General features: G+C 34.6%; 5 protein-coding genes, 1 long non-coding RNA gene and 2 pseudogenes across 6 annotated transcripts; 4 read left to right on the top strand and 4 right to left on the bottom strand.

Moving 5' to 3' along the window:
- Window positions 1-1,521: 1,521 nt before the first annotated feature.
- On the top strand, window positions 1,522-9,093 carry LOC130053507 (uncharacterized). Its single transcript, XM_056160833.1, has 8 exons — window positions 1,522-1,730; window positions 5,642-5,755; window positions 6,189-6,297; window positions 6,480-6,559; window positions 8,174-8,215; window positions 8,360-8,407; window positions 8,791-8,823; window positions 9,089-9,093. Exons 1-8 carry the CDS (start codon window positions 1,589-1,591, stop codon window positions 9,091-9,093), a joined length of 573 nt encoding a protein of 190 aa, XP_056016808.1. The 5' UTR covers window positions 1,522-1,588.
- Window positions 1,829-2,856, bottom strand: LOC125677744 (uncharacterized). Its single transcript, XM_056160287.1, has 4 exons — window positions 2,790-2,856; window positions 2,534-2,684; window positions 2,356-2,411; window positions 1,829-2,235 (listed from the first exon to the last, which is right to left on the bottom strand). The coding sequence occupies exons 1-4, from the start codon at window positions 2,830-2,832 to the stop codon at window positions 2,018-2,020; spliced, it is 468 nt and encodes a 155-aa protein (XP_056016262.1). The 5' UTR covers window positions 2,833-2,856; the 3' UTR covers window positions 1,829-2,017.
- Window positions 9,094-25,757: 16,664 nt separating the features above from the next.
- Window positions 25,758-28,165, bottom strand: LOC125673623 (uncharacterized). Its single transcript, XM_056160289.1, has 4 exons — window positions 28,069-28,165; window positions 27,505-27,566; window positions 27,265-27,399; window positions 25,758-27,171 (listed from the first exon to the last, which is right to left on the bottom strand). The coding sequence occupies exons 1-4, from the start codon at window positions 28,134-28,136 to the stop codon at window positions 26,684-26,686; spliced, it is 753 nt and encodes a 250-aa protein (XP_056016264.1). The 5' UTR covers window positions 28,137-28,165; the 3' UTR covers window positions 25,758-26,683.
- Window positions 28,166-28,634: 469 nt separating this feature from the next.
- Window positions 28,635-85,534, top strand: LOC130053300 (uncharacterized). Its single transcript, XM_056160290.1, has 15 exons — window positions 28,635-28,750; window positions 29,380-29,468; window positions 30,801-31,035; window positions 31,141-31,254; window positions 31,706-31,826; window positions 65,338-65,417; window positions 66,684-66,725; window positions 66,870-66,917; window positions 67,264-67,296; window positions 70,206-70,244; window positions 70,455-70,499; window positions 77,085-77,120; window positions 77,261-77,311; window positions 77,624-77,671; window positions 82,669-85,534. Exons 2-15 carry the CDS (start codon window positions 29,415-29,417, stop codon window positions 85,035-85,037), a joined length of 3,315 nt encoding a protein of 1,104 aa, XP_056016265.1. The 5' UTR covers window positions 28,635-28,750; window positions 29,380-29,414; the 3' UTR covers window positions 85,038-85,534.
- LOC130053303 (uncharacterized) lies at window positions 49,984-56,752 on the top strand. The gene is made up of 2 exons (XR_008801845.1): window positions 49,984-50,558; window positions 55,226-56,752. It is a non-coding gene; the product is annotated as an uncharacterized LOC130053303 (long non-coding RNA).
- Window positions 85,535-93,276: 7,742 nt separating the features above from the next.
- Window positions 93,277-117,412, top strand: LOC130053301 (uncharacterized). The gene is made up of 12 exons (XM_056160291.1): window positions 93,277-93,323; window positions 96,582-96,653; window positions 96,793-97,024; window positions 97,121-97,237; window positions 97,354-97,477; window positions 97,562-97,629; window positions 99,371-99,409; window positions 101,112-101,171; window positions 106,520-106,561; window positions 106,717-106,767; window positions 113,967-114,002; window positions 114,697-117,412. The coding sequence occupies exons 2-12, from the start codon at window positions 96,591-96,593 to the stop codon at window positions 116,778-116,780; spliced, it is 2,916 nt and encodes a 971-aa protein (XP_056016266.1). The 5' UTR covers window positions 93,277-93,323; window positions 96,582-96,590; the 3' UTR covers window positions 116,781-117,412.
- An 815-nt stretch (window positions 117,413-118,227) lies between these two features.
- On the bottom strand, window positions 118,228-118,801 carry LOC130053508 (uncharacterized; annotated as a pseudogene).
- A 1,931-nt stretch (window positions 118,802-120,732) lies between these two features.
- Window positions 120,733-121,685, bottom strand: LOC130053509 (uncharacterized; annotated as a pseudogene).
- Between the last annotated feature and the right edge of the window lie 15,985 nt (window positions 121,686-137,670).

A 137,670-nucleotide genomic window follows, 5' to 3' on the forward strand; every position in this document is an offset into this window, starting at 1 on the left:
TTAACTTAGGATGATTGATTTGACGTTGGGAGTCTACATGAGATATGCAGAATATCGGAAAGTTAGTTGTACTTATTCTACTGTCAGTCTGTATACAGGTATGTATCTCAGTAAAGGGGATTTATGAATGATATCTATGGATATTTTCATATGTTTCAAATGAGCCGGAATGATATATGAGGTACGGGTCAGATATCAAGGCTTACATAAACAGCAATTCAAGACATCGCCGGTAATTACACATAATGTGAATAAAAGAGTGATGTTAAAACATATCGTTCCAGTATACTTTTTTGAGAACACGATGTATATCTCATGATTTCATGAGATTCTCTGTCCTCATTACTTACGCATAGATGTAATATCCTGATAGTATTTGCCTATTTAAATACCAGGTAGTCCGGATTCTGAGCTCCCATATACATTGGTACATGATGGTTGCTTTGGTTTTTGTTCTCAGTTACAGTGCTATCTTTTATTTAGTTTACAATAAGTAAAACATAAATAATTACGTTACCTGTGTTCTTAAACGCAAGCAGTTTTAATTCAAGTTTATTCGGATTACGATTAGTCTTGAAAGCAATCGCACAATCACGCACCATACATAAGATCAACAACCGTCATTGGATGGTGTAGTTTCACGAGATTGGTCCTGCAATTAGTCGAAAATTGCTGTCAGATCCATACCATTATCTATAGGAAATAAAGATTATATTTCTTATATAAATACTATTTTGATCCAGAGTACTTTACGACAAAAAGTTCACAATTTTTGTGTACATAACTTTTTTTCAAAATTTAAATATGTACATTCCACTGCATCTAATACATGCGATGTAGTGTAGAAGGTATGTATTCATATTGGCATGAATGACAGAAAAGGGACAACCAAACTATATAATCCGAAACTCGTCTTCTTTTCAATTTTTTGTAATATATCACTATTTCTGCCTTACGTTAATTGGTCACCAATGTTTGATATGCAAATGTCCTCACAGTCAATAAGCGTAACATCACGAATTCATCAATGTTGTAAAATCAACTAATGCCATCCCCGTCAGCTAATATAATCTGATTATATAACCCGTGCGAGTCGTACAGTTAATGTAATCCTGATTACATTAACAGTGTCGAATGTACTTGCTAATGTAATACTTTTTGAAATTGGATTACACATTAGCTGTTTGCCCCGAATGTAATCGGATTCTATTAGCTGGCGTGGATTACATTAGTCAGTGCTACATAGGGTTATACAAATGACACCATATGAGTAAAAGACAAATTCATTAGAATTTTATGACAGTCATTTGCTGTTTTAGTCATATAAATACACAAAGTTTGGATGATGGACAGTGTACATGTATGTATTTTGAAAATAGTGACTTCGAATTCCTCTGTATCACGTTATATCATTTCGATGAATGTTTCCATATATAGTTTGACAAATCTTCTATATCAACAATGTAATAATAATGATTTCCGATTAAAATTGATTTAGGATACCAGGTGTTTATTTCGTTCTTGTCGATGGTCAAACAGAACAATTCAGTACGTTAGTGACTGTCCAATAACGAAAGAGGATGTGGACATGGCTGCCAATATCAAGGGTTGTGAAGCCCTGGCTAGGAAGCAGAACTGTACCGATCCTTCACTCTTCAAATACCATTGTGTTATCAACGACCAGGGAAATGCTCTTGTAGAGGTTTGCGCTCCAGTGTTCTATATTCATGGTAAGTCTAGCGTAGGTCGTGGAGACACGCTATTTAAGCTCAAATATGTTAAGCATTTGAGCCGTCCCATGCAAAAAGGGCCCTTATGGTAAAAATTATCAAAATTAACTTTTTAATGGAATATGATAGAAAACAACATTAAAAAGACACATGTGAAGTTTGGGTCAAATATTCAGCATATTTACTGAGATATAGGCTGTCAAAGGTTAAGATAATATTTCAATGACGTTACAAAAAATGACGTTGAAATGACGTTAATCATTGTCGGAAACAATTGAAACTTTCACTTATTCTTCATGAAATTCTGGACATGTTGTGTCCCTGAAACATTCCCGGACATGAGGTCTGATATGTTTGTATAAATATTCCTGTCGTTCTCTACTGAGTCCGCCCGGCATTATCTCTGGTGGTAGATTTACACTGATTTGGTCGTGATTACTGAGGATTACTGGGACCTTGTCGCCATCTACATCAACGCTGCATAATACAACTCCAGGCAGCAGTGCTGAAAAAGTGAAGTGATGAAACTTGCGTATCCCTTTCAAAGGCTGAAAAGTTGTTTTTATATACTCTTTCCATTCATAGTATTTCACATTTCCATCCTCTATTATCACAGCCTTGTTACTTTTGGAGGACTTGGAGACTACGTCAGCAACATGCTGTAGAGTGTCACAATCTGATCTAAAAACAAAATGCATCACCGCGTAAAGGTTTTGAACAAATATAGACTATTATAGAAATTCTCGATTATGCTAGATACAATTTTATTTTTGGAATATTAATTGATATTAACACAATATCACCTCCTGTACTTCTTTTTGATCTGAGCAAAGCCTGCATCCACTTGACATTTTGTATGCCCTGGTATCTGCATGTGAAGTTCAATTGCTCGATGTAGCCCAATCAATACCCGCCATAGCAAATATCCAATCACATACCGGTTTTTGTTTTGACCTAAAGATGAAGTGAGCATTAGAATATTAGAAGCAGCATATATACATGTGAACAAAATGAATAGAACTAGGTGTATATGAAAAAATGAAGATGAAATATACATACCTGGACAGTTATCACAGTGAAGAACAGCACATTTCTCTCCCATGCTATAATTTTGAAAATGGTGATGAAGTATGTTGATGACTGTATTTGGCCCATGGGCATTCTTTCCATCTCTTCCAATGGTCTGGTCTTCATCAATCAAATAATTTCGCTGAGATCCTGCTCCCTCCATACAAATTCCAAAGATCTGAATTTTCCGTGGTGTCTCAAAGAATAATGGCCCTACTTGTCTGGAATGATGAGGTACAGACACACATTGCGCGAAGTCAAAAGTGTAGTGAGTTTTGAGGAAATCTGTGGAACAGGGTCTAACAGGTGGCTCAGGAAGCTGAATAGACTGATGTTCTTCCCTGGCTTCTTTAATGCACTGAATGTAGAGGTGATGCTCCCTCTCTGCTTTTTCAATGTGATCTGTAAAATTTCTTGTTGCTGTAAACTTTTCATTTTCAGATCTTGCATTCAAAATGTGTTCTCTGTGGCGCTCACAGGTATTGCATACATCAGATCTGGGGTTGGCAATTTGAATGTTAGGAAGGCAGGCAGACCAGATGGAATAGAATGAGGACAATTTAACAGCACGAATTTGGATCTCTTGACAAGCTTCAACATATAACTGATGAATTTCGTTCTTTGGTGTTGAACAAGGTAGAAAAATGGGTGGTTCGGAGTCGCGACCTCTTGGAGCAGCTGGCATAGGAAGTCCATTATCTTCAGAATATCGATTGATAAACTGCACGACAAATTTAATTTCTTCAAAGGACAGGGCATTGTGTGTTTTTTTCCCGATGTTTCCATGTGTCCGTGGTTTTATTCCATGGGTCTTCATATGCTTCACAAGATTTTTAAAATGTTTTTCACCAATGTCATGTAAAAATAAAAACACATCTTTACATACTTTCCGGTCATCAAAATTGTATTCGTATCTCTGTCGTTTGGCATCGCATCTTGAAGATCCGCCACCAGAACTTTTACTTTTTAGCTTTCCCATAATGTACATATCCTTCTCTTCCTTGGAAAGTTCTCTCATGGAATAAATATGGTGACTGATTTCTTCAAAACTAATATTTGATATGCAATCCATTCTGCAGGAGCAGCCTTTGATTATCTTTTCACGAATTAAGTCAAGATTGTTATTCTCCCAGTCCTCCTCCTCTGAATTTAGGTTTTTATTCTGATCATTATCAGGATGCACAAGTTGAATTCTTTGTTCTAAAATATTTTCGTTGGATTCATTTTCTGATGCAGTTGAAATATCACTATCGTCTGTATTTTCATCAGATGATTCAACACTTTGTGAAGGAGGAAAATATTCCCTATGCCACTCGTCAATAATCTGTAACAAAATATCCCTGTGAAATTCTACATGTTCACATACCATGCAAATATTTAAACCTTCATGTATTTGTTTAAAATAAAATATCAAATACATTCATATTACAAACAGAGATTTTACAGTAGTACTGAATTTAAATTTTGACAAGTTGTTGATCTCAGCACAAAATGGTAATATCTTTTTTATTATTATAAGTATTAGATTGTTTATGAGCTATTCATTAAATAGAAATCCAGTGAATAGTATTTTTATTGATCATTAGCATGTTGATCAATTGAATGTAAGACTGAAATAAGCACCTAACTACAGAAATATTTTATCTGAATAAACGTGTACGACGGCATATATATTATCAATCTACTTTGATCGCAATTCTACATGCAGAAAACTGCTCTGCACTCTGCATATTTCGATTAATAATAACTGCATTTGATAGAAAAAATTGTATTCAGTCTTTCTAATTTGAAGTCCCAGATCTCTCTCTCTCTCTCTCTCTCTCTCTCTCTCTCTCTCTCTCTCTCTCTCAGTAAGAGTAATAAGGGGTCATCCACTATGGTCATTCTTATTAAACTGGATTTATGTATTCAAATATTTATATATTTATTTGTTGAAACAAAACTTTACTTTAAAAATTGTTGATGAATTTGAAAAGATTAATTCTTTATTATTTTTTTGAATTTAATATGATCATTGTTTATTTAATTTTTGAGTAGCCACCGGTGAATCCGCCTATGAGATACGAAAACAGCGGGACGTAACTCTAAATTTTATCCATTTACCTATAAATAGCCGCGATGAAAACAAGTCATTTTAGGCACTAAATAAAGTTTAGAAAGCCAGATGATAACCCCATTATGATATAAGAACAATTAGTTATTTGTCTTCTTAAAAACTTTATGAAAAATAACTAGGATATCACAAGCGGGACATATATAAACACATGTACATGCACGGAGCTCAACAATCGCGAATGTAAACAAACGTACGTCATTGATTTATGTTTTAATGAATATCGGTAAAATAAGTATTTTTCACTTAAATGACAAATCTCTAAATTGTATTATTTGATTTGTTTAATCTGCTTAATGCGTAAAATTGCATGTATATATATGTGGATACATATGATCTTAGAATGAAGTGCACCTGCAGTACCCGTCAACATATGCGCGGATCCCAAATCTTGTGCATCGAAATATTTTATAGGCCTAATTGTCACCAAGACAATATTGGTTATGTCTGTTTATATAAAACTCACCTCTAAAAAGTCCATGTTTTCCTCTTGTTAATTCCAGGTACATGTCGGCATCGTTCCAGATGATTTATATAAACACAATCACGTTATATTGACAGCATTGCAAACATAAATAACAGACGCAACTTGCAAATAATGACGTTATCTTTACCAGCGTTTTTCTCATTATGACGTCAATATACATAAGGGCCCTTTTTGCATGGGACGGCTCATTTGTTTTCTGTCAAAAAAAAAAACAAATAAGTAGTACTATAATAATTTTTCTAGGCTTCTGCACGGAATTTAATGTTCAGGACTTAGTGATCCAGCCGCATTTCGGAATACGATGTAGTAATATCACGCCATGTGCAGATCGCTACCTGTCAACATCTGCATATCTTTGTAAGTCTACGATGAAGTCCATTCTGTATGTTTTCTTATTCGTCAAAAGTCCATCAGGATAATTATAAAGCAATAGGAAGTGGATATTGAATTTAACGTATTTTAAGACACAACAGTATGTTCTTTATAATTGAGGGAGGGGAAAATACTTATGAAGGGATATGGGGAGGGAATATGGAGAAAAAGAATGGAAATAAAAGAGAGAGAAAGATAGAAAGACAGAGAGAGAAAGAGAGAAGATAAAGGATAGAGAGAGATGGTGTGGGAGGAATAAAAGAGGAATGTAGCAGGAGATGAGAAAGGTTGAACCCATCACAATTCACGTATTTAAGTGTAAGAACATGCGATTTAATGTGGAAATGTAAAAAAAGGTTACGTTTACTAAAATGAGTAATGATTAAGAATTGATAAGCATATTATTCAATCCCATAAGATCCTAAATGCTTTGATGTGATCAAGAAGCGAACTACTTTGTCACTGAGGAATGAGGCAACGACATCTCTTTATAACGTTACAACAGATGAAACTGAAGACCTCATATTGTACGTATTCTCAGCCAGTACATGTCTTGTAGGCAAATTTTTCTTGCAAAATGAGTTAACGCTTCACATTCACTTTATAGTTACATACCAACATTGTATCTTATATAAATGTAATAGTTCTTTGAAAGTTTTGCTTTATATTGTTACATATTTTATCATTGCGGTGTACATTGTACTTACAGGTACTTGCTGATTCCCATTGTCATTGTTCTGTTAGTTGCAATCTCAGTGTTGTTTGGATGGCTGTATCGAAGGAAACCAGGTATCTACAGAAGATTGTTTTAGTAGTTTGTTTTTTGTCATGTTTTATTTCATTTTGTGTTTCACATAAAACCATTCATGTACAATCTATTGAACTGGTGCTTAACAGCTAGATTAGGTAATGTTTAGTATTCTGTAATTAACTTCGCAAATTATAAAGAAATACAACACGAAAATAATATTGGACGTAAATGAAAAAAAATGCAGTATGACAAACAAATATTAATAATATCCTTTATCTAAACAGGATTGCATAATTAGTTATACAAACTAGTTTATATTGTGGTCCTCTCTCTCTCTCTCTCTCTCTCTCTCTCTCTCTCTCTAGATATATATATATATATATATATATATATATATATATATATATATATATGGAGTCGTATGATGTAAAAGCCTACACTGAATGAGGTACTCTGATTATTAAACTGATTATTGTTGCTTTCTTCTGTAATTTGAAAAAAAAACCTACCAATGTTTGCCTAGTTCTTTGCATCATACCATTTTGTACAAGAATAATCAAAATTCCGATTGTAACATCTTTTTTTCCCTTTGAGACGATCCCTTTCCATTTGACATATTGCTATATTTCATGTAGGAAAGAATGAAACCATATAAAGTATTATCACAAATACTAAAATCAATCAATACATCTTGTGTCAAATGCTTTGCTTTAATAAATAAAAAGTACACATGTAAGTGTCTTTTTATTGATGTTCTCAAGTCATTTGTCAATAATATTATGTAAAGCAGTTTAGTCTGAAACTTGATTGATACTCTGTTAAAGCTTATTTGCATTCAAATACCCGTAAAAAGTAAAAAGTATTAAAAACAAATATGATTCTCTTATTAGGAGTGTAATTTGGAACCCGTGAGTATTATAGGAGTAAGAATCTATCGCAACTGTTCTATTTCATATAATTCTTCAGTGAGTAATTTTGCTTAACTCCATGGTAATTGATCTTTTTTTGAGTGCTGATTAGAAATGCATACATTGACAAACAGTGAAATGAGAAAGATTTGGCATTGGTGTATGATTTCTGAAACATACTGTAGAATTGAATAGTGTGTGGAATTCCTCAGTGAACTAAATCACAAAATATAAAAAGTCATTACAAAAACAAATTTCTGCATTAAGAGGTTACTACATTTAATTTACATCGATTATGTATCTGACCAGAAAATAACAAATATGATTCTCTTATTAGGAGTGTAATTTGGAACCCTTGAGTATTATAGGAGTAAGAATCTATCGCAACTGTTCTATTTCATATAATTCTTCAGTGAGTAATTTTGCTTAACTCCATGGTAATTGGACTTTTTTTGAGTGCTGATTAGAAATGCATACATTGACAAACAGTGAAATGAGAACGATTTGGCATTGGTGTATGATTTCTGAAACATACTGTAGAATTGAATAGTGTGTGGAGTTCCCCAGTGAACTAAATCACAAAATATAAAAAGTCATTACAAAAACAAATTTCTGCATTAAGAGGTTACTACATTTGATTTACATCGATTACGTATCTGACCAGAAAATAACAAATAAGAGTTTAGATCAAGACTAAATTCTGATGAATACACCGCGCCAACATAATATCACTTTTATTTCCAGCACGGAAATTACAAACAAATGTGACCCAACATGGTAGCACTGGTATGTATTATGAAGCTAATATTTTGTAATTTGTATATTCTGTGTGATACAAAAATACATATACCGATGTGTTACTGATGGTCAAGAAACTATCTTTAAATTCCAACTTATTGTACACAACTTATTTCATCCACTTTTGAATAGCTAAAGAATCCACAAACCTACTACAAGAAAAGGTGAAGAATAACAAAGGTATATATATATATATATATATATATATATATATATATATATATATATATATAAATGATTTTTTTTATGGAATGTGTCATTCTGATTTTCAATATTTATTTACAACTGTGCCGAATCAACTTCTAATATAAATATATATATATAATAACTTTTATTTGTAAAGCATCCATAATCCGTAATGAAAAAGGTGAAAATAACGAAGAATGAATTCTCATAAATCCTATATAGAATACAAAGAGAGTAGGACAAACACTTAAACATGAAACTCAGATGCTTAGAAGGAGTAATTACCCCCTGTTGAGATATTGTATCTCGAAAAACTACATATTAATCCAATATCCATAACATTATATCATAATCAATAATTCTTTTTTCTTTCTCAGAAAAAAACCTAGAAGTTGAAATTCATCACGAAAGTAAGTATATCAACCTTATTTAAAATGCATGTTTTCTACGATTCAATGCACTGCTGTTTTTTTCCCATTACATGTGCAAGCTTTTATGACCTTCATATTGCTCTCTGGATTGGAACTACATACACATGTAAATCAGATAAACACAACAAACAAAGAGAAACAGTCGTTTCTCGCTGGTTAATATGTTTTCAATCATTAATGTCATTCAGTTGTCAGTTTTTTTTTCAATTGATTTATTATGTCATTTGATGTATTGTGTTTGCAGTATAATCAATATACGAAACATCACGTATATATCTAGATCTAACAATTATTTACATTAGGTAAAATGTGTCATTCTTTAATTTAAATGATTTTGTTGTAAGGAATACATTTTTACAATACAGCGCGAGTTATTTTCTCTTCAATACAAGAAGCGCACAGAAAGTCATGGCGTCATCATAAGGAATATATATGTAGATAGAAAATTAACAATATTAGATTGTAAATGAAAGGTGAAGATAACGAACAGTGATCAATCTCATAACTCTTATAAGCAATACAAAATAGAGTGTTGGGCAAACACGGACCTTTGTGTATACCAGAGGTGGGATCCGGTGCCGAGGAGGAGTAAGCGAAATAAATTTTACACATTTTCATTGTCCTTGAAACATTACCTCTTTCTATCTGTTCAACTAGTGGTACAGACATTATTTTTATTTTTGCAATTGTTGCACCAGGCCAATTGTTAAAAAAGATGCATCGAAGAACAGGTAAGTATCATAGTTTTTAAACAGATGTATAACTAAAATGATCAACGAAGCGAATAATATGTGTTTTATATTAAGTATTTCTTCACTTAGGGCAGTTATGTTTATTTTGGAATTCATTGCTATTTCCGTGAAGATAACGAACAATGGTCAATTTCATAACTACTATAAAATAGAGAGTTGGGCAAACACGGACCCCTGGTTATACCAGAGGTGGGATCATGCGACTAGGAGAAGCAAGCATTCCTGGTCGAACGGTCACACCTGCTATGAGCACTATATCTTGATCAGGTAAACTGAGTTATCCGTAGTCAAAACCAGTGTGCCAAGTACGGTCTAACAATCGGTTTGAAACACTTCAAACAGCATATATATATATATATATATATATATATATATATATATATATATATATAAATATATATATAATAACTTTTATTTGTAAAGCATCCATAATCCGTAATGATAAAGGTGAAAATAACGAAGAATGAATTCTCATAAATCCTATATAGAATACAAAGAGAGTAGGACAAACACTTAAACATGAAACTCAGATGCTTAGAAGGAGTAATTACCCCCTGTTGAGATATTGTATCTCGAAAAACTACATATTAATCCAATATCCATAACATTATATCATAATCAATAATTCTTTTTTCTTTCTCAGAAAAAAACCCAGAAGTTAAAATTCATCACGAAAGTAAGTATATCAACCTTATTTAAAATGCATGTTTTCTACGATTCAATGCACTGCTGTTTTTTTCCCATTACATGTGCAAGCTTTTATGACCTTCATATTGCTCTCTGGATTGGAACTACATACACATGTAAATCAGATAAACACAACAAACAAAGAGAAACAGTCGTTTCTCGCTGGTTAATATGTTTTCAATCATTAATGTCATTCAGTTGTCAGTTTTTTTTTCAATTGATTTATTATGTCATTTGATGTATTGTGTTTGCAGTATAATCAATATACGAAACATCACGTATATATCTAGATCTAACAATTATTTACATTAGGTAAAATGTGTCATTCTTTAATTTAAATGATTTTGTTGTAAGGAATACATTTTTACAATACAGCGCGAGTTATTTTCTCTTCAATACAAGAAGCGCACAGAAAGTCATGGCGTCATCATAAGGAATATATATGTAGATAGAAAATTAACAATATTAGATTGTAAATGAAAGGTGAAGATAACGAACAGTGATCAATCTCATAACTCTTATAAGCAATACAAAATAGAGTGTTGGGCAAACACGGACCTTTGTGTATACCAGAGGTGGGATCCGGTGCCGAGGAGGAGTAAGCAGACCATGTCGACCGGTCGCACCCGCCAATAAGTGCAACTTCTGGAGTATTTCTAAGAATTAAGATCGATCGATTGTCGTGTGATGTCATAGGATTTTGCAAAAATCTCTATTGTATTAAACTTTGCACATGATAGAAGTATATCTTTCAGAAGAATTTTATTCACTGAATAAAATAAAATAATTAGCAAACTATTGAGTTATTGGCTGAAAATGTTCATATTTCCCATGGATAATTAATTATCTATCATTTAATTTTTTTTTAAAATGTTGTCATGGGCAATAACTCCTATGCTGGTGGTTCCTCTACACTTCGTATATCATAGGATACAATGCTTTCCCTAATATCCACAATTAATGTATACATGTTAATAAATAAGCAGTTTTCATTTTTCATAAATAGCTGACATTAAAAATTATCACTTTAACAAATTTTTGTCTATTTTTATTATTCTGTTTTACTAAAATCTATGATTTTCTGATCTTGACCTATACTTCTGTTTTTGCATGGCTGACATCTTAAAAAAGGTGGCAATATACACATTTTCTTTGGTTATTAATTAAATTAAACTATATTGAGTGGAAATCAATTCAGTTTATCCAATTTCAACCATTGATATTCATAGGTCACAGGAGGGTGGAACTACCTGAAATTATTTTCATACACGTATCCCTTCTGTGATTGTTTTTTCGCAGACAATGTAGGATCATGATCTTTCGATTGTTTGTTTGCAGTAAATCCCTTCAAGAATTGTTCACTCCATATACAGTTGGTGACGTCTTGATATGAGGTAAAAATTCATGACGGCATGTAAATCAAACAGACCAAATACGATAATAACACCACCTTCTCCAACCCTAACATTTGACGGAATTTACATTTTAAAAATTGTTCTTCAGAAAATGAAGCTAAACTTTGTTTCTATCATAGGTATAATACAACCTGTTAAAACTCAGCATGATTAACAATTTGATACGGGAATCTTTACTATATACTGCTTGTTAATACTATTTAGGTGAAGCTTAGGGCCGCAACGAGATGCAAAAATGCAGGTCATCGTTTTTTTTAAATCTTGGTCATATCTTTTACATAGTAAGAGGTAGACCTTTCAGATTTGTTATGTGTATTACTTTTGGCAAGCCCTTTCCATTGGTTTCAAAATATTTTGAACTGGTGACCTACTTTTAGAAATTTCTGATATAAGCCATATTTAGCATGTGCATTTCTTGTGAGATCTTTCCATTGGTACCAAATTTGTTGACCTTATGACCCTGACCTATTTTGAAAATTATCCCACCTCTGGTGTGTCCAGGGGTCCATGTTTGCCCAACTATCTATTTTGTATTGTTTATAGGAGTTATGAGATTGATCGCTGTTCGTTATCTTCATCTTTCACTTTACTAAAATGTTGTAATTCGGGGGCATCAGTGTTTCACAAACACATCTTGTTTGTCTCTGTAAACATTTAAATTGATAGATGCACGACATTCTGTGATTCATGTTAACGTCTGAATATGAATAGATTCCCACGCTTGAGCGATTTATCAATTTTAATTTAATAAAGCAATTTCACTTAGATGAATGAAAACATATTCCATGATGATAAATTGCAGAATAACTCATGCCATCACAAAAATGCAGCTTTAAAATAGTAATGTGGCAATTTGACAATGTCTATTTAAGAAATTTCAATTTTGAAAATACATAACGGTATGAATTACAACACTTTACGCCAGCATACTTCAAGAACCGCGTTAGCGTTTCATGAACGTATCCTGGCGTGAAACGTTTACATTTCACTTTCATTTCTGTCAGAATATTCCAAGCCTCTAAAATAGTCTTGCTATATTTACCAAGATTCATACGCAGATGATTCAAGAGACAGGTAAAGTTTTATCACACAGATTATATATATATATATATATATATATATATATATATATATATATATATATACTAAAAAAACATTAAAACACTTTTTGAAATATTTCAGCCGTTTCACCAGCCTTCATCAGTCGTGTTTATTAAAATGCATAGCAACTAAATTGAACAACGTATTATGACGTCATAATGTACATACATCTGAAAGGCAACATATATATATAGTTTGTAAAAAAGAATTCAGTATTTCATACAGTAAATACACCCAATAATAAAAGTCAATAAACACAAAACTCGAATAACATTTCACTGTTAGCGCTTTCTCCTTTAATGCCTTCTCAGGCAGTTATAAAATGAAATAATATTGCTAAGTAACGTCAACATATCACGACGTAAGTAATTGTCCTTTGTGACTTCATAATAAATTACACTGGTAGGGGTATAATACACACAATATTAGACAATACTTGGAAATTAATTACAGAGTTCAGTTCAATGTAGTTTCAATTTTACACAGTTATTTTCTATCAAGTTTGGGATTAAACAATTTTATAAAGTATTCCTCCTTTGTAACTCTGAAAATCTCGCAGTCATTATACATTTTATACAATGGAAATATGTTGAAATCTCCATGACCACAAATGGCAAAATGTTCTGAACATGGTGAATTTCTGATACTTGGATCGCGAATTTGCTGCTTGTGGACGCGCACACGGCGTTCAGTTTATTGGTTTGTTCGATGTAGTTTTCATTACAGGTAGGGCAGGTCATATTACGTTTTCGGATTTGCATATCATGTCAGAATTTGGTGTTAATTTTTTGCCGCATTTAAGAATATTTTCATTGCCTTCCTCTAGATGATTACATGTACCGCAACGTGAATCCCCACATTTTTGCACTGATTTGGAATTTTCCGTAGTAAATCGGGTGGACGTTAGAAATCTCTTCAGATTAGGAGCCTGTTTTCTGCTGTTTTTTATTTGAGATTCTTTTATCAGGTTTTTGATATTTTGGGATTGTTCTAATATAGGAAAAAATCTTCTAGCTGTTCCAAAAATATTTTGGTTGCGGGGGTTATGCGTAATTACAAAAGGAATATCGTTGTTTACAACGCCTCCGATTTACCAAGGGGTCCGTATTTGTCTAGCTCTTGATTATATATTTTTATTATAGGAGTTATGAGATTCACAGATTGATCACCGTTCGTTGATTTCACTTTTTTACCCAACTTGTAGACTGATTTGTATTAACGGAAAACGTTACCCTTAGAGATTAAATTATCAATACAGTTCATTGTAATGTACATTTGTGTATGCATCTTGTATGATATATCTTTTGAAATTGGAAGATGTATATCTGTTCCTATCAATTGATGAGTATAGCAACGGAGGTGGTATGATTGAGAAATACAAAGATGTATTTGTGGTTATAAAAACAAGGATGCCAACGGTAGAATTCGGTCCACGTACCTCTATCTTACTGGTCTGCGTATAGGATCATCGCGTTACCGAAGAATTGACCAGTATTGGGAAAATTGCAAGTTAAAGGTCATTTGTGAAACTTATGTATTTAAGGAATGACTTTAATTCTGGGGCAAGTTATACGAGTATAATCTGGTTTGGGTCAAACTAGGTTATACTCGTATAACTTGCCCCAGAATTAAAGTCATGCCTTATAATTTAATGCAGGAGACTAAGATACTAACCTTCGTTTCTCAAAATGTACATAAACTCGGAAAAATACAAGTCAACTGAGCCGCGCAATGATTCACTTTGCAACAACGACGAAGCGTCTACATGTAGCTGTAAAGGTCGCCATCTAAACTCGTTGTCAATTTATCTTAGTTCAACAGAGCATAGCCTATTTATTAAATTATTGTATCGAAGGTGTCTGTCATGACAGAAAATATATGCAGACTATGCATGCAATGCGTATTTCGCTGCTCTTTAGATATCGACTTTGATGTCGCTCATCTCCGACAGATTGAGAAAATACGGGAAATTGCATTGTTTACGCTTAGATCTACCCAAAGTAAGTCTTCAAATATCAGAAAATGCAATAATTTGCGGCTTTTTATTCTGTGAAAATTTCTATTACATGAAAACTTACCCCTGCATGTAATGTTGTCAATAATAGTAAATCTAAAACAACAAAACATGTAAGCAAGTGACAAATCACGATCCATATGTCAATGTGACTGACGTCATGTGGTAAAATGTGACGTATGGCTTTTTTGTTTGCTTTGTTGAAAGGCGGATCAGCAATGAAACACCCCCTTTCCCCAGAGAGAAATGTATTTGAAATGAACAAGACAATGCTTACTTGGTAAATCATTAATTCGAATATAAAATCTTTGTTTTAACCTATTTTAGAATATTCGATCATCATACATAGAAAAATGATTGACAAAAGTGATTAGTGTACAAGTACATGCTAATTGAGAACGAAAAAACAGTATGTGTATCAAACCGAAGTATCTTAATGTACAGTTGACTTACTATTCCATAGCAGGTTGAAAGCAGTGCTGCGATGTTTTAGAGAAAAAAAAATCTGGCTTTTGGTTGTCAAGGGGGTGTGTTCCCATACCAAACCAGGTTATACAAAATAACCTGCGTTCCTCAATTGAAATTTGACCAATCAGAGACAAGGATACAATGATAATTAAATTATTTTTTGTTTAACGATATCAACATGTGTAAAATGCAATCACTACACAAGCCAAATTATGTCTATGAGTTCATACTACAACCTTGTTTTAAGTACCTGTATATGAGCATATAAAGAATAAGGAGCAGAATATGTGAATGCGATATATGAGGATGAAATGAATGCTAATTAAATGACACTTATCTATTTACCCGGCAATGATAAGGTTTCCGCTTTAAGAATAAAATCACATGAGTAATTTTGAAATGTCCCTGTTTGCAGAGGGATGTATTTTAATATATTTCCATTTGCCAATGTGTTTCTTTGCATGACAACACTTACGATATTGACATTCAAGTTTTAATATTTACGTTCACTGAATCTGTTCTCTTATATTTCTTTTAAATGGCATTGCTTTCATCGTGCTATAAATATGTTTGTTGCAAACTAGTTCGATCCGGTTTTCTAGTACCACCTGTCTGCAGAATTATTACCAAATATGGAGTGTCATCAAGGTCAAATGGTAAATTGACCGTTCCATTTAACGAGCCAAATGGATCAATAATATGATATTTTAGATCTTATTTAGCTTATAATTTTCATTTAAGGTTTCTGCTAAAACTAGAAATTTGACAATTTTGTATCTATGTCAACACGCGAAATGGTGCGTTTTTCACGTTGATATTGTTTGACGTCACTGCTCCGTCATGGTTTGGGGAATGAAACTTCGCCTGTCGCTTGAAATTTCTATTCTAAGCTTATTTTCGATTCATAAAAACGTAAACTCAAATTCATATGATAACTTTGATATTGTAAACTAAAATATAGGTATATTTACTTTATGATGATGATAAACTGTTGTTTCCGGGCAACAGCTATCGCGGTTATGAGCGAGGTTGGTTTCAAGGCTCGAAAAATTATGCTCAGATCAGTCTTTTTTAAAATACTACAACAGAAATCTCTCAAGTAAACACAAATTCTCTGTTGCACAACCTAGAGGTAAACAACCTACCTACACTAAAATCTGTTAGCCAATATGATTATGTTTCCCTCAAAAACTTGAAAAAATCTTACCAAGAGCTGAACATCTATACTGCGTCAATTGTCTCAGATACTCTGAAATTTTGTAGAAATCTGTGTAGATGTGATCAGTCAACACGGGATGCTTACTCCTCCTAAGCACCTGCTCCCACCTCTGGTGTGTCCAGGGGACCGTGCTTGCCCAATTATCTATTTTGTATTGCTTATAGGATAGTTTTTGTGCTTATATATATATATATATATATATATATATATATATATATATATATACTAAAATGACCTTCGAGTCGGCCAAAAATGAATTATAAAATTTTCGGGACGACCTGCCCTTCCTCGGGACGATAACATATTTACGTAGGAAAGCAAAATAATAGAAAAAGAAGCTACCACTAGAACTAAACTACAGAAGCTGATAACAAAGAAAACTTCATAGAGTGCTGTATATGACAATAGAACATTCTGTTCTTATTGAGCGGCAAGGTTGAACCGAACTAAGAAGTCTTATATATATATATATATATATATATATATATATATATATATATATCTATATATATATATATATAAAGGTTTTTGTGTAACTTAGACAAAGAATTTTGATTATAATGATTATGTTGATATTTACAGTAAAGACCATCAGACTGCCAATTCAAGAAGGAACAACGACAGATATTCACTGTGCGTATCTTTTTTTAAACAAGTCAAAAATATCTATTTTGCCTCTCATTTTCTTATTCAAGCATAATATTATATATAAAAAGCAAATATTTGACATTTTATTTTACGTCTCTTCCAACGCTATGCAGTTATTCGAATTCTACTTTTACAGCATTCATTTACTTTTATATGTACAGCATTCATAGTGAAAAAGTCGAGAGAGGACAGATCAGAGGAAATCATTGGTAAGATTTAAAGTAGCCAGTAACATTCCAATAAGCTCTCTATGTAGAGACACGTTTCTGAAGAAACAGTACGAAACAAATAAATGGACAAAATTCATGCGGTTTTCTTAGCAAATAATTCAAAGAACAGGGTACGTTTTTGGCAGAAATATGCCGCGTTTTTAAATTCCACAAAACTTTACTGGGTTAGAAGCCTAGTAGAATCTGCTCAATTTAATGGTATATAATTTATTTGTATATATTCAGAATAACAACTAAAACTTCTACGCTGAAAACAGTGGCCATACAATGTACAGTTGTATGTATACAAATCGTCATTTATTTGTAACGCGACGTCAAAATATGTACCGGGACGGCAGTAGTTGTCATTTTAAAATTGTAAAATAGATTTACTACCTTCGTTATGTATTTGGCATTGAGAAAAATTATTTTGAAAAACGAACATGAAGTAGATCATAGAAATTCACGAAAATAATTTATACAACATTGCTTAATGCGGATTTTGTTGAAAAGCATGGTTTATCTTGAAGGTAAAAAGAAAAAAAAAAAAACAAAAAAAAACAACAAAAACAACAAAAACATAGCGTACTCAATAGTGAGCTTTTGGCGACGTTTTTTTGTTTATCCCAAGCTAATTAAGGTTGAAAAATTACCACTATAGATTGCACAATTATTTCTATATTCCTTTTAGAGAAGTGGACAGGCATAGCCAACATCCTGAAGGTAGCCTATGCCTGCCCACTTTTCTAAAAAGAATATTATCAATAGTGCATATTTTTTCTTTCGAACTGATGACCTCATAAAAATCGTATTTTGATATCTCTTGTATATATTATATAAACATAATTGAAACACATTTTATTGGAGTTTGCATTTTCTTTTTCTCATAAGCGAACACGCACGTGTGACTTTGTTAATAAATGAGAAACAAATCGTCAGGTGTAGCTGGGAGAGATTTGATCAGAGTAACGTTATCAAAATAATTTATTTAAAGTAAAGAATGCATAAATTGCTGCGACGTATTTACTCAAAAAATATCCGAGTTTATTAAATGTATCATTCATATACAAGTATCAAACAAAGCGAATTAATGAGATTTTCATCAACAAAAACAATGAAAAGTAATATGGAACAAATTCACAAAGAATGCATGTCATTCTTTTGTTCCTCTTTCCTCGTCATTATCAGACACGAGCGACGTCCTCTAAATGCACAACCCAGTCACAAACGCCCAGCACGGGTTTCTGTTGGTGTCTTCCGTATGCCAAATCACCACTACGACAAAATAACCTACAACTCGCAATCCCACTTTGCAGTTGCAGTACCAGGATATTACAAAAATATTATTTGATTAGGCAGATACCGGTATTTCATTTAACTACTATGTGCGTACATACTATTACAGTGCATGGAGATAACGTTCAGTTACATACACACTTGATGAACAGCAAGTAGTACTAATCAGGCACGTATCATCGTTTTTCAAAGTGTGTATGTGGGGGCGGGCGGAAGAAGAGTTGGTGGAATTTGGAATTTTAAAAGTCTTGACAAGCTTTAGTCCACGTATAAACAAACCATAACGGATAAACTCAAAATACCGTAGTTGAAAAATCGTCAATTTTCTCGGCCGCATACGGCCAATATCGTACCTTGTTCTTTGAAAACTTCAAGATGATTTGAAATATTTCCAGGATAAATACTAGTATTTAACTTTACTGTCTTTATGAAAAAATGTGAAGTTTATCAGTTTCAAAACTTAAATGCACATGGTAGTAGTAAAGATCTTATATGCATATGGAATATATCGAGAACCGTATGGGTGAAAGAGCCATTGGGCTGTTGAATACTGATATTCTCTCTCTCCCTCTCCCTCTCTCTCTCTCTCTCTCTCTCTCTCTCTCTATCTCTCATTAGTGACAAAACAGTAGCTCTCTGAAAGAATGGGATAGGCCAAGATAGTGTAGTGTTCGAAACATGAATAAATTCCATTTGCAAATAAGCGTTGAGGGTGCAAATGAATTGACAACAAAACGTATTGTCCCTTTTATAACACATATTACCGCCTTCAAAGCGAAGTTCTAAATAATGGATCTGCTTTGTTCTTCCTTAGAAAGTTTATGATTAGAAATTAGCGTCCAACCAACGTCTATGTCAGGATATCCATAATCAATGCTTTGGATTCAGAGAAAAAATGTAACAAAGATTTCAGACAATGCCAAGAAAGCTACGGTTAGAGATATCACCAAGATATACATAACCTAGACCTTATGAAATATAAATTATAATAGAATGTCAAGGATTATCATAGAAATCACCTCTGCAGGAATTACGACCTGTATACCAGACTTTCAATGTGTGTATATTGAAAACAAAATCAATATATGCACCCAGGGGTGCATGAGCCGAGTTGCATGGGATACATTGTAAAGTCAGGAATGATGTGGCATATTTATAATTGTGAAGAACTAATTTCAGTTTTAAACTTTTCGAGTCACTGTCCAGAAACCATATTTGTCTGAAGTTTTCAATCTATTTTTGATCACTGTGACCTTGACCTTTGATTTTTTTCCCTCCAAAATCAATAGGGACCTTGCTTGTCTGGTATCCAACAATATATCCAAGTTTCATTTGATTCAAATTAAAAATTTTCGAGTTATCCTCCGGAAACCAACTTTTTTTTTAATTTTAAATCTATTTTCGGTCACTGTGACCTTGACCTTTGACTTATTTTCTCCAAAATCAATAGGGGTCTTTCTTATCTTGTTCATAACAATATCTTTAAGAATCATTTGATTTGAATTTAAACTTTCTGAGTTATCATCCGGAAACCAAATTTTTCTGAAATTTTCATTCTATATTCGGTCACTGTGACCTTGACCATTGACCTTTTTTTGCTCCAAAATCAATAGGAGTCTTCCTTACCTGCTACCCAACAATATATCAAAATTTCATTTGATTCGGATTTAAAGTTTCTGAATTATCATCCGGAAACCAAATATTTCTGAAATTTTCATTCTATATTCGGTCACTGTGACCTTGACCTTTGATCTTTTTTTCTCCACAATCAATGGGAGTGTTCCTTACCTTGTACCCAACAATATATCAAAGTTTTATTTGCTTCGGATTTAAACTTTCTGAGTTATCATCCGGAAACCAAATATTTCTGAAATTTTAATTCTATATTCGGTCACTGTGACCTTGACCTTTGACCTTTTTTCTCCAAAATCAATAGGGGTCTTCCTTACCTAGTACCCAACAATATATCAAAGTTTAATTTGATTAGATTGTAAACTTTTCGAGTTATCATCCGGAAACCAATTGTTGACGCCCAACCGCCCGCCGCATCACCAAACCAATAGCCGGGTTCAACTTAGTTGCAACTCGGCTAAAAAATATGCAATGGTTTTTGATGTATTGATGTAATTGATTTTAATTTTGAAGAAATGATAATTGACTACTGTTTCTGATGACCAATTTTGTCTTTTCACAGAGACGACCAACAGATACCTTAAATACTACACGACTTTTAACAAGTACTTTGTTGAAACTGAGATGTTCAAAGCTGCTAAAGCGTGTTTGGATAGAAATAGTGTCGTAATTATGACGGGTCCACCGGGATCTGGGAAAACCATTGCCGCCATACATTTGTTATTTGAAGCTAGGGAAAACAAGCAAGTTTTGCTCAAAATACTATCTTGGAAAGATTTCGTTTTGGTGGATCAAACGAAAGTGACAACAGTCTTTATTGATAACATATTCAAGGAAACTGATAACGACGACCTAAAAAGTTGGTGGGATAAATTAGATGAAATATTTAATAAATTCATGAAAAATGAAACGGGGGGTTCTGGTAGAATATCTTCAAAAAAATTGCATCTCATTATTACTGCAAGAGAAAACGTTATAGAAAATGCTTGTACATTAATGAAAAGAACTACACCTGTATTTAACGGGGATTTTATCAAACATTCAAAAGACTTCCCCCTTACCAGTGAAGAAAAAGATGAAATATTTGGAAAGCAAATTGAATTTGCGATGAAAGAGAAACATGTGGCAGCACCAACTGGCGATACCGAGAAATTCAGGAAAGATATGAAAGATGCAAAAGGACCTATAGGATTTCCTCTTTGTGCCCATTTATATGCTTGTAAAGAAGATTACAGGCAGGGAGGAGCAAAATTCTTTTCTCATCCCATCGAATTTTTGAAGATTCAGATAAAAGAGGAAGTTCGTCAAGACGAAACGCCAAAAACCAAAACTTTATTTTTTGTTATTTTCCTGTTCGAATGGCATTTAAAAATGCAAGTTCCAGGTGCAAAACTGAATTTAGGAAGTGAGGTTGCATGCAGAAGATTTGTAAGCGCAATGTCAGCAGATCTTTTGCTAATATTAGACCCCCTGGATTTCTAGGATCTAACCCGTTGTGCACAAAAGCTTTCAGGTGTGTTTTTTAAGGACGTTGGCTGGGGAGGATTTAAATACGTACACGACAGTGTTTTCGATGCAGTAGGAACTTACTTCTGTGATACGTTCTTTGAAAAGGCCGTCCGCTTCTTTCCGTTCGATATAATTCAAGCCCAGGATTATAGTTCTTTAGACAAGCAACAAAACCACAAACTTGCCACGCGGTTCTTGTGCGAAGCTCTGAATCGAAGACTTTCGAAAGTGTTTGGTTGTAAAGTGTTTAAGAGAAAGATTTTTGTAGATTGCTTTTGTGAAGAGCTAGCGAGTAAGAGCGTTAAAGATATAACTAGCTTTTTCTCCCTACAAAATGACAGTTCCAGCGTCAGACTGCCAACTTTATTTTGGGCTAGTCTTAACAATCATGATTATTTAACGGATAGATTGTGTGATGTCATCCAAAAGCACGAAGAGATCAATACTGATTACCAGTTCTATCTGTCAATGTATGGAAAATGTTGTTCCAAAAATGAGACCTTAGTCACAAGACTAAATGGTATGCTCGTCAACAATATGGACGAAATAAAGAAGCGAGTGGTCGGCTTTGAAGATGATGACCACAATACTATTTTACATATTCTAGTAATGTCGGACAGATCAGACCACCATGTAGCAGATGCAGTGGTGAAATTGGTAAAAGCAAAGGCAAATGTTAATGTCCGTAACGATTCAAACATGACGCCATTAATGTTAGCTGCCCGACACAAATCCGTTAGAACAACAGTTATCCATAGGCTCGTTGATATTAAAGCAGCAGTGAAATACAAGGACACCCATGGATCAAACGTTTTTCATCATTGCTTAAAATCAGACAACAATGATGAAATATGTGCGCGAAATTTGGGAATTCTTTTAAGTGGTAAGAGGGGTAAAAACATACTAAATACCGACGATAATGATGGAGAATCAGCCTTAAACATCGCCGCGAAGCAGCAAAAATACAGCCGAATATTAAGTATATTAATGCTTCTCGAATGCAAAGATATCAATACGTCAACTCTAAATTTGGACGGTTGTTCTCCCATTTATAATGTTGTGAAGCAATTAAAAGGAAACTCCCCACTTGTTGAATTGGAGTGCTGTGCAAGAGTGATTATTCTAACTTTGTACGGAGTTGATCCGAAGAAGGTTGCAGACGACCAAACGGGTGCAATGGATATATGCTGTGCGGAATATATGAATGTTAGGAAAGTTTTAAAAAATCCAGATAGCAAAGAAATCATGGAATCAGCCCTCGATGACTTGCTCCAAAACGTCGTTAAAAAAGAAAAGGACACTGTGACAGTGGAATTACCGAATCTTTCAGACACCTTTACAGAAGGTATTAAGGAACGTATTAAACAGGCAGTTCAGCTTTTGGCAACTGTTGAATTCAAGTTGCCGAGGTAAACACACCATTGATTTTAATTAAGAACAGATACTTGGTCAAATCAGTTAACTGGATTAATCTACTATTGTATTGTATGTGTATTGCAGAGCATTGTTTTTCTGATTAATCAAATGAATTTTGTTGTAATGTTATTGCTTCTTTGTAACACTGATAGCATAAAGTTTGAGTTATTATTTTGAAAATAAAATTAGTCTATTGAAATTGTATCAGACAATTCGTATCAGAATTGTAGAAAATTCTGGTAGATGATAAAGTTTGCTTATCATTGTCCATACTGTGATTTTGTATTTATGTGGACATAGGTACCTGATCCCACCTCTGGTGTGTCCAGGGGTCCGTGTTTGCTGAACTCTCTATTTTGTATCGCTGATAAGAGTTATGAGATCGCTGTTCGTTATCTTCAACTTCAAATGGTTTTTCTATGCCTAATAAAAGTCAAAGTCATTTATAAAGACGGGAGTCAAACTAGCAACGATTGAAATTGTTCGGTGACGTAGTGTATAACAGACTATACTACCAATTAGTATACCGTTCTTTACACATTAATGTTTACCAGATCAAGATGTATGACTCATGGCGGGTGTGGCCAGTCGACAGGGGATGCTTACTCCTCGTACGCACCTGATCCCACCTCTGGTATCAAGGGCTTTGTGTCTTTCTCTGAAGTTTGTGTTCTTTATGGGATTTATGAGATTGATTACTGTTCGTTATCTTTACTTGTTCATCATGATGTGTTCACGAATATACATCTATTTGCACAGAGTTATTTCTGTACATATAACAACCTTTGTATTTACTTTATACTTAAATATTTTCCTCAGCATAACGAATTTTTAAGTTTATGAAATAAACATGTGTTTCGGAAAATCAGACATTATAACTTTACGATAAAATTGGGGATGTAAGGTGAAGATAACGAACAGTGATCAATTTCATAACTCCAATAAGCAATTCAAAAAAGAGTTGGTCAAACACGGACCCATGGATATAACAGAGGTGAGATCAGGTGCCTCTGAGGAATAAGCATCCCCTGTCGACCGATCACAACCGCCGTGAGCAGTAATCCCTGGTCAAAATCAGGGTGTCAAGAGTGGCTTAACAATAGGTATGAAACGCGTCAAAAGCATTTGACCCAATGAGAGGTTGTATTGGTAAACTAAATGATCATAGGGGTCATATAATTAGTGAAACGCTGACTTTACACAGACGGTTGAAACCCCTGTACCATCAACTTGTTTGTCAGTAGCCTGCCTTGAGTTAAAATCTGATTACATGCAGAACAAGCTCTTGCGTATAGAATCAGTTGAGAGATATTAACACGTGCAGGTGATAATGGAATGTTACTACATAGATACGGGAAATTGACGATGGAGAAGTTGAAATCATCCCATTTATCATAAAGATGAATTGTTAGCTTGCGGTTCATATTTATTTTAAATAAATACCAATTTTTAATAAAATATATCACGTGAGGATTCTGGTTGAATTAGTTCACCATCACCCTTGCTTGCTTGTCGTAAGAGGCCACTTACGGGGCGGTCCTTCGGATGAGACCACAAAAACCGAGACGTCGTGTCTCAGCAGGTGTGACACGATAAACACGATAAACACTCCTTCCTGTTCAAAGAACGTAAGCGCCGAGGATAGACGTAAATTATGCAGCCCTTCAACGGCAATTGTGACATCTTAATATGAGTAAATATTCCCGAGAGGGACGCTAAACAGTTAAAAACCAACCATGAATGAAAATATTTATGTACGAAGCAGGTGTGGAGAAATTTGTGTTATCTTTTATTTTGAGTTCACAAGGATATATCGAATCGACATGCGAATGAAAATGATTATTGTTAACAGGTAAAATGTCATTCACATACTAGTATCTAAATGTCGAGTTGAAGGCCACAGGGGGATATTTTTCTTTGCTTTGTTCTATCCACAGCTATGACTTTGGTTTAACGTTAAGACAAACGTCAAAATTATGACACTTTACGTACAACCGTAAAGTGTACGTACAACCGATGTCAAATTACTCGAAATTGAGACATCGAACGGAAGATTAACAGCAGCAATAAACTTATCAAAGTCCTCAGCAAAATGATAAAATGTTATTAGTATTCGGCGAGATAAACAAAACCTATCGTCAAATTGGAACATTTGTGACATTTAATGTCAACGAGAAGTCACACGTCACAATCTCTCTGATTTTTTAAAATCTACCAATTAACATTTAAGCATAGGTTAGAAAAATAAAATTTGCATGTGATATCTCTGATAGGAGTTATGAGATTGATCAATGTTCGTTATTTTCTCTTTTCATTTTAATAAGGAGAGATATTCTTTAAATATGTAGGAATATGGATGTTACTCTTCAGCCAAATGATATTAGAAGTCAAGAAGTTCGTACATATACTTTTCATTTCTTCGGTATAAAACTACATCGCATGTTTTGATTAAACAAATTGTTTCTTGTTATGAATTATAATATGAATATAAGCAAATGGAATACAGATGTTAGAAATATAGTTGAAAAAGAAAAATTGAAGAAAAACAAAACAAAACTATTTAATGATAATCAAGTGATTATTCAAATTATTTATTAACATAATTTACATACATGTACATATAAATATACATGGTATTTGTAAAAATAATTATGCTTACGGTCTCAAGTCAAAGGTACAAGAATCATTAGTTTGTAGTCTGTTAACGAAGTAAAAAACCAAATAGAGTAGAAAAGGTAAAATAGGAATAATTGCTCCATTTTCAAAGGAAGTCGATAAGCTGACTGAATGAAGTTTTCGTCTATATATACTTTAAAAAGCGTTTTGAATATCCTAAATTGTAATGGAAATAAGAAAATCCTAAATGTTTTGTGTTTACTAACCTAGTTCCGTCTACCCAAGATCAGGTTTAAATATTTTTCTTAACTTAGGTGTCCAGTTAAGCCTTTTGATAAATCAGAATATGGTTCAAAATTACTTACGTAAGTCTCGAACTTACGCTTTGTGTAAAATTAGAACAAGCGTACACTCTGAGATGAAAGAAAACCCAGATTTGTGCTAATATACACGCCTTCCGTGGAGATCCAGGTTAGAATAGGTCCTCAGTACCCCTTGCTTGTCATCAGAGGCGACTACATGGGGCGGTCCTTCGGATGAGACCACAAAAATCGAGACACGTGTCACAGAAGGTGTGGGACGATAAAGATCCCTCTCTGTTCAAAGGCCATAAGCGCCGAGCCTAGGCCTAAATTTTACAGCTCATCATTGGCATTGGTGACATCTACATATGAGTGGAACGTTAAACAATATACAATCAATCAATCAATCATTCTAAAACGCACAGGGTTTCTTTAAAAGCAAATGCGGTTTTGATGTGTTTAAAGATCCGTAGTTAATTTTTCTCTTTTCAAATAATATGTAGAATGTGGATAGTTCTCCTGATTTTTGGAATTTAATCAATGATCTCCACACGGTCAGGCTGAAAAAGTGTCATCGGTAAATGTTTCGTTCTCATAATCATTTTCGATCACTTCTAAATATACATTGTCCACATCTGAAGACGATTGGTCTCCACCAAAGCTATACCGCGTCTGTTGTCTAGGAATTGGATCTAAATAAAGAGGACCAGTTGACAAATTTTCCCTTTCAGACATAACAATATCCTCCTCTCTGGATTGACTTCCAAGTCCTTTGTAGCTTTCAACAACAGTGGGAGAGGCTGTTACATATCCAACAGACACAGATCTTTTTCGACTACATAGCTTGTAGAGATAGGCAGCGACAAATATACCCAGAAAGACAACAAGAATTCCAACTAGAATAAATATACCGTACAGAATTAAATCAGCTCTCCTCGGTGATTCGGTGGTCAATAATCGTATTGTAGTGGTGGAAAGTGTGGAAGCGCCTTTGTCACCAGAACTAAAGCTGGATGCAGACGTATATTGCGAATGTCCTGTCGCTATTAAGGAAACAAACATAATGTAATAATCTGGCAACGTTTGTAAAGATTTTTGAAAATTCTATGAGAGAGAAGGAAATATAGAAAGATTACTTCTCTGCTCACGACATCCAAGTTTGAAATCACATAAATGTTTGCTACATGTGCATTCTTCTTGGCATTCTTCCCCAAAGCTTGGATACTTGCATTTTTCAGCACAATTTATGTTTTGGAAACCAATTGGACATTCTAGGATTTCCGAAAAAATATCAATGAATAAAATACTGACAGCAATATAATAAAACTGTGAGTAAATAAAATGATGCATGTAGCATTAGCTTTTCTATGACTTACTCTCACAAATGGCTTTATCTTCGCTCCAGGCGTATCCTGCATAACAGATAGACCCATGTTGACTGAAATAATTCCAAATTATAATATTTTCGTGAAAATTACTTTTTCATCTCCTCGATATAAAGAGTTGCTGTATGATTTCGGAAATAGGTTTCAATTTTATATTGTAGCAATACATGTATTACCATATTTGGTATATCGACCTGGGTAGCTCTGTGGTTAGATCACTTGACTACGAGGCCCTCGTAGTATTGCAAAGGTCACGGGTTCGATACCGGATTATTCCAAAGATTTTTCTTTTCTTATCCGCTATATTTACACAACTTACAGTTATACTAAAGGCTAACTTTGCATTTTTACTTGCAACAACCAGGAACTATCAAAATATGCTAACTCTATAATAGACATGGTTATATACCCCAATATTTATAGTAGAAACAAGTTAGAATGCAAGTGAATTGCACGTGGAATATACGAAAAACGTATTATTGAGAAACGTCGCGTATGTTCTTGAAGACAAATCCTGATCATGAATGACACATACTAGAATACCAAAACTATTACCTGCGATCACTGGTCATTGCTGATATGCGCACAATGAAAGAGGCAAACATTGAAAAGTATCTCTTCATTTGAAATGAGTATGAGGAACACGAACCAAAACACACATTAAACGAATCTGACAACTTCCGATTGATTTATGTTTAATGTTATTTTTATAATGAATTCAATATTCAGGAATTATAATGAATTCAATAATCAGGAAACATCAGATTATTTCACATGCACATAAGGAAATGTAAAGTCTGGAACTTGTTGGACGTTTATATTTATCAATAAATATATTTTTTATATTGCGTCAGACCTCAATGTAGGTAGGACCTTAAGAAAATATTGAGCATGAAAACATTTTTTTCTGGTCGTTTGGAAAGCGTGCTTAATTATTAACTAGAGAAAGAGACAGAGATACACTTGCGTGTGTACATATGCAATGTGAATATGTTATCTAAATATGTTAAATTGTCGACCCTGTACGAGTGTAAGTCTGATATCGTATCTACTTTAAAGACGAATGTGATATCATTACATTCATACCGAGCGGCCACAAACTGTCTCGCGTATATCTCTTACAATACTGAGCATAGCGTGGATAAAGTATATCGGACTGATCAGAGGGGTTTTAAATCTAGATACACACCAGTAATCTTTGCCAGGAGACCGTTTATCAAGTTCAGTTTTTCTCTAGGTAAGTAATTACTGAGAACATAGTATTTTGATCCCATATTCTCTGCTAAATCGATATATATTACGATGAATTTAAAATTATTCTCATACATGTGTGAAAATGAATGTAATAGAAATGTTTAGTTTTGATAATTATAGTATTGGAACAAATTTTACTTTCGTTTCGTAGTTGACCTTGAAAAGTTGAGTGTTTTCACACGTCCGATCTAAATTTCAAAATAGCAGTTAAAATGAATTGTCCTGATGCAATATAATCTAACCTAACATAAATCAAACCACATTTCACAATGCAACACATACTAAATATATACATAATGCACATACACAGCGTTAATGTTCCAATTTTGAATAATAAATATCAAATCATAAATTGTGTATATACATGGCATCAACCATAATGATATATCTACACGTCTGAAGAGGCATTAAAGCCGAAAGCGCAAACAGTGAAATATTATTCGAGTTTTCTTATTCTCGACTTATATATATATATATATATATATATATATATATATATATATATATATATATATATATACTTTCATATATCTTACCATTGGTGACATATAGATCAATGTGCTAAAAAGCAAATAATGGAAAATGTTTACTTTACGTCTATGTTTAACTTAGAATGATTGATTTGACGTTGGGAGTCTACACAAGATATGCAGAATATCGGAGAATTAGTTGTACTTATTCTACTGTCAGTCTGTACACAGGTATGTATCTCAGTAAAGGGGATTTATGAATGATATCTATGGATGTTTTCATATGTTGTAAAATGAGTTGGAATGATATATGTACTACGAGTCAGATATCAAGGCTTACATAAACAGCAATTCAAGACATCGCCGGTAATTACACATACTGTGAATAAAAGAGTGATGTTAAAAAATATCGTTCCCGTGTACTTATTTGAGAACACGATGTACATTTCATGATTTCATGAGATTCTCTGTTCTCATGACTTACGCATAGATGTAATATCCTGATAGTATTTGCCTATTTAAATACCAGTTGGTCCGGATTCTGAGCTCCCATCTAGATTCGTACATGATGGTTGCTTTGGTTTTTGTTCTCAGTTACAGTGCTAATGTTTAGGTAGTTTACAATAAGTAAAACATAAGTAATATTTCCGTTACCTGTGTTCTTAAACGCAAACAGTTTTAATTCAAGTTTATTCGGGTTATGATTAGTCTTGAAAGCAGTCACACAATCACGCACCTTAAGATCACCAACCGTCATGGGATGGCGTAGTTTCGCGATAGGTCGTGCAATTAGCCGAACATTGCCGCTAGATCCATACCATTATCTGTAGGAAATAAAAATCATGTCTTTTATAAACACTCTTTCTATCTTGAGTACTTTACGACGATAAGTTAGCAGTTTTCGTGTACATAACTTTTTCAAAATTTAGATTTGTGCATTCCACTGCATTCAATACGTGCGATGCAGTGTAGAAGGTATGTATTCGTATTGGCGTGAATGGCAGAAAAAGGCAAACCAAAGTATATGATCCGGAACTCGTCTTCTTTTCAATTGTTGTAATATATTACTATATCTGCATTACCTTAATTGGTTCACCAATGTTTGATACACAAACTTCCTCACAGTCAATAAGCGTGACATCATGAATTAACGTTATAAAACCGACTAATGCAATCACCGTCAATTAATATAATCTTATTATAGAACTCGCATAGTTAATGTAATGTAATACTACATTAGATGTGTGACTTGCAATGTATCGGATTCTATCAGCTGGTGTGGATTACATTAGTCGGTACTACATAGGGTTATACAAATGACACCACATGAGTAAAAGACAAATTCATTACAATTTTATGACAGTCATTAGCAGCTTTAGTCATATAGATACAGAATTTTTGGATGATGTACAGTGTACATTCATGTATTTTGAAAATAGCGACGTCAAATCCCTCTGTATCACGTACATGTAATATCATTTCGAAGAATATTTGCATATAAACCATTTCAATTATTCTATGAACAATGTAATAATAATGATTCCCGATTCCAATTGAATATAGGAGACCAGGTGTCTTGGTCGTTTTTGTCCATGGTCAAACAGAACAATTCAGTACGTTAGTGACTGCCCAATAACGAAAGAGGATGTGGACATGGCTGCCAATATCAAGGGTTGTGAAGCCCTGGCTAGGAAGCAGAACTGTACAACAGATGCTTCAAAATTCAAATACCATTGTGTTATCAACGACCAGGGAAATTCCCTTGTGGAGGTTTGCGCTCCAGTGTACTATATTCATGGTAAGTCTAGCGTAGGTCGCGGAGACACGCTATTCAATCTCAAATATGTTAAGCATTTGTTTTCTGTGAAAAAGCAAATAAGTAGTACTATATTAATTTTTGTAGGCTTCTGCACGGAATTTAATGTTCAAGGCTTAGTGATCCAACCTCATTTCGGAATACCATGTAGTAATATCACGCCATGTGCAGATCGCTACATATCAACATCTGCATATCTTTGTAAGTCTACGATGAAATCCATTCTGTATGTTTTCTTATTCGTCAAAAATCCACCAGGATAATTATAAAGCAATAGGAAGTGGGTATTGAATTTAACGTATTTTAAGATTAAACGTATGTTCTGCATAGTTGAGGAGGCCAAAACAATCAAAGGGATGGAGAAAATATGTGTGAAGGGAGATGAAATGGGAAGGGAGAGAATGGAAATAAAATCGAGAGAAAGATAGAAAGACAGAGAGAAAGAGAGAAGATAAAGGATAGAGAGAGATGATGTGGGAGGAAGGAAAGAAGAATGCAGCAGGAGATGAGAAAAGTTTAACCATTGTCCTTCTCATCATAATTTATCTTTTTAAGTGTAAGAACATTGGATTTGAGTTGGTAATGTAAAACTTATGTTTATTAAAATGAGTAATGCTTAAGAATAATTAAACATATTATTCAATCCCATAAGATCCGAAATGCTATGATGTGATCAAGAAGCGAACTACCTTTTCACTGAGGAATGAGACAACGACATCTCTTTATAATACAACTGGCCATGTTACAACAAATGAAAGGGTAGACATCATATTGTACGTATTCCCAGCCAGTATATGTCTGATAGCCAAATTGTGCTTGCATAATGAATTAAGGTTTCACATTCAATGAATAATCACATTCCTACAACACTGTATCTTATCATAGATGTAAGTTCTTCGGACTTTAGAGTTGTATTTTGTTAAGGTGGCTCACTACGCATTGAAAGAGTTTATCATATCTGTCGATATGTAATAAGTGCATAAGTCAAAAAGGCAAAATAATATGCAATTTTGGAGGAAAAACATGCTTTAAATAACTTCATGTCAATAAATAACATACAATACATTGGCGGTTTCGATTTCGGGATATGCGGATCAGTATCCACCTGGCTACGTAGATATACAAACTAATAGATCGATAGAAATGATTTTACAAAACTTTTGAACCGCCATTTCTTGACGTAATGTCAACAAATGTTTTAGTGTTGATGTAGTGAGCTACTTTAAAGGAACTGTATCATAGGGGCATACATTTTACTTACAGGTACCTCCTGATTCCTTTTGTCATTGTTCTGTTTGTTGTTATCGCAGCATTGCTTGGATGGCGGTATCGAATAAGACGAGGTATATACGGAAAATGTATTACAGTAGTATTGGTTTTGTCATGTTTTATTTCATTTTGTGTTTCACTTATATCAGCGATGCATAATGTATTGAACAGGCAATAAAAAAGTAATTCAACATTATAGTACTATTGATTGATTGATTGTATATTGTATTACGTCCCTCTCGAGAATATTTCACTCATATGGAGACGTCACCACTGCCGGTGAAGGGTTGCAAAATTTAGGCCTATGCTCGACTCCTACGAGCATTGAGCAGGGAGGGATCTTTATCGTGCCACACCTACTGTGACACGGGACCTCGGTTTTTGCGGTCTCATCCGAAGGACAGCCCCATTTAGTCGCCTCTTAAGACAAGCAAGGGGGTATTGAGGACCTATTCGTATCTGGATCCCCATGGGATTAGTACTATTGTGACCAAAATGAAAAAGTGGAGTATATCGATTGTATGCAACACTCTCATATTACAATTGTACGTCTGATCCACAGAGTATTAGTATAGAAGTATCGACACAATCTGTTTTATTTCATATGATTCTTCAACAAGGTCCTTCTTTGAATGCATATACTATCAAACAGTGGAATGAGAGATATTTTGCATTAATGTATGATTTCTGAAACATCCTGTAGAATTAAAGTGTGTGGAATCCCTCATCGAACTAAATCAAAATTAATTATAAAAAAAATCTCCTAATTATGAGGCTACTATATTTGAGTTATATTGAATATCGTATGGTATCGGACCAGAAAATAACAAATGAAAGTTCATGTCAAGATTACATTTTGATCAATATAATTTGCTGATGACGATAATGTCACTTGTTTGCAGCACGGAAATCACAATCAAAAGATGGCAGAGCTGGTATGTATGATACATATGTAGCTAATATTTTGTCATTCGTATATTTTGTGTGATACAAAAGTACGTATACCGATATTTTGCAGATGATCAAGGAATTATTGTTTTTAATACAAACGTATATTACATAACTTATTTTATTCACTATTAAATAGCCGGAGAGTCTCTACATCTATTACCAGAAAACGTGAAAAATAACAAAGGTATGTATATTCATTTCATAAGTTGACTGTAATATAATAGTCTATATGATCAATATTGATATTTGAAACTGAAACAGCTACAACATAAGCTGTAGGCAAATGAACGACGATTGCATTATAGTTTGAGAGTGTATTTACTAAGCAGGAATATATATGTAACGGGGTAAGGTTGACAGAAACATACCACTTCAGCAGTTTTGATACTCTTTGCTTCTAGTTCCTAAATCTAGCTGAAAGCTGTGTAAGAAAATAACTCATTGTATTTTATGTTGATAGTCTTGATTCGTAAATTCGTAAATTTTATCTACTGCCCATGATGTAATTACGTTTGCATTGTTAATAGCTACGTCCAAAAAGATACTTTATATACATGAGTTGCTGTCTCATAAATTTAATATAAAAAAATCTTAACATATTTTCCTACAATTCTTGTGTCTAAACATACCTTCAAATATTCATTAAAGCCCCATACGACCTGAAAACTCCCAGCTTCATTTGACGTAACCATGATAGGTAGCCGGTCAATTCGAATCCCGGTTAATTTCCATACTTGCACAATAACGTCTAGATGTGAACTAATATCCCGACAAATATTTTAGCTAAATATTTTAAATAATATATCATCACAGTGATATCGGTCCAATTTTCTTCTGACACCATATAGTATTCTTAACGCCAAGTACAGTAAACTTTCATTTATTTATTTAGGGAGTTATGCTACACCAGAGAAATTTGATGTAGATGAAAAGTGGAGGATATGTACAACAATATTTTGAAGTTGGAAATTTTCAAATTTACTTTATTTTGTCAAAAAATAGTTTTAGTAGAAGGTAATCAGAATTTTTTTTAAAAACCCCTGCTGGACTCGAACCTGCGACATACAGTTCAGCTGTCGGTATTCTAACCTACTGAGCTACTCGGCTAGGTATATAAATAGAAAAGGAAAAGTCAAATATCGCTGATATCGATTTTTTCATCCATGTTTTTAAAGGAAGTCAGCCATTATACGATGTAGAGTACTACCTTAACTCATCACGTGACATCACATTTTACACAGTAAGACTAATGACAGTAACAACAGACATAATACAACGATTTACACGACAAGCGACCAATCTGATTAAAATACAGATCACTCAAATAGCGCAGTCTGTATTTTAATCAGATTGGACAAGCGGCATAACTCTGTAAATCTTGTTACATTGATCGAGCCTTTCCACCATCAAGTTTTTTTTATTTCACTTGAAATCGTCTGCATTAGATTTATGCTTAGCTGAAGTATTCAGCTCTGCCAAATTACTCTCTAAATAATCACACATGTTAACTACAATTAAATATAAAACCTAGGCAAAATTCTTCCCCTTACCTCTCTCTCCCCATCTTTTCGAAATTAAATACCTTTCACATTTACATGTACATATGCACTCCTAAATATACACATATATGTTTGTACTTGATTGAAATATGTATATACTATATTATCATGTATTGTTAATATGTAAATGTTTATTTATTGTGAAAGCAAAAAATAAATGAATTACAAAGAATAAATACATATATAAAATCTACGATATATAAGCTTTGTTAATACTGTATGCCAGCGTGTGTCAGGTATTTGAGATTTAGCATAGGTAAAATATTATTTGTCTGTTGTAGGTTTAACGCTGGAGAGAGAGAGAGAGAGAGAGAGAGAGAGAGAGAGAGAGAGAGAGAGAGAGAGAATAATCACTATCAAATTTTACATAACTAATTGTAGCACGCACACATACATGAGAGAGAGAGAGAGAGAGAGAGAGAGAGAGAGAGAGAGAGAGAGAGAGAGAGAAAGAGAGAGAGAGAGAGAGATATATATCAACATTATAATCACCAATTATACGTAACAGTTAATTAACATTGTTGTCGAAAGTTTCATTTTCAATTCAGAGATAGATCGAGGACAGTTTTAACATGAGACGCATATTCCTGTTTCTGTGGGTCTGTTCGCTGGTCTACAACAAGAGGGCGGAAGGGGGAAGCATGATGGCCCACTTGATGCGACAAGCTGGGACTTTGAAACATGGTTTAAAACTGGCAATGAAAATCGGCGATATCGGTACCTTGCTAATTATTTCCTCTCAAGTGATTAATTTATAAAATTCGATTAGATATGCTGCATTCATTGGAAATAGTTTCTCATAATTTGCCCAGTTTAAAACTAAAAACGAAATAAACTCAGTATTTGTCCAATGTAATTTGATGTTAACGTTTGTGTTACGTATTTAGAGAGTAAATTCAAAACAATTCAAAATCTTTGACGAAAAAACACTATCTAATTTTGTAATGTAACTTTATTTCATATGATAACTGCTATTTTGTTCACTATTGCAGAGGACAATTTAATGAAGACTATTTTGAGGTTGATTGAAATGCGGCGTCTCTTCATTGAATAGAGAGTGAATTTGAATAACTATACATTCTAATATTTGTTTATGGTATTCGTCGTCGTTTTGATCGTCGTCTTTTAAGAACACTGAATACAATAATATAAACAAGCACCAAATTTATGGGCCGGAAAGATTTTGAGAAGTCTAAAGAACTCCTTTTTAAGGAGGTAAGCTACACCACAGAAATTTGATATGGATGAAAAGTGGAGGATATGTACAACAATATTTTGAAATTAAAAACTTTCAAACTTACTCTATATAGTCAAAAAATGCAGTTTTAGTAGAAAGCAATCTGAAAAAAATCTTTCAGCGATTTTTCGCATTTGAGTAGCAGTAGACGATGTTTGACGGCTGATTATAACCGAAAAATGGACTTTATTTCCAGTTCACCATGACAATGCGAGAGGTAAGACCTTGACAGAGTTGCTTCTAAACGGTAGGGGTCTAATTATCATATTATATCGAACTTTTCGCCGAAATTGTCAAGGAATGCAGCTGGTAAAAAAGACAACCAATATGGCGACGTGATATACCTTGTGAATGGAAGACAATTTTTTATCATAGATATTTAAAACGTCGAGTGTCTGTAGTATGTAAGTCAAAATAAATGTGTGTCCTGTTGGATTTTGCACAGGTCTCAACTCCCCAATAAATATTTTCCGGTCCCTAATAAGAGAGAGAGAGAGAGAGAGAGAGAGAGAGAGAGAGAGAGAGAGAGAGAGAGATCTAAGGATTATTCTGCAAATGACGAAATGCCTGTTATGCACTATCAAGTGATTTTTAAAGATAAACACTAAAACCTCCACATCCAAGAGGTATTCAAGTGTTTCTTTGGTTTTAATATCAACCTGACCATGTTGAGTGTGGGTTTAAATGAAATACACACATATATGCCTACATGTACCCACAAATACAATGATTAAAATGACTCTTAGGACTTTGATTTTTTTCATGGAATCACCCAAATATTTCGAGTCCCCGCACGGTATATTACAATTTGTTACAATTTGTTGCCATCGACTGCACGGTATGTTACAATATGTTGCCATCGACAGCACGGTGTGTTACAATTTGGTACAATATGTTGTCATCGACAGCGCGGTATGTTACAATTTGGTACAAATTAAGCGTAGCACGAATGTCGACGTTATGATTTCTGTGAGTATCTCTCGTGAGAGTTTCTTTTTGAAATGTGGAGACATCTGATATAGACGTTTTTCTTACAATGACCGAGCCTGTTGATGAGTGATACATCGTGGTTTCTACGGTAGACGAATCTGATATCGCCTGCGATGTGCACTGAAAGTCTGAAAAAGAAATTCAATAATGCAACCTCTAATATCATGCATTTTTGAGAAGTTTGTGCTGAAATTTATGTCAATCAAATATACATTTTTTTCTATCGGCAAGAATGCACTCGAAGACGAAGTCGCCAAGGTCACGCTGGATTTTACAAGAACATATGCTTTGACAGTCTTCTCCATAACTTGGTGATGGACACTTTTTTATGCAGTTTAATCCACTATATCCCAGCGGACACTCTAAAAATATGATTTAAAACATTATACAAGTACCATAATCATATCGTTGTGCTAATTATATAATAGTCCTACCATTGTTTTAATCAAAGATTGAGGTATGCTACACGTATTACATGTAATTACAAAGTTTTGAAAATGTATCGTTATCGATCTAAGTTTAGGATATAAATCATATTTCAAGTATTCTCTAGGTAAAATATGTCATTTAAAAGTTAAAGAGGGTGTTGCACCGAAGCGGGAATTTTCCTCAATCGGAGCTCTGTGCCAGCACTGGTAGCGTAGAACTGACCTTCATTCATATTTATACTCATTGCGTATTTGCCATTTAAATACCTGAAGGATTCCCCAGTACTAGGGACAATCCTAAAACTTTTTATGTGTCAATACATTATATATGTAGTCTAAAGATAATGTTTGAAATCGTGAAAATTAAATTGTCTTTTTTGTCTGAATATCAGATACAATGTATACGGTTACACGTTACGAGTGAATCACATATTTAATGTTCTATACTACTACAGTCCAGAAGCTCTTATACTCGTATGTATCATTTTCTACAACCAACAATTGGCAACTGTACATGACTCCGACCACAAAACAAAATATGGGAATTTAATACGCATTAATGAAGTTCAACATTATTCGAAGTACATGCACCTGTAAAAATTGATTCAATATAGCAATTTGCTACTGGAATACATATAAACTCAAACTGTTTAACGGTTATTTACCTTGTTCGGCCTTAAAATTTTTCTTCCGAAGCTTTGCATAGTTCACAACGGTTTTTCGTAAAAGGCACCATGCCTTTGTCAACAACTTTCATTTAGAAAAACATACAAGTTCTCGTTAGCAACCTTGACTATTAAAACACAGGTATTGCATGCTGTATTCGGTGTGTTTGTTGAGAGTCCTATTCACAAACTAAACAGTCTCCAGGTTGGAAGCTTATTTCAAACTCGGCACATGGTAATAAACAGAGATTTGACATGAAACATATATAAAAACTAGAAGCGTGTTTCAATTAAGAAAAAAATCTAGATGGAAAACGTAATATGAAAACAAATGTGTTCTCGAGGGAGTCGAACCCGTTCGTTTTAAAAATAGAAAACATCTTTACATCTAAGAGTCGACGACCTTACCCACTGGACCACGCAGTAGACCATACATTACTAATGAAAATTAACGTACAGGTGAAGTTGAAAATAATACCAGTGAAGCCGTTTTGATTTTTTTAAATTTACAAAAAAAAATGCCCTCGTAAAACAAAATTTCAAAGCGACAATTTTTTTAGTGGAAAACTCGAAGAACATGTTCATGCTAAATTTGTTTTGTTTCACGGAGGCAGTTTTTCTGAAATTCGGGGATACCCCTCCATTTTAACGCTAAAAATCATATAAATTGCTTGTTGCTTGATTTAATCTCGAAATATTTTGTCTAATTTTGTCAATACACATCTTTTAAACTTATTTTCAAAAGTTATTGAATCAAGAGATACATTCCAATTGGTTTTATCCTATATTTGAATAACTCAATTTTTTCGATTTTTCATGCAACACCTTCAGGGAAATTAACATGAGACGTTCAACACCTTCAAAGTTTGTGTCTCTGCAAAATTAGGAAGCTTTAGAATTAATATTCACTACTATGTTTGTAAACATAAACAAGGCTCGAGTCTCGTTTACAAAACACAGAGTTAAAACTAGAATATTGCTCTTATTCTTGCATTAAGAAGGTCCAAATTTTGGTTGTCAACTTTATATGAGTTATATTTTTAATGTTTAAAGAAGTTAGCTACTGAGCTTTTGAGCACAACTGCGAAGGATGCTCCATCTAAGTATTCACTGGTTCAATATTGATCCCATTGGTGCAAACATATTACACATCTATTATTGAACCATATCCAGTTTAAAAAAAATTATAATTTATGATACAAGTAGTTGAGACTTGGAACTAGATCAAATGTTGTAATTTATTAATTTGGTTGATATCTTTTTCCATATAGAACAACAATTCTTAGAAAAAATTAAATTAATTCTCTCGAAATTTTGTATACAAATTCAAAATTTTCGCCAATAATTTGAAAATTTGGTCTCCAATCCCTACATTTTTATTTCCATTTTAAATCTTAAGACAAGACCTTGGAAATTATGTGAAATTTTAGAAATTGACATTGCTCCTAATATGTCTTTCTAAACTCTCAAATTTGATATCATGAATTTTTTCGTATATCAAGTGCAAAAAGGTCATTATTTATTTCCATTACTTGTATTAAACTTATTTTTTATCTGTATTGTTAGAAGACATGATTATGTATCTATTTTATATAATGATTGATTTCTGTTGCTTATATTGTATTGACACCAACAGACAAATCAAGTTTAATTCAATAAAAAGTGCAAAAAGGTCATGTTTAGAACATTTTACATAAATGTAGCTCAATAACAAGCATTGCGACCCCAGTTTTTCTTTTCAATTACCTAATTGTCCTTCAACGTAGAAATTAAAGGAACATGGATAGGATTTGAGTTGAAAATTTTCAAATTTTATATTTTGATTTTTAATGTGTAGAATGTTTAACTAAGGTATTACTAAAGATCAGCCAAAATATGAATGCCAATAGTTAAGGTACATGGGAGATACAGAGGTCGCAAGTCCTTGTTATGTAGACAAGGTTTGTGCTATGTTTTTGTTTACATAGGTTAAATAAACTAGTAAAAGTTTCGTTGAAAGCAGTTTTTTTTCAACTCCAAATGGCAGGTTTCTTTATCAAAGAAAAAAAAAGAAAGAAATATTTTCCACCCAATTTTTTTAAAACAAATCCGTCTCTTAAAATTTCTCCAACATAGATCTTGATCAAAAGAATAAAACATGCTGTTATAATTAGCAGTTCAAAGTCCAAAAATATAATAATTCTAAAAATTGCAATTAGACACAAGAAAATCAAGAAAATGCTCCCAGAATGCAACATCTTGGGTGTTTGGGGGTCCCCCTATGAACGGCACCTACTGTTTTCTTTTTACGCCGTAGTGAAGCCGGTGCCCTTTAATTGCAACTCCTGGATCCACTCCTGAAAAGAAATGCACCCTACACACGTTTAGAAATCTCTATAAATACTACAGTGTGTGTACACTAGTATTTTAAAAATGCACCCGAAATAGCAATGATAAAGACACTATTAAAGGTGTCAAAATAAACAAGCGATCAAGTTATATTCATGACTGTAATGACATGTTTTATTACAAATATGACTTTAAAGACATATTTCATTTCTATTTGAGGTATAGTGATATTGTGTTAAATTGTGGAGTGATTTTCAATTATTAGGGTAAGTCAAGGTTTAGACTGTTTGCGGCTGCGCGTTGAAATATTGTACTATGGAATACCTGACGATATGTTTAGATGTTTGGATTCGGTAAAACTGTTTTTGGATTTAAGTTCTTCAAACTACGATAATTGAATATCTCCAGTATCAATTAAGGTATATTACAAAGAGATTGAAAGATAACGAAAATTCACTTGTATTGAATTACGATAGTGTACTTTCGTTTTGAAACAGTAATCTGAATGCAGTTTGAAACCGAAAGAGGTGTATGGATATGGAATAATACATGTAACCATGTATACATGTACGTATCATGGGCGTGTGTATCGGAAGCAAAATACGTGTAAAACTCTGTTTGTGTGTGTTTTCTAAAAGTCCAAAAAAAAAAAAAAATATTATTCTAATAAATGCCTTTAGACACAGGAAAATCAATAAAATGCTCCCAGAATGCAACATCTTGGGTGTTTGGGGTTCCCCTTATTCTTATTAGAGAAGTCGAGAGACATAGCCTTCATCGACTTCTCTTCGCAGGCATTCATGTTTTCATTCTGGAAAACGTGTAAATGCCGGAATCGGTGACGGTGTTGTATAGTAGCCTTTCCCCTAGTCATCTTTTCCCCCGGAAAAATGACTATATAGTAGTTTTTCCCCTCGGAAAAAATGGCTATATAGTAGATCTTCCCCCACGGAAATGTGGCTATATAGTAGGATTTTCCCCCTTTTATAGCCAGATGACCCCCACGGAAAACCTACTATATAGTAGATTTTCCCCCTACTTTTCATTCCGTTTACGTTTACGGCGGACCATTCTCATACATATTCTTTCCATTCTGAAATTAATCCTTTTCTGGCTATTTATTTCTTTGATATCCTAAACGGATAGTTAATTTCCGAATTCCCCATATTGGGATTTTTGGAAATATATATTAATTCAACAAACATCGTTTCATTCAGTCGAATGTTATGTAAAACAATCATATACGTATTTAGTATGTAAAATCAGAATATTTCGTGCTTTTAAAACAGCACCTATTTAGGCAGCTCAGAATTTGTCAATCAAACAGTATTTATCGTTCGAGGAATCAAAATCGTCTCTCTCCAATTGATTAACACAAAAACTTTTCATATAGATAGTGGAGTAAACTTGAATTGTACAATTCTGTTGGTTGCCTATCCCTGATTCCAAATTGCCGCTACTAAGGAATTAACTCGCTCTCTCGCTAGACATGGTTCTTTACAACTCATTAGGGGGAAGTGGGATTTTTCAATTGAATTAGATGGTTTTGAGAGAAAACTTTCCCCCAACTGTTCTCGGGTCATTGGTGGATTAATAGATGTGAACATGTTATCGATATAATCGTAATTATTCCAGGCGGTGCAACTCAGTTCCAGCTGTACTGTCAGTACTTTGATTTATACATATTTGTTTACAAAATTTGTCCATAGATGAATTTATCTTGAATCTGACAGATGGACAACGTCATCATATTTCATCCCTATAAGAAGAATAATCTGAAAACGTTTTGATTTTTAGTATGCATTCCTAAAACGTTTTAGCACGCTCAACTGAGCTTTTCTGATCACCTCTTGTCCGTCGTCTGTCCCTCTACAACCTTTCCACATTTTCGACTTCTTCTCCAGAACCACTGGACGAATTTCAACCAAACTTGGCACAAAGCTACCTGGGGTAATGGGGATTCATGTTACTTAAATGAAGGGCCACAATAACAGTGAAATAGTAAAAATGCATTGACGACTTTTAAAAATCTTCTCCACAACCCTGGGCCAATTTCAACCAAACTTGGCACAAAGCATTCTTAGATTAAATATGTTTAAATGAAGTGTCATAGGGCCTCTACAGGGGGATATAATAATCAAATAATGAATTGTTTGTTGTTACCTTTGAATTTTTTTTTCTGAATCAAAGTACTAGTATAATGATAGTTTTGCTCAAGCTTGTTTATTACTAGGACCTGCTGCTCCGTTGAGCAATGTTGCTTATGGGCCTCTCGTTACTTTTTAAGTCTCATATAACAATTTTATAAAATTATAGGATAGAATTATTCAAGTGTTAAAACTGCAGTCCTGCACATACATTCATGTGTGTTTCTTTCTGATTTGTGGATTTTATTTTGTTAATATTCTTTTACAAATAAAATGAAAAAGCGACTGTTCTTGAATGTTTCAAACTCATTTCTAGAATGCAACTGAAAATCCTATAAATATTCATCTAAGGGTGAATATAAGACATTCACTAATTTTCTTCCTATTTTGTCTCCTTGTAAAATGCTAATACTTTGCTACTTGAAGAGCCGTTTTTGGAACATAAATTACGTCACTGTTCTCCGATACAGTTTAAAGTCTTAAATGAACTCAGTATAACATCTTATAAATACCATTTATAATAAACATTTTTAGGTCACCTGGGTCACTCATGTGACCTATTGCTATTGGTCTGCGTCAGTCGTCGTCCATTGTCCATAGTCCGTCCAGCGTTAACATGTTCTCAAACACTACTGGACCAATTTTTACCCAATTTGATATGAAACATCTGTAGGAGAAGGGAACCAGAAAATGTAATTTCATGACCCACCATCCCGATGGGCCTTGATGTTGGGGGTAAAAACTGTAAAATTTATGCACTTCTTTAAAAATCTTCTCTACTCCTAGGCATATAGCAGACTAACTGAATATATAGTAATGATGAGACAGAAAGTCTCTAACAAAATTGTAAATGTCATGACCCCCGGGGCAGGGGTCCCTGTGTTAGGACGTGGCTATAAAAGTCATATAGTGACAATTCCTTCAAACATCTTCTCCACTACTAGGCAAATAACAGACAAACTGAGCATATAGTAATGATAGGCAAGGCAATCTCTAACAAAATTTTAAATTTCATGATCTAACAAAATTGTTTATTTTGTAACCCAGGTTGCAGGGTTTCAGGATGGGGGAAGCGGGGGATAAAATGGCCAAAGAGAGTTAATGTTTATAATGCTTAAAATCTTATGTCTAGTTCTTTTGATGTTATATGAAAACTAGATAAATAAAAAGATGAAAGATGAGGTGATCAAGATGCTGTCTACCCGAGTAATACTTTTGGGGAAAGACTTTGCTGGAGGGGGATGGTGGTGTCTGAAATTCAGTCTATTAATCTGCCAAAATATATTGAGATATTGAACACTGAATGCTTTTGTAAAGAGGTTACATAATGCAGTCCTTGGACTCAGGTGGCCGTCAAGGCCTATTGGCCTCTTGTTAATTCAAGATACCGATACAATTAAGACTGCAGAACATCATTGAACATAAGGATTTATTCTGATACATTGTAAGTGGGCTTACTCTTTGTTTTCCACAAAATGCTTTTTATGAATTTATATATAATTTCGTATGTTAGTATCAGTAATACCGTAAACTATATCTCTAAAATGTATCTCTATCAAAATACATGTATCTACATTCAAACTATCGGCAACATACACTCTTCGATACTCAGATCTATGCAATATCAATATTTGTTGTACAAAGCCTGATTGACTTTCCATAATCTGGTTTTTTTTAAAATCAAAACCAAAAACATGAGGGGGTAGCCCTGCTATGGGGGAATATCTACTATATATCCATTTTTCTTGGGGGTAAAGCTACTATGGGGGAAAGGCTGCTATACAACAACGGTTTATGCTTCGACCGACGTTTCAACTCAGATGTGCCTAGATTTACGCAATAGACAAGTTGTTTTTAAACATTTTTACAGCAATACACAAAACCATCACACGGAAATCAAAACTTACTTGCTTTTAATCCATTTTCAACATGCCCCTGTCCCGGGTTTAAATCACAACTCTGATTACGTCAGCCTGCTTTTCTCGTAACTGGACCCCTATATTGTGACAGCTCCCAATACCAGTTAACGTAAACCCGGGACAGGGGGCATGTTGAAAATGGATTAAAAGCAAGTAAGTGTTGATTTCCTTGTGACAGTTTTGTGCATTACTGTTGAATGTTTGAAAACAAGTTGTCTATTGCGTAAATCCATGCACATCTGAGTCCAAACGTCGGTCGAAGAATAAACCGTCACCGACTCCGGCATTTACACGTTTTCCAGAATCAAAATAGAACATAGAACATACATGTAGAACATATTTTATTTTCCAATCAAGGGCCCTCAAGGGGTAGCATGAAAATACATACAAATAATGTACATATACATATACAAGTAAAGAAAGAAGTGATTACATAACACATAGTTATATACAAATACAGTGTCATATATTGTTCAAAATAAATTTTCCAGTTATATTTAGAATAGATGACTCTTCAGAACATAGTATGTAAATTAATTTTTGTTCATCATTGAGTTTAGTATAATTTTTAACTGTTTTTTCTATTGCAACACAAAAAGATTTTCTTTCATCAACAAACTTTTCACATTTAATCAAAAAATGAATCTCATCACCTAATGAACCGAGGTTGTATTTGTTACATATTCGTTCATTCCTAGTAATATCAGAATATCTACCAACTTCAATCATTACTTTATAAGCTGATATCCGTAACTTACAAATATATCTTCTAATATCAAAATTTTTAATTTTATTAAGATAGTTCTCAAAACCAAAGTGCTCCTTAAGTTTAAAGTAGTGCACATTTTCCCATCAATTAATTTATTTCGATTATGAATGCATGCGAAGAGAAGTCGATGAAGGCTATGCCTCTCGACTTCTCTAAAGAGAATAGGGGTTCCCCCCTACGGATGGCACTTACTGTTTTCGCCTTGTGCCGTAGGGAGCTGGTGCCCTCTAGATCCACTCCTGAAAAGATATGCACCCTACACACGTATAGAAATCTCTATAGATACTACAGTGTTTATACACCTGTATTTTAAAAATGCCCCCGAAATAGCAATGATAAAGACACTATTAAAGGTATCAAAATAAACAAGCGATCAAGTTATATTCATGACTGTAATGACATGTTTTATTACAAATATGACTTTAAAAACATTTTGTATTTCTATTTGAGGTATAGTGATATTGTGTTAAATTGTGGAGTGATTTTCAATTATTAGGGTAAGTCAAGGTTTAGACTGTTTGCGGCTGCGCGTGGAAGTATTGTACTATGGAATACCTGATATGTTTAGATGTTTGGATTCGGTAAAACTGTTTTTGGATTTAAATTCTTCAAACTACGATAATTGAATGTCTCCAGTATCAATTAAGGTATATTACAAAGAGATTGAAAGATAACGAAAATTCACGTGTATTGAATTACGATAGTGTACTTTCGTTTTGAAACAGTAATCTGAATGCAGTTTGAAACCGAAAGAGGTGTATGGATATGGAATAATACATGTAACCGTGTATATGTATCATTGGCGTTTGTGTCGAAAGCAAAATACGTGTAATGCTCTGTGTGTGTGTGTGTGTATGTAATGTGTGTGTGATGTGTGTGTGTGTGTGTGTGTTTGTAAGCCCTGTCAATTGAACCAGTGAATAAGAAGGCACACGTGTAAATCAACACGGGGTCGGTCAAAGGAACACGAAAATGGTGGTGTTCAGTTGGATTTTTATAAAAATCAGCATAAAATCATTAAATAGTTCATCTACCATCAAAATCCTGAAGTGTTTACTTAACAGGATTTATGAGATGTGTGTAACAGGTGTGTAAAGATTTAGCACTCGTCCATCTTTTTTCCTTGCGAGCATGGCTTACACACTTTCGAAGTGCGCATGCTCTGTTTTGAATGACGTAATTTGTGATGTCATCATAATGGAGTTTTCCAGGGAAAGAAGTTGGCCCATCTGAGGTAAGTAAACACGGTTGAAAGAAAATTTTTGCATATTAACAATGAGTTTTTTATTAGATAGACTGATTAAATGGTGTTTCATACCGATCGTGTTATGTACAAGCGACAGAGTACCCGAGTTACTGAAAATTCCGATGATGAAAGTGATATATCTAGTACGTGAACTGTTTGGGTTTTTTTCTAAAATTTAATCTTTGCAGTTAATGTACTCTGTATACTAAAAATTCATATTGATTTTGGATAGAATTTCACATTTAAAAACAAATAGATATGCGCCAAGTCCTTAGGAATCTACCCCACCCCCACCCCTCCACACGGGACTTTTTTTTGGATGATTGGACCGTATCCCCCTTTTCATCTGTCTCCCTACTTTGAAGTTTTTTTCCCAACGCCATGACATAAATAGATAAATAAATAAAATGCAAAAATAAAAACGAAAGATATATATGTATTCGGATTGGCATGCTCCACTTTGTCCGGGTTGAAATCCCCGAGGATGCAAATGTACATTACGCCGCACTGTTTGCAGTACGTACATGGTATAGGTGTACCGCATAGGTATGTAGCTACTAAGACTATAAACCAAACAGAATATCATATGTAAAACTATTACTCTGAATGCATTTTACTTGTTTACAATGTAGCCTGTCGGGGTGTGGTGCATGTCACACGCGTTGTTTACACGTGCACTTTAGGTGGCAGTGGAGGAAATTCGAACCATGTATGGATTATTGTCTCCTGATAACTTTGGCAGTTAATTTTTGATTTCAATCTACTTTTTAAGAATAATATAACCCTCGCTAATCATTGCCAAGCTGCATTTCGATCTTGGCAGAATGATCTTCAGCTACAATTCAAAATTAAGGGGTGATGTTGTGTACTGAGTTTTTCTTGATTGTTTACATCTGTGACTGTTTATGTGATGTATCAACTGATCAAGCTGTACAGTGTCATGACATATAGTGGCATAGCTTCCATTTATGTACTTGCGCATCATTTTGTCAGAAGAAGAAAATTCTAAAATGATAATTAAGATTTTTAACATGTATATGAATATACATGTATGTGTATGTTTGATTTTAGTATAATACCTGTAGAGAATATTTCAGTAGTATGAAGTGCCACACATTTAGACACATGCATGTGGTGTTTAAAGGTCTCATCTGAAAGACCAGCAACTTTCTCTTTTGAATGCTAAATATGATGATGGAGCATTCACCTCACTACCTACATTTTCACCCTAAATAAAGTACAAGCATGGCTCGAAACCATGATTTCTTGATCCTGTTACCAGTCTTCACGAAAAACTTTGTAAAGCACAGGCCCTTCGGGCCTCCCAGTATAATAATTGTGCAAGCCCGAACAATATTTTGCAGGCCCAAAATGTTTATTTTCTAATTTGATCTCTTGTTATTTGCTGATTCTACTCTATAGACACATGCACAGTTCTTTTACTGTAGAAAAATACAGGTCAAGATGATCATAGTTAAAGAACAACTGACATTAAAAGGATTATATTATTTTTCAACATATTAATCCAGTAAATGCGAAAGTTTTTGGACCACACAGGACATTCGGTCCAGTGTAATCAATGAACACACCGGACTGAACCAAATTTTGTCAGACCGAAAAACCTAATGTAAAAAAGTGAAACACGTGAAAATGCAAAACCAAGGGAATCTTATTTATTATACTAGTAATACTATTCCAGGAATCCTTCCCGTATAATACTTTAGACAGTCCATGCGGTTTTAATCAATTCATTTACGTATTTGGATGTGTGCTATTTTTTTTACTTATAACAAACTCCGCATCAAGATAGTAAAGCTCAAAACCGGACATTGAGACATCTGACATTCCGGTCCGGTGTAAAAAATGATGCATCGGACCTGAGGCACTGCACATCGGTCAGGTCCGACGGTCCGATGTCTTTCGCATAGACTGATTAATCTCGCAGATACATCAGCAGCTCATGTTCAACTCTGTTTTGTATACACCACGTACAAAACATTTTTTAAATGTTATCCAAGGCCTACCCTCGCAGTGTTCGAAATTGGTTTAAAACTTGGTATAGACCACAGGTCTATGCCAAAATAAGATGACTTAGACCTCATCGAATTGGCATAGACCACAACATTGAAAAAATAATAACACAAATTTAAAACATTTTCATTTACTTCTAATATACTTAGAAAGTGTATTTTCTTTCCATTTCTGTAATATCATCCTTTCCTCATAATGTTTATCAGACGTCGACTGACCATGCAAGGCCCTCTTGGATAACTTTATTGCTTTAAATCTAGAAAATTGGCATAGACAATTTGGTCTATCTCAATTACAGTTGGCATAGACCAGTGCCATTTGACATATACTCGGTCTATGGTTAATTTTGAACACTGCCCTCGGTCCAATGGGGCATGAATTTTCGGTTTTTTTTCTCCTCGTACGACAGTTTTTTTTGGGTTTTTTTATCGGATGGTTGTGATTGTGAAATACGCTTGGGTGGTTTTTAATTTTCCGGACGAGCCCCCTCCCTATACTTCAGAAAAGGCAGCATGGTTGATAATTTTTCTATGCGAAATTTGACTACTAAGTCATGACATTTAGTCTGAGTCAATCTCACGCTTTATTTGTAATATATACAGAACATATAAGAAAACATTTACAGGCCCATCGGACTCCAGGGTTTAATATTTTAAGATGCCCGATCCCGATTTTACTGGCCTCGGGCATCAGGCCACTGGTTAATGTCGAAGACTGTGTTACCACTGAGCTACCATGACCAATTTTTATACGCCCGTCCTAAGACGGGACGTATTATGGTATGGCGTGTCTGTCCGTCCGTCTGTTAGCTTTTTCGTGTCCGACCCGTAACTTAAATACTACAAGGCCTAGAATCATCAAACTTTGTCTGTAGATACATCTTGGGTAGAAGGTGTGTTGCACATTAAAACCAGGTCACTGTGACTTTTCATTAAGAAGATATGGCCATATATGGCAAAAACTTGTCCGTCTGTTAGCTTTTTCGTGTCCGACTCGTAACTGAAATACTACAAGGCCTAGAATCATCAAACTTTGTCTGTAGATACATCTTGGGTAGAAGGTGTGTCGCACATTAAAACCAGGTCACTGTGACTTTTCATTAAGAAGATATGGCCATATATGGCAAAAACTTGTCCGGCTCATAACTTGAAAACTATTAGACCTAGAATCACCAAAATTGGTCAACTAATGCATCTTAGGTAGAAGGTGTGTCGCATCCTACTTTAAGGTCACTGTGACATTTAATTAAGGTGATATAAAAAAAAATGTTTTAATGGGTACTATCTATACTGTTAACAATATGTGACGGGCGTATCATGTGCCATGGCGGTGCAATTTATTTAACAAAAGGACGCACTTATTAAAAATTCAGAGTTATCATAAGTGAAAAATATAGGAGATGTGTAACAAGATTGTATATTTGAAGATTTTAATTTTAATTAATTTTTATAAGTATTGATTTCAGATACATGTATGACATTGCATGCTTGGTGGGGGGAGGGGGGGGGGGGGGGGCTACAGTTAGATAATATTCTGGTCAGCACATTCGATAAACTACATGGAATTCATTAAATCACTTCTTTTTCTTTCAGTGGTCTTCAACTTTTAATCTCCAAGAAGGAAATGTAATTAAAAGATGAATAAAGTATCCCTAAGAATATCAGAAGAAAGGCTATGTGTTGAGAAAAACAGCCCTTCCTCAGTACTTCAGAACTAGATGATAGCCCTTAATTGTTACTTTATGCTGAATATGACACAGTATAGAAGATCTGACCATGAAGAAGTAACACCATTGATACACTTGCCAACTGCCAAAATTACTTTCTGATAGTATGACGAGATTAGAAGATATCATGGTGTAGTCATGACACAAACTGCAAATCAAAGAATTAATTGTCTTCCCCAGAGGATGAACAGAGCACGATGGCTTCACATGGATAACATTTCCTTTCGAGTTTTGAAATTAGTAAGTATACAAAATATTTTAGGCCACATAGGGCCAAAAAAAAAATTTTTGTTTTTGGTCGCCTCTGATTTTTAAAAAAAGGGTTGGTAGGTAGGTTTATTTTATTTTTTTTTAAATATTTTTTTTTATAAAAATAAATAAGTGCCTTCGAATCAATGAAAATTTTATAGTTAAAGTTGTAATATAATGTGTTTAACAGATAAAAAATGGGTTCAGAGCACAATGTTTAATTGACAAAATACACAGTATGTGATGGAGTTTTAATATTACAATTATAGATGTCTTGGCATTTCGGGTAATAGTTCGTATATCGATGAATTGAAATCGGAAAATTGAAAAAAATTAATAGGGTCGGTGGATATATTTAGGGTCGGGCAGGCGACCTGAAACAAACACATGTTTTATTTTGGCCTAGTCATAAAATTATTTTTTAGATTTTCATCTTTGTTTGGAAATAAAAATGGGCAGGTGGTTGGAGTTTATTTTTATGCCCCCCTTTGAAAAAGAGGGGGCATATTGTTTTGCACCTGTTGGTCGGTCTGTCGGTCGGTCTGTAGACCATGTGTTGTCCGCTCAATATCTTGAGAACCATTCACTTGATGATAATGATATTTCATATGTGGGTTAGCAGGGTTTGACATTTACTTTCTTGAGCACTAGACCAGTCGGGCTACTTCAAATAATATTTACTAGACCTGACCTTACATCCACTAGCCCTGACCAACTTTCCAGAGAAAAGAAACCCTGATGGTTTCTCCATATTTAAGTACTTAATTCAATGACAAACGTTAAGTTTAAACTAAAACGTACTTAATTGTCTCAAAAACATCTTTAGTCTCGTCATTCAATTTGGTGCTTTTATTTTCAAACTTCCCAATCTACTCCTTTTTTTTTCTCGGAACATCCTTCCTTGAGGACGAGAAGTCGAGACATTCCCGCACATGTGTCAACAACGAAAAATGGCTATTAACGATTTAATTTATTCATTTGATACAGGCAACGAAATTAAGGGGAAATACTCGCTAAATGCGAGTTAAAAATTGAATTTGCGAGTAAAAAATCACAAGTGATCGCAACTTTTTGCGAGTGAAAAAACCCCAATCTTTTTCCCGGATTTTCTCGGTTTATTGGCTGTACTTTGAAGTTTACAATAATCTTGTCTTGTGCATAGAAACTCTTTACAGAATGATATACAAGTATTGAAAAAGTAAACGTGGATCGAATAAATAACTAAGGCCAAGGTCATCTCAGTTGATGGCCTACTTCATACACACTTCGGATGTCTCAGAGACGTCTGATTTAAATAGCAAGCATATTGATCTCGTCCGTGTCTATATAAAACAACACATGACAGTGTGTCACCATTTCACGCGGTGTCCTTCTGTACTCTATAGTCAAACACTTCGAGTTCGTGGGGTTTTCTTTTCAACTAGAATTTTTTTAGATGAAATTTCCAAAAGTTTTGAACATATAGTTTAAATTGGCGGAAACAGTCTTCAAGATTTCAATCCACATGATGCTGTTAATAGGTGGTAGATCTCTGGACAGCGAGTACGCCGCACAAGTGTACCATATGACCCGCACCATGTATGTTGTCTGATAATTCATTGAATTTTAAATGAAAGAATTCGCAATCTTATTTTTATTATTGCACTTTAAAGGAGATTTTAAAAGATTTTCCCAAAATTTTGATAAAGAGACATGCTTGTTTTCTTAAATTCATGTAAAACAGTAATCGATTGAAAAATGCTAGTAAAAGCTCAATTTTGCTAGTTGGAAAATAATCCACTAGCTAAAATTTGCTAGTGGTGAAAAAAGTTAATTTCGATCCCTGTGATAGACACTTTCTTATATTCAATTAAAATAAACTGGGTTTTTTTTCAAATGAAAATAAATTCAGTTTATATATATTTATCCGAAATATAACTTTACACCCATTAACAAAGAGTAAATGTCGTAAAACATCACTTCCGACAGCGACTATGTATTCGAACTAAAAATAGAGATTTTGTCATCACACGGTTCAAAATTGCTCGCAAACTCTTTACAGTTATTTTTTAAAGTTAAAAATAAGATATCTTATGGTTTAAAATAAAGTTTCTTGTTTATTTTTTCAACATGACCAGTCGGACTAGTAAATCGACATTTTACCCGACCGGACCTATCATTTAGTAGACTCGGTCGGTTGGACGTGCCTTAGTGTCAAACCCTGGTTAGTTATGAGTAGAAGAGGATCCTTATTGTTTTTCAGGTCAAAAGGTCAAAGGTCAAGGGTCAATCTACTCTGGACATAGGAATATAATGTCCGCTCAATATCTTGAGAACCCTTTGCTTGAAAGACATCAAACTTGGCACACTGGTACATCCTAAGGAGTAGATGACCCCTATTGATTTTAAGGTCATATGGTCAAAGGTCAAGGGTCAAACTGGGCATGGGAATATACTGTCCATTCAATATCTTGAGAACCCTTTGCTTGACAGACATCAAACTTGGTACACTAGTACGTCTTCAGGAGAAGATGACCCCTATTGATTTTGAGGTCACATGGTCAAAGGTCAAGGGTCAACTGGACATAGGAATATACTGTCCGTTCAATATATTGAGAACCCTTTTCTTGACAGACATCAAACTTAGTACACTGATATGTCTTCAGGAGAAGATGACCCCTATTGATTTTGAGGTCACACGGTCAAAGGTCACACTGGACATAGGAATATATTGTCCGTTCAATATCTTGAGAACCCTTTGCTTGACAGACATCAAACTTGTTACACTAGTACGTCTTCAGGAGAAGATGACCCCTATTGATTTTGAGGTCACATGGTCAAAGATCAAGGGTAAACTGGACATAGGAATATAATGTCTGCTCAGTATCTTGAGAACCCTCTTCTTGACAGACATCAAACTTGGTACACTGATACGTCTTCAGGAGAAGATGACCCCTATTGATTTTGAGGTCACATGGTCAAAGGTCAAGGGTCACACTGGACATAGGAATATATTGTCCGTTTAATATCTTGAGAACCCTTTGCCTGACAGACATCAAACTTGTTACACTGGTACATCTTCAGGAGAAGATGATCCCTATTGATTTTGAGGTCACATGTTTAAAGATCAAGGGTCAACCTGGACATTGGAATATACTGTCTGCTCAATATCTTCAGAACCCTTTGCTTGACAGACATCAAACTTTAAATAGTACACTGGTGTATATTCAGGAGAAGATGACCCCTATTGATTTTGAGGTCACATGGTCAAAGGTCAAGGGTCAAACTGGACATAGTAATATACTGTCCACTCAATATCTTGATAACCCTTTTACTTGACAGACATCAAATTTAGTACACTGGTACATCTTCAGGAGAGGATGACCCATATTGATTTTGAGGTCAAAAGTCAAAAGTTGACTTGGACATAGTAATATATTATCTCCTATATTTTAAGAATTATTTGTTTGATTGACACGTACCAAACTTGGTACACTGGTACAGCATAAGGAGTAGATGACCCCTATTGAATTTTAGGTCACATGGTCAATTCACTCTTGACATAGGAAGATATTGTCTGCTCAATATTTTGAATTGATGATAATACTATCAATTAAATGAGGTGTGTGTATAACCCTTTTCAATTTTGCACCATGGGGGGCATATGTGTTTTACAAAGATCTCTTGTTTTTTTTTTCAGAATATATATTTCACGTTCATTATTCTCACATGTTGCTGTAGAGTGTAGATTACATCATATTTTTTACATTGTTTTCTTTGGACAGAAAATTTCCATACAGCAATATTATAATTGTTGTTGAGTGATTTTGAAGTACATTTTCATGTAACACTGAAGTTGAACATTCTTTTTCCCTGTTGTCCGTCTGTCTGTAAACTTTCACATTTCTGACTTCTTCTCAAGAACCACTGGGCCAATTTCAACCTAACTTGACAAAAAGCATCCTTGGTGAAGGGCTTTCAAGTTTGTTCAAATAAAGGGCCACACCCCCTTTCAAAGGGAAGATCTAATTACAAAATTGCAAAAATAGGGTGGGGTCATTTAAAAATCTTCTTCTAAAGAACCACTGGGCCAGATGATGTGAAAGTTACATGAAAGCTTCCGGACAAGTGTAGATTGAAGTTTGTTCAAATCATGACCCCCTGGGGTAGAATAGGGCCACACTAGGTGATCAAAGTTTTACATGTACAAATATATAGGGAAAATCTTCACAAGAAGTAGGAAAATAACAAGGCCAGTAAAATACAAATTTACGTAAAGGCTTCCTGAAATAGTGCAGATTCAAGTTTGTCATAATCATGCCTCCCAGGGAAGGTTGGCCGAGGCCACAATAGGAGATCAAAGTTTTACATTCAAATAAGTATAGAGAATTTTCAAGAACCATTAGGCCAGAGCAGTTTACATTTACATGAAAGCTTCCTGACATACAGCTCTGTAGTGCAGATTCAAGTTTGTAAAAATAAAATTTCCAAAAGGTGTCGCTGTGTTTGGTGTAATTTTTGTTCGTTCTGCACAAACTAGCTCATTCAGCTTGACACAGCCTATCATTTGATAAACACTTACTTTGTAGAAATAGAAATTATGATTTTTATCTATTTATACATTTATTGCTATTTCTATGAAGACCTTTTACTAATCACTTCTCTAAATATTTTTGCAGATTTGTCAGAATGTTATGCATCGTTATCAACAGAAAAGAACTTCATAGGTAGACCAAAGCTGACATGGGATGAGATCCTAGAACAAGACCTAGAGTTTACAGGATTGGATAGGATCAATCCACTGGGTCGCCAAGTGTGGAAGTACAAACTTCAACCTCGACAGGACAGCCAGGCCTCACCCTTGCAAAAAGATTAATTTGGCCTGGATAGTCAAAATGAGTGATGATGATTGATATCAAGGTCTGACACTGGAAGCTCAGTAAGGGTAGATGCTGGCAATGGAGCTGTTTAGCAACAAAACAAACAAGTTTAACATTAAACATGTTTGTATACTTTTTTGGCTCACCTGAGCCAAAGGCTCAAGTGAGCTTTTCTGATCACCTTTGCCTGTCGTCTGTCTGTTTATAAACTTTTCACATTTTCATTTTCTTCTCCAGAGTGAACCACTGGGCCAGTTTCAATCAAACTTGGTATGCATCATCAATAGATAAAGGGTATTCAAGTTTGTTCATATAAAGGGTCATGCACCCTTCAAAAAGGAAATAATCATGGAAATGCAAAAATAGGGTGGGGTCATTTAAAAAACCTTTTCAAGAACCACTGGACCAGGAAAGTTGAATTCACACGAAAGGTTCCTGTTTTGTGCAAATCATGGTCTCTGGGGGTAGGGTGGGGTCACAATAGAGAATCAAAGTTTTACATTCATATATAGTGCATATTCAAGTTTGTAAAAAGCTCACAGGGGTAGGGTGGGGGTCACAATAGGGGATTTAAGTTTTACATGTGAAATATATACAAGGAAAATCTTTTAAAATCTTCTCCTCAAAAACTAGATGCAGAACCGTAGCTCTTTGAAAAGAGAGCTTCAGATGAACCCCTTATAAAAAAAAACTTCAATTTATGGCAGAGAAAAAAAGTGCATGTTTAAGTCCCTCTATCACTGCATTCCTGCATCTCTGTCTCATGAATTTAATATTAAATAATTCCCAACATATTTTCCCACTATACTTGTTTCCAAACATACTTTCAAATATTTTCTAAACCCACATATAACCCCAAAACAGCTTCAAGTGATTTCAATTTCTTTGTTGATGTAGCCATGTTAAGTAGCCAGTCAATTTGAACCCCAGTTCATTTCCATACTCATACTCATTTTGAAACATAATGTCTGTGTGAACTAATATCCTCACAAATATTTTTAGTGAAATATTTTGGATGAAATCATCCCAGTTGGGTTAAATACTTATTATTCAAATACTGTAGGTTTGAATATTGAACTAATCTCACAGCTTTCTTAAGTTTGGTCCCCATCCCCACCAGTCTGTTTTTACGCTTAACTATTGAAATGGAGTGTAAGGGATCAGACTAGGCTTTTATAGCATTATCAATTTTCAAAAGCTTTAGAAAAATTATACAATTTTAGGTCACTTGAGTAAACTCAGATGACATATTGCTATTGATCTGCATCTGTTGTAGTCCGTCGACATTAACAATTGAACATTTTTAACTAAATTCTATAACTGAAAGATGAAGATACCGCACAGCAATCAATCTACGATTCAAATAACGAAATTCTTTTCAAATTTAGTATGAAGCACACAAATTTACATTAAACCTTCTTGACATAGTGCATATTCAAGTTTGTTAAAATCATTTCCCCGGGAGTTATGGTGTGGTAACAATAGGGGGTCAAAGTTTTATATGCTAGCTGATATAAAGGAAAATTCTTTAAAGATATCTCTTGAACTATTTAAGCTAGGGCTTTCATATCTTGTATATACAATTTTTATGGCAAAACAAATCTGACCTATTCAGTATGTCCTGAACTACATTGTGTTTAAGGTAGATCTTTCATATATATTATATATTATGAATTTCTTATGATAAAACCTTTCATCTTGTTGAGGAGCCTCTCACCTCTGGTTGGCGCGGGTTTGAATCCTGCTCGCACCGGTAATTGAGAAAGTTTCCCAGTTTACTCTCGGAAGGTCGGTGGTCTCTTCCCAGGTACATTGTATCTGGGTTCTCTCTTCCACCAATAAAAACTGGGCACCACCAGATAACTGAAAAATTGTTGAGTGTGGCGGAAAACAGTTAAAACAATCAATCATATTATGTTATTTGACCTTGTGACCCTGAACTTTATCCTGTTTGACATACTTTTAAGAAAGTATAACATATTAAGTATATCCAGGACTATTTTAGATAGGGATTTTATGTTTTGTATATTGATTACTTATGGCAAGGTCTTTCATATCATACCAAGACCTACGACTTTTTACCTTGGTCTTATCCAGAACAGCAATATCATGCTAGTCATATCTTTGTCTTATATGATTTCATTTTAGTAATGTTGTGTTCTTTAGAGCTAGGTTTGGGTCACATTATTCATGAGAATAAAGATTGATAAAATAGCATTTAAGAATCAAAATAGCAGGGCCAAGATGACTCAGGTGAGCGATGTGGCCCATGGGCCTCTTGTTGATTTTGATATTTCTACCTATATCATTTGTATGAGAAATGGAACTCCTTTTTTTCTTTTACAAATACATGTATTATCATATGGATCCATCTTTGTTGATTATTTAATCAAAGGACATATTCAATTCATTCAATGTATTAAATGTAAATTTATGGATATGTCTGTGGTTGAATTACTTATGTATGTATGTATACATTTTTCTCGCACATGCAATTACATATATGATGTATATATATTTACTAATTGTACATGTAATATCCCCTGTTATATAATAAAATATATGACTGAGAATAAAAGACCTGCTGTTTTCATTGCTACCATGAAACATTAAAAGATTAGAATAATTCAAATATCTTAATGAATTCTATAATATATGAATTTGATATTTGTATATGATTGCCTCACTGGTGTTCAATGTGAACTTTGGTTTAATGTTTCAGTTTGCTCGATCTTTATATCAAATTAAAATTTAAGACAAATAAGGAATTATTTCCGAAATTGGTTAATATGGTAAATTGTAGTAAAATAATCAAGAGTTTATTCATATGAGATAGCTAAATTTCACATGAATAACCAGTGACTGATTCTTGATTGTCAACATTTTCACCGAACAGTTCAGAAATTACCATGGTACATGTACATACTATTAGGGGATCATAAAATTCCTTAAAGAGTGACAAATTTTTAAACATCACCTTTTCAAGGAGAAAAATCCTCTTACGTATATGAATACTATGAAGAGATTAAAAGAGAGGTGGCTAGATCACTTGTATGGTGAGATTCATTTGTGGCAAGAACTGGTATGATGTCTTGAGTCAGAAAGCACTGGAATCCACTAGGAATAGTTTTAGATCTATGGAGCACCAAAATAACAAACTCAGATATTTGAAGATATCTTTAATTATTTGAAGATATTATTAATTCATTTCATGCACGCAACATTGCAATCAAAGATCTCTTCAAATAATTAATGATATCTTCATTTGAATTGAATTATTGATATCATTATTTATTCCGCTGAATTGATGCACACAATAATTTAATTGTTGCTCTCCTCAAATGAATTATAATTTAATGATACCAACAATAGAATTAATGCATGCTACAATTCAATTGAAGAGAGCAATAATTCATTAATGCTAACATCACTTAATGTGCGCAATAAATGGATTATTGCTCTCTTCTATTGAATTAATGATATCATTAATTAAATTGATGCGTGCAATAATTATGTTAGTGAGAGTAATTATCTAATTGAGATATAATCCTTAATTAATTCGACATATCCACAACTGAATGAATGATTTCTTTAATTGAATTGTTGCTCTCTTTTTAAAAACAAAACAACGATGTGCGCATTAATTACTTATGAAATAGCCCTGTATATATAATTAAAAAGATCTATTGAATTAAAAGAGATAATCAAGTCATTCATACAGAGCTCTAAATTAATTTTTGCAAGCAATATTTCCACCACATGGATATTATTGGACTTCAATTATTTGAGCTTATGTAAAACATTAAGATTTTAAAAATCATCCTGGTGAATTTGTATTACAAAAGTCATGAGAGGACACGTCCAGTTTTTGAACAAAAACAGAAAGTAATATATTCCCTTGAATTTGGTCATCCCTGTCCTCAGTGTGTTTCAGACGTGTTTAGTGGGAGGGGGGGGGGTCCAACACGTTTAGCGGATATTTAGTTGTTGGCATGTGGCGGGAGCGAAACCAGGATTTATCCAAGGGGAGGACGTAATGAGTGCCTAAAGCACGGAATCTCTAAACAAAAATATCCAAGATGAAGGAAAATCGTGATTTTTGGGGGTTTTCTATTACAATTTTGTCCTCATATTTCAAAGTGAGATGATAGTCAAAATTGACATAATTTCCATGTACATATCATAAACATGTAGATATTTTTGTAACAGTATATGAAGGAATCTGGAGCAAATCCTGATTCTGAAGTTATATAAACTGGTGTTATACACCGGATTTTCAAACAATTTATGGTTTTTGCAACGTTTGATTAAAGTTTTCTGTAAGGCCACATCTATGTAGTTACATTTACACAGAATGTTCATGAAAATGTTACCTTTTGGAGTGGAATTAAGATATCGCGTAACATTTTTTTTTACAAAGATATCTAATTTTTGTCTATATCAAAAGTCAACAAAAAACTTAAAAGTAATACAAAAAATGTATATAATTATTAATACTTGTTTTAGATCTTTTAGGCACTGCATTATACAGAATTTTGATTTTATTTATCATACTTTTTGGTTGAATTACTACCGAGTCTGGCCCGTACAGCATGTATTGACAAACGAGGGAGTCTATAATCATAGAAGTATATATATATATATATATATATATATATATATATATATATATATATATATATCAGGGAAGTCGTTGTGGCCGAGTGGACTTACGCACTGGTTTGACAATCTTGCTTGGCGGTGGGTGCCGTACGTCGCTGGTTCGACCTCGGGCTGGGGCGAAAATTTTCAGTACCTAGTTGTGATTATTTAGTGCTTTATATATATATTTTATATATATATATATATATATATATATATATATATATATATATATATATATAATGATAATTATTATAAGTTATTATTACAATTAAAGTTATCATTATGGACTCTACTACCCATCCCCCGACCGGTCGCGGTAGCTCAATGGTAGAGAGTTCGCTTCGTAACCGGGAGGTCGTGAGTTCAAGCACCGTTCATCCGCAAACCCAATTTTAAGACGTTGAAATTGGTAGTGATTGCTCCTTCGCCAAACGCTCGACATTTAGAAGTGAGAATCACGGATCTTTTAGATGTGACCTTATAAACGTAGACCCCTGGTCGTACATGTAGTAGGTGTTCGCACGATATTTCAAAGAACCCTCACTGCTACGACCTTGAACCCTATGGATACATTGGATAGGTACTCCGCTTAAAGCTGGTTACGTCTCAATATGAATAAAATATTCTCGACGGGACGTAAATTATATAAGCAATCAATCATCCAATCAATACTACCCCCCCCCTTTTTGTTGTTGATTTTCTTAAGGCGATAATTTCAACGAAATGTGTGGATTCCCTGTCTATCCCATCCCAATTTCCATTTATGTAATCGTTTCACACTTTTTTGTAAGTTTTAGAGATTGGCCTTATGTATTTAGCGTAGTGAGAATGATTGTTTGGATGTTTCAAAGTGTTTGATTGCCTGTGTGTATCAGAGTGTTTAACTGGCCGCGTGTTTCAGAGTGTTCAATTGCCTGTGTGTAAAGGAAAGTGTTCAATTGCCTGTGTGTAAAAGAAAGTGTTCAATCCCCTGTGTGTAAAGGAAAGTGTTCAATTGCCTGTGTGTAAAGGAAAGTGTTCAATTGACCGTGTGTAAAGGAAAGTGTTCAATTGCCTGTGTGTAAAGGAAAGTGTTCAATTGACCGTGTGTAAAGAAAAGTGTTCAATTGCCTGTGTGTAAAGGAAAGTGTTCAATTGACAGTGTGTAAAGGAAAGTGTTCACTTGATAAGCAAAAATTCAAGGAGTGAATAAAACTATATTTCACAAATTTCGACCGCAGCAATGTCTTCTATGTTGTTTTTAGTACCAAATAGTAAATTTTCGTACTAAAATACCAATAACTGTAGAAGTGTTCAGTTGCAGGTGGGGAGTTAAGGTGTTCATTTGACACGCGTTACACGTATGGGTGTGTGTGTGTGTGTGTGTGTGTGTGTGTAGGTAGGTAGGACCTTAATGTAGGTAGGACCTTAAGAGAATATTGAGCATGAAAACATTTTTTCTGGCCGTTTGAAAAGCGTGCTTAATTATTAACGAGAGAAAGAGACAGAGATACGCTTGTGTGTGTACATATGCAATGTGAATGTGTTATTTAAATATGTTAAATTGTCGGCCCTGTACGAGTGTAAGTCTGATATCGTACCTAATTTAAAGACGAATGTGATATCATTACATTCATACCGAGAAGCCATAAACAGCTGATAAACTGTCTCGTGTATGTCTCTTTAAAAAAGAATGGTATGCAATACTGAGCATATCGGACTGATCAGAGGGGTTTTAATTTTAGATACACACCAGTAATCTTTGCCAGGAGACCGTTTATCAAGTTCAGTTTTTCCCTAGGTAAGTAATTATTGAGAACATTGTATTTTGCTCCCATATTCTCTGCTAAATCGATATATATTGCGACGTACGGCATAACAAAACTTCCCTTTTAGGGAAGTCGTTGTGGCCGAGTGGACTTACGCACTGGTTTGACAATCTTGCTAGGCGGTGGGTGCCGTACGTCGCTGGTTCGACCCCGGATTGGGGCGAAAATTTTCAGTACCTAGTTGTGATTATTTAGTGCTTTATATATTAATTAATTGATTATCACATGTATCGTTTAGATCCTAGGGGTAAACGTAAGGTTGGGTGTTATAATTGTTTGTTTGTGCTTTATATTAAATATTCTATACAATTGCATCGAGAGATCCACTCTCCTTATAAAATATCTTAAACACTGAATGACACAGCGACTGTGTGAGGTTGGATCAGTGTGTATAAGTAGCGCTTTAGGAGCATAACAAAACTTCCTTTTTAGGGAAGTCGTTGTGGCCGATTGGACTTACGCACTGGTTTGACAATCTTGCTAGGCGGTGGGTGCCGTACGTCGCTGGTTCGACCCCGGGCTGGGGCGAAAATGTTCAGTACCTAATTGTGATTATTTAGTGCTTTATATATTAATTAATTGATTATCACATGTATCGTTTAGATCCTAGGGGTAAACGTAAGGTTGGGTGTTATAATTGTTTGTTTGTGCTTTATATATATATATATATATATAGATAGATAGATAGATAGATAGATAGATAGATAGATAGATCTTACCATTGTTGAGATATAGATCAATGTACTACAAAACAAATAAAGGAGAATGTTTACTTTACGTCTATGTTTAACTTAGGATGATTGATTTGACGTTGGGAGTCTACATGAGATATGCAGAATATCGGAAAGTTAGTTGTACTTATTCTACTGTCAGTCTGTATACAGGTATGTATCTCAGTAAAGGGGATTTATGAATGATATCTATGGATATTTTCATATATATTCAAATGAGCCGGAATGATATATGAGCTACGGGTCAGATATCAAGGCTTACATAAACAGCAATTCAAGACATCGCCGGTAATTACACATAATGTGAATAAAAGAGTGATGTTAAAACATATCGTTCCAGTATACTTTTTTGAGAACACGATGTATATCTCATGATTTCATGAGATTCTCTGTCCTCATTACTTACGCATAGATGTAATATCCTGATAGTATTTGCCTATTTAAATACCAGGTAGTCCGGATTCTGAGCTCCCATATACATTGGTACATGATGGTTGCTTTGGTTTTTGTTCTCAGTTACAGTGCTATCTTTTATTTAGTTTACAATAAGTAAAACATAAATAATTACGTTACCTGTGTTCTTAAACGCAAGCAGTTTTAATTCAAGTTTATTCGGATTACGATTAGTCTTGAAAGCAATCGCACAATCACGCACCATACATAAGATCAACAACCGTCATTGGATGGTGTAGTTTCACGAGATTGGTCCTGCAATTAGTCGAAAATTGCTGTCAGATCCATACCATTATCTATAGGAAATAAAGATTATATTTCTTATATAAATACTATTTTGATCCAGAGTACTTTACGACAAAAAGTTCACAATTTTTGTGTACATAACTTTTTTTCAAAATTTAAATATGTACATTCCACTGCATCTAATACATGCGATGTAGTGTAGAAGGTATGTATTCATATTGGCATGAATGACAGAAAAGGGACAACCAAACTATATAATCCGAAACTCGTCTTCTTTTCAATTTTTTGTAATATATCACTATTTCTGCCTTACGTTAATTGGTCACCAATGTTTGATATGCAAATGTCCTCACAGTCAATAAGCGTAACATCACGAAATCATCAATGTTGTAAAATCAACTAATGTCATCCCCGTCAGCTAATATAATCTGATTATATAACCCGTGCGAGTCGTACAGTTAATGTAATCCTGATTACATTAACAGTGTCGAATGTACTTGCTAATGTAATACTTTTTGAAATTGGATTACACATTAGCTGTTTGCCCCAATGTAATCGGATTCTATTAGCTGGCGTGGATTACATTAGTCAGTGCTACATAGGGTTATACAAATGACACCATATGAGTAAAAGACAAATTCATTAGAATTTTATGACAGTCATTTGCTGTTTTAGTCATATAAATACACAAAGTTTGGATGATGGACAGTGAACATGTATGTATTTTGAAAATAGTGACTTCGAATTCCTCTGTATCACGTTATATCATTTCGAGGAATGTTTCCATATATAGTTTGACAAATCTTCTATATCAACAATGTAATAATAATGATTTCCGATTAAAATTGATTTAGGAGACCAGGTGTTTTGGTCGTTCTTGTCGATGGTCAAACAGAACAATTCAGTACGTTAGTGACTGTCCAATAACGAAAGAGGATGTGGACATGGCTGCCAATATCAAGGGTTGTGAAGCCCTGGCGAGAAAGCAGAACTGTACCGATCCTTCACGTTTCAAATACCATTGTGTTATCAATGACCAAGGAAATTCTCTTGTAGAGGTTTGCGCTCCAGTGTACTATATTCATGGTAAGTCTAGCGTAGGTCGTGGAGACACGCTATTCAATCTCAAATATGTTAAGCATTTGTTTTCTGTCAAAAAACAAATAAGTAGTACTATGATAATTTTTGTAGGCTTCTGCACGGAATTTAATGTTCAGGGCTTAGTGATCCAACCGCATTTCGGAATACCATGCAGTAATATCACGCCATGTGCAGATCGCTACCTATCAACATCTGCATATCTGTGTAAGTCTACGATGAAGTCCATTCTGTATGTTTTCTTATTCGTCAAAAGTCCATCAGGATAATTATAAAGCAATAGGAAGTGGATATTGAATTTAACGTATTTTAAGACACAACAGTATGTTCCGTATAATTGAGGGAGGGGAAAATACTTATGAAGGGATATGGGGAGGGAATATGGAGAAAAAGAATGGAAATAAAAGAGAGAGAAAGATAGAAAAACAGAGAGAGAAAGAGAGAAGATAAAGGATAGAGAGAGATGGTGTGGGAGGAATAAAAGAGGAATGTAGCAGGAGATGAGAAAGGTTGAACCCATCACAATTCACGTATTTAAGTGTAAGAACATGCGATTTAATGTGGAAATGTAAAAAAAGGTTATGTTTACTAAAATGAGTAATGATTAAGAATTGATAAGCATATTATTCAATCCCATAAGATCCTAAATGCTTTGATGTGATCAAGAAGCGAACTACTTTGTCACTGAGGAATGAGGCAACGACATCTCTTTATAACGTTACAACAGATGAAACTGAAGACCTCATATTGTACGTATTCTCAGCCAGTACATGTCTTGTAGGCAAATTTTTTTTGCAAAATGAGTTAACGCTTCACATTCACTTTATAGTCACATACCAACATTGTATCTTATATAAATGTAATAGTTCTTTGAAAGTTTTGCTTTATATTGTTACATATTTTATCATTGTGGTGTACATTGTACTTACAGGTACTTGCTGAAACCCATTGTCATTGTTCTGTTAGTTGCAATCTCAGTGTTGTTTGGATGGCTGTATCGAAGGAAACCAGGTATCTACAGAAGATTGTTTTAGTAGTTTGTTTTTTGTCATGTTTTATTTCATTTTGTGTTTCACATAAAACCATTCATATACAATCTATTGAACTGGTGCTTAACAGCTAGATTAGGTAATGTTTAGTATTCTGTAATTAACTTCGCAAATTATAAAGAAATACAACACGAAAATAATATTGGACGTAAATGAAAAAAAATGCAGTATGACAAACAAATATTAATAATATCCTTTATCTAAACAGGATTGCATAATTAGTTATACAAACTAGTTTATATTGTGGTCCTCTCTCTCTCTCTCTCTCTCTCTCTCTCTCTCTCTCTCGCTCTCTCTCTCTAGATATATATATATATATATATATATATATATATATATATATGGAGTCGTATGATGTAAAATCCTACACTGAATGAGGTACTCTGATTATTAAACTGATTATTGTTGCTTTCTTCTGTAATTTGAAAAAAAACAACCTACCAATATTTGCCTAGTTCTTTGCATCATACCATTTTGTACAAGAATAATCAAAATTCCGATTGTAACATCTTTTTTCCCTTTGAGACGATCCCTTTCCATTTGACATATTGCTATATTTCATGTAGGAAAGAATGAAACCATATAAAGTATTATCACAAATACTAAAATCAATCAATACATCTTGTGTCAAATGCTTTGTTTTAATAAATAAGAAGTACATCTGTAAGTGTCTTTTTATTGATGTTCTCAAGTCATTTGTCAATAATATTATTTAAAGCAGTTTAGTCTGAAACTTGATTGATACTCTGTTAAAGCTTATTTGCATTCAAATACCCGTAAAAAGTAAAAAGTATTAAAAACAAATATGATTCTCTTATTAGGAGTGTAATTTGGAACCCCTGAGTATTATAGGAGTAAGAATCTATCGCAACTGTTCTATTTCATATAATTCTTCAGTGAGTAATTTTGCTTAACTCCATGGTAATTGGACTTTTTTTGAGTGCTGATTAGAAATGCATACATTGACAAACAGTGAAATGAGAAAGATTTGGCATTGGTGTATGATTTCTGAAACATACTGTAGAATTGAATAGTGTGTGGAATTCCTCAGTGAACTAAATCACAAAATATAAAAAGTCATTACAAAAACAAATTTCTGTATTAAGAGGTTACTACATTTGATTTACATCGATTATGTATCTGACCAGAAAATAACAAATAAGAGTTTAGATCAAGACTAAATTCTGATGAATACACCGCGCCAACATAATATCACTTTTATTTCCAGCACGGAAATTACAAACAAATGTGACCCAACATGGTAGCACTGGTATGTATTATGAAGCTAATATTTTGTAATTTGTATATTCTGTGTGATACAAAAATACATATACCGATGTGTTACTGATGGTCAAGAAACTATCTTTAAATTCCAACTTATTGTACACAACTTATTTCATCCACTTTTGAATAGCTAAAGAATCCACAAACCTACTACAAGAAAAGGTGAAGAATAACAAAGGTATATATATATATAAATGATTGTTTTTTATGGAATGTGTCATTCTGATTTTCAATATTTATTTACAACTGTGCCGAATCAACTTCTAATATAAATATATATATATAATAACTTTTATTTGTAAAGCATCCATAATCCGTAATGAAAAAGGTGAAAATAACGAAGAATGAATTCTCATAAATCCTATATAGAATACAAAGAGAGTAGGACAAACACTTAAACATGAAACTCAGATGCTTAGAAGGAGTAATTACCCCCTGTTGAGATATTGTATCTCGAAAAACTACATATTAATCCAATATCCATAACATTATATCATAATCAATAATTCTTTTTTCTTTCTCAGAAAAAAACCTAGAAGTTGAAATTCATCACGAAAGTAAGTATTTCAACCTTATTTAAAATGAATGTTTTCTACGATTCAATGCACTGCTGTTTTTTTCCCATTACATGTGCAAGCTTTTATGACCTTCATATTGCTCTCTGGATTGGAACTACATACACATGTAATTCAGATAAACACAACAAACAAAGAGAAACAGTCGTTTCTCGCTGGTTAATATGTTTTCAATCATTGATGTCATTCAGTTGTCAGTTTTTTCTTTTCAATTGATTTATTATATATATCACTTGATGTATTGTGTTTGCAGTATAATCAATATACGAAACATCACGTATATATCTAGATCTAACAATTATTTACATTAGGTAAAATGTGTCATTCTTTAATTTAAATGATTTTGTTATAAGGAATACATTTTTACAATACAGCGCGAGTTATCTTCTCTTCAATACAAGAAGCGCACAGAAAGTCATGGCGTCATCATAATAAATACATATGTAGATAGAAAATTAAGAATATTAGATTGTAAATGAAAGGTGAAGATAACGAACAGTGATCAATCTCATAACTCTTATGAACAATACAAAATAGAGTGTTGTTCAAACACGGGCCTTTGTGTATACCAGAGGTGGGAAAGGGTGCCGAGGAGGGGTAAGCAGACCATGTCGACCGGTCACACCCGCCAATAAGTGCAACTTCTGGAGTATTTTTAAGAATTAAGGTCGATCGATCATCGTGTGATGTCATAGGATTTTGCAAAAATCTCTATTATATTAAACTTTGGGCATGATAGAAATATATCTTTCAGAAGAATTTTATTCACTGAATAAAATAAAATAATTGGTAAACTATTGACTTATTGGGTGCAAAAGTCCATATTTCCCATGAATAATTAATTATCGATCATTTAAAAATTCTAAAAAAATGTTGTCATGGGCAATAACTCCTATGCTGGTGGTTCCTCTACTGTTCGTCTATCATAGGATACAATGTTTTCCCTAATATCCACAATTAATGTATACATGTTAATAAATAAGCAGTTTTCATAAATTGCTGACATTAAAAATTATCAATTTTACAAGATTTTGTCTATTTTTATTATTCTGTTTTACTAAAATCTATGATTTTCTGATCTTGACGTATACTTATGTTTTTGTATGGCTGGCATCTTTAAAAAGGTGGCAACATACACATTTTCTTTGGTTATTAATTAAATTAAACTATATTGAGTGGAAATTGATACAGTTTATCCATAAGTCACATGAGGGTGGAACTACTTGAAGTGTAATGACTGAAAAATGTACGACTCTGTAATACTTTTAGTCGCAAATTATTTTCATACACGTATCCCTTCTGTGATTGTTTTTTCGAAGGCAATGTAGGATCATGATCTTTTATTTGTTTGTTTGCAGTACATCCCTTCAAGAATTGTTCACTCCATATACAGTTGGTGACGTCTTGATATGAGGAAAAAATTGATGACGGCATGTAAATCAAACAGATCAAATACGATAATAACACCACCTTCTCCAACCCTAACATTTGACGGAATTTACATTTTAAAAATTGTTCTTCAGAAAGTGAAGAAGCCAAACTTTGTTTATATCATAGGTATAAAACAAACTGTTAAAACTCAGCATGATAAACGATTTGGTACGGGAAGCTTTACTATATACTGCTTGTTAATATTATTTATGTGAAGCTTAGGGACGCAACCAGATGCAAGAATGCAGTTCATCTTTTTTTTTTGTCCCCGGGATCGAAAATTGGTTGACAATTAGTTTTCTGCCTGTCCGTCCGTCTGTCTGTTTGCCCGTCTGTCTGTTTGTCTGGCTAAAAAGTTTAACCTTGGTCATATCTTTTACACAGTAAGAGTTAGACCTTTCAGATTTGCTTTGTGTATTCCTTTTGGCAAGCCCTTTCCATTGGTTTCAAAATATTTTGACTTGGTGATCTTTACATTGAAATTTCTGATATAAGCGATATTTTTTAAATCGTAAGACGCTGCTTTCATATTTAGCATGTGTATTTCTCGTGAGATCTTTCCATTGGTACCAAATTTGTTGACCTTGTGACCCTGACCTATTTTGAAAATTATCCCACCTCTGGTGTGTCCAGGAGTCCGTGTTTGCCTAACTATCTATTTTGTATTGTTTATAGGAGTTATGAGATTGATCACCATTCGTTAACTTAATCTTTCACTTTACTAAAATGTTGTTATTCGGGGGCATCAGTGTTTCACAAACACATCTTGTTTGTTTCTGTAAAATTTAAATTGATACATAAATGTACACGACATTATGTGATTCATTTTAACGTCTGAATATGAATAGATTCCCACGCTTGAGCGATCTATCAATTTTAATTTAATGAAGCAATTTTACTTAAATGAATGAAAACATATTCCATGATGATAAATTGCAGAATAACTCATGCCATCACAAAAATGCAGCTTTAAAATAATGTGGCAATTTGACAATGTCCATTTAAGAAATTTCAATTTTGAAAATACATAACGGTATGAATTACAACACTTTACGTAAGCATACTTCAAGAACCGCGTTAGCGTTTCATTAACGTATCCTGGCGTGAAGCGTTTATAATTTACTTTCATTTCTGTCAGAATATTCGAAGCCGTTAAAATAGTCTTGCTATATTTACCAAGATTCATACGCATATCGTTAACATTCATGAGGAAATGTCAATCATTTCTATTGGTAAAGATATCAAAGGTGAAAAAATGTGAATATTAAAATTATTAAGAATGACTTGGGGATGAGTAATACATGGGATTCAAAAATAGTGCCAATAATAGTGGACTTCATGAAGTCAATCGTAGATAAAAATTTAAAAACATATATTTTGCATAAAGTAACCACTAATTTATCTTCAAACTCAATGGCTGTCTATTTTATTGTTATAACTTCTCCATTTAAATATTTCAGGGAGAATTTCTGAAAAATCCCTAACAGATAAGAGCGTTGGTAAGTTTTTACATCAGTTTTTATAAGTACATCACTAATACGACTGAATTGCGTATTGAAATAATTTTAGAATACTTTTCGTCTTCTTGTATGAACGAAAACACATACTACACGTTTTCACTCACCTTTTTTCACTCACCTTGAAACATTGTCTCTCTCTATATTCTATATGTTCAACTAGTGGTACAAAACGTACTCTACTTGTTGCAGCTGTTGCACCAGGCCAGTTACTAAAACAGATGATTCAAGGGACAGGTAAAGTTTTATCACACATATTATATATATATATTTAGTTTGTAAAAAAGAATTCAGTATTTCATACAGTAAATACATCCAATAATAAAAGTCAAGAAACACAAAACTCGAATAACATTTCACTGTTAGCGCTTTCTGCTTTAATGCCTCTTCAGACAGTTATAAAATGAAATAATATTGCTAAGTAACGTCAACAAATCACGACGTAAGTAATTGTCCTTTGTGACTTCATAATAAATTACACTGGTAGCGGTATAATACACACAATATTTTTCCATTGTGTGCACATCTTTACTCCTGTGAAAAAGGATACAGACAAAATGGTCTTGACTTTTTTCTATATCCCATCAATTATTTGCGAAAACAAATCAAATACAAAATAGATACTGACACCACACATGGCGTGAAGATGTTCTTACTACTACTTTTCCTTTGCGAATGTTTGTCACCCTCCGAAGAATGTTAGGAACGCCTAGATTTCAGAAATTTCAAAAAAATGTAGGGAGTTTCTTATAAAGAATCTTTCTGAGGAATTGGTAGAACAAATTGAACATTCATTTTCAGGAGATATAGAAAAGGCTGCCAATGCATTGAATGTAATGATCGTTGGACAAAATGAAAGTGTTTATAGATGCAAACATCAAATCTTTTGTGATGCAGTTGGTTTTTACTTCTGCACAAAATGGCCTGAAGCAGTTTTTAAACATTTTCCCATTGATGCTCTCGCGAAACATGAATTTGTTAACCCTACACCAGACATTTGTGATAGTTTTCTTTCCCGGGTTTTTGATGAGGTTAACAATAGAAATGTTTCGAAAGCTTTAGCTTGTGTCGCATTGAAAAAAAGATACATTTGCACAGCGTTTCTGTGATATTCTACAATCAAAAGAAGATGTAAAACTATTCTTCGTTGCAACAGATGCTGTCTCGAGTTATTCTCTTCCACCAGTATTTTGGATTAGCAAATACAAACACATGAGGTTGTCAATATTACTTGATGAATTAATCAAGGAAAAAGGGATTCCAGTGGAACATAATTTTTACTTAGCTCGATTTGGGGAATGTTGTACAAATGACGAAAATTTTCTCAAAAAAAAAAAAAACCCTGACAAAAATGCATTTTCCTCCACGACCGCACTCCAAGAAGTGAGTTTACAATACACTGGTGGAAATGAAATTTCAATATTGCATTTGGTAATAATGTCAGAGAGATATGATCATAATGCATTCATGATTACTCAAAAACTACTTGATGATTTCAAATTCATGAAGTCTCGTAAAAAAATTGACATGGATCCCAGCGGGCAAACAGTAGTCAACTGTGCTACTAGCAAAGAGCGATACAGTAGAATATTGTGTATATTAGCGCTATATGAAAGTGGAAAAGATCCCCAGCACAAACCTGGCTCATCAGATTGTTGTCCAATTCACAAGGCACTAGAGGTTGTGATGGAACGCTCTTACAGTATACATTTAGAGCTGGAAATGTTAATCCGCCTGTGTCTTTTCATGATTTATGGAGGATATTTGAACAGAAAAAACACACGAAGGTCAAACACCCAGAGATATGTGCAGAAACACAGATTGGAAGAATATCCATGCCTTACTTAGTTTGAAGAGTTCAAGTCAAGTCAAAATGTCAACGCTTATTGAAAAATTGATGATAGAAACTAATGTGCCGAATGGAAATACATTAGATGCCACAATAACTGTACCTAATCCGGGGAATCATTTATCAAAACCATTGCTGAAAGTGATAACACAATATGTGCATCATTTCGCCCAGCGAGAACTACCAGTCTAATTAATGTTACATGATATTACTATCAGTGTATTCATATAGAATTTCCAGAGGTGAAATCTCATATTTCGTTATACACCTCGTGACCAAGAGAACAGACAGAATCGAGTATGGATACTTGTTTCTAATGAGAGGACACCCTGCAACATTGGAAGGAGACATGAATGGAACAAATAAATTGATTCGCAAATTAAGGAGACGTTCGTTAGATTTGAAAATGTTTTAGGATAGAATTGTGATTGTGTATTTAATTCGTTAATTGATACGCTCTAGATCTTACACTTTTTGTTGAGTTACACTATTATGTATGTAAATGTAACCAAGGCAATAAACATTAAAGATGCTTGATCACCGAAGTCTTACATGATCATTATAAAACCTAAAAATCAATATGTACATTTGCTTCGGCCTTCAATTTCACATGTAGACGAAAAGGTGAAGATAACAAACAGTAGTCAATCTCATAACTCTTATAAGGAATACAAAATTAAGAGTTGGGTTAACACGGACCCTTGGACACACCAGTGATGGGATCAGGCGCCTAGAATCAGTAAGCGTCCCCTGCCGATTGGTCAAATTCGCCGTGAGCCCTGCATGAAAGGTGAAGAAAACGAACAATGATCAGGTAAACGGAAGAAATCCGTTGTCAAAATAAGTGTATAAAGTACAGCCTATCAATTTGAATGAAAAACGTTCGACAACATTTAAACCAATGGCAGGTTGATTAATCACTGTTCGTTATCTTAACCTCTTTACGGCGGATGTGAACGGTCGAAAGGGGATGCTTGCGCCTTGTGGGTGTTTGGTCCCGCCTCTGGTATACCAAGGGGTCCGTATTTGTCTAGCTCTTGATTATATATTTTTATTATAGGAGTTATGAGATTCACAGATTGATCACCGTTCGTTGATTTCACCTTTTTACCCAACTTGTAGACTGATTTGTATTAACAGAAAACGTTACCCTTAGAGATTAAATGATCAATACAGTTCATTGTAATGTACATTTGTGTATGCATCTTGTATGATATATCTTTTGAAATTGGAAGATATATCTCTGTTCCTATCAATTGATGAGTATAGCAACGGAGGTGGTATGGTTGAGAAATACAAAGATGTATGTGTGGTTATAAAAGTAAGAATGCCGGCGGTCGAATTCGGTCCACGTACCTCTATCTTACTGGTCTGCGTATCGGATCATCGCGTTACCGAAGAATTGACCAGTATTGTGAAAATTGCAAGTTAAAGGTCATTTGTGAAACATGTATTTTAGGAATGACTTTAATTTTGGGGCAAGTTATACGAGTATAACCTGGTTTGGGTCAAACCAGGTTATACTCGTATAACTTGCCCCAGAATTAAAGTCATGCCTTATAATTTAATGCAGGAAACCAAGATACTAACCTTCGTTTATCAAAATGTACATAAACTCGGAAAAACACAAGTCAACTGAGCCGCGCAATGATTCACTTTGCAACAACGACGAAGCGTCTACATGTAGCTGTAAAGGTCGCCATCTAAACTCGTTGTCAATTTATCTTAGTTCAACAGAGCATAGCCTATTTATTAAATTATTGTATCGAAGGTGTCTGTCATGATAGAAAATATATGTAGACTATGCATGCAATGCGTATTTCGCTGCTCTTTAGATATCGACTTTGATGTCGCTCATCTCCGACAGATTGAGAAAATACGGTAAATTGCATTGTTTACGCTTAGATCTACCCAAAGTAAGTCTTCAAATATCAGAAAATGCAATAATTTGCGGCTTTTCATTCTGTGAAAATTTCTATTACATGAAAACTTACCCCTGCATGTAACGTTGTCACTAATAGTAAATCTAACACAACAAAATATGTAAGCAAGTGACAAACCACAATCCACATGTCAATGTGACTGACGTCATGTGGTAAAATGTGACGTATGACATTTTTGTTTGCTTTGTTGAAAGGCGGATCAGCAATGAAACACCCCTTTCCCCAGAGAGAAATGTATTTGAAAATGAACAGGACAATGCTTACTTGGCAAATCATTAATTCGAATATAATATCTTTGTTTTAATTTATTTTAGAATTATTCGATCATCATACAGAGAAAAATGATTGACAACAGTGATTAGTGTACAAGTAAATGCTAATTGAGAACGAGAAAACAGTATGTGTATCAAACCGAAGTATCTTAGTGTACACGTTGACTTTCTATTCCATAGAAGGTTGAAAGCAGTGCTGCGATGTAAATTCAGAGAGAAAAAATAATTCCGGCTTTTGGTTGTCAAGGGGGTGTCTTCCCATACCAAAACAGGTTATACAAAATAACCTGCGTTCCTCAATTGAAATTTGACCAATCAGAGACAAAGATACAATGATAATTAAATTATTTTTTGTTTAACGATATCAACATGTGTAAAATGCAATCACTACACAAGCCAAATTATGTCTATGAGTTCATACTACAACCTTGTTTTAAGTACCTGTATATGAGCATATAAATTTGAATAAGGAGAGGAATACGTAAATGCGATAGATGAGGATGAAATGAATGCTAATTAAAGGACACTTATCTATTTACCCGGCAATGATAATGTTTCCGCTTTAAGAATAAAATCATATGAGTAATTTTGCAATGTCCCTGTTTGCAGAGGGATGTATTTTAATATATTTCCATTTGCCAATGTGTTTTTTTGCATGACAACACTTTCGATATTGACATTCAAGTTTTAATATTTACGTTCACTGAACCTGTTCTCTTATATTTCTTTTAAATGGCATTGCCTTCATCGTGCTATAAATATATTTGTTGCAAACTAGTTCGATCCGGTTTTCTAGTACCACCTGTCTGCAGAATTATTACCAAATATGGAGTGTCATCAAGGTCAAATGGTAAATTGACCGTTCCATTTAACGAGTCAAATGGATCAATAATATGATATTTTAGATCTTAATTCTAGTTTATAATTTTCATTTAGGGTTTGTGGTAAAACTAGAAATTTGACAATTTTTTATCTATGTCAGCACGCGCAATGGTGCGTTTTTCTCGTTGATATTGTTTGACGTCACTGCTCCGTCATGGTTTGGGGAATGAAACTTCACCTGTCGCTTGAAATTTCTATTCTAAGCTTATTTTCAATTCATAAAAACGTAAACTCAAATTCATACGATAACTTTGATATTGGAAACTAAAATATAGGTATATTTACTTTATGATGATGATAAACTGTTGTTTCCGGGCAACAGCTATCGCGGTCATGAGCGAGGTTGGTTTCAAGGCTCGAAAAATTATGCTCATGTCAGGGCACCGTTGCGAGTCTTTATTAAAATACTACAACAGAAATCTCTCAAGTAAACAAAAACTCTCTGTTGCACAACCTAGAGGTAAACAACCTACCTACACTAAAATCTGTCAGCCAATATAATTATGTTTCCCTCAAAAACTTACCAAGAGCTGAACATCTATACTGCGTCAATTGTCTCAGTTACTCTGAATTTCTTTAGAAATCTGTGTTTAACCATTACGTTTGCAATGTCAAGTAGACCAACGCCATGGTATCTCCTTCGCTGATCAACAAAACTACATCCCACTGACGCTCTATCCATTGAACTCGAGATAAAAGACACCATAGATTCCTCCACATCTGTTTCGTACTTAGATATGATATTGAAAATGAATGTGAACGGTAAACTGACAACTCAACTGTATGACAAATGGACTGATTTCAGCTTCCCCATCATCAACTTTCCATATTTATGTAGTAATATTCCATTATCACCTGCATATGATGTTTATATATCTCAACCGATTCGATATGCAATAGTTTGTTCTGCGTATGGTCAGTTGTTAAATCGAGGCAGGCTACTGACAAACAAGTTGATGGTACAGGGGTTTCAACAATCTCGATTTAAGTCAGCATTTCGCAAATTCTATGGTCGTTATAACGATCTAGTTTAGCCAATACAACGTATCAGTGGGTCAAATGCTGTATGACATGTTCCATACCGATTGGTAGTCCGTTCTTGGCACACTAATTTTGACTTCGGGTAACTCTGTTTACCTCACCAATACATACAGCTCACGGTGGATGTGATCGGTCGACACGGGATGCTTACTCCTCCTAGGCACCTGATTCCACCTCTGGTGTGTCCAGGGGACCGTGTTTGCCAAACTATCTATTTTGTATTGCTTATAGGAGTTATGAGATTGATCACTGTTCGTTATCTTCACCTTGCATTGATCACAGTTCGTTATCTTCATCTTTCATAATTCAAAATAATTGTACTATATGAATGAGAAAAAAAATTAAAGAAAAGATGATTTGTTGATTTGATTACAGGAGGCACCAAGGGATAATTCGTGTTAACAGTCTGGTAATAAATTATTGTACCAGACTGTTGGTCTTGTACTCCCAGTAACCAAGACAGCTTACAAGTGTTAAACATGAAGAAGAAAAACAAAATGTGCATAATGCAATGAGATGTAGACTTTCTCACATTTTGAAATCAAGTGGTATATCCAGTTTCTTTTATTATGTTGATACATTTATTTCTGGCTGATAGTCTTATTTTTTATCCGGATGAAAAAATGAAGATAACGAACTGTATTAAATTTCATAAATCTTATGAAGAACCCAAAAGTAGAGAGTTTGTCAAACACAGATCGCTGGACACACCAGAGGTAGGCTCAGGTGCCTCTGAGGAGTAAGCATCTCCTGTTTACCAGTTACACCCGCCGTGAGCCCTACATATATATTAAAATAAGTGATATGCTTTACAAAGGATTATTTTATGTTTCAGAGATAACGCCATCGCATCTCAAACAAAGTATTCAAGGTAGAAAACACGATTTTTACATCTTCAAAACATTTTAGTGTACAAAAGTCCAAGCAGTGATTTTCTGAGTTAAGCTGAAACTAAATATAAAAAAAATATTGATAATATATCTGTCCATTATCATTAATCATTTCTACCAGATACGGTTGCTCGGAAACGGATTTCTATGGACACATTGACAGATATATATTGTGAGTATTAAAACAATTTCTTTTGATTTGCAGTTATGGAAATTAAAAAATGTATAATCAACCTGATTTAGTTTTGTTGCACTAAATGTTGTTGCTTTTATGATATGGATATGTACATGAAATTTAAACCATTCCATGTGAAATTGCTAAAAAGAATTGAAATATTGTTTCCATCAACAATTTATTAATTCTTTTTTTTTTATCAGTTCATGTCTTGAGTTAACGAAAACAAACTCTTCCACTCAAATTGCCTATTGTGCTTGTCGTTTTTATAGTGTTTTCAATATATGATTCACCTACGTATTTTTTTAGCGTTCGCTGTACACAGGCCATATGATGACTTGCGTGAAGAGAATATAGGTAAATTAAAACTGTCTAAAACGCGAAGTATCCAAACGGATCAGTATGGAATGACTAAAGATATTCGGAATTGACATTTATTCAGTAATTCAACACTTTGATATCGTCTAATGTGATAAGTGTCATCTTTAAAGAGAGATTATTCTACATAGACTACTGTGATATTAAGATATGGTTTGTATTATAGCCAAGAGTATTTTTTCTTATTTATCTTATAAATTTTTTCCTAAATTGAAACCAAAAACTTATTTCCGTTCCAAAATTGATAGAAAGTTTACTATTGAATTGATAATTAAATGTTTTGCACAATAGTCATTTGACTCATAATTAAAGCATCACTTAAAATTTGGAAATGGTAAAATTCACGTATAACAATAAAACATACCAATGCACTATATCATATGTTTGTAGAATTTGGATAAAGTTCAAGTTCGCTTTATTTTCTAGAATTTTTAACTTCAACGTTTAGGTTAACAATTATATGTAAGAGAATCTATCTCAGCTGGTCAAATTTGAAATGAAATAGACGAGAAATATAGAAACTAGACACATTTTTATTCACAAATGATTTTCTATATACCATCGAATTTATTTTTTCTAAATGCATGGTCCATGTTCAATTAACAGCATACCACTGTCATTTCTAATGGTAAATAAATGTTTTGAATGTATATATATATGTATAATCCAAATAGAAAGAGTTGATATGACACAGTCAACTATATATATATATATATATATATATATATATATATATATATATATATTTATATATATATATAAAGCACAGAAATAGCAATGAACTCTTAAATGAACATAACTGCCGTAAGTGAAGAAATAATTAATATAATGCACAGAAAATTTCACTTTATGTGGATACCCACTTCCGCCCCTACCCGGGGTTGAACTCACGACCTGCGGAACCAAATCTCCTAGCAGCATGTAACCAGTAAGAGTTCATTGCTATTTCTGTGCTTTATATAGAATGTTTCGAATGCAGTGTGTATCATGTATGATCCTCTTAAATGTACGTTAAATAACTGTATCCCATTTCCATTCTCAATGACCGTGTTGCGTGTGACAGCGTGGCGAGAATTCCATCGTCATCGAAAGCAAGTTTTTTGACTTGCCTAGATGGTCGAGCGGTCTAGCGCGCTGGTTACATGCTGCTAGGAGATTTGGTTCCGCAGGTCGTGAGTTCAACCCCGGGTAGGGGCGGAAGTGGGTATCCACATAAAGTGAAATTTTCTGTGCTTTATATATATATATATATATATATATATATATATATATATATATATATATACAGAACATGAAGCGTACTACTACACCACTTGCACGGAACGGTACGAAACAATTCTTGCACGGAACAGTGAACGATTTGCACGAAATGCTGAACGATCTGCACGGAACGGTGAACTGTTTGCACGAAATGGTGAACGGTCTGCACGGAACGGTGAACGGTTTGCACGAAACGCTTTGCACGAAACGCTGACCACTTTGTAGGCGTGGCTTGCACGGTTTGTGAACGGTCTGCACGAAACGGTAGGCGTGGCCTACACGCTTTGATTTTTTCGGTATTATTTGGTTCAAATAGTTTAAATATAATTGCAGTATTCTAGATATTAAAAAAAGGTTGCGAAAGAAATAATAACGATTCATTTTAAAATGATTGCTCATGAATGACGTGGTAAGTTTCGTTTTTGCTTATTAGATCTATAAATTATGAACACGTTGTAATGAAAACATATGAATTCTTCTTTTAATTTCGGAAATAAGAGAAAAATATGCAAAAATTACATGGTCATGGAATATTTATTAATCAAATTTTATTGATTCATTGCTCTATTAAATTCATTGAAACTGAATATGAAATGGTCGCGTCTGTTTCGCTATTTTTTTTTTACATTCATTCTGAGTGTCGTTAAAATGCATTTGCAATTTTTATATTCCAGGCCTCTTCTCAAAGACAGATGTTGAATAAACCTATACATTTTATATACATGTGTACGTGAATGAAAACAGATAAAATAATTTAAAGAAATTTCTCGTCAGGAAAGATTGCTATATTTTTGGGCAGGGAGAGGGTTATGAACGGTCTGCATGAAACGCTATCATGACTTGCACGCTTTAATTTTTTTTCGGCATTGTTTGTTTCATCCTGGGGTTAGTTTAAACAAGGACTATTTTAATGACTTACAAACACTTTGGAATAAAAGGAAATAAATATGTTTTAACTGCGGAAATAAAGGAAAAAGATGCATGAATTGTATCGTCATGGAATATTTATTATTCAACTTTATTTATTCATTGCTCTATTAAATTCACTGAAAAAGCGTCTGCATCGCTAATTTTGTGCATTCAATCTGAATGCCGTTAAAACACGTGTGCAACTTGTATTTTCAGGCCTCTTTTCAAAAGCAGACCTTGAATATACCTATACATTTTTACATACGTGTATGACAACAGATAATATGATTTTAAAAATTCGCGTAAGACTGGAACATATTCTCGGACCAGAGGAGAGATGCATTTAGGCATACAATGTATAATTAGTCAGTCGATAAGAAACTGTCACCTTGGATAAGAAGGGGGAATACAAAACAAAAAGGAAGCAATCAAAATATGATTGAAATAGATTGAGAAATAAATCATATAAATGAATATTAGATAAAACAAATAATGACTAACTACAGTAATGATCAACAGATATGCGAGCGGATCTAACATTCAATTTTGGTTAGATTGTTGCATTTGCCTCGATTTTAAACCTATAGAAAACTGCATTCATTTTTGAGAGACAAAAGATATAAACACCTCTTTTGTCATATTTCAATTGCCCTCACCGATTTTCACACCTTCTGTATGAATGTTAATTTCAAATACACGGATTAGCTGACCTCTATTGTGGGGAGAAAAGGACCTTGGAATTTGCGTAGAATATACAAGTTCTTTCGATTATTTGCAGATTTTCAGTCAAATTCTCAACAATGTTTACCTGTCCTACATCCCATGCCGAAATAACTTGCACGGTCTGTACGTTTCTAAGGGCGTGATTTGAACAATCTGTACGTTTCTATGGGCGTGGCTTGATCCTGCACGGAACGATTCTTGCACGAAACGATTTGCACGAAACGGTGAACTGTCCACACGAAACGTTGAACGGTCTGCACGGAACGGTGAACGGTTTGCACGGAACGGTGAACGATTTTCACGAAACGCTGAACGGTCTACACGGAGCGGTGAACGGTTTGCACGGAACGAAACGAAACGCTTTGGAGGTGTAGTAGCACGCTTCAGGGTCTGCATATCCAAATAGAAAGAAAGAGGTGATACCAAACATTCAAAGTAATTAGATAAAGAAGCAGGAAAATATGCACAATATTCAATAAAATATTTAAGTTTTATTCAATATTCAATAGTTATGCTCAATATTTGTATTCACCTGAGGATGGATGTTACAATCCAGAAAGCGCTAGTGATTTGAACATATTTTGGAACTGTATATTTTCCTAGAAATTTTAATGCCATTGTTGAATTGTCAAGGTTATACCTACACGTTTTGAAGAAAGTTCGGGTATATTGTGGTTAAAAATGGTCTATCACAAACTCCTCTTAGTTTCAGCAGTGACCAATTAATCTTTTATATTATGATAGGTGGTATTCAGTAGATGTGCAGTAAGGCTTCAGAAATTTCAATTTACCTTAGGGACAAAATAGAGTCAAAACGATGTTTTTCTAAAACAAAAATTGACTCCCAGAACTCTTACATATTACACAGTAGCCAACTCATCCTTTGGAAAATGATTAGTGGTGTACTGTGAATATGCACATAGGTTTCGGAATTTTCATTTTCATGAATGACCATGTATATTTCATTAAATTATGAAATAACTATCGTGACTTCTTCGCAATTTACACTAGTACGACAGAGAGTATACTTAAAGCTAAACATTTATGTGCAGACGTTACTTTCTTGTGACAACATCTAGTTTATTATTGTTCTTTGACGTAAATTATAAGAAAGCGAAGGTGGTCCTCTCAATTTCTTCCTGAAAAAAGATGCATGTAAGGATGCATCTATGAGTGAGAAGCTCAAAATGTAATACAAAGTGTCTATGTTCTGTATTTTCATCAGACCTATTTCCAGAGGTTTAATAAATTTTCTTGCCGTGTCTGATTCAAAGAATTAGAAGATATGCAACATACGTGCGTATATGTTGTTCAAGGAGGTAGATAAATGATACTAATGTAAGCATTACCCACATATTTCAAACATATGTTGCATATCTTGTCATCTATTTGGATGACAACATAATATCATTATTCATGATATTCATATTGTTATTCATCGGTAAACTGTACACATTTCGTTTGCTAAGATTTCGTAAGAATCACAGAAAGGCACGTAAAATAGAGGCAGGGATCCCACAATTTTAACATTGACCATTATTTGTTATTTTGTAAAACAAATAAAACTTTTATGAAAGTAGTAGTGAGTGAGATAAAAGTAAGCTTGAAAGCTATGAATTAAAAGTATTTAGCGATGTATGAGCATTGATTGTAAAAGATTGCTCCCTCACAATTTGGTGAAAAAAAACTTGAGGCAGACAAGGTTCCCCCAAGGAAACGAACTTTTCAAAAAAAATTGCGACAATTGATATAGAGTATTTCACCTCTCTTCCCCAAACGAATTAGGACTTATGAAACTTTGGGTAAACATCGTTGATTTTTTTATTTCAATTTTGCTTGACAAGAATTTTTGATAAGGTTACTACCAACTTCTTTTTTGTAAAACAATGATACGCGCTTGAGCTATGTAAACGATTCGAATAAATCGAAAGAAGATTAAGTTACAAAAATATAATTAAGTTAGAAAAATATATAAGAAAGAAGAGTAAAAAAACCCAAAACAAATAGTTTTTCCTTTGCAAGGAAAACGCTTTAAGTTTTGGTAATTTCTTGACGTTACATTTGATGATTATTACTTTTTACAGAGGAATCAATGGGATATTTGAGACGCTTTCGCACGTTTGATAAATATTTTGCTGAAACTCACACATATAGGAAAGCAAAAGACTATCTAGAGAAGTACAATATTGTCGTTTTAAATGGACCACTGGGCTGCGGGAAAACTCAGATTGCAAATCATTTAATGTTTCAAACATCTTCCCAAAATAGAACTGTGCATAAGATTAGATCATCGGAGGAGTTTTTGTTTGCGGATCCCAAAGTGCAATCGCTCGTTTTTATTGATAATATATTTTACGATAATATTCTCAACTACGATCTGGAAAATTGGTGGAAAACCTTAGAAGACTGTTTCAATAACTGTGCGAGACAGGAAAGAGAGGGCGTTACAACGGGACCCATTGATCCGTTAAAAGTCATAATTACTGCAAGGGAACATGTAATTGAAAACGCATGTTCGTTTATGGAAACATCCACGCCTCTTTTCAATGAGAAGTACATAATTTCTGGGGATGATTTTCGCTACAGCGATGAAGAAAAAGAGTTAATTTTTAGAAAACAAATGGAGTATGCAGAGAAAGAAAAACATATACCTCCACATAGAATTGACGCACATTTTTTGAAAGAAATCCTGAGTTCAGAGGGTCCAATTGCATTTCCTTTGTGCGCCCATTTATATGCATGCAAGGAAGAATATAAAAGACGTGGCGCAAGATTCTTTTCATATCCGATCGAAGTTCTAAAACTTCAGACTGAATTTGAAATAGAAAATGATAGGAGTTGTAAAACCAAAACATTGTTTTTCGTTTTATTTCTTTTGGAATGGCATTTGAAAAAGTATGATCCATGTAGGAAACTGGATTTGAATAGCGAAATTCTTTGCAGACGATTTGTGAACTCTTATTCAACATATGCTATGCAGTATTTCAGTCCTCTTGATTTTAAAGGATTGTCAACTATTGCTCGCAAGTTAACTGGTCCTTTTTTCATCGAAGTAGAGAAAGGTTTCAGGTTTGTTCATGACAGCGTTTATGAAGCAGTCGGAGAGTTTTTTTGTGAAAAGTATTTTGATCAAACGACACAGTGCTTTCCTTTGGATGTTATAGGTAATCAGGAATATGCATCTCTGACAGAGAAGCAAACACAAACACTAGCTTTGAGGTTTCTGTATGAGGCTTTAAACCAGAATCTATCCAAAATATACACTTGTGACATTTTTAAAAAGAAATTATTTGTGGATGCTTTTTGCGAAGAATTGTATAGGACAGGTGAAAATGTCGTACGTTGTTTTCTCACGTTAGGCAATGATAGCTCCAATATTAAACTCCCGTCTATATTTTGGACGAGTCGATGTAAACTTCCCTATCTGACTGATTTGTTATACGAGATGATTTTAAAAGACAGGGGAATTGATGCAGAATATCACATGTATCTTTCTCTTTTTGGTGAATGTTGTACAAGAAGTGAAGATATACTGACTACTGTTGATGGATTGTTGCATAATGCTTTAGAAGATATAAAAAAACGAGTGCACAAGTTTGTCGACGATGAAGGAAACTCTGTTTTACATCTGATCATAATGTCTGATAGATCGGACGCATGTGTGGCTCAAGCTGTTAAGAAAATAATAGAAACCGGTTTAAGCGTTAATTATCGCAATAAAATGAAAATAACACCATTGATGGTAGCAGTCAAACATTGTGGGGCAAGAAAAGATGTGATACGTCAACTTTGTGAAAAGGATCCTGAAATTAAGTTGAGAGACATTAATTGTTTTTCAGTATTCCACCATTGCCTAAGCTCGGAAAACGATGATGAAAGATGTTTAGAATATCTAACCATTATTCTCGAGAAAACGAAAAACAAAAGAATTTTAAATGAGAATAACGAAAATGGAGAAAATGCGTTGAACATGGCTGCTAAACAAAGTCGGTACAGTAGAATATCGTGTATTCTGACTCTCATGGGAATTGAGGAAGTGAAGGCTACGAGAGATTTGGATGGAAACACACCAATTCATAATGCTATCAAACATCTAAAGGGCAAGAACAAGAATCCACTGCTTGCCAGACTTGAGTGCTGTGTGAGAATCATTCTTTTCCTTGTCTGTGGTGTTGACCCAAATCAGATCGCAGATGACAAAAAAAGAGCAATTGATTTGTGCAATGATGAATGTGTAAAATGCATTTTAGAAGCCCATCCATCCTGGAAAGGTGCAGAAAAAGTATTCATTACATTATTTAATGAAATTGAATCAAAATTTAAGCAGAAAAAAAAAATCACGAATCGTGTCCAATTTCCAGCAAATATACCAAATGAATTGAAAAGTCACATCGAAGAAGCAGTGAAATATCTAAGAAATGCCGATTTTGAAAGGACAGAAATGATTACTTAATCTACTTCTGCTATACAATATTTGAAATTGACCAAAATGTCTTTCGGATGTGTAAAACGATCACCATTCTGCATCATGCCAAACCTTAATACAGTACATGTGCTGTTACGTATAGTCAAAATATGTAATCATGATTAGTGTATGCTTTTCATTCTCATTTCTTGTGGAAAAATATATAACATTTTCTTGTGGAGAGATTAAACATTCCCTTTTATATATATTTGAGTTTTATTGGTTTGATTACAGAGCGATTCTGTAGAGTTAATAACTTCTATTGATCATTACATCAACCCCAAAACAAAGAATTCGTTGCGATGTCAAGCTAAAGTATGAAGATTCTAGCGACTTTAGTATTCACTTTTTATTATGTGCAATTCATCTTAGGCTTTTTCAACATGTTTGTATAATTAATTTGTATTGATATGTTTGTATGTTCGAAAACCCCGGGTATCACTGATCGAAAGAACTGTGTTGAATAAAGTATTATTATTATGTAGTATATGTGTACTTTGTTATCGTTTTAATTAGGTCAACTCAGGGGACCATTGTATTGCGAGATGTGCCATTCGTTATACATTGTCTAATATATCATTGCTAAAACCGTTTGAATTTTCCTAAGATACGAACCCGACAATCATCCCCAAAATTCGATCACAAGGGCTAAGCCCGGTTTGTGCCCGAACTCTGTGATACCATGAATATAGAAGGGGTCTAACTCTGACCCAGATGAAAAAGCACCCACTCGACTAGACTGTGGATTAGGTTGAACAGCAGAAATTTTAGAAATAAGCTGTGTAACATTTCTGTAGTTTTTCAAGTTGAAATATTTTGTACATACCACGACTGATCTATAATCGCTCTTCATTACTACAAATGTTGTAATTTGGAAGTTTGTTTTCAAATATATGTAATTGATCTCTTGTTCGTAGTCAAATACCAAGATATAGTTTATTATGCCTTACGTTACTGCTTTATTTGATCAAACAATGCGTGTTGCAGAAAACCTATACATGAAAAATAAAACTCAATCAGAAAAGAGCTGTTTATTGTAATATACTGATGATATATTTGTGTTCCAAAACGGTCCAGAAAAAAATCTTTATAATTTTCGACATTATTTTAAAGAAAATTAAATTCATAGAATACGCATTATTTGCATTTTAGCTTTCTCCAGCTACTGTGGAATCAGTTAAATTTGTGGGACTCACTTTTCGTGGATTGTTGAGATTTTACAGTTTTGCGGGGATGTAGTTTCGTGGATATGGTTTCTGGACATTGAAACATGAAATGAATAATTGTAGTATGCATTTCATTGAGGTTTGAATTTCGTGGGATAGGGGTCCCCATACAATCCACAAAATTGAGCCCCCACGAAATCTTATGATTCTACAGTAATTAGAAATAATATATATCACGTGAATTAAATTTATCCAGAGAGAATGGACTTGATGAGGACTGCAACTTCACAACAGGAATAATCTTGTTTCTGTCAACATTTATTTTAAAAACTTACTAATCAAAAGAATTTCTGTTTAAATTAATATGAGAGAACAGGATTAAATATACCGTCAAAGATGCACTAAAGCTATGAATATTGTTGCGTGATGAAATATGTATAACTGTGTATAAAGTGTCATAAATTACCCAGGAAAAGGACGATTGTCATTTCAAATTCAAAACTGCCCAAACCGTTTACAGAATAACAGGGTGTACAAAAGTACTACAACATATGTTGGATTGTGACACACACGCGCGCACGCACACACGCACGCACCCACTCGCCCACACATTCTTATGGAAATATTTGGAAATATTTATAAATTATAGATATTGTTAAGCATAAAAATGGACCTTACTTTTCCTTAATGGTAGATAAGATGATTCAACAGTTACAATGTATGACAGAATTGCAGTATCGTTATGAAGGCTTTGTTACGTATTAAAAGGTTGATGAAACAATAGCAAGCTCTTTGAAAAGAGGTAAAAATAATTAACAGTGATAAATCTCATAACTTCTGTGACACACACACACACACGCGCTTTCTCAAGAAAGATTTTTGGAGATTTGACGCAAACATTAATTACAAAGGAATATTAATAAGGAATTGGCGGTATTCACATGTGATTTTCTTATAACGAATTTGTTTTGTCCAGTATCTCTACGTATGTATGAACATTTTTAACGTCTGGAGTAAGATAGGCCGAGTCGTCTGCTGTGTTGTTACATTCCGAGCTGGTTTGTGAGTTTCGTTCAACTACGGAGAGCTGGATTTCTATGTCGTCGGATTCAATGTCAACACTATGATAGTGCCTATCACACACAGGATCCAAGTACATAGGATCTGTCGACACACTTTCATTAATATCAATGGAGTCATCTTCCTTCCTTGTTGGCACTGCAAGTCCATCGTATCTGACAGATTGTGGTAAATTTTCAGGTAATGTTGATCTCCTGAAGCATTGTTTGTATATATAAACTCCCAAAAATGTTCCAAACAATAACACGAATATACCAACAAAAGCAAAAATACCATACAAAATTGCGACACCATGTTGAAATACTCCTCCTTCGTCGTTTACTGTTGTTGTTCTTATTGTTGCTGAATCACCGTTCACGGATGTAGTGTTGGATATAGCAAAATATGTGACTGAACTTCCCAAGATCGTTGTATCTTCAAAATATGAAATATGTTATGGTAAATATATCAAACATTTCTCAAATGGTGCCATATTTTCTTACATACACGAGGTTTTACACACTTAGCTGTGCAAGACATCCGATCCTGTAATCACAGATCTCCTCTGGACATTGGCAGTCGTTCTGACAATGGTCTCCATAACCAGGATAATAGCATTTTTCTGAACAGTTCAAACCGTGATAACCAACAGGGCACTCTGTCATTTACAAACGATATGTATTAATTGATTATACATACGGAAATGAATATATATGTACCTATTTATGTGTGTTATATTATTATGACACACATACACACAACATACACACTGAATACTGGAAACGTTTGTTTATTTCTAAATCTTTATGAAAATGTCATGTTTTAGATCAAACAGTAATTGCTTACTTTCGCATAACTTCTCGGCGTTCCGGAAAAATCCTGCACAGCATGTGGATCCTTGGATACTTTACATTCAAAATTAGATGATTATTTTTTTTCCTTTTAAGGATCAGTCGAATTGTAACAAAAATATGATCTAATAATTAAAAATAATACCAACCTTCTACAATCACACTGCACTGGTCTAAAAAGGGCGAAAATGGAGAAAACAAAAAGTGATGCCATTCTGCATGACGGAAATAGGAAATACATATTATGCAACACATAGGATAATGTTTAATAAAATCGGGATGTTAATATATTGCGTATTAGTTTAAACAATATTTATTCGTAAATAATTCGATAATAATGTTTACAAACAATGTCTTACATGTATGCATGTAATAGATTGAGAAACAAGCCAAAAGGCTTATATTAATCTCGCTCTAAATATTTTACAAGTAAGAGGTGAATGAAATAAGTATAATAAGTATAATAAGCCCAGTAGCTAAGTACTTCCTTACTAGCTTGAAAATACGGATGCATATTTAATTGCTGGGATAAAATTTAGAAATTCATTTCAAAATTAAGGATGATATCTCCCTCATGCATAGCTCTGATCCTTGGACGAATTTGGCTCCAGTTTTTGGCACTCTAGTTTTCCTTTTAGCTCTTACAAGTTTATTGTTATTTCGAATTTCCAAAAGTTCGGCTTGAACATCACCGAAGAGACATTATTTGTCGAAATGCGCATCTGGTGCATCAAAATTGGTACCATATAAGTTTTACATACTAAATACTACAATAATACAATAATACATGAAAATAATAGGAATAAGAGAGAAAAGCTGGAAAAATAACACGTTGATATGTATGATAAGTGTCGATACAGATCAAATGAACATAAACTATAGACTATAGACAAAGTTGAAATAACAAATTACAGAGTTATGCCATATAAACAATAAGTAATAAACACACAGGTTTTCCATTTATTACAACCTTGGTGCACTTGAATATAATTATATACAATTTGACAGTATTACATGTAGATATAGTAGAACAGCTTTCAGAGGTAGGCTCAGAACCTTTTACTTTCAACAAGAAATTTCTGGGCTAAATAAAAAAAGTTGTTGCTATCACTTTCAGATAAATTTTCATTACCGTATAACAATAATTCTACATTAAGTGGATATGGCAGTGTCAGAATTGTATTGGTCCTAACTCTTAAGTATATATTACAGTGTAAAAGAAAATGATCAATACTTTCTACTTCTTACAAATGAAAAGAGATGAATTGCATAATTTTCTTTGAAACATATGACGATTAAGATCACTGCATTCTAATCTCAATTTTGCATGAAAAGTTTGTCCGATTCTGGTTCCTAAGTAAAAATAATTTGGAATATTAATGACACTTGTATTAAGATATTTCTTAAAGCGAGATAGAGAGGGATTTAATTGGATATTTCGAGGAAGTGCATTCCATTTCCTTATTGTAGCTGGAAAAAATTAATTAAAGTATAGCTTGGTTCTAGAGTTGATTTCTTGCAGTGAATTAGTTGCTCTTGTGTTGTAGTGACCTTGACCCTCTCAGAGACTGTATAATGTTGTTAAGATAATTGGGAGTCATGTTATGGTATATCTTGTGGAGTTGAATAAGTCGATGATTTTCTCTACGCTTTGACAATGGACCCCATCCCGTTTCCTTATATAGAAGATGACTGGATGCTAGTCTATTACCTCCCGTAACTATTCTGGCTGCTTCTAACTGTATGGGTTCAATTTTATTAGCTAAATATTCTGGTATATTGTCCCATATCATGTCAGCATATTCTAGGAAAAATGAAAAATATATTTTTGCAGAGTTTTCCTATCTAAGATAAACTTAGCCCTTCGCAATATACTCAGGCGTGAATAGGCTTTTTTCACTATTTCGTCTACATGGACTTGCCAAGATAAATTACTACTGAAAATGATCCCTAAATGGTTATGAGATTCGACTTCTTTTAGATGAACATCGTTAAATATCAATGAAGAATGGAAAGGCTTCTTGACCTTATTAGATATAGTTAGACATTCTGTTTTAGTGGGATTAAAATATACAAGCCATTGTTTTGACCATTTGTTGATTTTTTCGAGATCTTTATTAAGCAGATATGCTGAAGTGTCTGTATTATCGACAACAATATAAAGTAACGTATCATCAGCAAACAGTTTGACCATACATGCAATATCTATGACCAAGTCATTTATGTAAATAAGAAAAAGTAGAGGATCAAGTATACTCCCTTGGGGCACCCCAGACCTAATGTATCCTATGTGTGATTTACTACCATTAATAACGACGTACTGTTTCCTATCATATAAGTAACTTCTAAACCAAGCGAGTAATTCACCACGAATTCCAACTTTTTCAAGCTTGTATAATAACCCCTTATGCCATACCTTGTCAAAGGCTTTAGTTTTATTGAAAAATATAACCCTAACTTCTTTTCCCTGATCGAGTGCCTTATAAAAGTCACTAGTAATACTTAATAATTGATTGACTGTAGAGTCATTAGGCCTTAAGCCAGATTGATGTGACGTAAGAATAGCATTGGTATGAATAAAGTTGTATAAATATTTAAAGACACACTTTTCCATGCATTTACCAAGAATGCTTAATAGAGATATAGGCCTGTAATTACTGACAATGCTACTATTGCCTTTTTTAAATACAGGGATAACATTTGCTTTTTCCAATGGTCTGGGACTTTAGACAAATGAAGCGATGGATTATAAAACTTACATAAAGGTAAAGCAATAGTTGATGATGCTTGTTTAAGTAAAGTAGGATTGATGCAATCCGGCCCAGTGGCCTTTGTATCGAGTGTTTCCAAGACATCGTTAACGTCTTCAGTAGAAATTACTATGTTTGAAAGAGTGTTTATGTCACTAGGATTGTCATCGTTTGGTAACTCAATATTTTCGTCGTTTACTACTGATTGGGAACAAAAATACATATCAAACAAGTCTGATTTTTCTTTAGTGTCACTTATCGGCGGGCTGTGTTCATCAATTTTAATTGGAGGATAAGTACTTGAGTTTTTAGCACCAATGATTCTTTTTAGTTTTGTCCACCATTATTTACAATTTAATCTACCTGATTTTAATGTATCAGCTATTTTTGTGTAATAGGTTTGTCTTGCGTTTCTAATTTTGTTGATACATTTATTTCTTGTTTTTCTATACCGTGCCCAATCAAAAGGACAATCAGTTTTTTAGCAGTTGAATGGTGACGTTTACGAATTCTAATAAATTTCCGAATATCTTTGTACATCCATGGATGTTCATTAGGCGTGATGTAATGATTTTATTTGGAATTGTTTTTGTGGCCGAATCAATAATGCAGTTCGATATGTTATTGCATGATTGATCAATATCTTTCCAAATCAGAGCACCCCAATCTGTATTCTTTAAGTGAGTATGGTAATCTCGGAAATGTGTTTTAGAAAACGACCATGTCTTTCTTTTGTAAGTTCTTGTATGTGACTTGGGTAGTTTTAATACACAAAAAATGGGACAGTGATATCTTACGGTGTTCGGGAGAATGTTATCCCCAACACCTGAAAATTCAACAATATCTATATTATTAACAATCAATAAGTTCAACAGTGTTGCGGAACTTTCGGTAAAATGCGTACATTCTAAAAAAAAGCTGTGACATTCCCTGATCACTTATAATATCACTCATTTTTTTAATTGGACATGTTAAATAAATTACAGTTAAAGTCCCCAGTGATGACTATATTATTGATGCATGTGTCTTTGGCCTTTCCAGTGAGTAAGCTATATAATCCCATTTACTGGCCTCCGAGTTAGGTGGTCGGTAAAACGTTCCTATTAGGAATTTTATTTTGTATATACAATATTCAAGCCAAATGCATTATATTTGTTTGACTTCTAAATCCAGTCTGCGTTTGCATGGAATATGATTTTTGATATAAACAATTACCCCTCCGTATCGGTTTTCCACTCTGGCACGCCTGAATGGTTCCTGAAAGCCCTGAAAGCCCTGTAGCAGTATATCCTGAGATAGTATATTTTTATCTAACCAGGTTTCATTTAATGTTATGATATCGAATCCACCAAACTAAGCTTGAATAATATCGAGCTTATTATTTATACTTTGGATATTGATATGCACTAATGAAGTTGAATTTTCTATCAAAAAATCAAGTGATTTAGTATTGTTATCTACCGAATCTTCTGAATCTGTTTGATATTCGAATGGACCAGGGTTTTCTTTAATATCTCCACACAATAGTAGGGTTAATGAAATCCATATCAAATACACAAAAATACAGATGAATGCCTTAAGATTCGTGATTAGTACATGCTTAAGGTATACGCTATCTTTTCTACAGAGGATTGCGAATTAATAAATATCAAGAGTTCAATGGTTTAGTTTTGATTCATAAAGTTCACTGTCGATACGATTATTATCTGTTAGGAACAAATAGGGAAATGAAGACATTTTTCTCAAATTAAAACAATGAAAATAATCCCCACTTGGTGAAGGCATTCTTTCATCGCTAGGTCGTACTTTGATGAAAGTCTTGTTACATATTTAATGGTAAACCGTTGTTATGTTAATATGATTTCAGTTGAAAGTACACTAATTTATCTATTATATGTTTGTCATTCACAAATATATTTGTGTTGTCCTGAATATCTAATATCTATAAGGTCGTCTCCGTCCTTCAGAATATCTATCCGAAGCAATAAAACATGTAAACAATGCTGATGAAATTATTTCTTTCATTGAAAATGACGAATTAACATAGGTTAAAGGGAGACAACTCTATTACCGACGTAAATAAGAAAAATTATATTGGTAAGAAATAGATGAGATTTCGCACATTCATGATACAATATGCATTTCTTAGTGTTTGACAATGCTTGCATATACAGAGGTATATCAAAACAATAAAACCGCAAACAATGACTACCATATTCAAACAGAACTTGCTAAATGTCACGAAAAATAACTTTTGCTGTGACAATGATGGCTGACTGTACCCTGAACTATGTTGTTTGTTTTTGATGACACAACTGCATAATCGTGCAATGAATACATGTACATACATTCCAAACTGACAAGAATGCCCGAGTTTAAAGGTCTTTTTTGAGGACGAATGCGTGCGCAATACTTTTTGGAAGGAAAGGGATTTGCATTACGGACTATGTAAGTAAACGTAGAAAATGATAAAAATAATTAATAGCCCGTCTTTTCACATGAGTTTCTCCCATGCTAACCTCAAATATGTATTTAGTGTTATGTGTAGGCTATGGCTGTATGTTTTCAGATACTGATTTACTTACTTTCGGTTTCACTGCAAAATATAACAATTGAAGTTGACAACATAGACAGAACATTTTACAATAGAAACATATTCCGATTTCAAGTTACGTGCATGGAATAAAAGTTATATATGTATCCGATCCAATTTTATGGAGATGTGAACAAATGCAATACACCAATCTATAACTTGTTAAACGAAACTGCATATTCAGACAAATTTGACTCTGACGAATAGAAGGATTCGTCACGTCTTTCACATTCCCTGGTAAAATATAAATAAAAATGTAATGAATTAACGATGTCAGTGAAAGTCCAATAATTAAAAAGTATATACGTATTTTATCATGATCTGATGTTAGGAAAGAGAAGGATGTTTTCAGCTAACTTGAGCTATTCTGATAATCGATTGTCCGTCGTCTGTCTGTCTCTCTGTCTGTTTGTCTGTCTGTAAAATTTTCACATTTCCATCGTCTTCTACAGAACCACCAGGGCAATTTCAGTCAAACTTGGTACATATCATCCATGGGTAAAGGGGCTTCACATTTTTGTAAATTGAGGGCCTTCAAAGGGGGAGATAACCGCAAAAAATGCAAAAATTTGGTGGGACCATTTAAAAAATCTTCTCACAAAGCACTGGGCCAGAAAAGTTCAAATTTACAAGACAGCTTCCTGACATGGTACAAATTCAAGTTTGTTCAAATCATGGTCCACGGGGTAAACTGGGGTTACAATAGAGGATCATAGTTTTACATGCGATTTTACTGGGAAAATCTTTAAAAATCCGCTTCTGAAGAACCACTGGGCCAGAAAAGTTCAAACTTATATTAAAGCTTCCTGACATAGTGGGGATTCAAGTTTGTTAGATCATGATCCTTGGGGGTAGGGTTGGGTCACAATAGGGGATCAAAGTTTTACATGGGAGTATATATAGAAAATCTTTCAAATCTTCTACTCAAACACAATTGGGCCAGAAAAGTTCAATTTGATACGAAAACTTCCTGAAATAGTGGAGATTCAAGTTTGTTAAAATCATGATCTCCGGGGGTAGGGTGGGGCCACAATAGGGGATCAAAGTTTTACATGCGAGTATATAGGAAAAAGCTTTAAAGAATCTTCTGATGATGTATGGGAAAACTCTTTAAAAAAATCTCTTGACCTATTTGAGCTAGGGATTTCATATTTTGTATACATAGTTTACAAAAAGGACCTTTCATGCGATGCAATGGTGTGTTATCTTGTGACGTAGACCTAGAAGTTTGACCTACTTTCATTAAACATCTTATCCATCGGATATCGCCTGAACTATTTGAGGTCGATCTTTCATATGAATTGTGAAGATAACGAACAGTGATCAATCTCATAACTCCTATAAGCAATAGAAAATAGATAGTTGGGCAAACACGGACCCCTGTATATAAATGTATATACTTTCTTGTGACAAGACCTTTCATTTAATATTTTAATCTTTGGCCCTGTGGCCTGGAACTTGGTGTTTTACCTACTTTTAAGAAAACATAACCTATTGAATATATTCAGAACTATTTTAGTTGTGGCTTTCATATTTTGTATCTATATTCTCTATGGCAAGGTCTTAAACACAGTGGCGTTTGATCTTTTGACCTTGATTTTGACCCACTTTTTAAAACAATCTTAACATATTTAGTATTTCCTGAACTATTTAACATCGGACTTTTATATTTTGTATATAGTTTCGTTATTGCAAGACCTTAATTTTATGAAGCTTGACTTTGTGACTTTGACCTGAACGTTTGACATACTTTTGATAATAATGTTGCTTATTCAATATCTCTTGAACCATCCAAGATAGAGCTTTCACATTTTGGATAAGATTTCTCATGGCAAGGTCTCCATCTCATAACATGATTAATGACCTTGTAACCTTGGTCTTATCCAGAACAGCAAGATCATGTTAGTAATATTGATGTTGAAACATCTTTGTGCTATGTGAATTCATTTTCAGTTATGTTTAGACTCTTTGGGGCTAGATCGGGGCCACGATATAAGATCAAAATGTTTCATGGGGATAATTATTTATAGAAAAATCTTTTAAAAATCACAACAGCTGAGCCAATGGGTCTCTTGTTTTGAGAAGGATTCTATTTTCATTATGTTTTACACACACTTTATTAGTAATAAATAGATGCATGAGGGTTGTCCTAAAAAGTCGTAGACAATGGTAATGATTTTCGAAATACGCAACAAGTCCACAATAATTTTTATATGTGAAAACCTTTACTTATTCTAAACAAAAATATAAAAATTGAAATAAGTAATAAAAGAGATAAATGGGATGTTACTGAATAAAAAGATATATATCTGCATTGTTGGCGTACGTAAAAAATAAGTAGATATTTTCTTTGTATCTCTGATTTAGATGATAGCAAATAGTTTCATATTAAATATATTGCATTCAAATTTATATCGATGGAATCAGTTATCTTTTTCGCGTAATATATTTGTTTTATGACCACAGGATGTCATAACCGGCAGAGAAGTGATAACATTTATAAATTTGCGCGATATGACGACGTCCACGCCATTCTTGGCGCACGAGAAAATATTATGTAGGCCATTGTTTGACCCCCACTCAAAGAAACAAGAGATGGAAAGCACATCAGATAACCATAATGTTAGCGGGGCATTAGTGTTTAATGGCACAAGATATTTATGAAGGGAATGACATTAGAACCGAAAATGGGAAGGCCATAAAAAAAATAAAAGCTGCGAAATCCTGAAAGTAAATAACGTCATATAATAGACGAAGATGAAGATTGTGCGCCGACAGCTATGATCATGTTTTTTTTATTTGCGTTCTACGTCATTATGAAAAAAGATATTATGGAACTTTGTAAACAAAACTCCAAAATGATGCTTTTAAACCACAAAAGAAAATATTTTTTCTAACGAATAAACGAGTTATTAACATTGTCTACGACTTTTTGGGACAACCTTCGTACTTGCATCAGGCCTAGTTTACATATTGATTTATTACTTACTGTTCTATTTGGTTATTGGTCTTTGATATCTTATCTAGTATTAACATATACGTACTATAAATAAATTTGAATAATATTTTATATAGCCTTGCAAATGCTTATTTTCATCTATTCCGATTTCCAGAGAATAGGCATGATGAAAAGGTTAAAAGAAGTTGGCATTATTTTGCTGTTACTAAGTTTTACTTTGACCAAGGTGAGTGTAAAACAGTTTAAAGATACACATTGTGAATATGAACCATGAAATCAAAGGTATATTTATAAATGCTAGATAGATTATATGTATTTAAACTTGCATGTACGATGATGGTTTACGCTTTTCTCTTTTCAATCAGGAAACTGACTCCGGTAGCAAGTACTGTGCAGAGTCTTTGAATACGATGCGTAACGTTGACTCGTGTCCATCAAGTGAACAGGAAGCGAGGAATGCGGCCGAAAAGATGAATTGTGAAGCAATATCACACAACCAAAATTGTACAGATCCTGACAAATTTAAGTATCATTGTGTTATTGACGAATTGGAAAAATCACTTTTGGAAGTCTGTGCTCCTGAATATTACATCCTTGGTATGACAACGTTAGTCAACAACAATCTTGTGTTATCTAATTTGCTTGTTTTTTTTTTTACTGATTGCACAATACATATCTTACTGCAATTTTCAGATTATTGTGCAGAGTTCAATGTTCAAGGGGGAAGGATACAAGAACATTACGGTACAAAATGTAGCGATGTCACACCTCAATGTCCTCGCCGATATAAGTCAGCAGAAGCATATCTTTGTATGTTTACATGATTAAAGAAATCAAGTTAATGATGAATAATATAAGGAGCAATGAAACGATGTAAAAGTAAACATGATCTAGCAACATAAAAATAATGTCTACACTATTTGCAGATCCTGGATGTTATGAAGTTGTTACCAGGTCGTCAGAATTTATTTCCACAGAAGAATCAACCAGCATACAACATGCCATGGACATTACAAATGGTTCTAATGATAATAGTAACGCATATGTCAGGTAACATTAAAGCATAGATGACATCGCGAAAAATAATTGCAATGATGATATTGGTACTAATATGTTTGTTAATTTTATTTACAGAATTTGGCTTCCTGTAGTAGTAGCATGCATTGTCATTGGCATTGGCATCATTGTCTGTTTGAGACGAGGTATTTTTTGAAATTTCATTTTCGTTTCCAAACTTTATTCTCAAATATATTGTACAAGTGCAAATTCATTGGATGAACAGAATTTTGTATGATTTTGCACTACACGTCCTGATAAAAGTATTAAAAACCATGCATTTACCTTAATCGTATACAGCAATCAAACGTTTATCAGAATTGTGTCTTAGAATGAAATGTTCTTTTTTCAAACGTATTGTACGCTGTATTCTCTTATCTAGCCAAACACTTGTTCCGTGAGGATCCGGGTTGGAATTGGTCCTCAGCACATCTTACTTGTCGTAAGAGGCGACTAAATAGGGTGGTCCTTTGGATGAGACCACAAAAACCGGGGTCCCGTGTCAGCACAGGTGTGGCACAATGAAGATCCCTCCCTGCTCAAAGGCCGTATGCGCCGAGCATATATATATACATTTTGCAGCCCTTCACAGATTTCTATTACAAAGATATAGAAACAATTAACATAGGCGAGCTCTTATCATAAAACTTGCGTATTAAAATTTCACTTTCAGTAGATCCAACACTATCCATGTTATGCATTAATTATTTAATATTTTGTTAATAATTAGAGAAAACCTTATCTCCTTCTCTATCATCAATGACATAACATTATTCACATGAATGCCTGTCCTGTTTTGATTCAATGCATTTGTTTTCACACAAAAAATTGAGGCATTAAATATTGAGGATAGCCTTTAAAAATGTATATGAAATTGAGAGACTCTTAATTTATTTTGAGTTTTCATTCCCCTCCCCCAATTCATTTTTATTAGCATGGCTCCGGGGGAGGATTGGGCCACAATAGGAGATCAAAGATTTGCATACAAATATATAGGGAAAATCTTGAAAAATCTTCTCAAAAACTACTGGGCCAGGAAAGCGGAAATTTACATGAAAGCTTCCCAACATAGTGCAGATTCAAGTTTGTTAAAACCATGGTAGGATGAGGCCACAATAGGGGATCAAGTTTTTTTTTTACATACAAATATATAGGGACGATCTTTAAAAATCTTTTGAAGGACCACTGGGCCAGAAAAAGTTTCCATTTACATGAAAGCTTCCTGATGTAGTGCAGATTAAAGGTTGTAAAAATCAGGGTAGGGTGGGGTCACAATATGGGATAAAAAATTTACAAATATCAAGGGAAAAATCGTTAGAAATCTTCTTAGGAACCATTGGATCAGAGAAGTTTATATTTACATAATTCCAATGTTATTTATTACAGTTGTTTTGATTGGACAAAATTCAAGCTGAACAAGAGTTTACACATCAATAAATCCGAAAACGCGATGTATTTATACACGCCTGAAAACAAATAACATAGTGTGGGGAAACTATTCAAATTTTTGCAATTGTTAATAAAGTGAATGAATTGGAATTATAAGAATCAAACATTCTTTTTGAAGAATTAATCGATGTGTAAACTCCGGACATTTTACTCACAAACTTAACATAAAAGTGCTTCGCACTTTTATTCAGTTTGTGAGTAAAATGTCTGGAGTTTACACATCGATAAATTCTTCAAAAAGAATGTTTAATCCTATAATAAAAGCTTCCTGACATAGTGCAAATTCAAGTTTGTTAACATCATGCAATGGCCCCTGTTTAGGTTAAGGCCATAATAAGGATCGAAGTTTTACAGGAGAATATGTAGGGAAAATCTTTAAATATGGGCCAAGGTGACTCAAGTGAGCGATGTGGCCCATGGTCCTCTTATATTTTCAAGGTATATGCAGAACACGTTGCCGCAAAAGAAGAGGAAAGGGTATGGAATTTTAAAAACACGTAGTTTGGGATGAAATTAGTAAAACATTTACTTTACTGATTTCACTTAGACTTTGTTTTTCTTTTTACATCTTGTATAATATATAAATAATGAAAAAAAGTTTCACTTAAAAAAAACTAAAGCTATCTGTAATCAATACCCTTTTTTATTATTGACGATAAAACTTACTTCAACACCTCCAACCAATCTAACATGTTAACTGTTATCTGATATCTAATCAATTACTCCGACCTAATTAAGAATCGAATTAATAAAAAAAAAATGAAAAAGCCCAGTCAGAGTTCTTTTTTATTTTATTTTTTATTTTACATGAAACTCTTACCTCAATCAGTTGTGGTTTAGAATATTAGATATATGATTGGTAAGAGCAACGATAACTTAGCTGATTCCAACCGGTGAGTAGAAAGTTACTGATACATTTATTTTGATTTTGTATTCGCTGCATAAGATTCCAATAGATTGAGAAAAAGCTTTGGCCATTTTTTTAAGTTTTGAAAGTGAAAAAATCCACTTTGTAATTTATTGATATAGACCAATTCCTTTTCTGTCATTAGATTATAACAGTTAAACATGATTGACGATTAAGTCACGTAATTATTCTTAGAAAATGAATAACCTTCAGGGTCCACACTAACCATTTAAATTCATACGTGTTTCTTTACAATAGGTAAGCTTTTCTTCGTATGTATCTTCTTTGAGAAAATATTGCTTCGGTTGGAAGATCAAACCCCTATAACAAAATAGCAGTTGACAAAGAATATTGCATGTATCTATTTAATCTATCGATTAAAGGGTGCATGCCTTTGAAAATGATAATTTGCATTTTTCATGTAACAGATGAAAGTCGAAGATAACGAATGGTGATCAATCTCATAACTCCCACAAGTAATACAAAAGAAGACTTGGGCAGAGATGGGATCAGGTGCCTACGAGGAGTAAGTATCCTTTGTCGACCGGTCACATCCGCTGTGAGTACTATGTCTTGATCAAGTGAACGGAATAATCCATAGTCAAAATCAGTGCGCAAAGAACGGTCTAACAACAGTCTCGTTAAAAATCAGCATTTCGCAAATTCTATGGTCGTTATAACGATCTAGTTCGCTAATGCAACCTATTAATGGGTCAAATGCTGTCTGACAGGTTTCATACCGATTGTTAGACCGTTCTTGACGCACTGATTTTGACTACGGATAACTCCGTTTACCTGATCGGGATATAGAGCTCAGGGAGGGTGTGGCGGGTCGACAGGGGATGTTTATTCATCCTGGGCACCTGATCCCACGTTTGGTGTGTCCAGGGGTCCGTGTTTGTCCAACTATCTATTTTGTATTGCTTATAGGAGTTATAAGATTGATGATTGTTCTTTATTTTTACCTTTCATCAACTTTAAATGATGCATTTTACCAAATAAATACTTGAAATATGATATAGCATAAACGTAGATCGATAACCGTGTTACAATACCTCAATCTTTGTGTACACAATAAATAGTATGCTTTCTATAATGCGTGTCTGTCATCATGTATAATCTTTGTAAAACCTTTTAAACACAGTAGATAGCAGAATTTTAAAATTAAAAGTGACAAACAAAATGTTTGGGAAAATCGTGAACCAGCTTCTTTAACCATGTGAGAAATGAGATCAGTCTAAAATGAATCTGTTATTCTTATTTTCTCCTTAGAACACAGAAATGACGAAGCCAGCGGATTGATGATGTGTGAACAACCTGATTACGAAAGAGGTATGATTTTGGAAACTACACTTCGAATTGTATCAAAATATTACAGGGAATAGTATTATGATTAAGTTGATGTTATTCTATGTATAGCTCGAAAAAGTATCGGTATCCTGGAATTAGGTAATTGCAAACTTACTGACTTTTCGTTTTGGGTAGTTCCTTGCGGAAATTTAATATCAAATATTGCATAAGGACAGAAAGCAAACACTACTTTTTTTAAAAAGGAGGTAATTCTTTCATCATTCAATAAAATGAAATTATCCAATCCCTATTTTTATAATATCAACTGATCTGAAAGCCCTGACTCAAGTTTATTCGCCGTCTGTTGCATGAATTGTTCGTATTTTCATGTATTTTATTTTGCCAATGCATATGTATTGTAAGTATAAGCGTTTTCATTCCATGATTCCTTTAGCAATGATGGGACCCAGTCGTTGGTAAATGTTAAATACAAGAGTGCAAATCTATTTATAGATGCATGAAAATTGATTTGAGTATTTTCTTTTAATGTTTACAGTTTCCTTATAGAAGTTTTCTTTTGTACATTCATATATCATCTTTAAAAAATCTTTTCAACAACAACAGTTCAATCTTTCAAACTGATGAAAGTATTCACATGCAATTGCGATTATCTAAAGTTGTTTACACAATGACCTTTGGGGGCAAGATATGGGGTTAATTTTTCAAATGGGGTTATACATGTATTACTGAATTCTTGAAAATCCTTTTTGTAATGCATCACACTAATGTAAGCTGTCAAGTTTGGCTGGAAGCATCCTGTAGAGTGACACTTTAAGACCGTAACAGAGGTTTGATGTATTTCCTTGGAAATACAACTGCTCAAGCGAGTGATGTGGCCATGTCTCATACGTACGAGTTTTCCAGTGAAAAGAACACAAAGTTGCAAGAATATTATTTTACAGAAATAATTTCTAGACTAGATGTTGTCATAAGACAGTAGTACCCGCACATCAGCCTTTAACAGTCATAAAATACAGGTTAAATTTTTTTTTCTCTCCATATTTGCCGAATTTGTTTCACAGGTTTCTGAATGAAATGCGTTTTTAATATTAATAACGATATCAAATCTAAAAGATCGAGGTGCAGATGTACTTGGAATAGAAAATTGTTAACCTATTATCGTTTCTGATTCCTCGATATTTTTCTCGAATTTTAAGGATTTTTTTCTGAACGACTTATTTACATATATGAAGTAATGAAAGAAGGACAAATTTTCGTGCAAAACAAATTTTGTTTGAAAATCGTCTCCTTTGACCTTAAGTATACTTTCTATCGTTCGTGTGTAACTAGCAAAGGAACCACAATAGTTGTTTTATAACTCACTTGAATATATATGATTAAATTTAGCATAAAGTGTTCAAGTGAGTATATGACCTCTAGAAGGGATACATCACCGCCACATTGCCAGGAGTTACATTTGTTATCGCGATTTAAGATGTTATATTTAAAACATGTACATGCTAGGTAAAGATAGCAAACAGTGATCAATCTCATCACTCCTAAAAGCAATGCAAAATAGAAAGTTGGGCAAATACGAACCTCTGGATCTACCAGATGTGGGATCAGGTGTCTAGGAGGAGTAAGCATCCCCTGTCAACCGCTCAGACTCATCAAAAGCCCTATATCTTGATCAGGTGAACGAAGTTATCCTTAGTCAAAATGAGTGTGCCAAGAACGGCATAACAATGGGTATGGAATTATGATTATAACGACCATTGAATTTGCGAAATGCTGACTTTAAACGAGATCGTTAAAACTCCTGTGGCATCAACTTAAAACACAACTCATTGAAAGTTGACAACCAAAATGTGCACCTTTTCAATACAATTAGAAGAGTAATATTTAAGCCTTGACTCTGTGTTATGTAAACAAGGCTCAATCTTTGTTAATGTTTACAAACTAGTAGAATGTTAATTTTGTAATTTAAAGAATCCTAATTTTGCACATACACAAGTTCAGCTTTTAAATTACACATTTTACTTAATAAATACTTGAAATATGATGTAGCATTAACTTAGATCGATAACCGCGTTACTTTATAGACAATCTTTGTTTACACAACAAATAATATACTTTCTATAAGGTGTGTCTGTCAGTTTTTGTGAAGCCTTTTAAACACAGTAGACAGTAGATTTTTAACATCAAAAATGCCCATATTTTTTCGGAAAAATCATGAACCAGCTTGTTTAGCTCACCTGAACCGAAAGCTCACATGAGCTATTCTGATCAAAATTTGTCGTCGTCGTCGTTAACTTTTTACATTTCCGTCTTCTACTCCAGAACCACTGACTCTATTTTAACCAAACTTGACACAATGCATTTTTGGATGAAGGGCGTTAAAGTTTATTCAAATGAAGGGGCATGCCCTCTTCAAAGGGAAAAAATCACAAAAATGGAAAAATAGGGTGGGGTCATTTAAAAATCTTTTCAAGAATCACTGGGCCAGAGGAGCTGAAATTTACGTGAAAGCTTTCTGACATAATGCTGATTCAAATTGTGCAAGTCCTGGCCCCGGGAGTAGGTTGGGACAACAAATGGGGATCAAAGTTTTACTTCGGTATACATGTAAATAGGGAAAGTCTTTAAAATATTCTTCTCAAGAACAACTTGGCCAAAAGAGCTGAGATTTACATGAAAGTAAACGAAGTTATCCGTAGTCAAAATCAATGTGCCAAGAATTCTGGAAACCAGATTTGTCTACAGAAATAACGTCGTTTTTCAATCCAAGCTAACTCCCAGGGTGACAAAGAAAATTCTGGCACATTATCCTTTTGCAAGATTGTACGAAAAAAGTCATTTCCTTTCCCCTATTCGGGCTCCAGGGTGAAAATGAAAATATCGAAACCTTATTGTACATCTACAGGACACCATCAATCACATCCTAAAGGGCTATTTGGCATCTGCGTAAGATGTAAGAGGAGCTCCAGGAACCAGGGTTTGGTAGAAAAACATCGTGTCAGCGGATGCTTACTCCTCCTGGGCACCTGATTCCACCTGTGGTGTGTTCAGGGGTCCATGTTTGTCCGGGTTTCTGTTTTGTATTGTTTATAGGAGTTATGAGATTAATCGCTGTTCACCGTTCATCGTTTCGACTGTCATTTACCCCCCTCCCCGGGTGTAAATACAAATTAAAAGCACTCTACTGCATATCTACAAGACACCACCAACCATCTTCCAAAACACAGTGGCTAAGCCCGTTTTGACCCAAACTGTGTGATACCATAAATATAGAAAGGGGTCTAACTCTGAACTAGATAACATACTAACCACTTGCTTCAAATGCCTAAAAAATCTTAAACTAGGTATGCTATGCGTAATTTGTCGTTTTCCTTGCATATATTAATGTTTCAACAACATGCATGCCAAATGTCAAGGCACAGGTTTTTAAAATAAGAAAGATATACGTCATCGTTTTCTCGACTTCACTTGTTTATTTTTACTAGGACATTTACCGGTCCAGGTCACGGAGTCGTTTCTCTCCTATAACAGCAGCGAAATTCAGACTAGTGTGGAAGATTACGAACCTGTCAATTAAAATTTCACATTCAGGGTCAAGTTTGTTGAAATGATGACCACCGGGGGTAGGTTGGGGCTACAATAGGGGATCAAAGTTTTACATAGCAATATATAAGGACAATCTTTAAAAATCTTCTTCTCAAGAACCAATGAGCCAAAAGAGCTGACATTTACATGAAAGCTTCCTGACATAGTGCAGATTCAAGTTTGTTCAAACCATAGCCCCCGGGGTTAGGTTGGGGCCACAATAGGGGATCAAAATTTTACATACAAATATATAGGGAAAATCTTCCTTCTCAAGAATCATTGGGCCAAAGAAGTTCACATTTACCTGGAAACTTTCTGACATGCAGATTCAAGTTTATAAAAATCATGGCCTCCAGAAGTAGGTTGGAGCCACAGTATGGACTAAGATTTTACATGAAAATATATATATGGAAAGTCTTGAGTTAAGGACCAAGGTGATTCAGGTGAGCGATGTGGCCCATGGGTCTCTTGTTACCTCAAATGAGGGAAAGTCTTAAGTTAGTTAGTTTATCGGACGTCCATCTACCTGTTGTGTGAAAATTGTTATGTTTTCATCTTCTTACGAATCACAAAACCAATGCCAAACGACATTAATTAAGGAATGATTCAGAAATTACAAGAGCAAAGGTGGATGTTTGAAAATACATCTTAACTAGAGGGATCTAAGTAGAAACGTGGCACAATTTAGGATGGAGATAGACAAAATCCCTCGTTATCAAACTGAATCTCGAAATGTGAAGGGAAAAAACAAACAAACAAGAAATCAATTTATTCATCAAGCTGATTTGACTTTACAAAAGCAATCCATTCACACACGATACACTAACTAAAATTCGACACCCACGCAGCTAAAATAAAGACTAAATGACAATACATGTGATACATAAAAATCTTTATAGGACACCAACAATCATCTAAAAGATTATTTGGGTACTGTGTGAACCATGGTTCTTTTCTTTCTTTTTTGTTGTTTGTTTGGTTTTTCATTTCTTTTTTAAAAAACTTCGTTTTCATGCACATCTTCAAGACACCTCTAAACATCTTTCAAAACATGATTTCGCTATTGGAACCAAACTGTCCTTTTTTTTTCCTTTTTTTCTTTTAAAGAAAAAAGCATCTGTATATGTTTTGCTATTTCGTTGTATGAACACAAACAAACAACTGTCGAAGAATTATTTGATTACTGCATAAAATGTAAGAGGAAGAACCAGGGTTATCTATTGTAAAACGTCGTTTTTCAACATCCATTTGGCCCCCAAGGTAAAAATGATCATTTTGAAACCTTATTGCACAACAATAAGACACCACCCATTATGTCCAAAAGATGGTTAGGCTACTCCGAAAATTGTAAGAGGGGTTCTGGGAAGCAGGGATTTTTTTGTTTGACAAATATGTCGTTTTTCGACCAACATTTGGGTTCAAGGGTGGAAATAAAAATTCCATAACCCCATTGCACATCTACAGGACACCAAAATCATATTTTAAAAGAATAATTCTTTATTCCTTGAAATAAAAGAGAAGTTTAAGGGGGGAGGGGGAGTGTGACATACGGAAAGATGGATACAGTAACAACAATATACCCGAACTCTCTCTAGAAAGTGTGCGTGCCAAAAGCCATTTCAGATAATGTTTAAACTGTTTTTATAATAATTCCAAGCACTTGATGCTTTCCTTATTTTGTCTCATCAAAGTCGGTGTGGGAGATTTACCACCTATATTACACATTAACAAAAATGAGATTCGTTATTAGACTATATATAAATTGAAATTTTTTCTTTTCCTAAAAGAAACCGAAGTGATTTCTACAATATCTGCGACAGATGAGCTGGGTAAGTAAATTGTCTTAATTAAAGTTCAAGCTAGTCTCATGAAATGGTAATAATTAGGAATGATAATCTTAATGTTGTTTTAAAATGCTTTCTCTCTTTTACATATCCCTTTTCTTTTCTCTCATTCTTTATAACCTCAACAATTCTTTTGTCAGCTGTTTTTCGTGGTGAAATCCTGCTGAAGATGATGGAAAAGAATGAAAAAGGTAAACGTGAAGTGGTGACGACATTTTGAAAAGTAATTGCAAAGTTATTCAGGGACGGGAAGCCTTTTTAGGTCACCTTAGTAAACCCAGATGTTTACTCAGGTGATGTACTGCAATTGATTGTCGTCGTCAGTCGTGCATCAACAATTGAACATTTTTAAAGCTGACATGAATCAATAAATACATATACATTTTTCATCTTATCCGCCATATTTCTTTCAGTTAGCCTCATTTACTCTACCCGTGTGTACCCCAAATGTGATTGTCACACCTGAGTGATTGTCTAGCTGGACTTGACCAGTGCACATCTCCGATAGTAATGTATAGGGAATGAGAAATAGATAAAATCATGTTTTGAAACATCATGCACTGCTCAAAATTACAAAATAAATATTGTATATTAGTGAAACATTCAGAAAGTTAAGATAATTTAGACCAAAATGCGAAAAAGGCTTTTCTTACATACTTGCAAGTGCATGCAAGTATTTGCAGTTTATCATGAAATACGTACTGATAGAATGGATAAAGAAAAGAACATAAAATATATTTTTCAAACTACAGGTGCAAGTGCATAATATGAAATGCACAAAGCATACTCGCCAAAAAATCACATCAAATGCGGACATCTATTCAAAGGTACCGGATATGTGCACTTACCGAAAATGTTAGATTCTCTTTATTCTGATAAATCCACGAAACAAAATGATAAATCCGTTTTTATCTCGACAGAACTTTACAACACGTTGTCATTGCTTATACATGTGCATGTAATTGAATTCATCGTAAAAAATAAAAAAATATAATTATATCAGTTCGAAATTTACATGTAGAAAATACGGACTTTGTATGTTCGAATTATTTTGTCTGCAAGATTCGTCCCCGAAAATTTAGAAACATGCTTTCGGTCAGAGCAGAAATGAAATCATTTTGAGGTGCAGATACATGTATATTGAATGCAAATACGGGTGCCTTTCTTTTAATTTCATCACTAATTAGCAAAAAAAGTTATGTAATGTTTGTTCGTGACCATATAGACATTGATACTACTAATAAAAAAATAAAATGTTTATACCTCTGCCTTTTGCAAATAACACTTATTCATAATAGTACATTGGCATTGTGCCATATCAAATATATTAAACATCAACACGAATTTCACTGATTTATAAATACTGATATCTTATCGAATAAATTTGAATTTGAATTTGAAATGTCGACGTACCATGGTATACCTATTTTCAGTAGGCCTATATATCTACGAAATTAAAATATTTATGCATAAATTACACCCAAGCCTGAAAGTAATCATTATGACATGTTGCAGAAATGTTAAAACACACATATGTTATAATCCTGCAATGCATGCATGCGATTTTTCTGAATACAATGTACATATGCATTTATACATGTATATTCGTGAATGAAGTACCTACGTGGTCTTTATGCATTTGGTTTACCATTCCTTACACTGTGCAAATGAAGGAAAACTTGGTAAGGGGTGCAATTCAACATCATACAATCAATATACATGTGTAGCTACGTAAAATGTAATAACTAGACATGTATTGTCATTTTTTAAAAGGGAGGGTCGGTGGAGGGGGGGGGGGGGGCAACCGGAAGAAAAAAATGGAAAATTGGAATGTTCAAAACGTTTTGCCATGCAAAATGATAATTTTGATTTAACAAAAAGGTGGACAACAACAACAATAAAATGAAACATATAAACAAACAAACCAAGATGTTTTGTCCGATGTTCAAAGTCCTTATTCGTGGGAGGGGAGGGTGTGAGTGAAAGAGCCTTTTACTTTGAATGCCTCAATAATCCCCCACACTTCATTTTCCTCAATCGTTGGAGGTTGGGGTGGTTAGAGTCCTTTGCTATTAGTGCCTCATATTTTTTTTTTTTACTTAATCTTCATTTTCTTAACTGAGGGTAGTGGTGGGTGTTTATTTGACTATCATATCAGAAATTTCAAGTGGGGTCACCCAATAATCTTTTATTTGCATTACAAAATAACAAATACTTTTTTTTAATAAAGGTGAGGGAATAGCCCCTTTGTTCCCTACCTTTGATTATATGTGCCTGATAACGACGCAGAATATGATAAACTCAATTACCACATTTTGCTTAGTGCAGTTCATGTTGAGTTTAATGCAGAATGTAATAAAAATGTCATGGATATACAAGATCTATTGAGCGCCAAATTAGCATAAACTGAAGTATGTGAAGACTATAATAGTTAATTACATTTTGCGTCGTTATTACATTTTGTGTTGCTACATGCCCTTCTTATGAAATGACATAACGATCGTGGATTTTAAATCTATTTTTGCTAAGAGATAATTTATTTTTTATATAGAGTGGTAGAATACAGTGAAAGAAATTCACACACATTAAATATGAAAAAAAATCATCGAATATATATTTCTAATGGCAATGCCAACTTGTTTAGATATATAGTCAAGCACTTTGCGTGTTAGGTATGATGTATTTCTGGATAGAAAGTTTGAATTATGATAAGATGGACTAGTTTATTTATGCTATTAGACCATTATTTTGAATTCTATTCCATATTCTACATGTACATCACAGTAGTCATGTTCAGAGGGGACCTCTCATCCATAAATAAAAGACAAAATAAAAATTCTCTATTGTAAAGTAAGTGAGAAGTAAATAACATATCATCCTACCAGATCATATTTTGAATCTCTCTCTATCTCTCTCTTACTCACCAATCCCATACACCCATACAATGTTGTATATGCAAATTTATATGATCATGCGTAATTTATGTACCTAGATGATTTCATGATTTACAAATCTGCAACACTCTGGCCAGTAAATCATACGGTATAAGGATTTGTGCACAACTAAGGGTAAATATTCCACTCTGATACTTTTCTGATTGAAGATTGCTGATCGGCGCGGACTAAGTTTGTCGCGGTCCGTGTAACAAGTGACAACGTGTTTATGTGGAATACAAATGGAGTTTATCGTTTTGTTTCTTGGATTATGCAAATAGAGGGAATTTTACTTCTACTTAGAGTATTTTCGACAAGTGAACACGTACCTATTACAGATATTACGAGTAGACCCAGGTAAATAGTCGTCCGCATTCGATGTGTTTTCATGGCGAGCATATATACATGTACATGCCGTATGCATAAGTTACAGTAGTATTTATGTATTTGCATGTTGCTTGAAGTGAGGGTAAATGGTAGAAATGTTATGCCCATTGCATATTCCATTCTATCAATAGATAATATATCAAATATTTCTCCGCGTTTTTGTATAATTTTGACATGTTTACTGCAACTGTACATACATTCACGTAAAGAAAAGCCACTTTAAATTTATTTATCCAAAGCTTTTAGAACGCCCTAGTACTGTGCGATATTTTTATTGTACTTTTGAGCACTGCATGGTGTTCTAAAACATGATTCCATTTCTTTGTGATGCCCTATACTTGAGTATCGGAGATATACGTGTTACTTTATCGAAGCTACCCGAACAGGTAAATAGGAAACACTGATGTGAAGTGAAGCGTAGCAAAACTCATCCCCTTATATACAATGCAAACCCTGATAAAATAACAATAGAATATTCATCTGATATGGCGGATAAGCAGAGAAATACGGCGGACAAATGGAATTCTACATGTACTATATTTATTAATTCATGTTAGCTTTAACCTCCTCTCGATAACTACTATTCCAATTAATTTCTAATTTGGTATGAAGCATATTCGGGACAAGGGGGACATAATTTGTAAATTTCAGGACTCCTGAACCCTGGGGCCCCAGGGGTGGGGCAAAAACTGTCAAAAATTGACCAATTTTCAAAAATCTTCTATAGAACCACATATGTGTAAGAAAACCTAAATGAATAATGATGTAGAGCAGGAAGGTTTCTTCAAAAATTGTAAAATTCATGATCCCCGGTGTAGGGGTTTTGACCCCAGGGTGGGGCCAAACTTAGTTTATAGTGTTAATATCTAAAACACTTAAATGACATCTTCTTAGACGTTCTTTTGATACTAAATTGAAAGTAAAGAAGTTTATGTGTAAAACACTACAATGACATGTTCTGTAATGCTATTGATACTAAATTGCAACTAAATAGATATTAAGAAAGAGCAGGTAGTCATTTACCAAAATTGTAAATTTGATGATCCCAGGGGTAGGGGTTTGGTATTAGGGCGGAGCCAAAATCGTCAGTTATTAAGTGTGTAAACAATAGAAATGTTGAACTTCTTGATTACTACCATTCCAACTCTTCAAATTTGATATGATCATATGAGATTGATCACTGTTCGTTATCTTCACCTTGCATGATGCATCTTTGGAACAAAGGGGGCATAAATTGTAAATTTCGGGACTTCTTCTCTTAATTTGTAAGACCAGAACTTGAAAATTGTGTAAAATTTTAGAAATTGACATTACTCCTAATATGTCCTTTTAAACTATCAGTTTTTCGTATACCAAGTGCAAAAAGGTCATTATTTATTTCCATCACTAGTATTAATTCATTTTTTTATCTGTAGTGTTAGAAGACATCATTATGCATCTATTTTATGTAATGATTGATTTGTGTTGCTTGTGTTATGTTGACACCAACAGAAATGCCAAGTTTATTGGAATAAATTTTAAGTGCAAAAAGGTCATATTTAGAACAGTATAGCTCAATAACAAGTGTTGCGACACCAATTTTTCTTTTTAATTTCCTAATTCTCCTTCAATGTAGAAATCAAAAATACACTTCCCAAAAAATTGACATTACTCCAAATCTCAGGTGCGAACCTCTTTAAGCCTAAACATTTCGACCCAAAATATTAGACACTATGGTACACTTTTTTGAGACACTTACGGTCGAACTTTTTTCCATCCGAAACACTTCGGTCCATATCTTAATCTTATATCACCCTTATGTTATGTCTCAACAACATATGGTGCATCAAAATTGGTACGGTATAAGTTTTATTTATAGTACAATGTACATTATATTTCCGTGTTTGCCCATCTATCTATTGTGTATTGCTTAAAGGAGTTATGAGATTGATCACTGTTCGTTATCTTCGCCTTTCATTTAGAACCTATATTTTGGCCTAGAAACACTTAGGCCTTTTTGGTCTTATATGATAACCGGTAATTTCGACTCTACAACATAGTATGCATTTTATATTTAGGTCGAATGACATAACCAAAACACATTGTACATTAATAGATTCATATCTATGAATTTTGTACATTCTTATTTCATCTCTTATTGACTTATTATACATGTATCAGAGGGACAAAAGTCAGATACCAATGAAAGAATAACTGATAATAGTATAAGGTAGCATGCATGTATTTATTAAAATTGAATGACAAGATAGTAGAAATAACAATAATAAATCAAACCTGATAACGATTTTCTCTAAAACTCATACTCTAAATTCACTAATGAAATCGATAAAGGTTTTCTTCAGGAGAGTTTGTAATGATGAAATTGAAAAAGTTTTTCTCAAGGAAAATTCGTACCCAGATTTCTTTTTGATAAAATGGCAAAGTTCACCTCCACAGCTTTTGGTTACACCTTCACCAGGAGAACTCGTACCCAGGTCTGACTTCTCCAGAACTGTACCCACAAATTTTTATACGAGTTCTCCAAGGTACGAGTTCCTCAGAAGTCTAAATGTCTTGGGCCGAAGTGTCTAACTTTTGGGCCGGGATGTCTTGGGCCCAAACGTCTGACTACCCATATCAAGTGTAGGGTACAACCTTTTGACGACTCCTCCCAAACGTACGCACCACTATAGAACAGGTTTGTTTTGAAAATAAAAATAGTGATTTCACACTCACCTATGTTTTGTTACTTTCGCATACAGCCTATGGTGCACAATAGGGACAAAATGAAGGAATATGCACAGCAGTTGTGACAAAAATTCCTACATTGCATAGGAGTTTCCTTACATTATGAATATGCATGTTTATTCAGACATGATCCACTGAACCAGGACAAGTCCCACAAGAGGTTTAAATATTTTCAAGAACATTAATATGAAATCATCCACATCTTCGCCTTTCATTTAGTGTAAATCTATGACTCTTCAGTAACATCTCTACATGAGCAACAAAAATAAAATGGGACGTAAAACAGCATACGAAAAGAGTCTCCCTAGAGACAATGCATTTTATCCCCAATAATCCAAAGATGCATTACGCCAATTCCATATGTAGATACATGTATCATGATGTAGTTTACATTGCTATTGTGTGCACGTTATAACCCCTGAGGTTATGGTAATGCTACATATTTTACATGAGAATGAATCTATTTCTCAAAATGAAATAAAAGGACTCCTAGTAAACAATTGATCAAAATAACATTTAAGCATCCTCATACAGCAAAAATATATGACTGTTCACAGAATGATTTTTGGATTTAGCATTGGGTTAAAATAGGCCTTTAAATAGGAGTTATTTCAAAATCATTCCAAGAACCACTATATTGCAGTGATTTCCAGTTATGTTCAAGGGCCCTTACATAGTGTAAAATAAATTAAAGGTATTTTTGCCGTTTTATATAGTGTTTAAATAGTGTTTTTCGAGGTTGAAAACCAGATCAAAATGCTGCTCGAATATTGGAAGCTAAATCCGCGAAATAAAGTTGTAAGAGGAATGCAAAGCAGCGACACCAACTGGCGTCGCTGAATTTCCACTTTACAATATGACCTTCGCTTTGACTTTCCTTTGCACAAGTGACAAAAAGGTAAGAACAGGAGTTGGAGGAATCACAAATTAGATTTCATCTGTGGCCTGAATGAAAACAAGGTTGATAATTGATTGAATGATTTCATGCGTTTCTTACTTAAACAGTGGGGTATTATTATTTATCCACTTTGAGGAAATGATTCAAGTTCTGAATCATAAATCAGGAATTGAGTGTAGAGAAAGACATCTATGTTGACACTTATAGTTTGGGACGTTTTGTTTAAAGTAAGTCACGATGATAAAGTTTTTCTCCAGGAAAACTCGTAACCAGATTTCCTTTTGATAAAAAGACGCAGTTCATCTCCAAAGCTGCTTTTTTGCTGAAAAATAAGTCATCTTTCATCGACATTGTAACGGAGTTCTGACGTAGCTCTAGAATTACAATGTCATAATCATGATCGTCAATGTGATATTGGATTTAAAGATTATTTCTTTGATTTCAGTTGAGGAAAAAACTGTGCTTTCTGAAGATAACATAAGTAAGTAGAATTAATGAATTTTACATAATTGTCATTAATTTTGCTGCCCTTTAAACCAATTCCTTTTTTTGTGATTTTTCATAATCCCTTCCCCCAAGAAATAAAACCAACAAGAAAAACAAAATAAGGAATTATTCGATTCGAGTATAATCTATAGAATCCCGTGGGGATCAGGGTTAGAACAGGTCCTCAGTAGCCCCTTGCTTGTCGTAAGAGGCGACTAAATGGGGGCGGTCCTTCGGATGAGACCGCAAAAATCGAGGTACCGTGTCACAGCAGGTGTGGCACGATAAAGATCCATCCCTGCTCAAAGGCCATAAGCGCCGAGCATAGGCCGAAATTTTTGCAGCCCTTCACCGGCAATGGTGACGTCTCCATATTAGTGAAACATTCTTGAAAGGGACGTTAAACAATATTCAATCAATCAATCAATATTGCGACTTCTGTTCAATCGCCATTATTGTCTTAAGCAGGTATAGTAGTTACCATCTCCACTATCATGCCAACAAGATGCACTTACATAAATTCTGGAAATTGTATTGCCAATAGTTTTCAAAAGATCTCACCCAATCAACTTTACGATCTTGACAGGATTTTGATGCGTGGATGTGATATTTGATTAAATGTGAAAGGTGATTAACTGGATGAGATGGATTTATGAATATCATTTAATTGAACTGTTTTCTTTTTTCAGAAAAGACAAAGGAGTATATAGAAGCATTTCGAGACTTGTGTTCATTTTTCGTCGAAACAAAGCTTTCAACAGTATGTAAAACTGCTCTACGACATAATGGTGTAGCCATTTTAACAGGACCATCAGGTAGTGGAAAGACCCTCGTAGCGCTGCATATCATAAAAGATCCCTTCTACGACACCTGGGATAAGCGAAAGATATCATCATGGAGAGAATTTCGCCTCATCAATCCTAAGAAAAATTCATTTGTCTTAATTGATAATATTTTTGACGGTCACATCTATCGTCATGGCTTAGAGACATGGTGGGATACATTAAGTTGTTTATATAGCAAATATATAAAAAGTCCCAAATCACAAAACAATGCCACGGCTGTTGGAAAAGTTCACCTTTTGATAACAGCAAAAGACAACGCAATTAGGAAAGCATCACAATTTATGAATAGAGACACACCTGCTTTAGAGAGTGACAGTATAATACCTACCTCGTCATTTCCTTTAAGCGATACTGAGAAAAATAATATTTTAGATGCCCAACTAGAATATGCACATGAAAAGAAAGGGATAGAGCGTCCTGTAATAGATAAAGAATTCCGACATCAGATAATGAAAACTATTGGACCTTTTGGTTTTCCATTATGTGCTCATCTGTATGCGTGCGAACAAAATTATGGCAAAAAGGATCTAAATGTTTTTAGATATCCCGAAAATTATCAGAGAAATCTTATTAAACACGAAATCTCCATGGATAAAACTTATAGCGTTAAATCATTATTACTATTTCTTTTACTGTACGACACAGATTCTGTAATTAGGGGAGAATTGACTAAACCAAATCTTAATGATTCAGAACAGTGTTCTCAATTTCTAGAAAGCGCTTGTTCCAAAGAAATGGTTGATGAACTTCAACCATTAAATTTTTCAAATCTTACAATTGTCTCGAGTGGGTTAACAGGCACTATTCTTATTGAACATCCAGATAACTTGTATGGTTTTATTCACCAGACATTCAAAAATGCAGTTGCATTTCATTTCTGCACGGAACACTTTGATACCGCGGTGAATCATTTTCCTCTGGATGTGTTGGAAAAACAAAGCTTTGAACGTTTTCCAGAAGATCAGTGTAGAAAGTTAATGTCTCGATTTATGAAAGAAATCCCCGAGGGAAACATCTCAAAAGTGTTTGCGTGTCCTGTCTTCAAGCAACAATGGTTTTCAAAACAATTCGTTAATGCAATGGTATCCTGTAATATCTCGGAGTACCTCAGCTTTCCGGATTCAGCGTCGACATTCAATCTTCCACTAATCTTCTGGGTCAGCAAATACTGTCTAACATCATTGTCCAGATATCTTTTTGAGGAAATAGAAAAACAGAAAATAAACGAAGAATTAAATTTTCTTCTTGCTCGATTTGGCGATTGCTGTGCAGCCGACGAAAGCTTTCTTCGCGAGTCTGCAGCTATTGCTGCATCTCCAACAATAGAAAATTTGAGGGAGAGAGTGCTTGTGTATAGAAATAAGGAAAAGCATTCTATATTGCATTTAGTTCTCCTTTCTGAACAGCCTGACGTTGTTTGTTATCGGATTATGGAATGCCTTCTCAAATATTCTGCATTTGACAGTTTCTGTGATTCAGGAGAAAGCATTTTGAACGTAACGATAAAACAGCAAAATTGCAGTCGAATATTGTGTACTTTGGCTACATTGAACAAATGCAAAAAAGTGCAAATTCGGCCACAGATTGCAGAATTGGTAAAACTGCTTGATGGCTGTGAATATAAAGTGTCTTTGGAAATTGAAATGCTGACTCGACTGTGTATACTTCTTGTTTACAGTCCTGATTCATCTGTAGAAGGTGAAGTGTGTAGAAATTTTCCGCACGTTCAAACATTACTTAATTTACCAAGGCGGAGTGAAAATAAAATGTTGGAAATTATAAATGAGACCTGTAGAGACCTTTCTGAAAGGCCTGATGAAGAGAAGGAGATCAGGATTCCAAATCCTATGGGCAAAATGTCACCAAATTTGTTAGAAAGAATTAGGAAAATTGTTCGACACCTTGGCAAAATGGATGCATTTCCTTAAAAAATCATACACAAGTCAAAAATCTAAATACACAGCCTTGTGCTTTGCATGATATTTAGTTTATATTTCTGACGATTTATCACTTAACTTCACCTGCTAGCTATTTTCTGTATCCATCGATAGATGTGACATATGAAAAAAAGAAGTTAAGGAAATATGCATGTTATGAGATGCGGACGTCATATTATATAAAAGTTGAATGTTTACATTGATGGTTGTAAGGAGGTCTTTAAAACAACCAGAATGGAACGCTAACTGTTGGGATGTGATACACACAAATATAATGGCTTTTCGATGATAACACTTGATCCGATTCTTGACTGAACATAGAATGGGTACTATCTGAACAAGGAAAAGTGGACTTTATGTTAGATTAGCTGAACACTGGCTTGCTCAGGTATAATGCAATCTGATCAATTATGTATAATTCAAGAAATTCAAGAACGAAACTTTGTTACTTTGATTTGTGATTGTAAATCTTTGACAATTTAATTTAGCATAGTAAAGACTTTAACACATTGATTATTCATCATAGTACTGACGTTGATGCATTGGTTTGTTATATTAAAACTTTCATGCTTTGATTTATCAATGTAAAAACTTCTGATTAAACTCTTTTTTATATAATTGTACATGCATATTTTATGGTAATTAGACATGTTTAAAGCAACCGAATATCATATTGTCGATTCTCGTCAACAGCAGCAGAACTACCTCAATCTATTTTGCAGTAACATGTACTGTGCATAGATGAATCTGCAAGTCAAACCAAGGTTTGTGTGTTTCTAAAGAGTGGCGGTATGAGTCAAAGCAACTACATTTCAGCCATATACCGGCATTGAGGGTAAATCTCTGTCCGGTTTTAAGATGTTGAGGTCGTCATGACGGCCTGAAAAAGGCGTACTCTTTTATTGAACAAAACGACTACGGTCTTGGGAGTGTTCGATGGATTTTTTAAAATCTCAGAACAGTGTATCAATGAACAAAAAATAAATATATGAATACTTATAATTTTATTATGGCGTTTATGGGCACGGCTGTATTTACAACACAAAAGAAACGGGCCGCCAGCATGATCAAGGGCAGGCCCCAACAAACAACAAAAGCATCATCAAAAGCAAATTCAACATCAACATATTCTCTTGCAAAGTCAACATTCAAAGTTCAAAAATATCAACATTCACAGTTCAAAGTTCCCATCATATCAAAGAGTGCTTGACCCTGGGAGGTGCAGAGGTCAAATATTTCATGACCTTGACTCTGGGAGGTGCAGAGGTCAAGGACTTGTAGATTTTCACATTTCATCATAAGTTCTGATAGTGCCGCTCGTATGCGCCACAAGTTTCCTACCTTGAATGGCAGTACTGGCAATCATGGCAGGAAACTCCGCCACACTGGGATGGGGGAAGAGCGGCACTTTGCTATAATTAAGCCGTACCCATAAGGACTACTGCGGATAGTATACAACATTGTGGCATAGTATAGCTTCTAGGCCCCCTTGTAGTGTGTTTAATAGAATGGAATTCCCTAGTTTGGATAGATAAACCCCATCACTGTGTAAAAATGTGGGTTGTGGTTTGATATCTAGATATGAAATGACAGACCCCCCCCCTTCCGATTTGATTAAAGCGCTTGCAAATGAATTAAGGCGCCGGCGTGCTTCCTCCATTTTGGTCCTATTGTGGGAATATTTCCATTCAATGCGCGGTAGAACGCAAGACCATATAATCCTAGCATTGGGAAAATTTGTTTTTATAAATTTTGTAACTTTCTTAGTCTGTAACCTCAATTTTTTATGCTAGTATGGCCTAAATCGTTCCCACCGCAATGTAGTAGAATGGCGTTTGGCTGCGGACCAAATCTACTTAAGTATTATAATTTATTGACGACCTGCATAAGAGCTAGACCGCTGTAACCCTGCCACCATAAAGATATATTTACCTTACCGAGATCAAACCGCAACCACCAGGCCTAAGTAGAGCTTCTGTTTGTGCCCACTTTAATATTGAGGAGCCCGCCAACCAAACGATTTAACTCTCTACAAAATAAATGAACTTGAAAATTACAACTTTGGTATACGGATGTATGATTTATAACAGCTAGATTGCAAAAGTTTAACAACCAAAAATTCAGAAGTAGGATCATACATTCCTTGCAATTTACAATGATATGACAAGGCTGCCATGTATGAGCGGGCTGTGGAAAAAGCTAAACCCCTGATAGATAAATTTAACATGAATTGAACTATTGAAGCTAAGTTGGGTGGCCAATTTGGACTGATCCGGTTTTCTGAACAAAACTTGTAATACGCCTGGAGACTTGCATTGTGAGCTCTGTGTGTGTTTTGTGATAAGGAAGCGTCTAATAATTTGTTGAATTCAAACTGGAGATGAGGTTTGTGAAGGAGGAGGGAATTGTCAATGGAACTGGATCTGCTTCCGGCGCTGCATAACGAAATCTTTCCCACTGCTTGCGAGAAATAGAATCGGCAAAGATGTTAAGTTTTGTGGGAATATATTCTGCACGGAATAAAATGTTATACTGCATGCATTTCAAAACAAGGGATCGAACCAGGGACATAACCAATTTGGATTTTGAGGACTGCTTATTTAATATTGCTACAAGGGCTTGATTGTCTATATGAAGTATGATTTTCTTGTTGACAAGCTTATCGGCTCATAAATAGACTGCCAATACGACCGGTATTAGCTCTAAAAATATCATATCACCTAATAGGTCTTCCCAAAAGGGGGACCAACCAAGGTAGCACCATTCACCTTGAAAATAGGCCCCACAACCTAAGTTTAAAGCCCCTGAACTGTCTGTAAACAACTCTAACAAATCATCTGATGTCAATTCCTGGTCTAAGAAGTAAACTTGACCATTAAAGTTGTTTAAAAATTTTGACCATGTGCAAAGATCTCCATGCATGACTTTTGTAATACTAATATGGTGGTGAAGCTTTGTTACCCCTATTGTAGCATCATATAGCCACCTCACAAATGCACGACCAGGGAGGATAGCTCGAGTGAAAAAGTTTAACTTTCCTAACAATGACTGTAGGTGTTTTAGAGTAGTCTTTTTCCTGGACATGAAATCCTCAATGATGACCTTAAGTTCAAGCAATTTGGGGTCTGGGATTTTAACTAACATTTGAACTGTGTCTATCTCTAAGCCCAGAAAAGTTAAGCAGGTTGTTGAACCTACTGATTTGTCATCTGCTAGGGGAATCCCAAGTTCACGGCACATATTTTGAAATGTTGACATAATACGTTTACACCCATGAGCCTTTTGAGCAGCAAAAATAAAATCATCGAGATAGTGATCAATCGAATTATAGCCACACTGATTAATTGTCAACCAATTCAAAAAGGTGGCAAATTCCTCAAAAACTTTACAAGATATAGAACATCCTATGGGCAGACATTTATCAATGTGATAGTTATTGTCAAATTTGTAACCCAAAAGATCAAAATCCCCAGGATATATGGGTAAAAGTCTAAATGCTGATTTTATGTCACATTTAGCAATAAATGCTCCCTTACCAAAGCGTGCTATCATTTGGACGACTTCATCAAATGAAGTATATTGGACTGAAGTCTCATTGGGGTCTATGAATGCATTAACGTTGCAGTGGTCAGGGAAGGATACATGAGTTATGAGCCGCCATCCTGAATTATACCCCTTTGGTACCACCCCTATTGGCGAAATACGAAGATTGGAAATAGGCAACTCTTTGTATGGACCGCCAATCCTGCACAACTCGATTTCCTTAGAAAGTTTTTCTTTAACCTCCTGGTGGTGTTCATATGCTGATATCAAGTTGTCCGATTGTATATGTAACCTAGGCCCCAAATAATGTAACTGAAATCCCTGGGTAAATCCTAGATATAATTTGTTTGCCACTGCTCTATTTGGATATTGATCTAAGTATTTCTTTAAAACTGAAACTTTAATTGGCGTTTTGCCTAAATCCCAAATTTTGTTGGTTTTGAAATTGATTTCTTGGGCGAGAAGAAATATTCGGCCCTCTATAAGTGAATGATTGATTTTGTTGCCCTCTGAAAGTGGGTGCTGAATTTGACTCCGAAAACTGAAATTTCCCTGGGAAGCGAAAATTGTTGAGGGACTTGTGTCCATTTGCTTGCGGTTGATGAACCCCTGGACAGTGCATCATGGCATGCTGCCCATTACATCGCAAGCACATATGATCATAAAAACAAGGAAATTTACTACAAGATCCTTTGAAGTTTAAATCATAACATTTCCCTGCGGCTGCCGGGGCTTGTTTCAGACTCAGAGTATGAGTTTCCACAGAAGATGGGGTCATATACATAAGCCAAAGTTCCGAGTCGACCTCCCCCCCAAGAGCTACCGGGGTTATTGGCCTTGCGAAGGCGGTACTGAATATCATACTCATACCACCACTTATAACCCCTACCAGCCCCCATTTTTACTGTTTGAATGTACTTAAGGAGGTCAATGGTTTTAGCAGGGTGTGCCTGCAAGTAGTTTGCTGCAAAAATCAACATGACATCCGTCCATTTTTCTATAGACTCTATACGTTTAGGTGTCGAGTCCCTAGTTACTATTTCCCCGAGGTTATTCATGACGAGTTCCCCCCCCAACATTTGGTGGCAACAAAGAGACTAAATCAATGTACTGACCCTCAATAATTTTCTGCCGAGTGGCTTGCACAACATGCATACCTATATTGTTAATGGTAGGTGTAGGTGCCGGCAAATCCATCGCCACATGAGAATTCTGTGGACCTATCGAGGATAACTCCACACTCTGAGGTACAGCTGCCATGGCTAAATTAACCGGGCACGTAGCTGACATCGGAAGCTCTCCTTCCTGACCCGACTCAGCCATAGTGAGTAGTGCGGGACCCTGACTCGGCATCTCTGTAGGGGGGGGGGGGGTGTGATACCGCCGCCTTTGAACTTGCCGACGACTTGGGCTTCGACCTCTGTGTCCTTTTTATTTTCCGAATTGGTGGCATACTCATATGCAATGAAAATATGTAATGATTTAATTGCCTTAAAAAGTATCAATTATTGTATTATGAATTTAGTTGATTAAGTTGCCTACTTTAATTAAATTATTTAATCAAAATGGCTACCCACGCTAACACTCGTGACACCACGGGCCTAATGTTTCAATTAAAAATCTATCAACATTGGGGTGGAATTTACATTTAAATTCTTCGTACTACGTTTAAAATTGCAATTAATCAATCAAGAAACAATGCATTAACTCTTGGATAGAAATTCAGCCAAATTTGCACCTAATTTTACGGACAAAAAACCTTTGATTTCATCACCGACCTGATATGATGCTGTAAGTTTGGAAAAGGAAGAGGCAGACAAAGCGCCGCCGCTTATATATAGCGCAAGGGGAAATAATCAGAATAATGGACTTCGGTGCATTAGACAAACGGGGAATAACTGCGTATTGTACTGTCTTCGATAAAACCATCTAATTCATATGCGAATTAGATGTAAGTAATATTTGGCACTGAACATCATATTACAGCTTACTAAATAAAAAGAATATCAGGACACATATTTGAAATCAATAATGGTATAGAAATCAACTTCTCTATAAACATTTCAATTCCCCAGTTCATTCCATCTTACCATGAGGGTCAGAATTCTAGAAAACAATTACCACCATATAAACAAGTGAACAAAGAAGACTCCTGGATCAGGACTTCAAATTAATACATTAACGGTTTATGAATAATTTTGCCGCTTACAGGTGTACTACAAAAGCGGTTTTATTGTAAATGCAACGCCAATACAAATGTTTAAAGGAATAACCGTACCAAATAGTATTGAGCCAGCCAGCTATATAAACATTTCCTCGGACTGTCAATTTCATGCTCGCTTTTGCGTGCTACAGTTTGGGAATATACATCACATTTGTATGCACTGATGGTTGAACATATACTGTTTGAATTATAAGACTCGAAAAATTTGTTAACATGGAAATACTTACTCCTCCTAGGCACCTGATCCAATCTCTGGTATGTTCAGAGGTCCGTGTTTGCCTGACTCTTTATTTTGTATTCCTTATAGGAGTTATAAGATTGATCACTGTTCGTTATCTTCACCTTTCATAATTGTTGTCCATGGTGAATAATGATGAACAAAAGTTGAGTTTTTAAAGATATCCACCAGTATTTTCACAATCAGCTGATCGAAAAAGATCGCATAACGTTTTTGTACCACCCAACTACATAACTATTAATTTGTTTTACAATCGGAGCTTAGATTAAATCCGAATTAAGGCTAATTATCGCAATATTTCGGCGAGCTATTAGAATTAATTACTAATTGCAGAAAAAAGAATTTGTGTACTTTGAAAAGGTACGAAAACTCCGTTGATTTTGCATCATTTATAGGATTCAAGACATTGATCACTATTCATTATCTACACTTATCCATCAACAATGCGAGGTTATCATCATCATCATTCTCCTCTTTCCGATGAATTTTCGGCTTTTTCATATATCTCTATGAAGGTACCAGAGGTCAATTTTATGCAACTACGCTATTTCGTAATTGTTGGTATATTCCTAATTAAGTAAAGGCTACAACGGATTATAGGTAATTTTTAAATTCTTTCACATCAAGTCGGTAATAGCTATTTCAGTAGTATAAGCCGCCCCGATGGCCGGGTCAACTGAGTGCAGTTTTGAGTGCGGGCCGATGACCGGTTCAACGGAGTGCAGTTTGGAGTGGCGGTATTCACATGAGTGTAGGGGTCAGCGTGGGGTCAAGCAGGTGGCCAGCAGGCCACCTGGCGCGGTCAAGCTGGGCAGGTGGCCAGTAGGCCATCTGGCGAGGTCAAGCTGGCGAGGTGGGGAGATAGCGTGTGAACGTTTTGATATTGCTTTTGTATTCCTTTTGTATTGATATTCCTTTTGTATTCCTTTTGTTAAATTTCAAATAAAGAATTGAATTAAAGAAGAACAATGGTTGAAAGTTTACACATTTATTAAAATTAAAAGTAAAGTCCCTAGAACGGGGCACTTTCGTTTTGACTTCTCGGAAACGCGGCTATTTTCTGAAAATCGCTTTTGTTTTGTAAACAATGAGTTCAGCTATTCGGTAGTTCTATAAAACTGAATTCGGTTAACATGCAAAGAGTTTATGCATATTTTAACTATATTGTGTGGTTTGAGTCAGATCTTCCTGTATTAGGCCTTTGTATTGAATCTTATGTGATTGATTTTTTTATTTTTGAACTCTAGAATGATTCACTCATAAGGAGACGTCATTACTGCCCGTGAAGGACTGCAAAATTTAGGCCTATGCTCGGCGCTTACGGCCTTTGAGCAGGGAGGGATCTTTATCGTGCCACACCTGCTGTGACACGGGACCTAGGTTTTTGCGATCTCATCCGAAAGACCGCCCCATTTAGTCGCCCCTTACGACAAGCAAGGGGTACTGAGGACCTATTCTAACCCGGATCCCATATAGTTTTACGCTATATATTTCAAAATAATTCATTTTTACTCTAAAAGTACTTTGGACATAAACTCTATTATGGATATAGCAGAACAGTTTATAGTATATAAAACAACTAAATAGGCCCTTATCTCTGTGCACTTCGCACCCTGTGAGATCACAACGAAAAAGTACGTCACGACGTACATCTTACAGTTCATGTCTATATGTTGTCGTTATTGACTGCCGCTATCAAGTGATAAACCGTATTCGTGGGGAAAAAATCTTGTCAAATGCTGGTCAAATAATATATTATTTCAATTTCGAATTAAATCACTCAGCATTTTTATATTTGCGCGAAGGTGATAATTCATATTGTGACCTTGAAATCGCCGCTCTATTTTCTCCCGATCCCGATCATCACTACGTTGTAAGAAAATCTAATTTACATAATTATTGCGAGCAGAGTGTAAAGGGGTAACGATATACGGTGTATGGTGGTGTATAAAGTGTATATATTTATATTCCTGTTACAAAAGGAATAGTTAGGACAAACTTCTGACACATAAAGAAACCCCCCTTTCCGCATCTGATTATTTCTAGCATACTCTTGAAAATGAAAAAAGAGTATCCTGCATTAGATGCATTTTAAACGTCCCTTTATCGGAGCACTTGCTCTCTATAGATCTGGGATTTTACTATATCAACTCTTTTTTTTTTTAAGTATAGGAAGTCTCATAATTTTTCATGAAAAAGTGAAGATAATGAACAATCTTATAATGATTACACAATTTAGAGTAGGGTAAACACGGATCCTTGTTAAAGTAAATATGAGTGGTGGCAACTGCGGTGCCAGTAGTGGTGTTCATGAGAATGTGAGGGTTGGTATGTGGTACATAATTGGTGGTATATGGTGTTAATGAGAATTTGGGTGGTAGTATGTGGTGTTAACGAAAATGTGAGTGGTGTTATGGTGGTGAAACATGCAAACTAATAAAACTAAATCAATCTCTTTAATTAATATTATGGAAAGAAATTCAAAATTAAGGACATATATAGGTAATAGTGTGAGTAGTGTTAAAGAAACCCTAAGTCATGGGAACTGGTGTGCCGATAGTGGGGATTAGGTGTTATTTAGCGTATAATTGGTAGTGTGTGGTGTACAAGTGGTGGTATGTGGTGTGTAAGTGGTGATATGTGGTGTTAATAAAATGTGGGTGGTGGTATGGTGGTGACACACACAATCTAATATCGGTAGATCAATCTCTTTCATTAATATTCTGATGCAAAGAAATACATAACTTTGGACCTAAATGGGTAGTGGTGTGAGTTATGTTAAAGACGATGTAAGTGATGGCATGTGGTGTGCCAGTAGTGGTGTACAGTTGCCGTGAGTTGGTGGTATGGGGTGGTATGGGGTGTATAGGTGGTGATATATGTGGTGTTTGAGTGGTGGTATGTGGTGTATAGATGGTGTATGAGTGGTGGTATATGGTGTATAGGTCATGGTATGTGGTGTTAATGGAAATGTGAGTGATTGTATGGTGGTGACACATGCAAACTAAAAACGGCAGATCAATCTCTTTCATTAATATTGTTATGCTAAGAAATGCAAAACTATATAGGTAGTGTTGTGAGTAATGTTAAAGAAGATGTAAGTGATGGCATCTGGTGTGCCAGTACTGGTGTACAGGTGGTGGTATGGGGTGTATAGGTGGTGGTATGTGGTGTTTGAGTGGTGTATAGGTGGTGGTAAGTGGTGTATGAGTGGTGGTATGTAGTGTACAAGTGGTGGTATGTGGTGTTAATGGAAATGTGAGTGGTAGTATGGTGGTGTTAATGGAAATATGCGTGGTAGTATGATGGTAATACATGCAAACTAAAAACGATAAATCTATCTCTTTCGTTGATATTGATATGTAAAACTATAAATTCTCAGACATGTATAGGTAGTGGTGTGAGTAATGTTAAAGAAGATGTAAATGATAGCATCTGATGTGCCAGTAGTGGTGTACAGGTGGTGGTATGTGGTGTATAGGTGGTGGTATGTGGTGTATAGGTGGTGGTATGTGGTGTATGGGTGGTGTTAATGGAAATGTGAGTGGTAGTATGCTGGTGTTAATGAAAATGTGCGTGGTAGTATGATGGTGATACATGCAAACTAATAACGGTAGATATATCTCTTTCATTGATATTGATATATAAAACTATCAATTTTCAGACCTGCATAGGTATAGTGGTGTGATTGGTGTGGGGGAAAAAAACCCGGTGTTAAAACACAAGTGTTAGCATCTGATGTGCCATTAGCTGTGTGTCAATTGTGTTTATGGAAATGTGAATGGTGGTACGTGGTGTATAAGTGGTGGTATGTGGTGTTAATGAAAATAAGGGTTGTGGTATGTGGTGTTAACGAAAGTGTAGGTAGGGTGTGTGTGTGATGTTAACGAAAGTGTGGATGGTAGTAGTTGCTGGTTATTTCACGTCTCCCGAGAACTTTTCACCCTTATATACACCACTTGTGGATGAAGTCCTATGCTTAGTGGTTATTACCCCTAGCAGTGAGGGTTCTTTAGCGTGCAAACGCCTACCGCCATAGGGCCTTCCGAAAGACCCGTAAATGCAGTGCACTTGGAGGACCAATCACTACCAATGTTTACGTCTTAGGTTGGCGCTGCCATGGCATGAGGAGGATTCGAACTCATGAGCTTCCGGTTAGGAAACGAACGCTCTACCGTTGAGCAATGCGACCGGTAATTACGTGGTGGTGGTGGTGATGGAAGTATATAAAGAACCTAAAAGCCAGGAATTATTCATTCACTTTTATGCATTCGAGCAGTTAACATGATTGAGTGCTCAGATTGTCATGCTTTATTTTCCCGCAAAGATACCATGATGCGTCATAAAAGACTATAACACGGGGACAGCGATGAGGAAGAGGATATTGACATGAGTGATGTCTCTCTAACACAGAGTGATACTGACAGTAACGCAGAGGAAGACAATACCGTCTTTCGCCAAATGACACATAAAGCGCGAAAACATATTGCCGGAGAGTGGCAGAAGAGATACGAGAAATACTTGAACCAAAATATGTCAGAAAAAAAAGCTAGTAAGAAAGCAGACGAAAAGACCAAAGGAGAAACTTACCAACAGTTTAGAAAACTGTATGAGCGGTTCCTTTACGATCAGTATCAGTTGCAAGAAGACACAACGCACGAACAGGTGACGGACGCCATCGATGAATTTGTGTCCGACAATCATGGATTAAAGAAATCCATTAAGATGGCTCTTCGCAAAAACAAATATTTACTTGAATCTTACCTAGATAAGTACGACAATGATGAAGACAAGGAGGAGGAAGATGAGGAGGAGGAGGAGGAAGACTAACCGATGCGACAGAATCACACCTCTGTATAACGAGAAACCCACAAATGAACACTGTCTTTAAAAACTTAATCATTCAAATATTGACCTGCGTCTACTTGAAGGAAAAAGCTACATGAAATGACATTTTTCATCTGAAATATGCAATAAATAAAAGTTGTAAACCTACAAAAATGTGTTATTTTTTATAACATAGGTATTACGAAGCGAACTCACATAAGATACTTTACAAGATGGGCACCAGTATGAAGAGATGGGAGTTGGTCATTTTCATCATTTGAGTCATCATGGCTCAACGTGAAGGGTTTTATTTTACGCTCCCCAGTGATGGGGCTAAGGAATCCTTTCCGAACAATACGGCAGCTCAGTTTAAAATCTTATTACCCCAATCCCTGGATTTGACGGACGGGGATTGGGAAGTCGGTTTAACCGAAATGATGTTTCCCAATGCCTTTAAAACATCACAGTGGAAGAGGCTTATTTCGATCTCCTCGTCCTCGAAGATTTCCTTCCCCACGTCAAAAATCCGGATATTTTCAAATGGGGACGATTTCGACTGGAAAAAGTCAAGCTGCTTCCTTTGAGGCAGTGCCCCGTACTGGTCGGATGGCCCAATACCCCCTGGACTCAGCTCATCGATAACAAGATGGCTATCGTCCGAATTCACTTCACACCCGGAGCTTGCGTTCATTCCGCGGCTTTAATCGACGAAATCAATGAAGGACTGGCAAGAAGTATGAAAAAGATATGGAAAACGATGGGTAACCCGAAAGAAGAGTTTCATGAAATTAGTTTATTTCGAAAAATACGAACGAATCATGTATCAGTTTAAAGGGAAAACACTAAAAAAAAAATCCCCTTGTGCGTTCTTTTCCCCACATCCTTAGTTTACAAGCTCGGTATGGATAGTCAGAAACTCATCCTTCCAAACGAACCGGAGACCAAATGGATCAACGTGACTTACTTGGGGAACAATACCACGGATGTCTACGAAAATCTGAAATCCATGTACATGTATTGCGATGTCGTGAACCCTCAAGTGGTGGGATCCAACGAATTGAAATAATTAAGAGTGGTTCCTTGTACGTTTCTCCTGGTGGACGGACAACAAGCCAAATGGGAACCCATCAGGGCCGAATATTTGAAACTGAGTAAAAAACATTTCGATACCATCTACATTCACATCATGACCTCTCTGGGTACCGTCATGCCCTTTTTAAATGGTAGAACACTAGTGAAATTTCATTTCCGAAAGGTGTATTGAAGAGAAAAGTCGTGTGACGATGAAGTATCATCGCGGGGTCAGACGTCAGAAAGGACACGAATTATTCACCATTCTCCTCCCTTTGATTGGTAGTGCCATAGCCGGAGTCATCCAAGGGGGGGGGGGGGGAGGCATGAAAAGAAAAAAGACGCTTCGTAAAAAGTATAAAAAGCGTGTTTAACAAGAGACAGTCTCCACAAGAGTATCCTAATGGCTTATTACAGCCTAATACACGAAAGACAAATTTAACGAACAATGATCAATCTCATAACTCCTATAAGCAATACAAAATAGATAGTTGGGCAAACACAGATCCTGGACACACCAGAGGTGCGATCAGATGCCTAGGAGGAGTAAGCATCCCCTGGCGACCGGTCACACCCGCCTAGAGCCCTATATCCTGATCCGGTAAAAGGAGTTATCCATAGTCAAAATCGGTGTGCCAAGAACGGTCTAACAATCGGTATGAAATTTGACCATCTAACGTATGAGAGGTCTGCATAACTGACATTAGATACTCAGAAGCAAGAAGACCGCATGGATAAACAGGTAAAAATGGTTCAGACCATGCATTGCCATGTCAGAAATCTATTTATTCCCCGAACTAGCCTGAGGAGAGAGCTGGGAATACCCTCAAGACCCAAAGGAAAAAAAAGAAGAGTTTTTCATTATCAATATCACCTTAGCATTGACAACATAATCATTGAATTGAACAGAAGGTCGCCAAGCACATGGTTATCCTTGAAAAAAAAAAAGGTGGAGGAACTAGATCCAACCAAACTCGCAGCATCGAAAAATAACAACCTTTGGTACATCTGTAGTGAAATGGAGCATTGATCGCTAGATTTCCCTATGTACCCTGTTACAAATGCGGACAGTTAGGACCCTGGATAAGTGACTGACAGCCAAACTCATCACGTGACATCACATTTTACACAATAAGACTAATGACAGTAACAATAGACATAATACAACGATTTACACGACAAGCGGCATAACTCTGTAAATCTTGTTACATCTCCCTCTTTTAAAGATATTTATACACTATGAATTATAAAAATCAAACTGCTTAATGAAATACTGTAACTTTTAAATGTCTGAATTTAGATTTCAATTACTCATGATAATAAAACATTTCTTAAAAATCTGCCGCATTTCAAAGACATCACTGAACATATTAACTTTTAACTTGAAATGAATTGAAGAAAACGTCAGTACACATCGAGTAATACATTGAAATTAATACGAGATATAAGTTTGGTATCGAGCGGATAATATAGAAGCTCTTCCAGATCTTGTGAATCGGATTCCGGAACTGAACGTATCACTATTTACGGATTTCTTCTCTTGCATTTTCACATTTTCCTTTTGATTATTTTCACCAGATTTTTCACTGATTTTAACATTTTCACTTTTAGCAGCTGTTACCGGTCGGTGTGATTTTTCACTAACGATAACACTTTTCGAATTTTCCTGCACTGGTGGAATGACTACTACTTCACCTTCGTTTTCCCGAGAATGTGAATTATCTGGAAAACTCCTTTCTTTTGTTTGCAATAAATCCTTACGGTTTCTTCTGAAAGTGCGATCTCCCGATTTCACGATGTAAGATCTTGGTTCTTCGCATTGTTTGACAACTTGTCCTGGATTCCATGTATTTGATGATGTCTAGCTGATGTGAACAGATTCTAACCAAGTCTCCAGTTGATAATGGCGTTCTTTCTTTAGCATTTCTATCATAATAGTATTTTTGTTTTTGTTGTTTGAATTGTAGCTTTCTCTTGACGGATTTTCCCGGTAAGTTGTTGGGTGTATAAAGTGACGATTTGGCTGGAAGGAATGATCTGGTTCTACGACCCATCATTAACTGTACAGGTGAGAGTCCTACACCCGGAAACGATGTATTGCGAAGTTCTAAAAGAGCTAGGTACGGATCTTGACGGTCCTCAATGGCTTTTTAAAGAAGTTTTTTAGCTGTCTGGATAGTCCTTTCCGCTAGTCCATTACTCTGTGGATACCTTGGAGACGATATAATATGCTTGAAGCCGAAGTCTTTAGCAAAAGCTAGCAATTCATAGCTTGAATACTCCGGCCCATTATAGCTAATGGGTTCTACAGGAATTCCATGTCTGGCAAAGTTTTGTCGAAGACATTTCATAACTGTCAAACTTTTTGCATCCTGCAACATTGACACTTCGAAGAACTTAGAGAAGTAGTCAACGAGTATAAGGTAAGAATCTCCATTCATGTAGAATAGATCAGTGGTAACTTTTTGCCATGGTCGGTTAGGCACTTTATGATGTAAGAGTGGTTTTGTTTGTTTATTTCTGTATCTATTGCAAAATTCACATTGTTCGACAAGGTCTTTAATTTTTTGACTCATTCCAGGCCAGTAAAGTAGTTCTCGTGCTCTGCTTAAACTTTTTTTTATTCCCATGTGACTTAGATGAATTCTTTTCAGCATTTCAGGGCGCAGAGATAATGGAGTAATACTTTTTTCTCCCTTTAACAAAAGTCCGTCAGATATGTTGATATCATCTCTGATATTCCAATAAGGACTTAAATCCGAATTAAGTTTCTGTTTGGATTCTGGCCAACCATTCATTACGGTTTTCATCAGTTTTCCAAGAATTTCGTCCTTTGCAGTTTCAGACTGAAATCGTTCCCCCCATTTTTACATGTTATCGGTTTGTTCTCGAGTATGTGAACTTCAAAGTTGCAGAACTGTAGCTCTCTGAAAAAATATTTTGACGGAACAGAGAGCTACAGATCCACCCCTTATAAAAACCTTCGATTTACGGCGCACAAAAAGCTGCGCACGGTTGAGGCCTTATATCGTTGTATTCTTGAGTTGCTGTCTCATAAATTTAATATAAAAAAATCTTAACATATTTTCCTACAATTCTTGTGTCTAAACATACCTTCAAATATTCATTAAAGCCCCATACGACCTGAAAACTCCCAGCTTCATTTGACGTAACCATGATAGGTAGCCGGTCAATTCGAATCCTGGTTAATTTCCATACTTGCACAATAACGTCTAGATGTGAACTAATATCCCCACAAATATGTTAGCTAAATATTTTAAATAATATATCATCCCAGTGATATCGGTCCAATTTTCTTCTGACACCATGTAGTATTCTTAACGCCAAGTACAGTAAACTTTCATTTATTTATTTAAGGAGTTATGCTACACCAGAGAAATTTGATGTAGATGAAAAGTGGAGGATATGTACAACAATATTTTGAAGTTGGAAATTTTCAAATTTACTTTATTTTGTCAAAAAATAGTTTTAGTAGAAGGTAATCAGAATTTTTTTTTTAAAACCCCTGCTGGACTCGAACCTGCGACATACAGTTCAGCTGTCGGTATTCTAACCTACTGAGCTACTCGGCTAGGTATATAAATAGAAAAAGAAAAGTCAAATATCGCTGATATCGATTTTTTCATCCATGTTTTTAAAGGAAGTCAGCCATTATACGATGTAGAGTACTACCTTAACTCATCACGTGACATCACATTTTACACAGTAAGACTAATGACAGTAACAACAGACATAATACAACGATTTACACGACAAGCGGCCAATCTGATTAAAATACAGATCACCCAAATAGTGCAGAGCGCGCTGTGCGCTATTTGAGAGATCTGTATTTTAATCAGATTGGACAAGCGGCATAACTCTGTAAATCTTGTTACATTGATGGAGCCTTTCCACCATCAAGTTTTTATTTCACTTGAAATCGTCTGCGTTAGATTTATGCTTAGCTGAAGTATTCAGCTCTGCCAAATTACTCTCTAAATAATCACACATGTTAACTACAATTAAATATAAAACCTAAACAAAATTCTTCCCCTTACCTCTCTCTCCCCATCTTTTCGAAATTAAATACCTTTCACATTTACATGTACATATGCACCCCTAAATATACACATATATGTTTGTACTTGCTTGAAATATGTATATACTATATTATCATGTATTGGTAATATGTAAATGTTTATTTATTGTGAAAGCAAAAAATAAATGAATTACAAAAATAAACAAATAAATAAAACCTACGATATATAAGCTTTGTTAATATTGTATGCCAGTGTGTGCCAGGTATTTGAGATTTAGCATTCAGGTAAAATATTATTTGTCTACTGTAGGTTTAACGCTGGAGAGAGAGAGAGAGAGAGAGAGAGAGAGAGAGAGAGAGAGAGAGAGAGATTATAATCACTAATTGTACGTAACAGTTAATTAACATTGTTGTCGAAAGCTTCATTTTCAATTCAGGGATAGATCGAGGACAGTGTTAACATGAGACGCATATTCCTGTTTCTGTGGGTCTGTTCGCTGGTCTTCAACAAGAGGACGGAAGGGGGAAGCATGATGGCCCACTTGATGCGACAAGCCGGGACTTTGAAACATGGTTTAAAACTGGCAATGAAAATCGGTGATATCGGTAACTTGCTAATTATTTCCTCTCAAGTGATTAATTTATAAAATTCGATTAGATATGCTGCATTCATTGGAAATAGTTTCTCATAATTTGCCCAGTTTAAAACTAAAAACGAAATAAACTCAGTATTTGTCCGATGTAATTTGGTGCTATTGTTTGTGTTACGTATTTAGAGAGTAAATTCAAAACAATTCAAATCTTTGACGAAAAAGCACTATCTAATTTTGTAATGTAACTTTATTTCATATGATAACTGCTATTTTGTTCACTATTGCAGAGGACAATTTAATGAACAATATTTTGAGGTTGATTGAAATGCGGCGTCTCTTCATTGAATAGAGAGTGAATTTGAATAACTATACATTCTAATATTTGTTTATAGTATTCGTCGTCGTTTTGATCGTTGTCTTTTAAGAACACTGAACACAATACTATAAACAAGCACCAAATTTATGGGCCGGAAAGATTTTGAGAAGTGTAAAGAACTCCTTTTTAAGGAGTTATGCTACACCAGAGAAATTTGATATGGATGAAAAGTGGAGGATATGTACAACAATATTTTGAAATTAAAAACTTTCAAACTTACTCTATATAGTCAAAAAATGCAGTTTTAGTAGAAAGCAATCTGAAAAAAATTATTCAGCGATTTTTCGCATTTGAGAAGCAGTAGACGATGTTTGACGGTTGACTATAGCCGATAAATGGACTTTATTTCCAGTTCACCATAACGATGCGAGAGGTAAGACCTTGACAGAGTTGTTTCTAAACGGTAGGAGTCTAATTATCATATTATATCGAACTTTTCGCCGAAATTTTCAAGGAATGCAGCTGGTAAAAAAGACAACCAAGATGACGGCGTGATATACCTTGTGAATATTATGTTTACAGGAAGACAATTTTTTATCATAGATATTTAAAACGTCGAGTGCCTGTAGTATGTAAGTCAAAATAAATGTGTGTCCTGTTGCATTTTGCACAGGTCTCAACTCCCCAATAAATATTTTCCGGTCCCTAATAAGAGAGAGAGAGAGAGAGAGAGAGAGAGAGAGAGAGAGAGAGAGAGAGAGAGATCTAAGGATTATTCTGCAAATGAGGAAATGCCTGTTATGCACTATCCAAGTGATTTTTAAAGATAAACACTAAAACCTCCACATCCAAGAGGTATTCAAGTGTTTCTTTGATTTTAATATCAACCTGACCATGTTGAGTGTGGGTTTAAATGAAATACACACATATATGCCTACATGTACCCACAAATACAATGATTAAAAGGACTCTTAGGACTTTGATTTTTTTCATGGAATCATCCAAAAATTTCAAGTCCCCGCACGGCATATTACAATTTGTTACAATCTGTTGCCATCGACAGCAAGGTATGTTACAATTCGTTGCCATCGACTGCTCGGTATGTTACAATATGTTGTCATCGACAGCGCGGTATGTTACAATTTGATACAAATTAAGCGTAGCACGAATGTCGACGTTATGATTTCTGTGAGTATCTTTCGTGAGAGGTTCTTTTTGAAATGTGGAGACATCTGATATAGACGTTTTTCTTACAATGACCGAGCCTGTTGATGAGTGATACATCGTGGTTTCTACGGTAGACGAATCTGATATCGCCTGCGATGTGCACTGAAAGTCTGAAAAAGAAATTCAATAATGCAACCTCTAATATCATGCATTTTTTGAGAAGTTTGTGCTGAAATTTATGCCAATCAAATAATAGTTATTTTTCCATCGGCAAGAATGCACTCGAAGACGAAGTCGCCAAGCTCACGCTGGATTTTACAGTAACATATGCTTTGACAGTCTTCTCCATAACTTAGTGATGGGCACTTCTTTATGCAGTTTAATCCATGCATCCCAGCGGACACTCTTAAAATATGATTTAAAACATTATACAAGCACCATAATCATATCGTTGTGTTAATTATATAATAGTCCTACCATTGCGTTAATCAACGATTGAGGTATGCGACACGTATATATTATGTACATGTAATTACAAAGTTTTGAAAATGTATGGTTATCGATCTAAGTTTAGGATATACTCGTATATCACATTTTAAGTATTCTCTAGGTAAAATGTGTCATTTAACAGTTAAATTTGTGTCTGCAAAATTAGGAAGCTTTAGAATTGATATTCACTAGTATATTTGTAAACATAAACAAGGCTCGAGTCTTGTTTACTTAACACTGAGTTAAAACTAGAATATTGCTCTTATCCTTTTCAGGGGCGTAGTCAAGGTACTTTTGATGTGGACGCCCTAGTTGGTAGGGGATTTGGGGGCCGCCTTAAGGCCCCCAATGGGGCCAGGGCAAAGCCCTGGTGGAGTTCCAGGGGGCGAAGCCCTCGGAAGCTGGTAAATTTTAGACGATTTCGATGTGTATATTCGACCCTCTTGGACACATTTTTCGTACACTTTATAAAATTTGTTACGCATCCATATTCGAGGTCTGTTCTGTTTTTGTACGAAATGCGGAGAAACACTTGTAAAATCTCAAAAATGAGAAAGATAGAGTGTTAACTGGTTTAGACAGACCAAGTAATTGACTGATAGTAGGAGAGGACAAATACAATTGTCATAAATATAGCCCTTCACTACCTGTTGATATTTTTAATCCCCCACTCCTCCCCCTTTTTTTGGCAAAAATGATGTGGACGTTTGTGCGTACAAACGTACGCCTGGCTACGCGCCTGTAGATTTTAAGGTCCACATTTTGGTTGTCAACTTTACATGAGTTATATTTTTGATGTTTAAGGAAGATGGCTCCTGAGCTCCAATTTGGAGCGCAACTGCATGCTACAACTAAGTATTTACTGGTTCAATACTGATCCCATTGGTGCAAACATATATTACACATAGATCTATTACTGAACCATATCCAGTTGAAATTTTGTTTGTTTGTAATTTATGATACAGGTAGTTGAGACTTGGAACTAGATCAAATGCTGTAATTTATTAATTTGGTTGATATATTTTTCCAAATAGAACAACGAATCTTAAAAAAAGTTTAAATTAATTTACTCGAAATTTTGTATGAAAATTCAATATTTTCGCCAATAATTGAAAAATTTGGTCTCCAACCTCCCACGTTTTTTATTTCCATTTTAAATCTTAAGACAATACCTTGAATATTATTTGAAATTTTAGAAATTGACTTTGCTCCTAATATGTCTTTCTAAACTCTCAAATTTGATATCATGAATTTTTTCGTATACCGGGTATCAAGTGCAAAAAATCATTATTTATTTCCATTACTTGTATTGAACTTTTTTTTTTATCTGTATTGTTAGAAGACATTATTATGTAGCTATTTTATGTAATTATTGGTTTCTGTTGCTTATTTAAGAAATAAGATATCATTTTTGAATGTTGTTGGGATATGACATGAAGTTGGTCACGTGATCAAATCCTATAACGCCCGAAGGGCGTTATAGTAGATTTTATCACGTACCAACTTCATGTCATATCCCAATAACATTAAAAAATGATATTTTATTTCTTATATTTATATTTTCTATTTTGATTTGTGTTCTTACCGAGCTTCCCTGATTATGTAGCAGATAAAAAATTAGGAACAATATTGAAGAGAATATAAGATATAGATATTTAATTGAAAATGTTAAAAAAAGACGAAACATGTGTAAAAATAAAGGTAATTTTGAGGGTAAAGTTAACTGAAATGACAAAAAGAGCGGAGTAAACTACATCCGTGGTGTGATTTGATCGCGATCAGCGATGGAGAAACTGGCGTCGGTTTAGCTTACCAAGTTGAAAACGCAATTGTTGATCACAGACTTCGACAGAAATTCAAAGGATCTGAGAGAATTGATGGTGGATATGATGGGCCAAGTTAACGTTAAGCTCTTAGTCAGGTTTTTGGAAAGAAACAACGGCATGTTCATCGTTAGGACTCGCGGTTGTAGCCATGCAGGAGACGATTCAAGACAGTAGGACAGATTTAGACCAAGTGCAGGTAGGTTGCGTCTTTTATTTACCTTCAGTGTGTGTAAAATAAAATAAAAATGAACTGACGGAGTTTTTGTTCACTTGAGAGATTTCTGTTGTAGGATTTTAATGTCAGAAGACTCGCACCGGTACCCTGACACGAACATGTAAATTTTTCGAGCCTCGAAACCAGCCTCGCTTATAATCATGCCGAGTCATAGCCGTGATGGCAGTTGCCAGGAAACATTAGGTTAACTTATCATCATGAAGTAAATACATGTGGGCTTATAACTCTGCCTACATGTTTTCGCTTCCAATATCATATAACTTTATTTTATAAATTCGCCATGCAGAAGTTGCAGACGGTATTTAAAACTGTA

Source organism: Ostrea edulis, chromosome 3 (assembly GCF_947568905.1).
Source record: "Ostrea edulis chromosome 3, xbOstEdul1.1, whole genome shotgun sequence".
NCBI classification, from domain to species: domain Eukaryota; kingdom Metazoa; phylum Mollusca; class Bivalvia; order Ostreida; family Ostreidae; genus Ostrea; species Ostrea edulis.

Bases quoted from the DNA above. Each gene is read 5' to 3' on its own strand.
- LOC130053507 (XM_056160833.1), top strand. From the start codon at position 1,589: ATGGCTGCCAATATCAAGGGTTGTGAAGCCCTGGCTAGGAAGCAGAAC. The intron at 6,298-6,479 runs GTACGTATTCTC...TTGTACTTACAG, and splicing joins GAAACTGAAGACCTCATATT to GTACTTGCTGATTCCCATTG. The intron at 6,560-8,173 runs GTATCTACAGAA...TTTTATTTCCAG, and splicing joins GCTGTATCGAAGGAAACCAG to CACGGAAATTACAAACAAAT.
- LOC125673623 (XM_056160289.1), bottom strand. From the start codon at position 28,136: ATGAAGAGATACTTTTCAATGTTTGCCTCTTTCATTGTGCGCATATCA. The intron at 27,400-27,504 runs GTAAGTCATAGA...CGGAAATCCTAG, and splicing joins AGATAAAGCCATTTGTGAGA to AATGTCCAATTGGTTTCCAA. The intron at 27,172-27,264 runs GTAATCTTTCTA...TTTCCTTAATAG, and splicing joins TGGATGTCGTGAGCAGAGAA to CGACAGGACATTCGCAATAT.
- LOC125677744 (XM_056160287.1), bottom strand. From the start codon at position 2,832: ATGGGAGAGAAATGTGCTGTTCTTCACTGTGATAACTGTCCAG. The intron at 2,685-2,789 runs GTATGTATATTT...CTTCATCTTTAG, and splicing joins TCACTGTGATAACTGTCCAG to GTCAAAACAAAAACCGGTAT. The intron at 2,236-2,355 runs GTAACAAGGCTG...TCACTTTTTCAG, and splicing joins AGTCTCCAAGTCCTCCAAAA to CACTGCTGCCTGGAGTTGTA.
- LOC130053300 (XM_056160290.1), top strand. From the start codon at position 29,415: ATGCAGAATATCGGAGAATTAGTTGTACTTATTCTACTGTCAGTCTGT. The intron at 31,255-31,705 runs GTAAGTCTACGA...CAATCCCATAAG, and splicing joins ATCAACATCTGCATATCTTT to ATCCGAAATGCTATGATGTG. The intron at 77,312-77,623 runs GTGAGTATTAAA...GTATTTTTTTAG, and splicing joins CACATTGACAGATATATATT to CGTTCGCTGTACACAGGCCA.
- LOC130053301 (XM_056160291.1), top strand. From the start codon at position 96,591: ATGATGAAAAGGTTAAAAGAAGTTGGCATTATTTTGCTGTTACTAAGT. The intron at 96,654-96,792 runs GTGAGTGTAAAA...CTTTTCAATCAG, and splicing joins TAAGTTTTACTTTGACCAAG to GAAACTGACTCCGGTAGCAA. The intron at 97,025-97,120 runs GTATGACAACGT...TGCAATTTTCAG, and splicing joins TCCTGAATATTACATCCTTG to ATTATTGTGCAGAGTTCAAT.